General features: G+C 32.7%; 7 protein-coding genes across 11 annotated transcripts; 2 read left to right on the top strand and 5 right to left on the bottom strand.

Annotated features, from left to right (window-relative positions):
* Positions 1-13,892: 13,892 nt before the first annotated feature.
* On the bottom strand, positions 13,893-20,370 carry LOC132757638 (uncharacterized). The gene is made up of 3 exons (XM_060748966.1): positions 19,976-20,370; positions 18,751-18,941; positions 13,893-17,340 (listed from the first exon to the last, which is right to left on the bottom strand). The coding sequence occupies exons 1-3, from the start codon at positions 20,367-20,369 to the stop codon at positions 16,984-16,986; spliced, it is 942 nt and encodes a 313-aa protein (XP_060604949.1). The 5' UTR covers position 20,370; the 3' UTR covers positions 13,893-16,983.
* Positions 20,371-45,371: 25,001 nt separating this feature from the next.
* LOC132757637 (DENN domain-containing protein 1B-like) lies at positions 45,372-100,706 on the bottom strand. 2 transcript variants are annotated; one of them, XM_060748964.1, is made up of 25 exons: positions 100,567-100,706; positions 95,962-96,026; positions 95,209-95,252; positions 94,403-94,458; positions 90,959-91,066; positions 88,975-89,134; positions 88,689-88,742; positions 87,627-87,688; positions 86,866-86,964; positions 86,011-86,061; positions 84,149-84,194; positions 83,275-83,376; positions 80,755-80,863; positions 80,322-80,455; positions 79,579-79,710; positions 75,553-75,612; positions 74,726-74,779; positions 66,153-66,185; positions 60,697-60,759; positions 59,785-59,799; positions 58,050-58,184; positions 56,503-56,591; positions 55,095-55,263; positions 50,342-50,401; positions 45,372-45,507 (listed from the first exon to the last, which is right to left on the bottom strand). In XM_060748964.1, the coding sequence occupies exons 1-24, from the start codon at positions 100,578-100,580 to the stop codon at positions 50,351-50,353; spliced, it is 1,905 nt and encodes a 634-aa protein (XP_060604947.1). In that variant the 5' UTR covers positions 100,581-100,706; the 3' UTR covers positions 45,372-45,507; positions 50,342-50,350. The 2 variants fall into 2 exon arrangements, with proteins under 2 accessions (XP_060604947.1, XP_060604948.1); XM_060748965.1 differs by having other exon boundaries at positions 50,342-50,356.
* A 2,631-nt stretch (positions 100,707-103,337) lies between these two features.
* Positions 103,338-110,049, top strand: LOC132757636 (uncharacterized). 3 transcript variants are annotated; one of them, XM_060748960.1, is made up of 4 exons: positions 103,338-103,370; positions 106,191-106,865; positions 107,351-107,452; positions 109,943-110,049. In XM_060748960.1, the coding sequence occupies exons 2-4, from the start codon at positions 106,278-106,280 to the stop codon at positions 110,012-110,014; spliced, it is 762 nt and encodes a 253-aa protein (XP_060604943.1). In that variant the 5' UTR covers positions 103,338-103,370; positions 106,191-106,277; the 3' UTR covers positions 110,015-110,049. The 3 variants fall into 3 exon arrangements, with proteins under 3 accessions (XP_060604943.1, XP_060604944.1, XP_060604945.1); XM_060748961.1 differs by having other exon boundaries at positions 103,358-103,409; XM_060748962.1 differs by lacking the exons at positions 103,338-103,370; positions 109,943-110,049 and adding an exon at positions 109,655-109,749.
* Positions 110,050-112,293: 2,244 nt separating this feature from the next.
* Positions 112,294-118,078, bottom strand: LOC132757646 (fatty acid synthase-like). Its single transcript, XM_060748974.1, has 10 exons — positions 117,936-118,078; positions 117,348-117,637; positions 116,722-117,079; positions 116,125-116,247; positions 115,653-115,882; positions 115,165-115,389; positions 114,533-114,643; positions 113,875-114,121; positions 113,229-113,471; positions 112,294-112,599 (listed from the first exon to the last, which is right to left on the bottom strand). The coding sequence occupies exons 1-10, from the start codon at positions 117,949-117,951 to the stop codon at positions 112,421-112,423; spliced, it is 2,022 nt and encodes a 673-aa protein (XP_060604957.1). The 5' UTR covers positions 117,952-118,078; the 3' UTR covers positions 112,294-112,420.
* A 415-nt stretch (positions 118,079-118,493) lies between these two features.
* Positions 118,494-127,534, bottom strand: LOC132757623 (fatty acid synthase-like). The gene is made up of 15 exons (XM_060748945.1): positions 127,396-127,534; positions 126,549-126,698; positions 126,108-126,281; positions 125,633-125,833; positions 125,092-125,214; positions 124,621-124,902; positions 123,922-124,343; positions 123,495-123,719; positions 122,509-122,698; positions 122,005-122,234; positions 121,539-121,840; positions 120,977-121,359; positions 120,095-120,361; positions 119,743-119,907; positions 118,494-119,455 (listed from the first exon to the last, which is right to left on the bottom strand). The coding sequence occupies exons 1-15, from the start codon at positions 127,532-127,534 to the stop codon at positions 118,494-118,496; spliced, it is 4,215 nt and encodes a 1,404-aa protein (XP_060604928.1).
* A 3,329-nt stretch (positions 127,535-130,863) lies between these two features.
* Positions 130,864-134,114, bottom strand: LOC132757635 (GTPase IMAP family member 9-like). Its single transcript, XM_060748959.1, has 3 exons — positions 133,997-134,114; positions 133,002-133,132; positions 130,864-132,517 (listed from the first exon to the last, which is right to left on the bottom strand). The coding sequence occupies exons 1-3, from the start codon at positions 134,010-134,012 to the stop codon at positions 131,288-131,290; spliced, it is 1,377 nt and encodes a 458-aa protein (XP_060604942.1). The 5' UTR covers positions 134,013-134,114; the 3' UTR covers positions 130,864-131,287.
* A 1,379-nt stretch (positions 134,115-135,493) lies between these two features.
* On the top strand, positions 135,494-142,161 carry LOC132757645 (dentin sialophosphoprotein-like). 2 transcript variants are annotated; one of them, XR_009629481.1, is made up of 4 exons: positions 135,494-135,599; positions 137,572-137,702; positions 139,224-141,378; positions 141,927-142,161. XR_009629481.1 is itself a non-coding variant. In XM_060748973.1 (3 exons), the coding sequence occupies exons 1-3, from the start codon at positions 135,563-135,565 to the stop codon at positions 140,787-140,789; spliced, it is 1,734 nt and encodes a 577-aa protein (XP_060604956.1). In that variant the 5' UTR covers positions 135,494-135,562; the 3' UTR covers positions 140,790-142,161. The 2 variants fall into 2 exon arrangements, 1 of the variants encoding a protein (XP_060604956.1); XM_060748973.1 differs by having other exon boundaries at positions 139,224-142,161.
* Positions 142,162-144,179: the final 2,018 nt, after the last annotated feature.

Genomic DNA, 144,179 nt, shown 5'->3' with positions numbered 1-144,179 from the left:
ATGGTGCAGTGGTAACACTGTCTACCTATCAAGGGGTCGTGAGTTCGATCCCCCGCTTCTCCACTAAAAGAATGAAATGACAACGAGACTGACAAAACACAGAACTCTAGAGAATAAACGTATAGAACTTACAGAGACTAGGTTAAAAAAACAGATGTAGACTAAACCGACCAGTATTCAATTCAAACGGAAAAGAGACATTAGGGAACAGACCATAAAGACATACAAATAGGTACGTCACTCGGCAGCTAACAACGGAACGACATACAAAAAGGGACGACATCCGGCAGACGGCAGGTAACGACGGAACGACATACAAAAAGGGACGTCATCTGGCAGGAAACGACGGAACAACATACAAAAAGCAACGTCAACCGGCAGATAACAACGGAACGACATACAAAGATGGAAGTCACCCGGCAGACAACAAGACACAAAACGGAACAAACAATAGAGACATAACGGATCATAGTAATAATACAAGACACAAGGACATCAACGGTACAAATAAAACAAGATACAAAACGGAACAGGAAACGAGGTACAATAGCTAATCATAGCGAAATGCGCTACAACAGTATACATTAATAAATAAAGACATCAAAAGACTTAACAATAACATAAAACAACAAAACCAGGGCTACTATACACTGCATACAAAACAGACTACAAAACGTGTAACGAAAACACAGAACATGGCAAGAAACATTACTGTAAACAACATAAAAAAGACAATAAAAACACGACAAGAGACATAATGATATGGGCAAAAAGACACAATCAAATCAATCGGAATTCAATAAAAGAGATATAACAGACCGTCCTTAACAGCGCAAACAAAAAGAAAACTTCAGGCAACAAGACGCAGAACAGAATAGAACAGGAAAAGTAGACCGATAACAGAATAACTAAACGGCAAATGCAACAACAGAACATTTAAGGGCAGACGACAACAACGGAAAATACAACAAGCCTAAGGTCAGTTAACAGAAGACATACAATTGGACAGCAAACCAAAAAAAAAAAAAAAAAAAAAAAAACAGAAAAACTTAAATAAACTTATAGAACGGACTCAACCAAATATAAAATTAAAGAGTAAACATAACATAATTTAAAATTAATTTGAATAGTACTTTTTGCGGATGTGGTTAAATGTATTTTATTTTGGATTTTCCGATTAGTTTGACACGAGAAATTTTACCGATACTCTAAAGATCGTGATCGTATTAACATACAGATTCACCAGGAAGTGTTTTTCTCATTTTTAAATTCATTGATATGATAGATTTAGATGTTATTTTCATTTAAATGACTATGAATCCTAACAGCAATGGTGATGAGGGTAGTTACTTTCGATATTAAATGAAAGAAAACGTACCAGTACGAATTCTATAAAATTCTGCGCTCTGGGTGGACTTGATAAACTGCTGCTCAATCCTAGTGTAGCCTTTTTAGGTCTAATAAAGCTAGAGGTGTTAGGACCGGAGAATTTAATATACTTATTTTATCACAGACATAAAGTCAATTAAACTTTAGTTTCTTTTATCTTAACTTCTCCATATATATTTCCATCGTTCATTTTGTATCCGCTGTTTTCGAAGTATATTCTTTTGCTATTGAGAAAAATTACAATGTACATCTTTCCATATTCATCGTTTTTATCAACTTATGCGTTATTATGACTGATTTAAACCTTCTTCGTTGTAACATGTAAATATGCATGCCAGACTATATTCTCACGTTGATGCCACACAGTCTTATGTTAATATATATGTGAATAAGAAAAAGATCCCTTTTTAAGGTATACAATGTTCTATCTATGCATCATCATTGAGACCATCCATGGTCTGACGTTTAATACCGGTGCACGAATAGGTGCTTCAAACATATCATGCTTGGAAGGTCAGTACTGGAGAGTCATTGAATAAGCATCAAAAGAAGTAAACTGGGTAAAATTCAATGTGTTTCAATTGTTATTATATAAACAAAAATTCACAAACATATGATTTAACATGTCTTGACAATTTTCATTCATGTTCAGTTACAAACTCTAACATGTCGTTCAAGGTTGATAAATTTAACTTAAAATTCAACTTTAAATTCACCATCAGTTCTGGCATTTCAGATTTTCGTTTGTTTTTTTAGAGTTTGTTTGTTTGTTTTGTTTGGTTGCGTTTTACGTCACACCGACAAACTATAGGTCATATGGCGACGTTCCAGCTTTACTAGTGGAGGACCCGGCACGAACGGGCACCTGAGTAGAACCACCGACATTCCGTAAGCTAGCTGGATAGCTTCCCCGCATGTAATAATCCAAAGTCCCTGTCGGATTCGAACCCACAGCGGTGAGGGGCAAGTTATTTGAAGTCAACGACCTTATTCACTCGGCCACGGACGCTTCGGGTTTTATATAGAGCCACTTTATTATGCCGCAAGCAAACTCTTGCTAACTTGTAAAAAAACTTAACAAAGATAAAGTAAATACTGGAAGATCTCATAACATTCCTACCAATCTGTTTTTACCATTTTCGCAAACACAATACTCATCTGTCAATTGTTTATACTCATCTGTCAATTGTTTTTGCCATTTTCATAAGCTTCTTCTATCTCAGAGTTGTTGCCTAGTGCTGTGTTGCATCTGTTCAAAGTTTATCCGTACTTTTCATCTTCTATGTTGTTATATTTTCTGGTCCATTAGGATCATTGTTTCCAATCACTTTTTAGTGTTGAGGATTAAGCACCGCTTACGCCCGTGCTTACCACCAGATACAAATACATACTCAACGTATCTTACAGTGACATCGTGTAATATTGTAAATGACCTGGTACATGTTTGTACTTAGAAGGCTCATTATATGAGGAATCTGAACGGCTGTATTTATAATTCTTGATAATAGTTTATTAAATTTTATACATTAAGGCGCCCGGAAAAGGGGGCGTTGCCTTAACAACCTAAGAAATATCTATACGGAAGGATTCTCAAATTGACGTTTTCTTTCGGAAGGTAGAGTTTGTTCGATTCTAAGCAGTAGTCGTAACACCGCCCTCATGATTTTATTTTGAAACCTGTCACGTTTACATGTAGGTAAGTTTCAAAAGAACTCAGCATTTTAACAAAATACTTTTGATACCGAGTGTCTGCCAATGAATCGGCTGATGATCTAAGACAGCATGTTCTTAGAAGAAATTAATACATGCACTACTATGTTTAAAAGAAGAAAATCATGAGCAAGTAGATATCCATAGAAAGGTGTACTGCGCAACTTTATACTAAGGTATATGTTGCAGTCTTTGTCCCAGCTGTATGATAAAAAGCCTGTTGGCAAGTATGTGATCCACGAAGACTGTAAAAGAGCAGCATGCGCAACTCGAAATATTCATTCTTCAATTGATAAAAACCGTGATTTGCTGGTTGAAAATTATCAACAAGGATATTATATGTAATATACATGTATTATGTATGAGTGGGAGGGGGAGGGCGGATGGTGTAATAGATATAGGCTATGGGGTGAGGTTAAAAAAAGAACAATGAAATAAATAAAAGACATCACTATACTTTAAAGAAATAAAAACATATATATATAATCAAAACATATTTACGTAACGTAAAATGATTATTTGACCCTACTTTGTTGTTTAATTATCCGTTTCACATATCATTATTGTATTCAATAATGTTGTCTATTCTTATTTATTCTGTTTACAAATGCACCTATTGTGCCATACGTTTTTTGCAATCAATCACGGTCGTAGGTTTAAGAAACATATTTTTGCATATTGGTTTTTCAAAATTAGCTTTCAAGAAAATACTATTTACACCAATAAAGGCTGTCCCTACAAAGATATGACGATATAAAATAATATTTACCTAAACACAGCCAATTATGGACAAAGTTCTTGTATTTTTCCGTGCTTAAATAATAATAATAAAAATATATTTTGTCGTACAAAGTTCAGTTCTAAACATCCAATATTTTAAATGTTGCCAATTTATAAGATACTTGTATTAAAGAAAGTACACTGTTTGATCCTTGGATGTAAGACATGGCCTGTTGTTCCTCTACCACATCAAGTTTATCACGCCAAAACCATTTTTTAGAAACAACATGATCCCGGTACTATCTTCTTTTCTTCTTTTTTAGCATAGGCCTCTGCTAGCTTCGCGACTGCTGTCGGAGTTACTATCTTGCCGGCTCGAGCTTTAAACCATTCTGAACCCTCGCATAGTGCCTGGTAGATTTTAGCCGAACAACTTCTCGTCATTAAATCCCATTTTGTTGAGCCTTTTAGCAGCTGCTTAAAGTATGCTTCTATTTTCTCTTCATCTAAACCACTCAAGTAAAACGTTTTACTTGGACTTCCGTATAGTTTAAACTCACTTTGAAAGTCTTCGAACCACTTAGCTTTAGATCCAGCAATAGCTTCCATAACGCCTTCCATTTCTTCTTCTGGCCACCAACTCACATAAGTCCCATCCGATAGTTCCAAAGCAATATGCCCGAAACCTTTTAATCTGGTAGCCTCCCAAAGATAAATTCTCGTCGCCATGTTGTTAAACCATCTACTAAGTACTACAAAATATCTTATTCTGTCATCGGTCGCTGTCGTTAAACTACCTTTGACAATTTTGATAATTCTGATCATGTACATAATTTTACACGGCCATGAGAGTTACGGAAGCATATGGGGAGCATGAGATTTGTTTTTATTTGCTCGTAGTCATCTGAGAAAAAAATTTAAAATCTGTCAACGCGATGTGCAAGTTAGATGATATTCGTGTTTAAATAGTTTCAAATTGGCTACAGTTTAATATTTAAACTACATCTAATAAATGTAATATCATAGTTTTAATTACGTTTTATATGAGTCTTTTTTGTCATGTTACTTTTTGGTACTTTTATAAGTATACTTGATGGAATCCTCTAAACGAGGGTTGTCCAAACAACATATATTATTTTTTGATTATGAATCATTCAACACGTCTTTTTGAACAGGGCTCAATACATATGATGCACATTAAAGAAACTCCACTGAGGTCCAAAAGTAAGAAAAACATTAAGTTCCTCACATAAATCAACTGGGACACTTAAAAAGAAATATGTAAAAAAGTTTAAAAAAAAAATATGATATACTCAGAAATACATTGAAAATCGTATGTTTTTACAATTCTTAGTCCGATTTGAATAAAAACGTTTCAACGCTTTTAATTTTGGGAAATTATTCACAATAAGAATGGCTAATCTGGAAAATTGGGTTCGAGTTTATAATCTGTTGGTAAAGAACTTCATGAAAGTGAGTAATAATCTCGAAAAATAATTTTCAGTCCCTTCATGTCAAAAAACCTGACTGGAGTCCCTTTAAATATTGAGAGACATATTTGGAATGTAACGATTCAGTCACGGTGGGTACGGAGTGCCGTTAGGGCCATCGCCTATGAATGTGTTGATCTGAAACGCGACAGTCGATAATACGGTGGTGATTTCAAACGCGAAATCACGAAAGTACGATGATGAAAACGCGATAGTACGATGATGAAAACGCGATAATACCGTGTTTTCACCATCGTACTGTCGCGTTTTCACCATCGTAGTTTCGTGATTTCGCGTTTTCATCATCGTACTGTCGAGTATCGCGTTTCCGATCAAACCATTCATAGGCGATGGCCCTAACGGCATTCCGGAATGCTGTTAGGGCCATCGCTTATGAATGTGTTAATCTGAAACGCGATAGTCGATAGTACGATGGTGAAAACACGAAATCACGAAACTACGATGGTGAAAACACGATAGTACGATGATGAAAACGCGATAGTACGATGATGAAAACGCGATAGTACGATGATGAAAACACGACAGTACGATGGTGAAAACGCGATAGTACGATGATGAAAACACGACAGTACGATGATGAAAACGCGATAGTACTATGGTGAAAACGCGATAGTGCGATGATGAAAACACGACAGTACGATGATGAAAACGCGAAATCACGAAACTACGATGGTGAAAACGCGACAGTACGATGGTGAAAACACAATTGTTTATCGTGTTTTCATCATCGTAGTATCATACTGTCGCGTTTTCATAATCGTACTTTCGCGTTTTCACCATCGTAGTTTCGTGATTTCGCGTTTTCACCATCGTACTATCGACTATCGCGTTTCAGATCAGCACATTAATAGGCAATGGCCCTAACGGCATTCCGTAGGTGGGAGCACCAGCCATTGGTCAGGAACAAATTAATGATAATTATTATATTATTCATGTCACGTGAGAATTTCATGGAATCTTGTTTTCGTAGAAATGACGTCATGACTTTCACCGCTTCCTCTTTACGGCATAGTTTCGTATGTCTGTTCTTAATAAATCCATACAATAAAATTTATGAAAATTACTTGTAAAATGAAACTATACTGTATGAAAAATATGTATAGCTTTGTATACGTTTGTATGATTTATTTTATTTTGTAGAATATAACTACTCGAAGTGTTGGGCAAACATCGTATACAAATACAGTTGTGTATATTTACTTATAATCTTTTATCGTGTTAAGATGTTGTGTTCTTTTTTAACACACCAACACCCATCCCCACCCCCACACACATATACACCTTATTGATAAAATTTAAGTATGTGCATTTTTCACATAAAAGTTATAATTTGGTCGCCAATGAATAAGCATAATTATGTTATCCGAGTTACGAGATTATCGGCCGTTGTTATTCTTGTCGTTATCGGTGCTTTTTTATCATGACAACTGCTTAAAACACCTCTAAAACTTTTCAGATTTAGATTTTCTATTTCAAACAAAAAAAACCATAGCTTTTTTACTCATTTTTTTTTTTCGTTAAGAAATGACGGTATCTGATTTCTAAAATGTACGAAAGGCCTGCAACAAATAATAGCACTATGACTCTGAACAAGTTGGAGTTATGTCCAATAGTTTGGCAAGTTTAGCGTTCTATATCTGGTATAGTTGGCCTCACTTGATAGATAAACTGAATGAATTTGAATTTAAAAAGTTGATTTAATGAGCATGATATTGTTACAAAGTTTGTGACGAAAACTTAAAATACCACTACGGGACAACTGTACACTTTATATACATGTAGAACATTTAACTGTATGATAACGTGAATAAGAAATTAGATATAATATTGAGTAAGGAATGAGATATATGTGATATATTTCAGATATGTATGGTATCTTTGTAAGCTACATAATTAGCGTTACTAGGGCAACTCTATGTTTAAATCAATTTGAAAATATTTATTCACATCTTAACGCGTGAAATAAATATTTCAAACTACAATAAGAGGAATAAGTTTTTTGAACAGTAACTTTACTGAGGATTGCCCATATGCAAACTAATTATTATAATATATTCGATTGAACCTCTTTATGCACAACAGCTGTAAGTGCACGCTGCCGTCCAAGCCTTAGACTGGCTTAATCAGAATTCATCATTCCAATATGGAAATGTTATGTTATCTTGAAGAAAAATGTGAAGAACTATGTGAAACCAACAGGCATCTTACAAAAACTGTTCATTCGGAACCCTCTAGCTGTAACCAATAATAATGTCGGAAACAATGGATTTGAGATATTTTATTCAACCACGTGACTTTGCTGTAAACAACGAAAAAAGCGTAATCCTTCCCTTATTTAAATACAGGTATTTATTGAACATCATATTAATAAAGCATACAGCCATGAACAAAGTTTAAAAAAAATCAACAGCTTTGCAATTTATAATATAATACTTTTGTTAAAATCTACATTATATAAGTTGACTTGAACGCGATATAAAAACAAAATGAATTGGTCAAACGATCTCAAGCATATTAATTACTTTTTTCAGCCATGGGTTTTAGTTGGTCTGAGTATTCGTACTAGTGTGCCGTCTGCCATTTTCGGAGTCTGACGGAAATGATCGAGTAGTTACTATTGCATTGATGGCGGCCATTTCATTTAACTGTTAACTCTGTTATCACGGAGCTATATTACATGTAACTTATATAACAAGTACGAGTATAACGCACATTTGGTTTTCCATGTGTCATACAAAATTTAAAAAAAACTGATCAAGAGATCCTACAACGATAACAAAACAACAACATTCGTCATTCTTTTATCTTTGTGGTCCAATCAGCCATATAAATTGCGTCATTAGAATATCTTTTGGATCTATCCGTAGATGGAAACGATACGGCGTTTTAAGTAAATGATTTTAATGTTTCATAAAAAATATCCTTACATTCATTCGTTATTCACGGTTTATCTACAACAGAAACTGCCTTTGGGCCAGTTACGAAATGAAAAGACAAACTTATATTAGATCTAATTAAATCTATATTGTTATACAACCGAAGAATAGAAAACGCTCAATACATTTAAAGTAGAATATTCGGTAAATGAAGTTTATGAAGGGCTATAGACCATAACTCAATAACCCATTGGTGTATTGCACTTTTCTGACATTTTGACGGCCTTAACATATACAGTGTATTTAGTTATCGTAAGGAATTGAATATTCAATGAAATTCAGTGCACAAACAGTATATAACAGAAATACATGTTTACAAATAAAGGAAGCGGTTGACTAGCGGTAAGCGTGCCTGCCCCTCAATCCAAATATAGTGAAGATGAGCCAAGATTGGGAACATGACCATGTGTCCTCACTTCATACTACTCAGTTTTCACTTTACACCATATGTCCTCACTTCACACCCTGTGTCCTCACTTTACATCACGTGTCCTCACTTTACACAATGTGTCCTCACTTCACACCTTGTTCCCTGTAATATATTGACTCGCTATTGGTCAGCTAGTATTAGCCACTAGCTGATAAGCCCCGCCTATATTCACCTGGCATCACCTCTATGTAGTATCATTAGTAAATAGATTTAGTAACCAGACAGCTGCGTTGTTGAATCTCTCTACCCATGCTTGTCCAGTAACTATGTTATAGCAGACATTACATTGGCGACGAGGATGATTGGATAATACTTTTCACAAGTTTAATTAATTCTAGAGGACTTGTTAATAATAAGTTCAGTGATAAAGTTATTGTGGCTATTTTCAAGAATCAAGGATTTCTATAAATTATTTCAAGATGGCATCTTTTGAACTGCCAACGCCACAGCCTTTCAAAGTTATTGGACAAACTACCAACTTATCCAGTTCTTGGGACAATTACATCAAACGTTTTGAATATTACATACATGCAGCCGGAATAACAAAAGACGAAAGAAAAAAAGCTCTCCTATTACACCTGGGAGGAGAAGAATTACAAGACATATATGAGACATCAATCCGCCAAGAAAATTCTTATAGCCAAACAGTCAGGGATTTAACTCATTACTTTAATCCAAGGAAAAACATAGCATATGAAAGACATAGATTTAGACAGGAAAAACAACACTCAGATGAAACTGTAGACGATTACATTGTAAGACTAAAAAAACTCTCAGTATCTTTTGATTTTCCAGAAAATACAGCAGACGACATGATTCGCGATCAAATTATAGAACATTGTACCTCAAAAGAATTAAAGATCAGATTTCTACGCGAACAAGACCTAACATTAGAAAAAATTCAACATATTGCCCGCACAACAGAACTTGCAAACTTGCATGCCAATGAAATACAACAGTCTACAAGAAATCAACACAAATTAGATTATACCTATCAAGATGACGTAAATCATGTTAAACACAAACCAACTAGACAGCGGAAGCAGTACCAGCCAAGAGCCAGACCAGCACAAAAACCGACACAATTCAAGAGCTGCTACCGTTGCGGAGGTAAAGGTCATTCTGGTCACGAATGTCTTAAATCTCGTAATATTACGTGTCGTAAATGCAACAAGCTTGGACATTATGCAAACATGTGCAAATCTCAAAAAAAGCCACGTGCATTACGTAAATGATCATCAAGAAAATGTAAATGTACAACAAGACGAATGTGTATTCAACATAAATTCAAGATGTCAGTCACCATATGTGCAAGTTGAAATAGAAGGAATTAAATGTAAATTGCTCATAGATTCTGGAGCTAGTGTTAACTGCCTAGATCGCGCAACCTTTGAAAAAGTGAAAACAAAATCAACATCACTTCACAAATGTCATTCAAAGATCTACCCTTATGCTCAAAAAATACCTTTGAAAGTTCTTGGAATTGCAGAAATGAAAATGAAATTAAATGAAAAGGAAACAAAAATAAAATTTCACATCATTGATAAAGAATGTACACCACTATTAGGACAACAAACTGCAGTTGATCTAGGATTACCTAAATTCTGCATAAACAATGTGAAAACAAATCAAAATAACATGGATAATATTTTATCGGAGTTCAGTGACAGATTTCAAGGATTGGGAAAACTCAAAGATTTCCAGCTACAGCTACATATCAACAAAGATGTTAAGCCCATTGCACAGCCAAATCGCAGAATACCTTTCAAAATGCGACAGTCAGAGAAAAAATTAAACAACTACTAGATTCTGACGTCATAGAAAAAGTTGAAGGTGCTACACCATGGGTGTCACCCCTGGTAATTATTCCGAAAAGTAATGGAGACATAAGAATTTGTGTAGACATGAGACAAGCAAATACAGCAGTTGAACGTGAACGGTTTTCAATGCCGAACATTGACGAAACACTAGAGGAACTAAGTGGAGCCAAATTCTTCACTAAACTAGATCTAAACATGGGGTATCACCAGATAGAGCTCGAACCACAATCAAGAAAAATAACAACATTTGTCACAAACGATGGAATATATCGCTATCGCCGACTTATGTTTGGAATTTCCTGTGCTTCAGAAGTCTACCAACGTATAATACAACATACTCTTCAAGACATACCGAACTGCAAAAATATTTCGGATGATATATTGGTATATGGCACAACAAAAGAACAACATGATGCCACATTGCGTAAAGTTCTAAGACAAAAACCTAACTCTGAACAAAAGTAAATGTGAATTTTGCAAGACAACCATTACATTTATGGGTCACACCCTCACAGCTGATGGAATCATGCCACATGATGACAAAATAAAGGCAGTGCTAAATACAACACCACCAAAAAATGTGAAAGAAGTTAAATCTTTCTTAGGACTGCTTAACTACTGCTCGAAATTTCTTCCCAATTTCGCAACAATTTCGGAACCTATCAGAAAACTAACAAGAAAAAATGTTCCATTCGACTGGGAAAAAGAACAACAATCTGCGTTTGAACAATTAAAATCACTGATAACAAGTGCAAGTGTCATGGCTTTCTACAACCCAGAAGCTGAGACAACTCTAATGGTCGATGGCTCACCATATGGTTTGGGTGCAATTTTGGTTCAAAAACAAAATGATGGACATTTAAGACCTGTAGCATATGCAAGCAGAACACTAAATGATGTTGAAAGGCGTTACAGTCAAATTGAAAGAGAATGCTTAGCAGTAACTTGGGGGATAGAAAAGTTTCACACTTATCTGTATGGATTAATCTTTAAAGTAATTACAGACCATAAACCGCTAGTCAACATTTTCAAGCCAACACACAAACCTCCAGCTAGACTAGAAAGAATGCTTCTTAGACTACAAAGTTACAAATTCAACATCGAATTTCAATCAGGAGCATTAAACCCAGCTGACATCCTCTCAAGGTCAACATATAGTCAAGAAAAATGTGAGATATCAAATATCACAGAAGGTTACATGGATTATGTGTGCGAAAATGCCGTGCCAATGGCTATGACCTTAGATCAAATTGATAAAGAGTCATCTCAGGACAAATTCATTCAAGAACTAATCAAGTGCATTCAGCATGATAAATGGCCGAAAAATCAAGATTTCAAGATTTTCTACAAGTTACGCAATGAACTGTCGGTACATAATAACATTGTGTTACGGGGAAACAGAATTGTAATTCCACAGGGACTAAGGACAAAAGTATTACAAATAGCACATGAAACACATCAAGGCATAGTAAAAACAAAGCAAATGCTAAGAGAAAAAGTTTATTGGCCTGGCAATGACAACGAAATTGAAATGCTGATTAAAACGTGCTTCCAGTGCCAGTTAGTTTCAAACCCGCCACGACAACTTCCTATCACACCAACCGAATTACCAGAAACACCCTGGCAAACCGTTGGAATGGATTTAACAGGACCGTTCCCAGGGGGAGAATATATTCTTGTAGTAATAGATTACTACTCTCGTTATCCAGAAGTTGAAATCATGAAATCATTCACTTCAAGATGTATCATTCAAAGACTTAAGAAAATATTCGCCACACATGGACACCCGTCAGTGATTAAAACGGACAATGCACCAAACATGGTATCTCAAGAAATCACAAACTTCTTCACTGCAAATGGAATAAAACACCAACGTGTTACGCCTTAGTATCCACAAGCAGCAGGATTAGTAGAAAATTTCAACAAAACAATAGCAAAATGCGTTAAGACTGCTAACAATGGAAAGAAAAACTGGCGAACAGAAATCTACAAATTTTTGATGACATATCGAACAACCACTCATGTATCCACAGGATCCGCACCTGCATCCCTATTATTCAACAGAACAATTAGGAATAAACTACCGCACTTTGAAAGAAAGAAAAATGACACAAAAGTAAGAAAAATGGACTCATACAAAAAACAAAACATGAAGAAATACGCAGACAGGCAGGCAAATACTCGGATTATAACATATAAACTTGGACAGAAAGTGCTTATTCTAAACAAACATCAAGGAAAATTAGACTCAAAATGGAATAATGAAATATACACTGTTATTGGACAAACGGGACAATGACATTGTGAGAAGGCATATCACTCAAATCCGTCCATTTTATCAGAGATAAACTGTCAGACACATTCTCAATGAAAACAAACTGACCATACAGACTAACCATTAAACTAAGAAAATTAATGACATGTTTCAGGAAATGATTACTTTAAATTAAATAGCAATAAATGCTATCATTCAAACTGCTAGAGAAAACATTAAGATTAATCAGTGTAACATTATTTTCTGAGACTGTTTACAAAAATGTCTAAACTTTATTGCTCTGAAACTTCATGCGTCTTAGATAAATGACCACTATTATTTTAACAATGACATGCTAGATTATGTTCATGATTATAATGCTTTTTATTTCAGGATTTTGAGTTCATGAACTTTTTTAAACTACTTGCATGTTATTCTTCTGAGAAAAAGGCGGATGTAATATATTGACTCGCTATTGGTCAGCTAGTATTAGCCACTAGCTGATAAGCCCCGCCTAAATTCACCTGGCATCACCTCTATATAGTATCATTAGTAAATAGATTGAGTTACAAGACAGCTGCGTTGTTTAATCTCTCTACCCATGCTTGTCCAGTAACTATGTTATAGCAGACATTACATTCCCTCACTTTACACTAAGTGTCCTCATTTTGCACCATGTGTCCTCACTTTACACCATGTGTCCTCACTTCATACCATGTGTCCTCACTTCATACTACTCAGTTTTCACTTTACACCATATGTCCTCACTTCACACCCTGTGTCCTCACTTTACATCACGTGTCCTCACTTTACACAATGTGTCCTCACTTCACACCTTGTTCCCTCACTTACACCAAGTGTCCTCATTTCACACCAAGTGTCCTCATTTTGCACCATGTGTCCCCACTTCACACAATATGTCCTCACTTTACACCATGTGTCCTCACTTGTCACCAGCACTTGTTAGTATCGAGAGTGGTTCAAATATGCAGCAAGCTTTCTTCACGATCGCGTTAAAATAAATCATGTTAACTAATATTCTTAATAACAAATCCATAAAAAAATCAAATAATAAAAAAGCGAACGCACGATGGTTTTACACAAATGGTTTCTTTTTATTAAAAAAAATGAATAAGCAAAAATGTATTACCTTAAAATTTAGTGAACTGCTTAAACAAATCAAATTTCTTAAATTAAACATAATACTAGAAGCTACATCACATAACGATCGAATGTACATAATGTGAGAAATGTAAGGAATTTCTATGTCAATTGTTTGACATAGATTTCAAAACATTTTGGTCATTTTTCAACGGCCTGTCAATCTAAAAGGCTCACCAGTAATTACTAATACCTCCGCTAACCAAACTGAATTTTACTTAACATTTACACAGCTGTTAAAATTGTATTCGACGCAGCGCTAGCCGAGGCCAATATAGGATTTGCAGCTGTGTACGAGTCCAATAAAATCGGTATGGTACACGACAATGTACTTAAAAAAAGAAATATGTATGTCACACCGCCAATTTTTTTATTAGATAGCACATATTAAGTTAGACAACATTTTAAATCAATTGTTTTCTATTTAAGATACAGTTACTAAGAGTACAAGATGGATCTGATATGGAACTATTGGACTAGGAAAATGAAAACAAGACTAAAATGTGTAAAATATTGATTTTGATACGTATCTTGGACTCGGAAAATGAAAACTAGTCTAGAAAGAGTACAAATGCGGGTTTTACATGGATCTTTAATAGGGTTATGAAAACAAGGCTAAATTTTAAGACCTGATTCAATAATGATTATTATTATATACAAATAAATGAAATATAGTGAAATATTGATGAAATAAAATGCAAATTTCATTTTCCATATTTTCATTGTAAAAATTTATTTTTCACTGCAGTGAAACATATTTTACGTATTTTCACCGGTGTCTTGTCGGACTATTTTCTTCTAAATTCAGCCAATACACAAATTTTAAGGGGAAGCCTTTCAAATTATAATGTCAAAAAAAGAGAGATAAATGTGCATAATAAAAAGAAAATTCACGTTGTTTCTATAAACACAGGATTTATTTTCATTTCGTAGCATGAAAATTATATTTCACTCGTGACTACCGCCACGCATTTTTTCATACCACTTGATGAAAATAAATCCTGTATGTGAAGAAAAAAACTTAAATATCATCTATATACATGTATTGGAACATCGTGAAGTGCAAATGGCAACATGTCAAACTGATTGCAAAAAAAACCCACATTTTATTAAACGATTTCAAGAACTTGCCATAAAGCGTGTTTATAATGCATTGAGCTGTTAAACTGAGGGCATTTTTATTTGACATTTCGTGACCTTTGTTACAAATTCCTGGGCGAGTTTTTTATATGAAAACAATTTCAAAATTATTTTCATCATTCACATCAATGAAATAAAAAGGTTTTTGACTTTTAAGCGGGATTTATTTTCGACAATGTTATAATACAAATGAATTGTAAAGAAATACATGATGGTTATACATAGTGCATGAAGACAAAGCGATGTCCAATCGGAACATCTTCGGCTATTTACTTGTCCGAAGACTGACGGAAAGGGCCGAAAAGTTGCGATTGGCCATGTGATACAAAATAAATAATAGGCAATGAGGTATACATATTACAGGAGTATGAGATACAGTAAATGGTAATAACATGGTGTATATACAAATGATGATCATTAAAATTAAAATATTCCACACGAAAAGGAAATAAATATGTGTAACAATACGTCTAAGCGATATCTTGTATTATTATAGTAAAAGAAGAGAAAAATGTTTATTGATTCCTCAAAACACTTGAGAAGACCTTAAATGAATGTGCCTACCCCCATACCCATCTGTCTATCAGATAACGCCCCTATTCTGATTACGCCCCTTTTACACTGTTCTTATTTATTTACTAATTAATTACCATGATGGGCCTATAAACCGAAGATTCGTGATTCATACTATCTATTATACGTTTTGCTTTATCTAGAATCTTATTTTAGTACATCAGTAAGTATATCAGTCGTTCAATTTTAACAAAATCCGAAAAAACATATTGTGAAGATTTTGCCAGATGGATTTATCTGTATGTATAAACTGCTACAATCGTTAACTTTATTGTATTCTTAGGATACAAATGCGAATGTTCCAATAAAAGTAACACACAGTTTCAATAAAAGTGACACAATTTCAATAACAGTGTCACACTGTTCCAATAACAGTGTCACACAGTTCCAATAACAGTGTCACACAGTTTCAATAACAGTGTCACACAGTTCTAACAACAGTGTCATACATTTTCAATAACGGTGTCACACAGTTCCTATTATAGTGTCACACAGTTCCAATATTAAAAAAAAGTCTCTCAGTACTAACAATATTATAACAGTTTCTAATGGTTCCAATAACAGTGTCTAATGTTTCCATTAATAACAGTGTCAAATATTTCTTACAATAACATTCCGACACAATTCTGACAATAACTGTGCCACACAATTACAACAAAAATGCCAAACAACAGTTTTAGTAACTATGTCACATGGTGTCATACTTCAAAACCAACAGCATTAAGTTTAACCACCCACTAGCTACTGTCGCCAACATTAACAAAAAACCTTGTGGAATGTGTAATAATTCAAAAGTAAACGTTAACTCAAACGCCCCCTACCCCCGAACCCCTACTAAATGAAATAGTGCTTATTACCCATGGATGAATCAACCGGAACTTGTAATTTTGTCAAAATTTATAGCAATAAAGTCCGATGAGAAGACAACCTTTATAAAAAAGGCTTATTATATAGGTTTTGGATTTTTTAATCGTTCTATACTGCTGTTATTGACAGAATTTCAAGTTCCTGTGATGTATCGCTGTGTTAATACTGTAACAAGTTCATAAGCAGATATGTTCTTTGTCTTTAAAAATGTGCTGAGATGATGCAGGTTCGTATCATTTTATGATAAAATTGCACTTATTCAATTGTACGAACATTATTTTTCCGCTGAAATTTTAAGATCCATGATTAACACAGAATTTACACACGCGCAATTATTAATTCTCCCATAACAACAACAACAACAACAACAACAACAACAACAACACACAAACAAACGGTTGTTCTATTAATAGCACTCTTTGGTCATCAGATCCTAGTAATACTGTATTACTTCTATAATTATCCAAATGTTCTATCTATAGAAAATACAGTCATGCGCGGCAATCGAATCCATTTTAACTAAAAATTTAAACCCTTTACTTTCCATTATTTTTCTTAGTCTGTCTGCTCCGCCTTCCACTTTGTCATATTCTATAGAAATAGCTCTTATTTTAACCTTGTCTAAAGGAATATTATTGACTATGCCCTCCTCCGCTCCTTCGACGTCTAAACTAAAATAGTCAACAGTTAATTGGTTCATAGCAAGTAATATTGAATACAAGGGAAAACATTGCACTGTTATTTCTTTAAATCCCTTTTTCTTCCATTCGGCTTCACTCGTTAAATTTTCCACCATTTTTCCATAGAACGACGTCGGTAAAAATTTCACCTGAAATTATAAAAGAAAGAAAAATGCATTCAAAGTTATCTTCATCTGAAGGCATGTGTCCTATAGAGAAGCTGTATTAAGGCAGTTGTCCTATCGAAGTCCAGTATTTCCTATTGAGAAGTTTGACTTTAAAAGTATATGTATTTGTTCTAATTTGGACGCTGTATTTTGGAGGCATTTTTTACATTAAGATTCTACATTTCAAAAGCATTTGTCCTATTTGTGACGCTTAATTTCGAAGTCAAGGGAATTTGTCACAATGATATACTGTATTTTAAAGGCATTTGCCCTTTGGAAAACGGTAATTCAAAGCTTTAATTCATTTGAATGTCTGCAGGAATAAAATATATTGACTTACATTGTATATATAAAATACCTTAGAAATCGGACGGATGCGGGCGGACCCATTGCAATTAATAAGTCATATGAGGTCTTTATTGACTCTCTAGAATACATGTATAGAAGGGAACACGCTAACCTAGAATATAAACCGTAGATGACTTGTGCAGCATCGAACAATGATAATATTGGCAAAAAATAAGAGATGAAAATTAGTATAAATTTGGAAACAGTGATGTAAGTTTTCTTTTAAGTATAATTTGGAAAAGTGATGTACGTCTTTTTTAAGTATTAGTGACTTGTGCAGAAATAATTCAACATGTACATAATACCTATATAATTCGAACTAGGTGTAACGTATTGAAAAAAAGAAGAAACTGCTTTAAAACGGAGTCATTGATATAAATAAATAAATGCATAGCATTATTATACATGGAGGCGCACTAACAAAATCAATAGTCAAGTCTGTTGAAGTGAAACCATGCATGTCTTTACACGTGATATGTATGAATATTTCATGATGTTTATAAAATATTATTACAACCAAAACAATTTGAGATATGGGAATTGAGAGCAAAAAAAAAACAGAATTATTTTGTAAAGACCAGGGGATGCCTCATTATTCTACTGCATTTCTATAAATGACGCTTATAAATGTAGAAATTATTACGACTTTTTTATTCATCCAAGCTATGGACACATTTTCGGCCAATTGAATGTTTATATCATTATATAATGTAATAAATTCTCTTAAAAAATCACTTTAATTTAGGACCCACATGTACATATAACCAAAATGTGCTTTGCACTTATTGCAGACGGCGGCAAAATGTCGCTAAATGAAAGATTAAAATTTTTTAAGTTCGTTTTTTTTTTCTTTATATAATTCTATTTCTATATTTCTTACAAATTATCAAAGGGAATTCGATTATGCATATACATATATGCATTATTGCGGATTTATTTTGTCATAATTTTCTCAAAAAAGCGTCGGAGAGGATTTTAGTCGGTCCTTTTAATAAAGCAGACCACAACGTCAATAGTCTCAGTGGGAAGTGCATTAGACCTTACCGTAGATGGATATGGAACGACGCTAACACAAGCGTTCAATGTAAACGATTTTCTATGCTTGTCTTTTAACTGCTTATATATTTGTGGTTGAGGCTCTATTAATATCCCAGTCCAACCACGGATTCTCTCAAAGAACAGCGTGTTCGACTGTATTTCTCCATCGTGTGCCCCGCTGTCAACAAAGAATCCACCTTCCTGTCAACGAAAGAAAAATGATAATTGATTAAATTATTTAATAGACTGAAGTAATACTCAAGCATGTGTGACAAAATATCGATTGATACTTCAGTTCAATACTGTTAATTGAATGGTGGATTTATAATATTTGCGGTCCGTGACGGTCCACACAATGTATTTTAATTTGGCTAAGATACCGTAAGCAGCAAATGAACGCGCATAGCGCGCGCATAGCGCGATAAATCATCCAGTACACGTGCTATATTGAACTCTAATGACTCATGTCAAGTCGCTTGTAAAACGAAAGCGTTTTATATTACATAATCTCTGAACCATCAACACTAAAGGATAAATGAATAAATTGGTGATTTAATCCGTGAAAGATCATACATGTATAAAACCGATATTGAACGGATTTGTTTACTTGTTATGTAAAACGGACATATTTTATGTGTTTATGCTTTTTCTGGCCACTTCTAGCGGTCGTTCATTATACATGTGATGCTAAAATTGCGACATAAAGTCGTATTATTCGATATTTTTTTTCTGTAACACTTGGTGTGCAGATGCTACAGTAAGGAAAACGAGAAGCTGTATCTTACGGAAGCCTGTAAGGGACATTTAATGTTTATAAATCTTTACATAGGAAAACGAGAAGCTGTATCTTACGGAAGTCTATAAGGGACATTTAATGTTTATAAATCGTTACATACCAACTATTTACATATACGTACATACGGCATAAAACAAAAAAAAACGTTTGCTTAAAAATTTATGAAATTTTGCAATATGATCGTATGTACTTAAAGCAGCAGTACAAACATCCTTAACAACATAATAGTCAATCAGTCAATCAATCAATCAATCAATCAACTAATCAATCAACTAATCAATCAACTAATCAATCAATCAAAATTACAATATGGGTAAGACAAACATTAAATTCCAATTTAATAGGTTTTTTTAGAGTAATCATCGACCCTTCTTCAGCATACTTAAAATGTATTTTTTCCAACTAATAGCTACTGAATAATGTACCCATATTTACTTGCCATATTTCTTAACGTTCCATCCACAAACATTGCCTGGCCATAAGACGCATCCCTTCTTCCCGGCTCTAACAGTTTGTACGGCTTATCGGAGGGCGGTTCAATATAATAATTCCTGATCAAGTTAACTAAACGCGGGTCGTCTGCTTTCACCCGCTCTTTGTTTAATTTCTCCATTTCCTTTCTGAAGTCAAATCGGGAGTCTCTGGTAACATTGTACGGCAGATGTGTATATTTTGTCCCCTTTGATGCGACATTTACTAGCAGATCTTTTTGTTCACAGTCTTTAATTCCATATGCAATGAATAAGAGCGCCAACACTACCACAACTGAAAGTCCAACTAGTAAACGAGCCTGCATTCTGGATCCGTTGAAACAATATTTCTTGTTCATACTGAAAAAGAAGAAATTTACATGTATTTCAAAGATTAAACTTGTGTTGTTTTGTTTTTGTCGGTTTTTTATCATGGACTATTATCGCAGAAGTTTGTTTACCAAAACTTAACACTATGACATGTTAAGATAATAGTTTGTACAGATACGCACGCGGTGACATTTTCATGATAGACAAGACTTGTAAGGATGTTTTATTCACTGCATTATTATGAGACGTCCGTGGTCCCGAAATATGGCCTCGTTCAAATTTATTAATGACACAGATATGGTGTTTTGAAGCTACAGAAAACTTCTTGTATTTCTCTATCATTGAAATTCTTTCTTGTTTGTGTGTAGGAAATGATCAGTATTTTTCTAATATTTACCCGAAACTTAAACCATTTTGGTAACTTTGTATGTATTTTTGGCTCTCGAAATGGAGGTTAGAAAGTTGGAAAATGAAGCATTGACAGTTGGCGCCCCCTTAACGATCGTTAGAATTTCGTAAAAAATGCCGTAAAAATGTTATAGAAAATATATTCCTTTTTAAAGAACAAATAACGTTTCTTTGTTGAAAGAAATGGAAACGGTAACAGTAATTAAAAATGGAGTCCCAAAGGAACAAACACTAAACTGTTGGCTCTCGAACATTAATTTTCATCTCAAGTGATATATCCAAAATAGATAATAAACAGTTTAAACAATGCAAGCTGGACATGTACATTTAAACAAATCAGTTAAGGGTTCAATTAAAACAAACGTACTAGTTTAAAATTTAGTCATTTTTCTATTTTCTTTATTTATACATTTGATTGGGAATAAACGAACATAAAAACAAGTATGTTGTATATAAACAATATATTTCTCTTCGTCCACCATATATATTGGGATTTTTACGCTATGAACTATTTAAAAAGTCTTATGACATCATCAAAACATCCTAAAATTGCACTGGACGAGTCCAAGAAAAGTGTCAGGGAAGACACACTCCGGACGCTCAGCGAGTGAAACAATTGAGAGTTTTAGACCTCTTTAACTTCGCCATCTTGATCGACGACTGCCTGGATCCTACATCTTAAGGATCAGAACCCCTCAGAACAAGTCTTGCAGCCTCTTGTTATGTCTTTACTTTGATAGAAATTGTTCAACATTCATTCTCAATACCGATTTATTTTTAATTGTTCGAAAAAGGTCACGAACTATGTATGACTTTGAAAGCCGCTCTTTGATGGTCAGTAAACCGTTTTTAGGAGTCTTTATCTCTGAAGGAATCTATTTGGAAAACAATTATTTGTAACATAATGTAATATGTACTGTGATCCTCTTTGGAATCGTTTATTGCAATAGAAAATTTTTGCTCATGACTGGTCCACAACCTGAAAAATATGTGTGTAATTATAGTTGCAGGTAAAATATTTAAAATTGTTCAAAAATGTTAAGAAATAGAAATTAGGGAGGGGGAGGTGCTAAATTTTATCATTTAATCATGACATGAATATATTGCATCACTATAAATATGTCAAAAATCAGTAAAAATGTAAAAAGAATAAACAAAAATCTTATTAAAATTGTAAGTGCTTAACGGGGGAGATATTTGTTTAAATATGGCTACTAGAGCTATAAGACTCTCCATAAATAATGTCGGTGATGATAAGCAAAATTTTTTTAAAGGTTTGAAATAAATCTCTAAATAAATAGTGAAGTAATAGTAAAAACAGGAAAATATAACATTTTTTTTTTTTTTTCAGAAAAAAATCCTAGTTCAATTTTGGCATTAAGTTATAAACCATGGCTGGTGACAATAAACAAGTATTTAAGTTATAAACCATGGCTGGTGACAATAAACAAGTATTTAAGTTATAAACCATGGCTGGTGACAATAAACACAAGCTTAGAGAATCCCTCAAAGTTGTAATGAAATTTACTGCACAAAAACTAAAAACGGACGCCAGTGTAAGACAGCTCTCCATATACATGTATAATTCGTATAGTCGAGCTAGAAACCTTAGATAAGTATCGTTTTCCTGTTTTTAGTTAAAGCATTTAAAACCAGATATGATTAAGTCACCAATTTGTTAATGAAGTGTACCGTCTGATTATAGGGATATGCTGTTAGAAATAGGAACAATTTAAATATTTCAAAATTTTAAAGTAACTCCACTGAGGTCCAAAGCCTACACAACATAAAAATTGAATCTCTTACATAAATCACACGGGACAATTAAAACTGAAAAATCTGCAAATGATTTTTTAAGAGATGCGCGCAGAAATTAATTGACAATTGTATTTTTGTGCTATTTTTAACCCGATTTGAGTGAAAAGCGTTGAAAAGCTTTTCAATTTTGCGTCATGTGTCACAATTAGAATAATTGGGGAGCGGTGGCCTAATGGTTAAGGTGTCTGCCTCTCAACCCAGAGATCATGGGTTCGAGCCCTACTCGGGTCACGACCATGTTTCTTCATATGACACCAGTACTGGTTGGTTCCAGGAAGCAGAATGGAAAGTGATTAATATAAGTTGCAAGAACTTGTTTCGCAATCGAGCTTAAATAAATATGTTTAAACCAATTAGAATAATTATTCTGGAGAAAAAACAAAACGGAATGAGTGAATGATCTGACATTTTGCACAAAAGCTTTTGGTGTAGACCTACATCAGGTGGAACGTTATTCTCGAAAAAAATTATGTTATGCCCTGTCATGTCAAAAACCTCAGTGGAGTCCCTTTAACCTGCTGAAACCGGACGTGATTTGTCTTAGCCATCAGCATAGAGCCAGCAAGGGCCTGCACATACCGTGCAGTCTGACCAGGCTCTAAACTGTTGTAAGCACTACTCTTTTTCTATTGAAATGAATTCCCTTCAACTGTGAATGGACCATTCTTGCGTTTCCATAAGTTTTACACATGCCGGAAATTTCATCTGGCACGAGGTGCCACATAAATCGCTTGATATATTTTTACCGTTATGAATGAAGTTGCAATTTCATACGCTGCTGCAAGCTAATAATTTAGAGTGCAGTGACCTAAATTTCCATGGAGAATTGCTTTATCAAGGTAAAGAATTTAAAATATAATGGAATGTGGTAGACGCTTCGAAATTTGTGAAGTTAGCAGACTAGCAGGATAGTACAAACATGAAACCGTCGGAAATAAATCGGTAGCACATACTTAAAACCATTCTACGTCTTATTTCATAATCGCGATCTTTATTTTTCTAAATATTGAACTTTTTTTTGAAACTTAGACATTTGTTAAGTTAGCAGCCTAGCAGCCTGAAGAAAGCAAAGGATAATATAAACATGAAAACCGTCGGAAATAAATCGGTAGCACATACTTAGACCATTCCACGTCTTATTTTAGTATCGCGATCTTTATTTTTTTAAATATTGAACATTGTTTTTTTTTTGTTTTGTTTTTTGACATTTCGAAATTTGTTGAATTAGCAGCCTAGCAGCCTGGCAGCAGCAGCCTGACAGCCTAAAGAAAACTAAGTAAAATACAAACATGATAACAAAAAATAAAAGACAATAAAGTTCAATATTTAAAAAAAAATTGTCATGTTTGTACAGGATGCCAGGCTGTTAGGCTACAAGGCTGTTAGGCTACAAGGCTGTTAGGCTGCCAACTTCAGGCTGCTAATCTGTTATGCTGCCAACTTCAGACTGCTAGACTGCCAACTTCACGAACATGACTCTTTTATATATAAATGTAAATTAGTCTATACTTGCATAACATTATTTGTAAAAGTTCCTTTAACACACTTTGTATAGATCTTACATGTATTAGGCTATGTTTCTATTTGTAGTTGATGTAAGTGTATATGTTTCATTTTTCGAGAACACTAGGATATCTGGTCAATCCTTGTGTAGATATAGATTGATACATGAATCTATTTTCAAAAGTTAGCCAGTTTAATTTAAGGGAAAGCTGTAAAGATGGCGTTTTAACTTGTTTACACAATATTATCTTCGCTGAAAGTCACTTTTTCAAATTCAGTTCTATTACAAGTACTCAATATAATACAACAATGATCAAGACAATGTAAAATATGAGCATTGTAAAACATTTCTTTCATTTCAGCGGATAAAAAGTACGATATACGCTTTAAGGGAGCAACTTGTTCTTTGTAATTTATTACAGACGTGCTTTATTTGAATATTCCGTTTTAAAATTTCATCTACAAGTTTCAAGAGTTTATTCAGCATAAACATACAATCATCGTGGGTATCCAACGATGACATACAATATTTTCATTGCTACACATATGATATAATACCTGATAAATTCTGTGATTTCGTTTGACTTAGACATGACGTACCTTCTTTATTCTATATCTAAAGAAAGTTTTGATTTTAATTTATTTTCTGATCCGACCCGAACCTCAACACATGACAGATATTATTAATCCAAATTCAAACCTGGGAAAATACATAACATGAATTCAGCAAGTTAAGATTAAATTATGGCTAAACATAATAACAAAAATGTTCAACAAATAATGACAGAAAATAAATACATACCGATGGTTTCTGGCAACGAAAATGACGTATAAATAGAACGCATCAAGTAAAAAATATATGCTGTATAAATGACCCTAGCGTTGTTATAAATTTCCGTTTTATATTTCAATTTGCATACAATTAATTATATATTCAAATTTTGACATATTACAAATACACAAGATAAAAATAACAGAAGTACTTGTTATTGTTTTGTATCAATTGAACTTAATATTCTCAACGTAAAACTAATACAGATCTATATAATTGCATTTTCTGCAGCTAATGGAAATAACATGCAAAAACATTCGAACAGAACAAAATTATATGCTAAATAAAGTGCGTTACCATACTTCTTAATATCCTTTTTGTGACGAATATTTTATGCGTTATCCGGTTACTCCTTAGAAAACAATTATGGTTTTATTCAATGGATTGAAATGAGTTTTTTTTTCCATTTAGACGCTTGACTTAACAAGCGTCTTTCACACACGACAAAAAATGTCTGATTATCGGAAATCAATCCTGTGACACAGTTCAGTTTTTTTTATTTTTAAAAACATCTTTTTCTTAAAACAATAAAAAAGGTGTTTTTGTTTTTTCCCGTTGTGATTTTTTTGTTTTTTGAATATCATGGCTTTTATTTTGTATTGGTGTATTGCAATATGTTTCAGTGCGGGGGTTTGAATAATCTTTTTGTTTGTTTTACAATACTATTTCAGGAGGATTTCTAACGTAAAATGATGGTTGACAATGGACATTAAAGAAACATTTCTGATAAATTTATGAAATAATAGAAATGGATACTGAAAAACAATTTATCTAGATTCGGTACGAAACATTCTAACATTATTAAGCTTTTTTATTCGTAGATTTCCATGATACATATCTAGTTTTACTACACAAGTGTGACGAATAAGCACGTGGAGCATTTTCAATTTACATAACGATAGATATATCCGATTTTTTGGCCAAAAGGTAAACAAACAAAAAAATACAGTCCTGCACAAGTCCGAGCATGAACATGTTTGGGCTACGAATTTAGATTTTTTTCTATCCCATATCGCCAAAAGATTTAATATTTACCGATCCTTAAAGATTTTTGAACTACTCGTATGAGGCCCTTTTGCCCCAAAAAAAGCTTTAAAACCCCACATTTTTTTTTGTCCGTTTTAATTTTCCACATTTTTTTATTGAGTCATTTTTTTTTTTGTTCTTTATGACAATTAGTAAACTTAAAGCTGCATGCCTCCAAATATGCCAAAAATAATTCAAGAAAATCAATATTGAGAAATATTTACTAACATTTCAAGAAAAATAAAATGATTCAAGATCCAAGTTGAATTTAACATGTTATGTGCAGTTTAAGGGCTGATTTTGCAGCATTTTATTACCACATTTCTACTGCATTACCAACACAGTAAGGGCTGTTTATGCATATGTTGATCACATTTTGGTAATTTTGTTGGATTGTACCGATTGCAATATGTAAATTACTTTATTTGTTCACCTCACAATATTTTACTTTTAAATACAGTTCAAATTTTCATTAAGATTAATATGAATCTGGAGGCGTGCTGCTTTATAGCGATAAAATATTTGTATGGAAGACAAAAACTATTTCTTTTACATTTCTCTTTTTTTAATGGGGGATTTTCACTCTGCACTATTTTTCAGGTGAAAAGTTTACTTTTCCCAAAACCATTACTTTAAAGTTATAAACTTTTTTTCCCCTTTTAAAGAATGAAACAATTTTCTTCTGGGGAGTTTTGAAAGGTTGGGGATGCACGTGAAATTAATTTTTTGCAAAATGCAAGTGCATGAATTTATCCTTACATTTCAAGTGTTTTTCAGCATGATTTATATTGTTTTTAAAACGTACCTAAATTTGTAAAATGGGTTGGTGGCTTGCTTTCAAATTTTTATTCGAGAAATGCGATTAAAAAACTATTTTGCCATCAAGTGTCTATGGTCATGTACGGAAAAATACTATTCTGTGAGTGAAATGGTTTCATCGGCATAAAAGATGGCGCTGGGGTGTGTAATGCTTTTGGCAAACGCCTTAATTTTTTATTTGGAATTAACTTTAAAAAAATAAAACAAAGACAAAAGATTTCAATGGAAAAAGTCAAAATAGATTTAATTTTCCTTTATCTATGCCTTTCACCCGGTTAAAAATTTTTATTATTTAAAACATACACTCATAAAAAAACTAAAAATTGCAAGGTTTGAAATTATATATAATTTACAGTATGTAGACTCCGAGTCTGAATTAATTTATTTTTAAAACTAATAAATCCTGTTTAAAAATGACAAATTTATGATGACACTAATGCATTTTTTTATTCTCATAGATGCAGACGAAATACCAAAAAAAATTAAATAAATAAAATACATCTAAATTTAAACAAAACAAATATCATCCTTTATTCGCACGCGGTATGTTTTTTTACAGGGCACCCTTCTTTTCAAGAAAAACAAATATGTCTTGCTGTAGAATGACCCCAGGGGGGAAAACTTTTAATTATAAAAAATATTTTGTTTTCCACATTCACGGGAAATTAATCGAAAAACAATGATCATCTCTTAAAAAAATTTTTCTATCTTTGAGGAGAAATAAATGTTTTTTTTTTTTGAAATACAATTATTGTACATGTATGAAAATCTATTTTACGTTATAACAGTAGATCTATATACTGTGGCCTGTGTTTTAATTGTTTTTTTTTTCGTTGTTTTTGTTTTTGACAGGAGTTTATTTTTTTGTGGGAAATTTTAAGAAAAAAAAACTTAAAAATATTCACACCAAAACCAACCGATGGGCAAGCTTTTCCCCCTAGTTATCTAGCTGTGTTCGACCAGTTCCGTCCGTTCATTGACAGTAGCCAGAAATCCTTTAAATGAAATGGCACGTTCCAAATTTAAAACTTTTGGGAAATTTTCTTTTTATATCTTTTTCCCTTTTTTCCAGTATAAAATGTTTGGGTTTAAAAAATATTTATTTAAACTCGTTGCAAAATAAGTTTTGCAACTTAATATAATTTCTTTTTGGTCCGTTTTGAAACCACAGTACTGATGTCTTGAAGAAATAATCGGACCGGATAGGGGTCGAACCATGTCCGTGTATGAAGGAAAACCATTAGCCCCGCTCTTCTTTAAAAATAAACAGTCTTTAATTCTGTTGCCAGCTGGGGGCAACATATTTACTCAAAGAATGAACCAGTACAGAAAATTTTTTTCATAAAAAATTTTAAATCCCCCCCCTGAAGGTCTCTCCATTTATCATTCTTTTTCAAAAATTTGTATTTTTGCAAAACCCTATTTCATTTTATTTTATTTATTCATTTATTATTTATTATTTATTTATATATCATATTTATCTATTTATTTATCTTATTTGTTTTTATTTCATTTATTTATCTATGTATTTAATTATCAATGTATTAAATTCATTGATTTATCTATTTAATTAATTAAAAAGTTAATTAATAAATTACTTAATTATCAATTTATTTAATTAATTGATTTACCTAATTTAATTTAATTAATTAATTGTAAATGAAGTGTTTCTATCAGAGTTCTGCACATTCTAAATTTATAGTAAGCTGCAATCAACACGTCTTAAAAATTATTGTATATTTGCAAACTATAACTTGATATATAAAATATTGAACATTTCATGGTCACCGTGTATTAGTTTTGTTTTTGTTTGTTTTATTTTCTATTTTCTTATTTCGCACACGTATATAACGTCGTAAAGGCATATTAATATAGTATTGTCCCAGAAACGTGACACTGGCGTGGAATATAGATGTAGGCAGGGAACCAGACTAATGCAGTGTACGCTCGTATGGCATTACTAATAACTTCAACATCATGTTGCACGTTAATTATACATGTTTAGTTCTATGTATGACAACAGATGTACACAGCATTAATATTTAAAGGGACGTGACTCTTAAATTCAGCCAATCTTATAAAGAGATGTATATAGTCTTGTTATAATAATAGATACCCCTGTTCGTATGGAAGTAGGGTTACTATTGTCAGGTAATAAGTTTCTATATGAAAATGAAATCCCAAGAATTGTCATTTTTGACAGTACGCTCATTTTTTCATTGTCAAATAGAGCTGAAGTGACTATATATGAGCCGTGTCACGACAAAACCAATGTAGTGCGTTTGCGACCAGCATGGATCCAGACCAGCCTGCGCATCCGCGCAGTCTGATCAGGATCCATGCCGTTCGCTATCAGTTCATCTACTTGTAATAGAGTAAGTCAGCGAACAGCATGGATCCTGATCAGACTGCGCGGATGCGCAGGCTGGTCTTATTTCATGCTGGTCGCAAACCCACTATGTTGGTTTTGTCGTGACACGGCTCATATATATTAAATTTGATGACCAACAGCAGGAGATACTGAAAAACGTTAAGGATAAAGTATAAAATCTGCCTCAAATATATAAGACTGTCCCACCCTTTTTAGAAATTGAACGTTCCCGGTAAATTTCGACAGATTTGTACAGCAATTTTCTTGGGTCACGTGAATTATTTAACTACCGGTCATTGGAAGAAAATCATAAAACTGATCGAAATTAGACGCAAGTAAATTATTTTTATTTTTGGCTGTTCAAAAAAAGGAACGAGACAAAATTAAAAAAAAATTTAAATGAAAAAAACAAAAAGATTTGATTAATTTTAAAAAATTTACATTTCCAATGCACAAACGGGGATTTCATTTCGTTTTCCCTTTAAAATTTTCAAACACTGCCTCTTCTACGCCCCGTGCAAATAAATAGAGAAAAAAATCCCCCAAGTAAAATCCCCAGTTTTTGATTTAACAATTAAAAACCTGAACATTACGAAAATTAACACAAAAACTTAATAATTATAATTTTAAAAAATGTAATGTATAAAAAGGGAAAATTTACTTTTAAAAGTATTACCCTTTTTTTTTAAAGAAAACGGTATTTTAAAAATGGTTCCTTTTGTTTTAAGTAAATTTTTTGCATATTTTCCCTATAAATTTATAAGATAATTTGTCAGAGTGACAACTTACTTTAAACCAGTTAACAGTAATTAATGTAAAGGGCAGAAATGGGAATTGCTAAAGAATTTCTGACTTTTGATTTTTATTTTTCAAAAAGTAGTTTGTGAACAATAAAAAAGCCCGTACCCCCGTGGGTGTTTCTCCATTTTAAAACGGTTATATTTTTTTCGTTTAAAAAAAAATGGTAGCCCATTTTTTTTTTTCTTTAAAAAAAAAATCCCCAAATGGGACCCCTTTTTGGGGGGGGAAAAGGGGGGGGGGTTGAAAAGGATGCCGGGTTACTTGTGATTTAAAAACGTTGCAGCAAAAGTTCAAAATGGGAAAATTTAAATTTTTTGAAAAAGATAATTTTAATTATTCATGTACTACATTTAAAATGATATTTTTTTATCGCAACAGATGCAGCAAACATTGTTCTAAAAACGTGGCTTGAATATATTTATTATACTTAATTGTGATAAGATTGTAGCAAATAACCACCAACTTCAATTTTAATTAAATAAGGAGAGTAGGCGTGCATGTGAATGTGGTGATTCACTAAAATACTCTGAAGTACATGTTTATAAATTTCTACAGATTTAACATCGTCCGGTTTGTTAATACCAACTTAAAATTACTTTGTGAAAGTTTGCAAAGCATTCTCAAGTTTTATATAAAGATAATATGTTGTAAAGTGCATTTATTAACGCCGGTGTCAACGTTCGGCACATCTTTCTAGTTTGACCGAAGGACGAATAGAAATTAATGAACATTAACATCAACAAAATACAGTTATGATACCAGCGAATATGACAGTTCTGATTATGAAAATCAACGAAAATCCACCATTTGCTTCGGTGGCTTAGCCCACAAACCGCAGACCAGGGGCAACCGCCCCTTGAAACCCCTTCTCTTGCATTGGCTCACGAAGCCCTGTATGTCAACTATACATGTTAAGGTACATTTTCCTTATACACGCGACATAGAGTGAAACAACACCGAGGTTATATTACATCTAAATTACATTTCAAAAACCGCCTTTAACGTGAATAATGAATTAATTTAAGATATACTTACGAAGCACAAATTATCCTTTAGAAGTTAGTTAACTTGGTAAAACTCTTTACACAAATATACTCTTAATTGTATCTAATTACAAAATGAGGAAATTAACATTGTGTTGTCAGTACATGTGTTTACAACCGTAGTGGCGCTATTTTTGGCGCAGCAGTTCATACAATAAGAAAAATTGTATTGTTCGGTCGCTAAATAATGCACATTACATTCTAATCTCCCTTTGCGAAAAAAAAAGTTTCACTTAAATATCGCATTATTTTCCAGATTAAACAAGCTCTATACCATGTATTATTGTATGTACGCTATATGGGGCGTCATTACGGATGTGATTTAATTAAATGGAAATGAAATTCCATTTCATTAAACTTGTTGAATATGTATCTGAAAACGAGAGAGTTAAACCGACATTAAACCCAGTGAGAGTATTGCCTCCAGATTCATGGTAATTTTCACGAAAGAAAATCATAATAAAGTAAAAAAAAGTCAAGTGAACAAAGATATTTATTTTCAAATTGCAAACGGTGCTTGCCTTAGTGATATAGCTGTACATTTGACTCATTTGAAATACAGAAAGCTATTAAAAATGGTCAAATGTCACTGTGTCCGATTTTTAGTGATGCATTACACACGGCAAACACCGGGAAAATGATAACAAATGAAATAGCCCAATCCGACATATATCGAAGTCGAAATTTCGATTTGAAGATTGAGTACATTCATTTAAAAAGTGGGGAATAATTAAACCGACAAGTTTGCCTCTAAAAAACAGTTTTACTGTAACTGCTACATGTATATAAATACGGTCGCTGAAGGATATATATAACCCTTTCATTATAAGATCATACTGGCAGTAATAATAGGGTTTAATGTTTCAGGACATCAAGTAAAGTTACTCGTTATAGCCAGTTTAATTCTAAAAGATAATTACCTACCCCTTCTCTCCGGTGCCCAAAATATATATATAAATAAATAATAATAAATAAATAAATAAATAAATAAAGAAGAGGAAAAAGAAGACATCCTATGCACACACACAAAAATAAATAATAAAATAACAATATGTAGGTTGAATAATAAATCATTGTTTTGCTTGGTTTTACGGCGAACCAACACAATTTAGGTTATATGACGCCGGAACAGGGTACAGGGTGCAGGTAATATATCATATACCTCGGTCACATATTCACGGAATACGCCCACGGAAGAGCCACGGATTAATTCCGGCATCGTCCGTATCTACCCGTACTGGTCGGTAGCTCTCCGTATTGTAACCGTAATAAATCGTAGTAGTCCTTGTATATCCGTAGCGATCCTTGACAATTTTTGAACATGCACAAAAATTTGCTGCGGAAAAATCAACCGTAGCGTATCTCTACTAGTCCGTATTAATCCGTACTGATACGTACTGGTCCGTACGCAAAACCGTAATAGTCCGTACTGATTCGTAGTCCACCAACTTGTCAAGGATTTCCACGGTTAGGTACGGAGAAATACGTATTTGTACGGTTACCCTACGTATAAGCTACTGTTTTAATACGGCATTGCCACGGAAAGCCACGATCGTAATACGTTGTACTACGGAGAGGCAAGGATTAGCACGGTCTTATACGGTTTATTGCGTTACAACACGAAACGGTACTGAATGGTACGGCCCACCACTGTTAAGTACGGATGAATTAAGTATCATGTACTTTTTCAAGAGTATAAATACTACCTTCTTGTTAAAAACAGACATATATATTTGCAGGAACATTTAATAAATATTAATTGCCATTTACTGGCTGCAACTTTATATTGAAATGGCTCAGAATGCGGAGGCAGTGGTCGAGCTGCTTGATGACATGCATAGAAGTAAATTTATATTAATATTGACTACAATTCATAAGAAATAGAATAACATTTAATGTTACATATTTTACAAATATTGGATCGTGAAAATGGAGTAAATATTTACATAAAACAAACTGTCTAATAAGCCTCGGACACTGGCCCTTGAGTGATAATAAGATTAATTAAGCTTTTCACATACATTTTAAAAACATAAACATCACGATCATTAATGTAATTGTAAGATGAACAGCAAATCTTAAAATTAAAAGAGGAGCAGTATTGATCAACATTTTTCATTAATGATCACTAGTCCATATCTAATCAGGTAAGAGAAGACAGACGAGATGGTGGACTAGAGATTGGCTTTTACGAAGACCGCTTCATGTTTAGTATGAGGCTCTCATGGCCGAACTTGTTGAGGATCCAGCGTCCTTCAAGAAATTCACTTTAATTGGACCTGATGTGTCTCGGGGTTCGGACGCGATTAGGCTGAATCCTCTCCGCCAAAACCATTGAACGATGCAATTCGTTTTCTATGTGTTCTTTTCTTTTGAGGCAATTTGAAAATGAGCAAACAAGAGGTTGTGGACGGATGTATTAGGTCCGTATAGATCCGTGGCAATTCGTTCTTCTCCGTATCAATACGTTCTTCTCCGTATCAGACCGTACTTATTCGTACCAACCCGTGCTTATACCGAAGCAGACCGAAGTGTATCAGTAGTGCGTCCGTCCTGATTCGTGTCGCTCCGTATCAAACCGTGTCGGTCCGTAACAATCCGTGTCTCTCCGGGGGCTTTTGGTGGTAAATCCGTCGGACTCCGTACTCATACCGTTGTGTGTCCGTACTGGAACCGTAGCGGACTACGGAACTTCACATTTCCGTAGTAATCCGTAAACGATTAGACCGTAGTTATGTGACCGGGGCAATGGGATGTTTGTCCGGAAAGGGCGTCAACGAACGGACGGACGGATTTAAGGAAGGAAAAGTTAGAAACGTTACACACAAAATTATTCAATGAAATAGAAACGAATACGAAAAGTGACTTTTTTTTAAAGAGATACACATGTACTATGCTTTTCTGTGAGTAAAATATTTTTCTTGCAGAAATTTATTGAAATCTGTAAAATTCGTATTGAATATGTTTAACTTCAGTAAAAGAATAAATGAACTATGTATGTCAATCTACTTTCCTTATTACGGGTTGAGTAAAGATGGTTCTTTCTTAAAAAAAAAGTGCCAGTTTTTATTTGTTTGGGTCATCAAACTCACGTTTTTTCTGTTTTGTTGTTGTTGTTGTAATTGTAATTAAAAGTTCAAAATGTAAGTTCCAAATAAACATTGAATTGAATATCAGTGTTGCAATAAGCTTTATAGCCAATTTAGTTCAGTTTTAACACTGGAAACAGCATTGGTGGCATTATACAATTTATAATCTCACAACAAACAAATTCAGCGCATTCTGTGCTCACCATATATTCATAGTATGTCCATTTACAGTGTGTAGGATTTAAAACATAACAAATTTACTTTGTGTGGAGTCACAACATGCTTATTTTATTTTAACAAAGAACTTGTGTAGCAATCATCAATATTTTTAAATAGTATATCTTTAAGCGTTCTATTTTTCCATACAAGTGATGACGTGCGATTATAAAATGGGAATTTCTTACATAGATCAACAGAGCAGAGAAAACGGGAAGATATACAAAAGATAATCAAGAAATAGTGTCATATATTTATGTTTAAAAACGTATTTTTGTGCTTTTGAGCAAAAAGTGTTTGAACAATTTTCATGTTTCAAAATTTAAATAAATATCTGGGAAAAAAACGGACTGAGCGAATGATCTGAAAATTTTAAACACATGCTACTTGTCCAGACCAACATCACACTGTATCAAACAGATCTCGAAAAAATATCTCCAGACCCGTCATAAAAAAAAAACGAAATGTATCCCCCTTTAAACTTCCCTGTATTTTCAATTTCGTAAGCAATTTTGCTACAGTCAGCGCCTTTCAGTACGGTGTGTTTAATGTTAGTATTATCTTTTTCATCTTCGTTTAAAATTGCGTACAGGTTTTATACCAGCATAGCTATTATCGACCTGTTTAAAGATACTATGCACCGATAAAGCTGACTGAAGTTTTGCATTTTAATACGGTCTGTCGGAGTATCATGTACTGAGCACAGTTTTATTTGCAACAACAATAAAAGGGACAGGCTATTGTCACAAAGCCTTCAACATCGTGCTGAGAAACGATCGGTTATGGATGGTCGCCAGAGAAATTTTTAGACTATTTTGCTATTTTTGTAGTTGATTTTTTTAATGTCACATGTTGATGTTACAACGCAGTCACTGTTTTAATGTGTTGAAATCAAATCACATTTAAACGTAATATAAAATTGTATATTATGTCCGATGGGAATAAAAAAGATGTCATTGAATAGATGCATAGATGAAGTACTCATCATAACGTAATATTTTCTAACACTAATCAAAGTTCTTATACACTGTACATTTTACAGAGGGACAGGGTAGGGGCATTGACTTCAAATCACATGCCCTCCGCGGCTGTGGTTTGGAATCCCGCCAGGATTCATTCGTATGAGGAAGCTATCCAGCCAGCTTACGTACATGTAACGTCGGTGACCGCTCGTGCTTGAAATAATGCACGGTGGGGCACAGAATGTTTTCCTCCACCAGTAAAGCTGGAAAGTACGACGAAAAATCCAACAAAAAGACAATGCTTGTTATGCATCATATCTATAATAGATGGACAATTAGATAATTAGATGCCCGTAATCCCCAAATTCCTCTGGGTTTTTTTCGAGTATACGGACGGAACCCACCCCAAACCCCTTTCGATACCATACAACAGCAAAAAAAAGAGAGTATTTTAAATGCACCTTAAAATCAGACCTGGAAGTATGTAAATCATAAAAGAAAACACACAAAGTTGGGTTATGTCTTTCATTAAAATTTAATTATGCATTAGGCCTAGCAGAACAAAATATTCATAAAATCAATAATGATATCATTATTAAATAAGCAAATAACAATATGAAATCTCCTATTCTAATAACATTCGTTTCCAAATGTAAAAAGTGATTTTTTCATTTAACCCTTGTGTACCACCGTTATTATCTTAAATGAACTTGGCCATCCTTTCATCTGGACAAATCTAATCATCAATTTTAGTGAAAAGTTCGAAGATTTTTACTGACTGAATCAAGGGCAAATGGTTTCGGGATAAAAAAAACCCTTTTGAGAGGTTTGTAGAACTCAAATTTGATTGAATGTAACATTTTTTACGTAGATGTCTCTTTTGTAAAGCCGTCATTTTTTCAGATGTTACTAGTTACTAGTGTGAACAGTGCAAACCATGATCAGACTGCAACTTATGGTCGATAATGGTCACATGGGTAGATTCAATTAACCCAAAAAAGTCCGTGATTATACCAAGGGTCTTTCAAAATAGATTTGAAAGACCCTGTTTACCCATGTGACCAATGCAGACCAAGGTCAGCCGGCATATCCAATCTGTCTGATCATGGCCTGCTCTTGTTGTTAACCAGTCCATTCTTATTTTAAAATTTTAATTAAAAATGATGAATGGTTTTCTTCAGATTGAATGATGGACATGTCCATTTAAGATATTTAGGGTGGTAATGCTTAAAACACTTATACTGTTTTAAGATCAAACTAAATGTATAACTGGTAAGAAAAATAATCAGTCAGTGATAATAAATAATCACTGGTCAGTGATAACAAATAATAACTGACCAGTGATAAAAAAAATTATCACTGGTAAGTGATAACAAATTATCACTGGTAAGTGATAACAAATTATCACAGGTCAGTGATAACAAATTATCACTTGTCAGTGAAAACAAATAATCACTGGTAAGTGATAACAAATTTTCACTGGTAAGTGATAACAATTATCACTGGTCAGTGATATCAAGTGATAACACATTAACACTAACAAGTGATAACAAATTATCACTGGTTAGTAATAATAAAATTATCAGTGATAATAAATTACTGTGATAATTTATTATCACTAATCAGTGATAATTTGTTCATGATAATAAATTATCATTGTGCTAATGAATTATCACTGTTAACTAAGAAATTCTACAACAGATTGAATAAGAAATGACAAAAATAGCACTATATATCGATGGATAATTTTAAAATCTAATATTTTTTTATTCTTGGGACATGTTCACCCTTGTAGACAAAAAAAATCCATCTTCTCTCAGGAAAACTGACGATAAAGATAAAAGCAATTAAAGTCATTAAAGGAAAATGTTCATACATAGAGGTCAAATTTCATTATTGATTTTTTACAAAAAAAAAAAAAAGAAAAGAAAAAGGACAAGAGCAATCAGTAATCACATGTGTCGCCTCATGATGGCCAATTTCATGTTGGGACAAATTTTGTGACAGACGGACAGACAGACGGACAGTGCACAACTAGACTAATCACTTTGTACTGATCATTCCTGTAAAGTTTGGATAAAATTGCACCAGTAGTTTATGAGGAGTAGTCCGGACAAGCTTTTGCGTATCTGGCAACACACAGAAAAAAAACACCTTTTTATCAAAGGGCCATAACTCGGCCAAAAATCATTCAACCGGAAAACCCGTGCAATATGTGCAAGGACTTGAGCTACAGATCAATCCTGTAAAGTTTCATTGAAATTGCATAAGTGGTATAAGAGAAGTAGTCTGGACAAACTTTAAAAATAAAAATTATTAAAGGGCCATAACTCAAACAAAAATCATTGAACCGGAAAATGCTGACAATATGCACAACTACACTTGGTACTGATCATTCCTGTAAAGTTTGGATGAAATTGCACCAGTAGTTTATGAGGAGTAGTCCGGACAAGCTTTTGTGTATCTGGCAACACACAGAAAAAGAAACCTTTTTATCAAAGGGCCATAACTCGGCCAAAAATCATTCAACCGGAAAACCCGTGCAATATGCGCAAGGACTTGAGCTACAGATCAATCCTGTAAAGTTTCATTGAAATTGCATTAGTGGTATAAGAGAAGTAGTCCGGACAAACTTTAAAATTAAAAATTATTAAAGGGCCATAACTCTGACAAAAGTCATTGAACCGGAAAATCCTGACAATATGCACAACTAGACTTGGTACTGATCATTCCTGTAAAGTTTGGATGAAATTGCACCAGTAGTTTATGAGGAGTAGTCCGGACAAGTTTTGTGACGGACGGACGGACAGACGGACAGACAGACAGACAGACAGACGGACAGACGGACAGACAGACGACGGAGAAGTGATCCCTATATGTCGCCACTACTCCGTAGAGGCGACACAAAAATCTGAAAAAAAAATCATACTAACACGTCTACATTTCATTTTACAACCAGCTTCAGCTGCTTCAGTCTGTTATGTAAAACCAAAACCATTCAAATAGTGTTCACAACAGAATCTTATCACTTAATTAAGACAACATGTAAAGTATGAGGATCTAAATGAGATTGAAAAGTCTTATTTAAATTCATTTAAGTGCATGTTCACAATATATTTAAATAGGTAATTGAGCTCATAGAGTGTCTATACAAACAGTAGACTTTTTACACATTTAAAGGCCTATTTCATTCCAAAATGAGAGAAAACCTGTGAATATTATCTTTATTTTCTCAAAACCTTTTGTTTTCCTTAACAACTACATGAACGGTAATCATTTGCTATATAGATAAACCATTCTCCTGTCTTTTGGCCATGAGTATAGTTAAAGTGACTTCGCATTGTATACGGAAGACAAATTACCAGTTTCGCTACTTTAATGGCAAATTGTTTCACATTCAATGCTGCTTTTTCCACCTACATGCATTAAATCCAATATGTAAACATCACAAGAAACATCATAAGAGATTGCCTTTTCGTTAAGAGAAAAAAAAAATCATTTTCTAAGGCTTACTGTGCTTTTAAAGATCAACTATGATAAACTGTGTAAACAATAAATAAGACTGTAAAGGTAATTTTGGAATGTTAAATATAACAACATGATCAAATATAGTGTATCTTATCTACATATAAAAAGCAAATTTCATTTATCGTCACCTCAGTGCAACAAGGGGTTAACTCCTTTTTAATTATATAAGAAGTTAACCTATTACTGTACTGAAGTTTCAGTATGTCTAAAGGGACATGCCTCCTGAAAATATAAAATTTTAAACCCTTAACTTGCTGCATTTTTGCTATGGATTTTGTTATGGATGCGCCTAGTTTTGAATTTGAAACACGCCATTCAAAGTTTTAAATGGAATTTGTTTTCAATATCAAAATACAAAAAGTATAGAGCCTGGTCAAACTGCTGGCACGGCTCTATACTGGTGGTTAAGGGCCTTATCACTGCAGGCTCCGGCACGTTAAGTGTTGGATATTTAAACATATAGTGATTCTATAATTATATTTATGAACAATTCGTCATAATGTTGTCATCATGTACCTTTAAATACTTTTTATAAGAGTCAGAAAAGCAAAATACATGTACTGCTTATTCTTAACAAAAAACTGTTACCCCAACCTTTATATTCAGCGAATACATAATTTAATTATTATTATTTAACAAGAGCGTTGAAACAGTATATATCATGTATATTGTAGCAGCAATTATTTTACTTACTGTGAAATTTCTCTAAATTAAAATGGAAAAAAAAAAGAGCTAAAAAAGTAACCCCCCCCCCCCCAAAAAAAAAAAATCATTCCATGCTATTCATTACTTGAGCTTTTGCTTCTTTTTTCTCCCAAGACATACAATCATGTATATTCATAATACATCATAATAGGTTTCCATGGCACAAACATTACACATGTACTTCAAAAACATACACAGTAACATATCTGTTTTACAACACACAAAAAAAATGTTTTCCAAAGTACCCCTTACTTAAGTAAAATTGTATGATTTTTTTGTCCTGCTCTTTTAATTGGGAGGGTATAAATAATTAAATATGCTCAAATTTTACAGTTATTGGTCTACTACAGGGACAGGACAGACTGCATGGAGGGCAGGCAAGATGATCTAGCTGTATACTGGTAACATTAGACCAGTTAATATTGCAGACTATGCTGTCCTGAACATCTATGGTCAGAAAGTGGTTCTTAAACCATAATTTCTTATCAATGTCATGTTAACTTTACCCTAAAATATCTGCACAAAAAATAATGGAGTGAAGTCACAGCTTTTGACATGAAATTGTAATGAATAAACAAGATTGCATTTGAGAAAAATGCTATGCCACCGCATTAATACAACACTAAATAGTAGTGTCGGAACAGATTTTCTTTGTTTCTATACAATTTTGAAGATTGTCATAATGCATAGATCCCTGACCTATCTAATTCTTATTATCAGATTAGTGGTTAAATCTGTTGTTAACTCAATAAAAGATCAGAGTAGGAATATATCAATGCACTTGAGTCTAGTGAATTTGGTGGTGAAGGTCATATTTCACACAGCCTAAATTTCATGACTACATCAAAGGACAACATAGTAAGACACTTTGTCAAAATCTAGGTCAGCTGAAATCAAAGTTCACTTAACATCTTAATCTGTACACATGGTTCAAATTTCATAGCTGTACATCAAAGGACAAGAAAGTAGGTCACATCATCAAAATCTAGTTCACCTGATATCAAAGTTCAATTTTACAACTAAAACTGTGCACATGGTCAAAATTTCATTGCTGTACATCAAAGGACAAGAAAGTAGGTCACTGTCCCCTTGGGCAAGGCAAAATTTTTCATAGAACATATTATAGAGCAAACATCAAAGCTCTATGCCTTGTACCTTCAGACAAAAATATTTCTTTTTTTTTTTTACTATATGTACATAGTGAAAATCAATGACTCCTGGGGGTGGGGCCAATTTTGACCCCAGGGCTATAATGTGTACAATCTTGCTAGAGGTTCACTACATAATGTTTCATGCAAAATATCTTAACTCTAGCCTTTGTAAATTTAGAGAAGATGATTTTTTAAGTTTTTACTATATATATATCATACATGTGACAAATGAAATGGGCCAAATCTGGATTTTCAGCTGGATTTTGAGGCTCAAAACTGGATTTTTTTATCGACTCGAATTTCAATGTGTGTTTGGCACATTTGGTTCAAAGAATCTATATTACCCTCAAAATCATTAAATGATTATACTTTTTTTAATTTTTTTGTTGATCAATATTAGTTTATTTCACCAAAAAAAAAAAAATAAATAGATAAATAAATAAGTGTAGTCATACAGGCTATTTCTAAAACAGTCACACTTTCACATTTCATTATTTTCAGTTTGAAGAATTATATGTCTTTTCAGTCATTCAATAATTAAACACAAGCTATTTGAAAACGTGCAACAACTATTCATGAACATAAGACTAACGTAACATAAGTAGAAGACTCAAAATAAATGCAAGAATCGTTCCGTTAATTAAATCCACATTTTTGCCTCGATGATAGTGTAATTCCTAAACAAAACAAAAAAATTACCCACTCACTAAAAATAGGTTAATTAGACATCTCAAACAGGTTTTGAATGATCCACTTTAAATGATTCTGCTCACCTTTTATCTTTATCAGTGCGGCACTAATCAAAGAAAATCAAAGGTTGAGCCGAATTCATACATGTAAATTTACAGGGTAGTTTTGATGACGTAGCGTGTAATACCTACTGCCAATTTACAAGAGGTCAATTGACTGACACACGACACGTGATAAGTTAAACATGAGAGAATAACTGGGTATTGGAACTGTTTATTACGTCACCTTGCTGTCAATTAGCGACTCAACATTTAATCCGCTATAATTTAGGATATGGACAGATAACAATCAATGCCCGGAGGCACGGTTTACATTTTAGATACAGGTGCTGTGTTTGATTTTTTTTATGTTGATTTTTTTTTAAATATCGGGAATTCAAGCTGTAATATCGGGAATCGGGATCAGTGTTGAAATATCGGGATTTTTTAAAATCCCGCCGGGATGTCACATGTATGATATATAAGGAAAACCTATGGCCCATGGGGCGGGGCTAATTTTGACACAAGAGGCAAAATTTGAACAACTTTGGTAGAGTACCTATAGATGATATCATTTAACAAATATTCAAGCTCTAAGCCTTGTACCTTAAGACAATAAGATTTTTTTACTTTTTACTATAGTATATATTGAAAATCAATGACCCCGGGGCAGGGGCAATTTTGACCCCAGGGCTATAATTGAAACAATCTTGCTAGAAGTTCACTTCACAATGTTTCATGCAAAAATATCTAACCTCTAGCATTTGCTAGAAGAAATAATTGTTTCTATAAATAATTACTATAAAGTTTTACTAATATACATATAAGGAAAACCAATGACCCCCGGGGCAGGGACGATTTTGACCCCAGGGCTATAATTTGAACAATCTGAGTAGGGGTCTATCAGACAATGCCTAATGCAAAATATCTAAGCTCTAGGCCTTTTGGGTCTTTACAAGAAGTTATTTTAAGTTTTTACTATATGTACATATAGTGAAAATCAATGACCCCCGGGGCGGGGCCGATTTTGACCCCAGGGTTATAATTTGAATAATCTTGGTAGAGGTCTACCAGACAATGCCTTATGCAAAATATCTAAGCTCTAGGCCTTTTGGGTCTTTACAAGAAGTTATTTTAAGTTTTTACTATATATGTACATATAGTGAAAATCAATGACCCCCGGGGCGGGGCCGATTTTGACCCCAGGGCTATAATTTGAACAATCTTGGTAGAGGTCTACCAGACAATGCCTTATGCAAAATATCTAAGCTCTAGGCCTTTTGGGTCTTTACAAGAAGATTTTTTAAATTTATTCTTATAATTCTTATTGGTTGCCATGGCAACCAGATTTCTGCATGGAATGAAATTCTTTGAACAACTTTGGAAGCCCTTCACCCAAGGATCAATCCTGCCAAGTTTGGTTGAAATTGGACAAGTGGTTTTTCACAAGAAGATTTTTTAAGTTCACTATATAATCTATATAACACACACACACACACACAAACAAACACACACACAGGTGAATCACTATATGCCACCGCATCGCAGATGCTGCGGTGGCAAAAAACAAATTTTACACGAAAGAACCTTTTTCACCACAAAATTCTTAAATAACAAAAATGTGTATACATCAAATTACCAGATGAAAATAAATTTTAAGTGACACAATGATTAAAAATATACAATTTACATGAAACAAAGCAAATGTTCAAGAACTCAGATGTGAAACATTTGTAAAAACAAAAGGGAAAATAGAAATCACATCAAAAACTTTTCTTCAAAGTAGTAATAAAAGAATATTGCACCCTTCCAGTATATCACAAATGCATTGTTCTAGAAATGTACACTAACAGCACCTATTTACATACCTAGCAATGGAAAGAAATGTTGTTTTTTGTCAGATTGTTAACCAGTCCAAAAATCAAAGCATTTGATTGCTTTACAATAACCACATTTTTGAAATTAACCAATCGTAAAGCTCAATTCCCAGACTGGTATTCAATCTGAATTTTTATTTACTTGGACCCATATTCAGCATACAGAAAGCACTCTGCTAAATTACCTTAATCTCCAATAAATGACACAAGACCAGTTACTAACCTATATTTTTGTATATATCAATTATTATATAATGTAACAAAGTGTATGAAACAAATGCATACTGGCACTGTAAAACCTCTGATAAAGAATACCTCTATATAAAGACCATAAACAGAACTTCTGCGTCAAAAGACAATTCAAATTTTCATCATTTTCCTTAAGTTCTTAACATTTATATAAAGACATCAACTGAAAAAAAAAACCAGCAAAATTTTCACTCCTCTCAAACAGGTAGTCTATAGGTTCTGTTTTTATCAACATATGGCTGTAAGAAACAAAACTTTGTGACTGGTCACACTAATAAAATATTTCTAAATTCAAAATATTAAAAAACAAACAAAAAATATCTATAACATTAAACAAAAGTTTAACACAATGCTTGCCTTATCATTTTTATTGTTTTAATAAAAATAATCATAGAAAAAAATTGTATTGAAAGTTTCTGAATTTGTTATTACTGAAATGAAAAAAAAAAAAATTTCTCTTAAATTCATCAAAAGATAGAAAAAAGAATCTTTTTTATTTCCCCAAAAATTTCAAAAACCATTCAAAGGGAAAAAAGGGCCTTTTTTTTAAAAAATGTGCCTTTTTTAAAGGGTATTTAAAATTTTGATTTACAAATCTGTTTTAAAAATTTTAATACATTTTGATTTAAAAAAAATATCAGAAATTATTTTGATAATAAAACTTACAATTTGAAAAAAGGGAAAAAAAAATTAGGAAAATATTTAGATTAAATTTAAAGTAGTAAAATTTGATGTTTCCCGCTTTGAAAACCCCTGGATGAGGGGAGTGTTTTTTTGGGAAAAAAGACTGGTCTAAACAATTAAATCTGCAAATGGATTCAGATTTGGTTTTTTTGTTTTGAAGTAAAACGGGTTCCCTTTGTTTTTAATTTCCCTTTAAAAACCCCTGCCTCCGACTGTATTGCTTGTTTTTTGGGTTTTGGGGGTACCCCTTGGGGGGTTTTTTAGTATTAGATGGGAGTACTAACCCCTTAAGTAGTTTTGGGGATTTGAAAATGTACGGCTGGGGGTGTAGAAACTTTGGGTTTTTGGGGGTTAAATTTTGGCTGTCTTGGGGGGGGTTTTGGGCCCTGACTGAAACCCTTAAAAAACCTAAACTGGTTTAAAGTTTTTTTTTGGGAAAAATTGGTTTTCCCCCCCTTTAAAAACCCCCGCCCCCAAACCCCCCCTATTTTAAAGTCTTTTAATAAAAAATTTCCTTTCATCGTCAGTTTGTTAAAACTTTTACACTACTGTGACACATTTTTTGCTTAAAGGGGGTTTCTACAAATCAATAAAGGATAAAAAATCTAACACAAAAACCGGTCTGCGGTGATTTTTCTGGTGTAATGGGTGACGGTTCTCGTCGCACACTGGGCCGCTTCGGAGTTTCGTTCTGTCCCAGTTTAATCGCTGGTGTTCTTGTTACACTACTTCTTCTATTAAAAGAACTATCGTCCATCTTTGAAGCCAATGGTTCCCTTAATAAAACATAATCACCAGCTGGGCCCATATTTAAACTATCAAAATCACCAGATAAATTCAAACCATCCTGTCCAGCCGTTTTATTCCCAAAGTCAATTAATGTGTCCCCACAAGGTTTTGGCAAGTTACGATCAAACGACTGCTTCCGAGGTGCCGGTTTAGGCCGTTCACGACTTAAACCAGATGACCTGATCACATGATCTTCAACTGATGCTATATTTGGACTTACACTTTTTCTAGGAGCAGGTCTCGGAGGAGGTAAACCAGTTTCGGAATTTAAGGGAGCGGGTCTTGGTGGGGGTTTAGAATCTAACGAAACATTAATACTATGGGTCAGAGTTGTTTTTTCATTCTTTGCAACCGACTCGAACCGAGTCCGGTCTAGCGAAGATTGTGAATCGGTCCTCATTACAATCCCACTATCATCATCGTTCATCAAATTAGTGTAGGAAATGGCTGAGTTGTCCCCCTTGTGCCTTGATCCATCCCCGCCATCGTCCATATATGAAAAACTTCCACGATCAGGTTCATTCTCAAACGATGATGTTGACGTAATAGTTCCACTGCTGTCACTGGACTGAAATAAAAGATATGAAAGTTTTTGACTATTAACTTACAACGTTCATGTGAGAAAAAAAACTTAGTTATACAAATACAGTAGAACTTCGGTAAGTCGAAGTTGAAGGGACTTGCGTAAAAACTTCGACACATCGGGACTTCGACTCATGAATTGCTCTCAATTCCATAACAAAATTTCGACCCGTGACTATTCCTAATTATAAGATCTATAACAAAACCCATTTTATATTTTCCATCATTATTCTGACTAATTATACGTATACAATATAGTTACAAAAGGCGTAACAATACGAAAGAGCGATAACTAAACCAGCTTATAGTAAATATTACGCGTGTTATTCTCACGCGACACCGGGTCACGGATGCTTACAAATGAAAGTAGTTCTTACCGTTTACTTTCAAATACCACTATGGCAATTAAAATAGTAACGATTAAAGCATTTTATCACACATTTTATCGCAAACAAAGGCTGTTTGAACACACGGCTGTGTAATTAACACCTGTCACACAAGTTGATTGGAAATCGTCTTCGCAGCGCGCAGCCAGGTAAGGTGTGAAAAATGTCTCGAGATCGAAGGTGTCAAAATAATTGAACAACTTCGACTTATTTGTGGTAAATTACACTAGATTTACTTTATATGGACCACGAAAAAACTTCGACACATCGAAAAATTCGACACATAAAATCTCGACTCATGCAAAGGTTTTTATAAGGAATATATAGGGGCAAGAATCGGGACTTTCATTTTTCGACACATCGAGAAAATCGACTAATCGAAGTTCGACTCATAGAAGTTCTACTGTAGTTATAAAGACACATTGTATGAACCAGGGTCTTTTAAATTTCTATTTGAAAGACCAAGTATGAACTAAGGAATAGTTAAAGTTGCAGGCCTCAAGTTGTGTTCTAACATGATTTATGAGACTTTATTTGACTTTTTTCAATAGTAAAAATATTATCTCATAAAATACCACAAGTAAATGAAACTGCCATAAGGCACTTACAATCCACATAATTTCCCTACACATGTATATATGGCCCTAACTCCTTAACATGGAGGAAAAAATATAAATTTCAGCAATACATGCCACTAACCCATAACCTGGTGATGCCTAAAATTATCAGCTCTTGCCTTCCAGTATAGAGAAAGGCCAGCTTTCACATCTGTACAGCCATATCAGACCAGACTTGATACTGTGAACAACCACGGTATATTTGTATTTTGATACTGAAATCCCTAAAACATTAAATGGTCTGTTCCAAAGTCAAAGTAGGGCAAATCCATTACAAATTCAGCAGGGTAACTTAAAGGTTTAACCTTTAACCTTCAAAATCAGCTGTGAGGGAAAAATGACCATTAAATTCAATGACAGAGATCATTTGTCACAGAGAAATTTCCCCTTGCTCGAGCATTGAACCAGGCACTCTCAATATAGTTATAAATTACCAGAAATATGTAGATCTATAATACCAAAGTACATGTATAACAATAAGCATAACAAAGCATTCAAATATATCAATTCACCTATTGTTTCCATTCTCTTAAAGATTTATTTATAATTTCAATAAATAACTTCATTAAATAACTGATTATTTTTTTTACAAAACTTAACATATGTACTTAAACAACTTTTTAAACTGTTTTAATGATACGAAATTAAATACATCTATTGTACATGTTTGATAAAAAAAACCCACAAAGAAAGATTACATTGTGTATTTAAATATGGTAGCAGTTAAAAACGAGAACTGTCAGTAGGACAGCATGCTCGGCTATTCTCAGTGATTGATAAAACAAGAGGGCCATGATGGCCCTGAGGTCGCTCACCTGTATATAGGCCCACGGAGCGGGGCCAGTTTAAACCCCAGGGCTTTTATTTGAACAAACTTGGAAGACACCAATTAGAAGATGTTTCATGATGTTTAGTTTTTCACTTAACGAACATATAATTGAATGAAAACCACATGACCCTTTGTCCCTGGCCCTCCCCTCCCCCCACCCCCAGGCAGGGCCAAATTTTAACTTAAGGGCCTTTTATTTGAACAAACTTGGTAGACACCCACAAGAAGATGTTTCATGCTAAACATCTAACCTCTAACTCATTGGGTTTCTTAAAAGAAGATTTTTTAAGTTTTTACTATACACTTATAGTTAAAATCAATGACCCCCGGGGCGGGGCCAATTTTGACCCCAGGGCTTTTATTTGAACAAACTTTGTAGTCACCCATTAGAACATGTTTCATGCTAAATATCTTAGCTCTAGCTCTTTGGGTTCTTTAAAAGAAGATTTTTTAAGTTTTTACTATATGCATATAGGGAAAATCAATGACCCCCTAAGGCGGGGCCAATTTTGACCCCAGGGCTTTTATTTGAACAAACTTGATAGACACTCATTAGAAGATGTTTCATGCTAAATATCTAAGCTCTAGCTCTTTGGGTTCTTTAAAAGAAGATTTTTTAAGTTTTTACTATATGCATATAGGGAAAATCAATGACCCCCTAAGGCGGGGCCAATTTTGACCCCAGGGCTTTTATTTGAACAAACTTGATAGACACTCATTAGAAGATGTTTCATGCTAAATATCAAAGCTCTAGCTCTTTGGGTTCTTTAAAAGAAGATTTTTTAAGTTTTTACTATATGCATAGGGAAAATCAATGACCCCCTTGGGCAGGACCAATTTTGACCCCAGGGCTTTTAAAAGTTTTATTTGAACAAACTTTGTAGACACTCACTACGAGGGTTTAGAGTGAAACTAGTCTATCTGCTTCTATTTCTATATAAAGATAGGCTAGTTTCGCTCTAAGCCCTCGAAGTCTGTCTAGAAGATGTTTCATGCCAAATATCTAAGCTCTAGCTCTTTGGGTTTTTTAAAAGAAGATATTTAAAGTTTTTTCTTTCGGTTGCCATGGCAACCAGAGTTCTGCATGGAATTAAATTCTTTGAACAGTATTTAAAGGTGACCACCAAAGGAACATACCTTTGAAGTTTGGATGAAATTGGCTTAGTGGTTTATGAGGAGATGTCATTTAAAGTAAAAGTTTACGGACGGACGGACGCCGGCCAGACGCCGGACGTAAAGCGATCACAAAAGCTCACCCTGTCACTTTGTGACAGGTGAGCTAAAAAGCAAGAGCCTGGATATAATGTTGAATTTTAAAGTTGAAAAAAAAGGGCCACAATTCTGGCAGAATCCACATTAATTATAGCAGGGACCTCCTATTTATGCTCTCTGAAGTGTGTGAAGTTTAAATCTATTCCTATCAGTAGTTTTGGAAATACCAACTTGCACGCAAACACTTAACCAAAGTGTGACGCTGACACCTGGTTGAGTATAATAGCTCTCCCTATTCTTCGAATAGTTGAGCTAAAAACAACAATCATTTGTACATTAGAGGAAAAAACAAACATTTAAAATATATGCCTACAAATAGAAAAGAAAAGGCATTGGGGGTAAAACATAAATATAATTATATAATGTAATTCGTTAACAAGACCAAAAGACAGAATATTTTTATGTGGGAAGCAGTTTCTTGTATGTTAAAAGCATAATATTTGAAGCCCAGCAGTGTTACACCTTTATTTAGGTCACCAGTTCAAACCTATTCATCTATTAACCCTTACCCTGCCAACAGCTACAAAATCTACCCACGCCAGCAGTGCAGAACAAGATTAACTGGCACAATTATGATCTGTGTTCTTTGTCTGATCATGGTCTGCAACTGTTTGCTATTCAGTCAGTTCATATTTTGAAAAACTTTCCCTATAAATGATGAATGGTATTGTCCAGATTGAATAATGGACAAGTCCATTTCAGTAATTTAGCAGAGTAAATGTTAATCAATTATTTATCATCTGAACAACTTTTTACATAGCTAGTACATTAGTTATCAATATTTAAAGCTGCATGCCTCAAGATGTATTTCAAAAAAATCAAACGTAAGAAAAAAGTACTGAGATTTTAAGAAAGGATTCAAGGTAAATGTAATAATTTCCATATCATGTTCGATTTATGACCAATTTTGCAGTCATTTTCACCATATTTCTACGCGTGTTACTAATGCAGTAAGGGCTATTTTTGCATATTTTGACCTTTTTTTTTTTGGCAATTTACATGGGTTGTAAGTGCTTTTTGAAAATAATTTTAATTGTTCACTTCACAATATTTTACTTCTTAATATATTTTCAAAATTTTCAAGAAACTTAGCATGAATTTAAAGCAGCACGCCTCCAGATTCATGTTAATATTCATGAAAATTTTGAATGTTTTTAAGATTAAAATATTGTGAGGTGAACAAATAAAATAAGTTACATATTGTAATCAACACTTACAATCCACGAAAATTAACCAAAAGTGGTCAAGATATGCAAAAAACAGTCCTTACTGTCCGCAGTACAAATAATAAATTAATATGGTGATAAAATACAGCAAAAACAGTCTTAAACTGCACATAACATGTAAAATATAACTTGGATCTTAAATGTTTTTATCTTTCTTAAAAGTTTAGTGCATTTTTCTCAATACTGATTTTCTTGAAAAATTTTGACTTATCTATATGCCAAGAACTGCCTATTTCTATATAGCCTTTTAAAATAAAGATGAACAGTTCAAAAATGACAAGTCTTTTTCAAAACTTTTATCCCATCTTTACCCACCAAAAAATATTCCTTAACCACTTTATCTTCAAAACTGGTGACCATTAAAGGAAAGCTGCATAGTAAAGTTCCTCTTTCTTGCACCCATGATTATATGAAATCAGATTTTTCAAAAGAAAACAAAAAGATTTCACTTCTCAGCCAAAGAAAGGACAGTAAACAAGTTATATTATACCTTAATTATTTAAAACTGTAAAATATAAAATAGAACTTGATAGAAAATACAAACCATATCCTGAAATTGGTAAAAAGGAAAAATGAATCATATTTATGGAAAAATAATAACGGAGATGCTTTCACTTATATTTAATACATAACAGTGAAAAAGCACCTTTATTCTTACGTTGTCATGAAAAAAGGCAGAAATTTTATAAACTTCTGTTTCATCAATTACTACAAGTTTTGCTTACAATGATTCAGGTAAATAACATGTGTGATGAGGTCATTATCGTTTAATGCTTGAAAGAAATTTCCTCACCTCCCACCACCCCATCATTGTTTCCCTCGTTATTTTTCTTATACCTCTCAGCTGCTGAAAGGTCAACACATTCTTCACTTATGGCTAACAACAGAATGATCTTGGAAAGAGAGTTTTTAATAAAACTCATGAAACCCAGGTATATCATTGTTAACTAGAAATGTGTCCATAGGCCATGGATGCCTCAACATCCCACTGTATTGTCAGTCTATAGATGGACAGGGTGAACAAAGGACAAACAAGAGCAAATCTATATGTAGTAGTGGGGGCCATAATGAAAATGAAACAATACTTTTTCATTCATCCTTAGGGCAAAAATCCATTTGTTTTTTTTAATTTGATTTGGTTTTTTGATGCACCAACACAAAATTTAGATCATATGGCACTGAATCAGGAATGATGATTTTGGCTAACCTCAGGTGTTACAAACATAAAGTGACACTAGGGGTCAAAACCATCACACCTGCTGGAGATAAGAGATTCATAGACTCCAGTAATTCGAGCCATATAGTCCCCTCTTACAATCGCACAGGGATAAACATAAAGCTGCAATTGTGATGATTCAACATAAAGGCCACACATCAGCCACATGGACACAAAATTCCATAGTAAGTTGGTGACCAAGCCTATGCTACCAGTATAGATGAGGATCAGCCTGAATATCTGTATGGCCTGACCTAACATTTTGTAGGTTGTTCAGTTTTGAAATCACTTAACATTCCAGTCCCAAATTCAAAGCTGGGCATGTCCTTTACATAAATTAAGCAGGGTATGGGTTGATTAGCATGAAATAAGCATGTAAATATTATAATTGAGACTCGTCACGACAAAGCAAACATAATGCGTTTGCGACCAGCATGGATCCAGACCAGCCTGCGGAGTCTGATCAGGATCCATGCCGTTCGCTATCAGTTTCTCTATTTGTAATAGAGTTGGTAAGCAAACAGCATGGATCCTGATCAGACTGTGCGGATGCGCAGGCTGGTCTGGATCCATGCTGGTTGCAAACGCACTATGTTGATTTTGTCGTGACGCGGCTCATATATGTGCCCAATTACGACAAGAATGAAATCACCCCCAAGTTAATTAATCAGCTTATACAACTGAATGTGTGCCTCAGTTACAAGGAGACATATCTTTAGTATTGACTTTATCATGTTATATAGGATAACTAATTAAATTAACAAGTACTTTATTCATCCCACAAGGTATATGCATATTCATTGAACAGACTTAATTAATGAAATTGAAAGTCTAAATAATGAACAAGTTAAAGGTAAGTAACTCCCATTGAACATTCTGAACACTTCAACCTTAATAGTCTCCCTTTGTTCTTATTTATTTTTAATCAATTCTATGAATTAATTATCCAATTTTCAATACAGATTCAAAAAAGTAATGAATTAAATGAACCTTTTCAATTTGCAAAATACAAAACTTCAATAAATGAAGTCTGTAAGTCTGCTTGCAAATTTACAAGAAACCTAAATTTGATAATGAACTAAACTTACAGAAAGCATTTAATACAAGATATTATGTACGCACAAGAGCTGTTTGAGGAGCAGGTCGCTCTACTTTTCTCAGTGCTGGATAGTTAAACCAGTAATAATATTGTTCGTATTTAATGTTATAAACCATCAATGAAATCTTAACCAAAATGCTTAACAGAAAACCAAAAAGTTTACACTGATGTTAAATCTGCCAAAAAGTGACATCTGAATAGCTCTGCCTTTCTTTGAATAGAGGACGTAGAGAACTTAGTAAATAACAATGTATTGTGCATTTCCAGTACAAAAAAATAACAAGAGGGCCATGATGGCCCTAAGGTCGCTCACCTGTATGTAGGCCCCGGAGCGGGGCCAGTTTAAACCCCAGTGCTTTTATTTGAACAAACTTGGAAGACACCTATAAGAAGACGTTTCATGATGTACACACTTATAATGAAAAACAATGATCTGCCCTCCCCTACCCCTGGCAGGGCCAATTTAAACCAAGGGCTTTTATTTGAACAAACTTGGTAGACACCCATAAGAAGATGTTTCATGCTAAACATCTAAGCTGTAGCTCATTGTGTTTTTTTAAAGAAGATTTTTTAAGGTTTTACTATACACATATAGTTAAAAACAATGACATCCCTGGGGCGGGGCCAGTTTTGACCCCAGGGCTTTTATTTGAACAAACTTTGTAGACACTTACTAGAACATATTTCATGCTTAATATCTAAACTCTAGCTATTTGGGTTTTTTCAAAGATGTTTTTTAAGTTTTTCCTATACACATATAAGGAAAATCAATGACCCCCCGGGGCAGGGCCAATTTTGACCCAAGGGCTTTTATTTGAACAAACTTTGTAGACACTCACTAGAAGATGTTTCATGCTTAATATCTTAACTCTAGCTATTTAGATTTTTTCAAAGAATACTTTTTAAGTTTTTGCTATATACATATATAAGGGAAATCAATGACCCCCGGGGCGGGGCCAATTTTGACCCCAGGACTATTATTTGAACAAACTTGGTAGACACCCATTAGAACATGTTTCATGCTAAATATCTTAGCTCTAGCTCTTTGAGTTCTTTAAAGAAGATTTTTTAAGTTTTTACTATATACATATAGGGAAAATCAATGACCCCCTGGGGCGGGGCCAATTTTGACCCCAGGGCTTTTATTTGAACAAACTTGGTAGACACCCATTAGAACATGTTTCATGCTAAATATCTTAGCTCTAGCTCTTTGAGTTCTTAAAAAGAAGATTTTTTAAGTTTTTACCATATACATATAGGGAAAATCAATGACCCCCTGGGGCGGGGCCAATTTTGACCCCAGGGCTTTTATTTGAACAAACTTGGTAGACACCCATTAGAACATGTTTCATGCTAAATATCTTAGCTCTAGCTCTTTTGGTTCTTTAAAAGAAGATTTTTTAAGTTTTTACTATATACATATAGGGAAAATCATTGACCCCCTGGGGTGATGCAATTTTGACCCCAGTGCTTTTATTTGAACAAAATTGGTAGACTACCATTAGAACATGTTTCATGCTAAATATCTTAGCTCTAGCTCCATGAGTTCTTTAAAAGAAGATTTTTAAATTTTTACTATATGCATAAAGGGAAAATCAATGACCCCCTGGGGCGGGGCCAATTTTGACCCCAGGGCTTTTATTTGAACAAACTTGGTAGACACCCATTAGAACATGTTTCATGCTAAATATCTTAGCTCTAGCTCTTTGGGTTCTTTAAAAAAAAAGATTTTTAAAGTTTTTACTATATGCATATAGAGAAAATCAATGACCCCCTGGGGCGGGGCCAATTTTGACCCCAGGGTTTTTATTTGAACAATCTTGGTAGACACTCACTAGAAGATGTTTCATGTCAAATATCTAAGCTCTAGCTCTTTGGGTTCTTTAAAAGGAGATTTTTTAAGTTTTTACTATATGCATATAGGGAAAATCAATGACCCCCTGGGGCGGGGCCAATTTTGACCCCAGGGCTTTAATTTGAACAAACTTGGTAGACACTCATTAGAAGATGTTTCATGTTAAATATCTTAGCTCTAGCTCTTTGGGTTCTTTAAAAGAAGATTTTTTAAGTTTTTACTATATGCATATAGGGAAAATCAATGACCCCCTGGGGCGGGGCCAATTTTGACCCCAGGGCTTTTATTTGAACAAACTTGGTAGACACTCATTAGAAGATGTTTCATGCTAAATATCTTAGCTCTAGCTCTTTGGGTTCTTTAAAAGAAGATTTTTTAAGTTTTTACTATATACATAAAGGGAAAATCAATGACCCCCTGGGGCGGGGCCAATTTTGACCCCAGGGCTTTTTTTTGAACAAACTTGGTAGACACCCATTAGAACATGTTTCATGCCAAATATCTTAGCTCTAGCTCTTTGAGTTCTTAAAAAGAAGATTTTTTAAGTTTTTACCATATACATATAGGGAAAATCAATGACCCCCTGGGGCGGGGCCAATTTTGACCCCAGGGCTTTTATTTGAACAATCTTGGTAGACACTCACTAGAAGATGTTTCATGTAAAATATCTAAGCTCTAGCTCTTAGGGTTTTTCAAAAGAAGATATTTAAAGTTTTTTCTTTTGGTTGCCATGGCAACCAGAGTTCTGCATGGAATTAAATTCTTTGAACAATTTTTAAAGGTGACCACCAAAGGAACATTCCTGTGAAGTTTGGATGAAATTGGCTTAGTGGTTTATGAGAAGATGTCATTTATAGTAAAAGTTTACAGACAGACGGACGGACGACGGACGGACGGACGCCGGACGAAAAGCGATCACAAAAGCTCACCCTGTCACTTTGTGACAGGTGAGCTAAAAATGAAATGATAACACAGCAAATTCACGGAAATCAGACACACTTCTGTATTCTTAGTCGGAGAATAAATTGAACAATTTCTATTTTTAGTCAACATTTATCGCAAAAACACTCTACCTGTAATTTTGGGTTCGTTTTTGGCAGATTTTCTGCACTGGCCGATTTAAACATTGCATTTTGAATATCTGGGTCGCCCATCAGGTTCATACTCATGCGCGTGTAAATTAGGTCACTATCGTCGGAACTTACACGCTTGTCGTCAATATGTGTCATATGCCGATGTGCCCTGAAAAAAAAAAAAATTTGCAAGGTGTAGTCTTTTATTCTTCTACATTATTTCAATCATTTGGAGTTTTTTTCAAATAATTTTATTTGTGATCACAATAACCCGTAGATATGTTACTGTAGAAACAGTGAAGTCTGACTGAGGGCAAACAACTTATTCTGACATATATTCTGACAAATGGCATATTAAAAAACAATTGAGTCGTGCCATGACAAAACCAACATAGTTGGGTTTGCGACCAGCATAAATCCAGACCAGCCTGCGCATCCGCGCAGTCTGATCAGGATCCATGCTGTTCGCTATCAGTTTCTCTACTTGTTATAGGGTTTGTAAGCGAACAGCATGGATCCTGATCAGACTGCGCGGATGCGCAGGCTGGTCTTGATTCATGCTGGTCGCAAACCCAACTATGTTGGTTATGTCATGGCGTGGCTCAATTCAATTCTAAAATACATTCAATACTAGTAACTACAGTGATTGCTTAATCATGAAATAAACGGCTAGGTATTTAAAAGTTAATCAGTTTCGATTGTTATCTGTTGGAAACCTGTTGCATGCATAATTTTGCCATTTCAAGATATTACCCTAGTACAAAAAATGACTGCCCTAAAATTTTTCAAGTAAACAACCTTAAAACAATGTTTGTATATATCAAAATTGACAAAATCTGAAGTTCCCTCGAAATATTGTTTTTGTTAAGTGATGTTTTTGTACAAAAAATTTACATCATGCCTTTCTATAATACTAATAGATAAAATGATTGGTTGGCTAAAAATATTCTTATAAGATGTATATGGGAGGTAATTCAGTACGGGTGAAACTCAGATTTACAATGTAAATGCCACCAGATTCATGCTTACTGCTAATTTTAATGCAAATTTTGAAAATGCCTTTTAAAGTAAAATATTATAAAGTAAACAAAGAAGGTAATTCACATATTGCAAATGCCACTTTCAATCAATGTAAAAATATGCAAAAATAGCCCTTACTGCATTAGTCACGCAGTAGAAATATGATGATAAATACTGCAAAATCAGTCATTAATCGCACATAACATGTAAATTATTACTCAAATCATGAGTTTTTCTACATTTCTAAAAATCTTAGTACAGTTTTCACATGTTTGATTTTATTGAAATATTATGACTCATCTGGAAACATGCAGCTTATTTAGTAAGACTTGAACTTCTGTCAGACTGACTAATAAAGACGATGGAAAAATTTAAATTAACAAGTTACCTATCTGTTGACGGTTGTCGGATAACAAACTGAGGTTTCACTCTGCTGTCTGGTGTGTCAGTGATGGGACTCATACCTGGTCGAGGGGGCTACAGATGAAACAAACAAAATTTTCCATCAGCAATATAGTCCTATTGCATAGTATAAAAGTTTTCTTGTTCATTCTTTCAACTTACATGATGTATAAAATAAATTACAAAATTATCATTATATAAATAATATTTAAATGGAAATTTGAGAATGACTTGACTTGAAAAAAGAGCAAAAGCCACTGTAATAATTTTCTGAAACCTTAAATGGCTAGGACTGAAAGTGATAAGCCTTTGCCACCAGTATAGATCTGGCTAGCTTGCACATCCATGCAGTCTGACCTGGCTCTATAACTGTTGGCAGGAACTCAATTTTTGTATTCCCATAACTGAGGGAGTTATAATCCTGATAGTGTAAAATTTATGAAATAAGTCTAATTCTTAATAAATGCAAATATCCATAAAAGCTTAATGCAAATATTTGCAAGAAAAGAAAATTATAGTATTAATGAAAATTTGACTCGGTAATTTGATCAGTTTTGGTCAGATACTTTTTGTTAAAGAGGCTGTCTGTTAGCAAAACAATTAATTTTGACGCAAATATTATAATTATATATGCACAGCATTTATAATCTAAAGATTCTGTTAATATTAGTACAGCAATGCTTTAATTATAAAAAAACAAAAACATCAACCAAGTAAACCTTTATTGAAAGCAAAAATTATCATATCCATAATAAGAAAAGAAAATTTGAACTTTGATGTGGGTCAATTTAGCAGTATAGAATAATGAGTGGTTAACCTTTCCAGCATTTGCTGTGGTAAATGGTGTGATAATTTCAGACCTATGGGCCATCAGCTGAAAACTCCTTGTACATGTATTATAACCAAATGGAACCAAAACTGATAAGCCCCCTTTGCCACAAGTATAAAGCCACCACAGCCCGCATATCTGTGCAGTCTGACCAGGCTATATACACTGGTTGACTGGCTTTCAGTTTTCAGCCTGATGTACCCAAAAACATATTGGACAGTTCCAAATTTGGAAGTAAGAAATTCAGCAGTTAATCAGTCATATCTTTTAGAGTGGTTACAGAGAAAGTCTTATATTTACTGCTGTCATTTCTATACTGAAATATATCAAATTTTCAAATGACATAGTTTAGAATTCAATTCAGTACAAGTCGACTGTTAAACAAAATCAACTTAGAAATGAATACCTATTTTTCACTGTGCATTCAACAACAATACAACATTAAAGTACAAAACTAAGGACACATTGATTAGTATATGTTTAAAATCAAATTTCACATGCCCATTATATAACACAATCACATAAACATTTATTATTGTCAAAAATGCTTGTTACACTTATATACACTCATGCCATTCAAAACAACTCAGTTATTTGTAATCCACAAAATTATTATCTTATCGACTCTTACTTAGAAAACGAACACTCCCCAACTTTTAATGTGAAGCGTAAGAATAAAATTATTGTGAGAATTGCTTACTTACTCTCAGTGCCTTTAATGGGGTGCCCACAATAGTAGATGGGCGATCCCTTAAAATGATGGCCGGTTTTTCTTTAGAAAAAGATTTTGTTTTAACTCCTGCACGAACCGACTTTGGTGGTTTCGGTGAAGCGTCGTCCTGTAAAGAGGGTATTGTGGGTAAAATAAGGAGAAAAGGGTTCGGTGCAAAAAAAGAAAATAAACCGAAAGCAAAATCTGATTTCAAAACAACTGCAAATAAAAAGACAGGGGTATAATGATAAGAGTAAAAATTCAGGAGGAAAATTTAACTTTGCAAATTAAGGTAAGCAAAATATACTATGGTTTCACTGATAATTAAAAAAGCATTAAAAGCTCTATATTCACACCCCGGTAGGTCGGTTTGTTGCAAAAACTCTGAATAATGGCTGGAAAAGAGATTTTTTTTTTGGTTGGACTTAAAGTTGCACTGACACTTTTAACTTCTTATATGGCAACGTTCCTGCTTCACTGGTGGATTTGAGGAGGATCTTCGGTACCCCTTCGAGCATTATTTCAGGCAAAATCGGGTACCTGAGTAGAACAACCGACATTTCAGTAGTATATAATTACTGAACAATGTTAATACAGAATATACTTGCAAAATGCATACATGCATACCATGATATGTGAAATCACTTGTCCTGTTTTTACCAGTTATTAACCTAATTTTACCAGTTTACCAATTTTTACCAGTAATTAACTTATTTTTACCAGTTAACCAGTTTTTACCAGTTAACCAGTTTTTATTAGGTTAATTAACCTGTTTTTGACTGTGTATTAAACTTTTTTTACCAGTTATTAACTTTTCATACAGTTATTTTTTTATCTAAAAATACAGCAAAACAATTTCATCTTTCCTAGCACTCAGACTCTTTTGACACCTTACATTTTCTTTTTATACATTCCATAATAGTTTCACACCAAACCAGGAATAGGCTGATAAAATAGCCCATATGTTGTTCTGAGTTAATCCGAGCTAAAACAGGACTGCATGATTTCACATTAATTATCATGAAAATTCAACAAAATATAATTTTATATAAAAAGACTTCCACAAAACAACATCAATATATTCAATATTAATAAAGAAAATGCAAACATAAATATAATTTAAATACAAAACAAAAACATTCAGAATTTCTGTAAGCATTCTATTTTTAGTAACATTATTATTATATTAATATTTTGCTTGAATAGTATGTTTTAATGTTCAGCCAAGCTACATTTTCTGCAGAAATCACCAAGATTCTAACACATTTTTTTTACTGTTCAATTTTACATATACACATGGCTTAAGTGCTATAAATTGAAAATATCACTAACTAACCTTGAATTTCAAACTTATTTCAAGCAAGTGCTCTAGTCTAATTGATATTAAAGTTCTATCTCACTTTAGTTACTCCATTCTATGTCAATGCTAAATTCTTATTTCATTACATGTATTCAATACGAAAGTAAATTCTTATTTTACTGCAGTATCTATGTCGAAACTTAATTACGTAAATCTTACATCAAACCTAAAATCTAAATTTATAATCTTAACCAAATTAATCTACTGGATATTTTTAAGTAAAGGTGCAGATTTTTTTCCTTATTTTTTTTGTGACAGAAAGCTGATATATGGGTAAAGTATATACCATCATATAATAATGAATGGTGGGCTAAATATATGATGACAGTGCAAAAGGTATAATATTTCTTGATAAACATAAACTTACGGTTTTTTCTTGATCCTAAAATTTTCATTTTTTTTTTATATCAAATACATTGATTGTAATAGATATTGACCAGATAGCATTTCATATTTGCTTATAAATATTCCTGTATTATCTCCCTTACAAGTAGATTCACCTCTGTGTCCTCATGATGTATATATTAGAAAACATAATTATTATCTCTTCACCTAAATTTATGACAATTCATTTGATTGATAACTTTGAATGTTTATAAATTCTTTTGTCTCTTTTGCTTAAAAAAAAATTCTTCTTAATCTATGTAAGGAAATGACAATTTTCCACAAAAGACCACCAAATCTATGATATGGAGCCAAAACCTTACGAAATTCTACTAAAATTGAAATAGTCATCCTTTAAAAATATTTCTAAAGACTTAGTAATGAAACTGTGATTAATTGCAAAACTTGACTAAAATTCATGAATTGCCTAAAATTCATTTAAAATTTGTTGATGACATTTTGTTTTGCGCTTTTGGTAATTGAAAAACTAAAGTCACTTGCAATGCTACCCTAGACATGACAATTATCAGATATTTATTAAATAAAACAGGCCATTTACTATTTGGGAATTTGTTTCTACAAATGAAAATTTCTTTTATCAGTTAACAAAAAGGTAAATCTATTCTCATAATATCTATTAACTGAATGGCAACCCTGAATAAATCATAAAACAATAAACTCATTACTTATAAATCATATTACAGAAAACTGAAACAAACTTATCTATTTGGCTTAAGCTCCTACAAACGCTAAATATAATGTTGTACCATCAAATAAAGCGAAAATTAAATCATAATATGTGTTAGAATGATGCAAGAAACACAATATTAAAGCCAAACACTCCATATATGATGCAATAAGAGAAAAACAAGAAGACCCTTGAGCTGTAACAAACCTTTTTCAAGTCATTGATCTTGGTTCGTGCCTTGGAATAAGCTTTTTTTCCTTGAGTCTTCATCTGAAAGAACAAAGGAAGGTAAATTTTTTTTAAAAGATGTATGAAATATTCTATCTATAGGTTTCAAAATCTATACAATATCATATTTTCATTTTCCTATGATTATACATGCACATTATATCTGTAGAGTTGGAAGAACGTGTGTCTGTTATTTAACATTTTCCCTGCCTAAAACTGATAAGCCATTGCCTCCAGTATAGAGCAAGGCTGAAATCATAAAGCCTTTGCAACCATAGATATATATCCAGGCCAGTCTGCATATCTGAGCAGTCTGACCTGGCCATTTACTGATGGCTGACTTAAATTTTTTATCTTGACATCCCCAAAATTTATAATGGACTGTTCTAGAAACTAAAACTGGACAAAACCATTTAAGAAATGCTGCAGGTTAACGGTTTATGTATATAAAATTCATAATAAATACTTATTGAATAATATCAAACAGTTCAGACCATCATTTTGATATGCACTGTTGGAAGGGGTAGATTCTGTCCCCACCAGCAGGCTTAGATGGGTAATTATGATAACAGAAAGATTCTTTAGTTCAAACTAGAACTATCACTAAATGTGATTAATACCCCCACAAGTCTGCTTCGGAAATGAGGATGTTACTAGTAAGAGAATACCTTGTAAAAGAATTGAAACATAGAGTTATGGTTGTGGGCAATTAAAGATAATTGTGGTTCATGTATGTTGCATTTCCTTTCAATGTGGTTGGCCATTGATGAAGCTTAATTGAATTACTCTGTAATAAGTCCAGAAAGACAAAGAAAAAGAACAAAGGGCAATAACTCTATAAATACTGAAGATAGAGTTATAGTTCTTATGCACTGCACTTCCTCTTATTGTACTTGACCATTGTATGAAGTTGTTTTGAATTCCAACCAGTATGTTTTAAGTTATGCTCCGGACAAGGAAAAGTATCAAAGGGCAGTAACTCTGTATTTTGTCAAAATGGAGTTATGGATCTTGTGCACTGCACTTCCTTTGAATGTCCTTGACAACTGTATGAAGTTGTACTGAATTCCAAACAGTAGTTTTCAAGTTATGCTCTGGACAAGAAAAAGTAACAAAGGGTAATAACTCTGTAATTAGTCAAGATGGAGTTATGGTTCTTGTGCACTGCACTTCCCCTTATTGTGCTTGACCATTGTACGAAGTTGTTTTGAATTCCAACCAGTAGTTTTCAAGTCATGCTCTGGACAAGGAAAAGTAACAAAGGGCAGTAACTCTGTAATTAGTCAAGATGGAGTTATGGTTCTTATGCACTGCACTTCCTCTCAATGTGCTTGACCATTGTATGAAGTTATAATGAATTCCAACAATAAGTCTTCAAGTTATGGTCCGGACAAAAGAAAGCAATGGAAAAGTAACAAAGGGCAATAACTCTGTAATTAGTCAAGATGGAGTTATGGTTCTTGTGCACTGCACTTCCCCTTATTGTGCTTGATCATTGTATGAAGTTGTTTTGAATTCCAACCAGTAGTTTTAAAGTCATGCTCTGGATAAGGAAAAGAAACAAAGGGCAGTAACTCTGTAATAAGTCAAAATGGAGTTATGCTTCTTGTGCACTGCACTTCCTCTCAATGTGCTGGACCATTGTATGAAGTTATAATGAATTCCAACAATTAGTCTTCAAGTTATGGTCCGGACAAAAGAAAGCAATGGAAAAGTAATAAAGGGCAATAACTCTGTAATTACTTTAGATAGAGTTATGATTCTTATGCACTGCACTTCCTCTCAATGTGCTTGACCATTGAATGTAGTTATATTGAATTCCAACCATTAGTCTTCAAGTTATGCTCCGGACAAAAAAAGAAGGCAATTGAAAAGCAACAAAGGGCAATAACTCTGTAATTACTTTAGATAGAGTTATGGTTCTTGTGCACTGCACTTCCCCTTATTGTGTTTGACAATTGTATGAAGTTGTTTTGAATTCCAACCAGTAGTTTTCAAGTTATGCCACGGACAAGGAAAAGTAACAAAGGGCAATTACACTGTAATTAGTCAAGATAGAGTTATGTTTCTTACGCACTGCACTTCCTCTCAATGTGCTTGACCATTGTATGTAGTTATATTGAATTCCAACCATTAGTCTTCAAGTTATGCTCCGGACAAGGAAAATGCAACGGACAAAAAAAAAGCAATGGAAAAGCAACAAAGGGCAATAACTCTGTAATTACTTTAGATAGAGTTATGGTTCTTGTGCACTGCACTTCCCCTTATTGTGTTTGACAATTGTATGAAGTTGTTTTGAATTCCAACCAGTAGTTTTCAAGTTATGCCCCGGACAAGGAAAAGTAACAAAGGGCAATAACTCTGTAATTAGTCAAGATAGAGTTATGGTTCTTGTGCACTGCACTTCCTCTCAATGTGCTTGACCATTGTATGTAGTTATATTGAATTCCAACCATTAGTTTTCAAGTTATGCTCCGGACAAGGAAAATGCAACGGACGTCTGGACCGACCGACCGACCGACCGACCGACCAACCGACCGACCACCGGGTGACTCCTATATACCCCCCCAAACTTCGTTTTTGGGGGTATAATAAGTTGTAGCTAAAACCAGTTGATAAAATAAAGAAACACAAAATACTACATTTTTAACAATGTAGAAAAAAAATTCTCATTTCATTTTTACAATTTCTAGCTTAACTAATCTAAATCAAATGCTCATAAAAAAGACATAATGAATATACAATACTTCATAATTACAATACTTAAACTTTACTATTTTCTCTATAAAACCCAACCTCGGACTTAACCATAATTTAGTACTTCATGCAGTGTTAATTCTTAATGCACCAATCAATTCTAAACAATCATAGTCATAATAAATGCCAGAATTACAAAACCTGGCAGTGCCCTGGACAACTTTATTGCTTACTGCTTTATTCCCACAAAACAACCACAGGCAATTTAAAATTCTAAGGTGGGCATGTAAACTACTGCCTTTATCGGTAAATATTTTTACAGAGCAAGCTGTATAAAAAGGGTTCAAAGTCACAAACAATTTTTGTATTTGTAACAGATTTACCATAAATTCATCTTTTTTTTTTCTATAATAATTTTTAACATAAATTTCAGTGAAACATAATGATAAGTCATGTATAGAGTATAATAATCATTGATATTTAAGAAATATGGTGGATTTTCCAGACTAAATGTACATGTTTTTGTAGGATATATATTTTATTTCCAAATAAATAATCTGTGATATATTTCACAATATACAGGACCATATCTCTAAAGGAACATGTCATTGTATATCATATATCAAAGATCGTTTTTTTTTAGCATTTAATTTGATGCATGTATATTTTTTTCTTTCTATTAAAATTCATTCTATACAGATTTACTTTGATTTTCAGTTTATTAAATGAAGAAATTAATAAATGCCCCTTTAAACATGATCAGTCTTTGCCATCAGTATAGAGCCAGGCCCGGAGGCTGCAGTCTGACTCTGCTCTATTATAACTGTTAGTATCTACTGGTATTTTGTTTTGTATTTCGATATTGACATCCCTTAAACTTTGAATATATACTGTTTCAAACTCAAAGCAGGGCAAATCCAATGCACAAATTTCAGCAGTTAAAAGCTTATATTTCTTTTTATCTAGTTAGGTATTTGAGTCGCACTGACCCTTTTTATGTCTTATGGCAACTTTCAAGCTTTTTTTGAAACACCTCGGGCATTATAAGGGCACCTTTATGTGCATTGCATTTTGTTGTGTTATTTTTTCATGCACATTTAGCAGGCATCCAAGATGAACCACAAGCACATTTGTTTAACCATCTTAAAAATAATTTTAGCTTCAAAAACATGATCAAGTAATATTTCCTGGTGACATTTAAACACCCAGATTATTGTTAGAGATGCTCATATTCTATAATACTTGTATCTTCTGGATTAAATCTTTGTACATACTTATGAAACATGACTAATCAGACAATAAAACAATGTTTTAGTCTATATAATAGGCATAAACAACAGATAAACTCCATTACCTCACCACTACATCATATACAACAACAAACAACACCCTTAAAATAACAAATGCCCCAATATTTACCCATTCTTTACCTTTCTCAATTAACATTCCCAGTAAGTTTGTCATTCATTTATTTTAGAATACAGATTCAATATTGCCAAACCCATCTGTTATAGCATTACATTCTATCATAATATATTAATTTAGCATTTCATATTACATGTAATTGAATAAACAGCTGGTTAGTCCATTAAAATTCTTGATTGATGAAATATAAAATTATGCCTTCTAATCATGTATATTATGGTAACATTAAAATTTACCATAATATCCATAATAACTGGACATGTAAAAAATGACAGGAATTATGTTTAGTGCCATGGGAAAAAGGGATTATTCCTTAAGGACATAATTTGTTACAGATACATCTGATGAGATTTCTCAGATTTTTATAACTCAACTTACTGTCTTCAGTGATATTTATTTCCAAATTTGTTTAACTTAATGACCATAATTTGTTTTAATATCAACTAACATTAATTTGATGCTTTTTATTTGTGGTAGGTAATATAGTCTTTTGATTGCAAAGGGAGATAACTGTGAAGGAAATTGAGTAATAGCAGAATAACAGTACGGTTACAAAATACACTTAGAATATCATTAATATTTCTATTTCCCTTTAGTATAACTAAGGTATAAAATGAGATGTGTCCTGTGCATGTGCCAATCAGTGTCCTTACGTTTCTGCAAAAAGATTTTTTCCCCCTCCCTAATAACAAATTTTTTTAATATTCTAGAATATGTTGCACTTGCAATAGTACCTGAAACATTCTTTGTGTACGACATTAAAATATTCATGCGCAAAAACTATGACCACTAGTTAACTGAATTATAAAATATCAATCTTTATTTCTACAAATAAAAAAAAAGCACGAGACCAGCTCAACTTAAAAAGTTTTCATCTGAGCACTCTGGAAATTCATAAACAGTACAACAAAATAAAGTTCATTTTTAACAAATGCATTGAAAGTTTATTTTTAATTTATAAACATAAGACTGGTACACCAATGAGCAAACTGTGTCCTTACCAATCACTTGCATGCCAATATGAAAAATGATAACCAGTCTTGAAATGAGACCCTGCCATTGGTCAGCATTAAATCTGCATTCAAAACGAACCAATCAGATGCTATGGTTTGTGACTGGTTATATGTTTTTTTTCAATTTTTGTAATGTTCTTCAATTTTTGTAAAATTGTGCCATGGATAAAGACATTACAATTTGCACTGGGTACCAGTCTTCCTGAAATCAATGGTCAAGGGAAATGCTTTTACAAGGGACAAAAATTGTCATGACAGGTCATTAAGTGCATGCTGGACAATACATGACATGTGACTTACTGACTCCACGGCATTCGTCACAGCTGGGCCCGCCTAGTGAGTGAGTAATATAAGACATTTGTTACTATAAACTTTATAATATAATTTACAGAAACAACTTTGAAAATGCGCCTGTTCAGTTTTCTTACATCTTATATTTTGGGAAAAACACTTATATTGTTTATTACAGAATATTTATTTAATGAAGAACCTTACATCATACTATTGTAAAATACTGTTGCTAACTCCTGTGGAGGACTTAATATAGCTATAGTTTGCCATGTAAAATATTGTCACCAACACTAGTTGAAGACTTAATGGCTATATTATGCCATCTTAGCAAATCCCAGAAAGTGCATTTTCAAAGCAATTCAGTGCATTTTACATATAAAGTTAACTAAGAATTAGATATACATGAACATATTGATCACAATTACAACATAAATATGACACAGTCAACACCAAGCCATTGCTGAACAACAGCTGTAAAGTAAACCTTGCAGTTATGTCAGTTTTCAGAGCATTAAAAGTATATAATTATGGGCAGTTTTCTAATTAATTCCTGTTCCTGGTAAAGAGACACTGACAATTTAAAGGTCATTTTTTGATGATTACCTCCTTTTAAATTCTTTAAGGCAGGAGAGACACACACACCTGAGTAAAACCACCAAACTTCTGTATTCTAGGTGGATAACTTGGTAACAGTAGCGTTGATGAAGTTAACAATGAACAAACAGCATTGAGGGACAAGTGGTAAGAATACATCCACCTTAACAACTTAAGCCACAGAGGCCTACTAAAGCAATATCAAGTAAAACTATGCTCACTATAACATGTATAACTATGTAAAAAAATATATCAAAAAATTATTCCATTAAATTTGTAGAACTGCTGAAATTTTAAGACACTATTATTATCAACATCAATGCTTAGCAATTCTTTTTGTTGATTTCTATAACATATTTCTATTGGGTCATCATGCAATGGTAAAAAAGGCTGAAAACTCATTCATATTTGCAAAGTAATGTTAAAGTTAAAATCATTCAATATTCATGCTAAAGTATATATCATAACGTCTATGCTATCATATACAATTTTCTTCTCTACATTGAATATCTATAATCAATAGGTACTCAACATTGTAACTTGAACACAATAACCCTAAGTTACTATATTACAAAACATTTAAGGAATTTTTATTTCATTTCTTCAGTATATATATATATTTTGTTTTTGATATGTTATTTCCCTTACCAAAATGACTTTAAGTGACTTATATGTTTCTTATATGCAACTTATACTTGACCTATAAGAGAACTATAAGTTACATATAAGTCACTTATAAATCACCGAAAAACCTGTCTAAGTCAGTTATGGTATATGCTACATATAAGTCACTTTTGGCCATTTTTTCCCCAACATATAAGTCACATACAAGTCACCTATAAGTGCCTTATACTGGTGAAGTTTGAAGTAACCAGTTTCTATGTTAGATATAAGTGAAAACTTAGAACTTTTGCGAGACTTTTTATTACTGTGCAAAGCTGAAAAAATTACTAAGTACAAAAACATGAGAAAATTGGTAAAATTTATTGAAGTTGATTTGTAATTCTTTGCTTTAACACAATGGGTATCAAAAATACTCAGAATTTAAAATACTATAATCTTAGACCTTTAATCACAAACAATTAAGTTTTTTTTTTTAAATGTTGCTTATTAATTTTTAAACACAGCTGGGGGGTTTTTAAATAAGATAATAGAAAAAAATGATTATCAATTAAGTATATTACCTGTAAAAAAATTTTGGCACAGATTCTGTGCGGAATTTGGACAGAAATGGCATTCAATCAGTGATTTCTAGGCTACCATGGACAGAAATGAAATTCCCCATGTCATTTCTTTTCACAAGGAAAAATATTTCACATAAAAGTCACCCAAGCATAATTCTACTCTTGTTTTTTTTCTAACTTGAAACAGACATTGAAATCTATATGTTTTTACCTACTGTACTTCTTACAGACCTAATTTCGCTGAAGTAAGATATTCTAACAAGAAAAAAGAGGTGTATTTTTTTTTTTTAATACACAAGTGTTATTTTTAAGACATTTAGGCCTAGTGTATTTTAGATATTTAAACATTAAAAAAAAGTGCTTGAAATAAACAGTTTATATTGCCCTTTTAATCTATATAAAATCAAGGAACCAATATGCCTGAAGATTGCTTATATTTTCTACATCCACTGATACACCACATAGATCAGAGGTCTGATAAAACTGGCCACCTGCCTTTTGCCACCATATGTGCATGACTAATTTTTTGACTGGTCATTCCTACAAATCAGACTGTTCCATGTGATTATTTTGGGGAAAGATAACAGTTCCTATCCTGAATTTGTAAAAAATGACATTGCATTTTCTTTTTCAAAAATGTATAATGATTTTTAAACTTTACAATCATATCTATTAGTTATTTGATTTTTTTTCACATTCAATGATTGTAAGATAGAACTGATGAGTGCTTTGATTTTTTTGGATTTACCCTGTTGCACATAACATTGGACCTGCCCAGGTACACAGTTGTAAGTCTGAAACATTTAGGTTAGCAAGCTGGTGGAAATCACAGAGAATCTACTTGATGTTTTAGGAAATTTAGAGATATTGTTTTGTTTAAGATGTTTAAGTATAGTTATGGTAAAATAAGAATGACAAGAAGAATCACCTTGGACAAGAAGATATACAACAAAAATCAGGTAAATACCTTTGAGTTACATTTATGCAGAATTGATACAGGTTTATATATTAAACAATCAAAGTAAGATGGCAGCAAACTAAAATTTGTAACTTGAGAAGATCAAGGCCTGTTTTTTATTTTAGATTTACTAATACTTGTAATTGATTTAAATTAGATTTTTAATAGTCAAATTAATTGAATTATTAGAACTAATAGTACAATCAGTAGTTTTATGCAGCTGAATAAGACAAGGTCATCATAATCATTTAACATTTTATTGTTGTTTTCAATGGAGATTTCTGATATTACATTTTACATACATTGCAGGCTATGTGGGGACCAGTTCTTTACTTTGAGATGCCAGGTGAATAATGATATGCAGTATTTGAGCCTGAAAAAGGTATGTTTTTTTTTATCTCTATACTTACTGCTCTAAATCTTTTACAGAAAAGAGCATAATAAATGTTGTTGCAAATAGTGCTGTTAATCAATTCTTATAGAGACTTTTAGCAATTCTTAAACAACACTGTTGACTTCTGCACAAAAATGAGATACTGTGTAACTTAGTATTTTGTATATGCATAAGCATAAATAGCTTTAATATAGTTTGATGATATACAAATATGAAATAATAACTGCATTTACAATGGTCGGAATTTTTTTCCACATCTTTTTTAATTAATTATGAATTTTATCTTTAAAGGTGAACACAGCCACATGAAGTTCTCCGAGGAAAAAACAGAATCAAGAGCACTGAAACAGACATCAATAAAAGAAATAGTAGTTTGAATAATCAGAAAACATTTGATCAAATTTATGATTTGAAAACAGTTCCTCACCGACAGACTTCCAGCAAAAATAATTGTATAAATAAAGTGTTTGATTCCAAGAAAACCAGTAAAAAACAAAAAACTTGCTGTTACAAATGAATATTGTTTTTGTTAAAGTGAATGTAAGATGATTGAACTGAAGGATATGTATGTTGAATTTTGTATTTTGCTCATTTATATGACTATGAATATAAATTAATAAACATTTTGAAATTAAATTACTAAACTTTTTATTTTTATTTCAAGCTTTTTTGACATCAAGCAACATATATGCGACTTACATGTGACTTATATGTTACTTATTAAGTGACTTATATTAAGTCACTAATATGTAACATATAAGTCACTTATATGTAACATATAAGTCACTTATATGTTACTTATAAGTTGAGCATATCTTTGACTTACATGTCACATATATGTGACTTATATATAACTTATACTTCACTTATATGTCAAAATGCCAGACATATACTGCACTTACATCTAATTTGCATTTAAAATACATATACTTGACTTATAGGTGAATTGACTAAGTGAAGTATAATCTACATATAAAATAGCCTATAAGTGACTTATAAGTGCATTCCGTAAGGGTTTGCTGTTTTAAAGTCACAGTACAAGCATCTAATCAATGATTGGCAACCTTACGCATCTGTGTTGATGAAGAAAACACCTCATCATACTTCAATATATATACTTTTATTGACTATTTGCTAAAAAAAGCTGAAGCAAGCTGTACTCCATAGCTGCTACCACAACGGGACCTATTGTACAAATGTCAAAAAAAGTAGAGCAGCCGACACACCTTATCAATATCACCAGATAAAAAAAATTTCTACCATAAGCATTTATTAAATGAGCCGCGTCACGACAAAACCAACATAATGGGTTTGCGGTCAGCATGGATCCAGACCATTCTGCGCATCCGCGCAGTCTGATCAGGATCCATGCTGTTCGCTATCAGTTTCTCTACTTGTTATAGGGTGTGTAAGCGAACAGCATGGATCCTGACCAGACTGCGCGGATGTGCAGGCTGGTCTGGATCTATGCTGGTCGCAAACCCATTATGTTGGTTTTGTCATGATGTGGCTCAAATATCATAATACCTAACACAAAGATTAAAATACAAAGAAAGATAAGCCAGTTCTATAAATTGAGCAGTGTTAGGATTTAACCCTTATCCTGCTTCAACCAAAATTGATCAGCCTTTGCCACCAGTATAGAACCAGTCCAGCCTGCACTACCATGAAGTCCGACCACTGGCTCTATACTAATGATTGAACAAACTTCAAATTTCTATTCTGAATTACATATACAATGTATTCAAAATTGATAAGACCAAAAAACTAACATGCAACTTTCTTTGGCAAACTTTCTCATATGTTATTGAACTGTTACTAATACTGGGAAAACTGGAGAAACACAAATATCATATACCCTACTGAAAAGTTAGAAGTTAGAACATAACAAGATTAAGTTTTATGAATGGAGACTGGAGTAAATTATAATCATAGAGTTAAGTAGACAGTAATTAAATATATGTAAACATGTTAAAGATGAAACTAAAAGGTCCCTCAACATGACAAACTTAAAAAATACTGCAGTCTCAGTTTTGGGTTTGAGCCTCTTCATGGACAGCAGAGGTAAATGCAAACTACCATAGTATTGCAAGCCCCTAATTACAGTTTAAAGGGACTCCACTGAAGTTTTTTTTTTTTTAACAAAAAGGGACATCTGTACTATTCAATGTAAGTCTGGAGAAATATCTTGTGTGCAAAATTTCAGACCATTATCTCATCCCGTATTTCCAATAAAAGTATGTTAATTGAGCAAAAGGACACAAAAATAAGAAGCATTAAAATAGTCTCCACTCAAACCAAGCTAAGAATTGTACACACAAAATTAAACTTTCCATTAAATTCCGAAAAATTGTATAAAAATTTAAATTTTCCATTTCATACCAATGATATTTCTTTATTACATTTTGAAGATATTTCCAATTTAAGTCCTTTACTATTTCAAATTGTATGTTTTATGGCTTTTTGACCTCAGTGGAGCTCCTTTATCATTTTAATATGTAAATAATGAAAGTTTAGAATTTGTTCATAATACAATCATGTTTTATGATCATGAATACCTCAATGTGACACCTGCATCATTCCTTTATAACAAATGTTCAATCCATAAAATAGTTTCACAAAAACAAGCACATATAGAACACTGAGGAGTACAGAATTTGCCATACAATAATTACAATGTATATTTATATAAAATCTTTCATAATGTTTACAAAACAATATTATTCCATTAAGTTACAACACTGAAAAGTTTGAAAAGTTTCAGAATTTTTAAAGAACATGCATCATTCAATTTAGCCTAGATGAAAACCAATACAGAGTATTGTCATATGCACCAGTTTCATAAGCAAGTCTTAAAGCAAACAGTTCCCTTCTTCATTTTTTTCAAAATGTACAACTCTTGCTTCATTTCATTTCACGGGAATCCATTGATATTAAATACTTATCAAATTAAAAAAAAATGTTTTTCAAAACAATAAAAAACAAGAGGGCCATGATGGCCCTGAGGTCGCTCACCTGTATATAGCCCCCCCCCCTCGGCCCAATTTTTACCCAAGGGCTTTTATTTGAACAGACTTGGTAGATACCCATAAGAAGATGTTTCATGCAAAACATCTAAGTTCTAGCTCATTGGGTTTTTTAAAAGAAGATTTTTAAGTTTTTACTATACACATATAGTTAAAAACAATGACACCCCTCGGGCAGGGCCAGTTTTGACCCCTGGGCTTTTATTTGAACAAACTTTGTAGATATTTACTTAAAGATGTTTCATGCTTAATATCTAAACTCTAGTTATTTGGGTTTTTTCAAAGAAGATTTTCAAGTTTTTGCTAATAAGCCAAATATCTTAGCTCTAGCTCTTACAGTTCTTTAAAAGAAGATTTTTTAAGTTTTTACTATATGTATATAGGGAAAATCAATGACCCCCCGGGGCGGGGCAATTTTGACCCCAGGGCTTTTATTTGAACATACTTGGTAGACACCCATTAGAACATGTCTCATGCTAAATATCTTAGCTCTAGCTCTTTGGGTTCTTTAAAAGAAGATTTTTTAAGTTTTTACTATATGCATATAAGGAAAATCAATGACCCCCTGGGGCGGGGCCAATTTTGACCCCAGGGCTTTTATTTGAACAAACTTGGTAGACATTCACTAGAAGATGTTTCATGCCAAATATCTAAGCTCTAGCTCTTACGGTTCTTTAAAAGAAGATTTTTTAAGTTTTTACTATATGCATATAGGGAAAATCAATGACCCCCCCCCTGGGGCCGGGCCAATTTTCACCCCAGGGCTTTTATTTGAACTACCTTGGTAGACATTCACTAGAAGATGTTTCATGCCAAATATCTTAGCTCTAGCTCTTTGGGTTCTTTAAAAGAAGATTTTTTAAGTTTTTACTATATGCATATAGGGAAAATCAATGACCCCCTGGGGCGGGGCCAATTTGGACCCCAGGGCTTTTATTTGAACAAACTTGGTAGACATTCACTAGAAGATGTTTTATGCCAAATATCTAAGCTCTAGCTCTTACGGTTCTTTAAAAGAAGATTTTTTAAGTTTTTACTATATGCATATAGGGAAAATCAATGACCCCCCAGGGCGGGGCCAATTTTGACCCCAGGGCTTTGATTTGAACAAACTTGGTAGACATTCACTAGAAGATGTTTCATGCCAAATATCTTAGCTCTAGCTCTTTGGGTTCTTTAACAGAAGATTTTTTAAGTTTTTACTATATGCATATAGGGAAAATCAATGACCCCCTGGGGGCGGGGCCAATTTTGACCCCAGGGCTTTTATTTGAACAAACTTGGTAGACATTCACTAGAAGATGTTTCATGCCAAATATCTAAGCTCTAGCTCTTACAGTTCTTTAAAAGAAGATTTTTTAAGTTTTTACTATATGCATATAGGGAAAATCAATGACCCCCCGGGGCGGGGCCAATTTTGACCCCAGGGCTTTTATTTGAACAAACTTGGTAGACACTCACTAGAAGATGTTCCATGCCAAATATCTTAGCTCTAGCTCTTACAGTTCTTTAAAAGAAGATTTTTTAAGTTTTTACTATATGTATATAGGGAAAATCAATGACCCCCCGGGGCGGGGCCAATTTTGACCCCAGGGCTTTTATTTGAACAAACTTGGTAGACACTCATTAGAAGATGTTTCATGCCAAATATCTAAGCTCTAGCTCTTAGGGTTGTTTAAAAGAAGATATTTAAAGATTTTTCTTTCGGTTGCCATGGCAACCAGAGTTCTGCATGGAATTAAATTCTTTGAACAATTTTTAAAGGTGACCACCAAAGGAACATTCCTGTGAAGTTTGGATGAAATTGGCTCAGTGGTTTATGAGGAGATGTCATTTAAAGCAAAAGTTTACGGACGGACGACGGACGGACGACGGACGGACGGACGGACGCCGGACGAAAAGCGATCACAAAAGCTCACCCTGTCACTTTGTGACAGGTGAGCTAAAAATGAAAACATTTTTTTTACAATTTTCATCAAGTAAGTTTTCAGCATTTCTGATTGGTTGACAAAAATTCAAATTACAGCCAATCAGAAATTTCTAACATAAAAACAGAAAAGAACTGTTCTGATTGGCTGTTACAAATGTCACCAATATTTTAACTAGCCAATCAAATAACTCCTTAGATACCTCAATAAGAACAGCCAACCATTTTGAAACAGATGAACATAAAATTGTTTCTGATTGGCTATCATTATTTTTTGTAACAGACCAATCAAAATCTGCCAAACAAGTATCTTTTTTTAGATAATTTTGATTACCAGCAGACTAAATATGATACAAACTTGATGATTGTAATACTTTAGAAGTTTGCATAATTTTTCAAAGACAATTTCTGTCTTTGGGCATTGCAATTTTTTTTTAAAAAAACATGTCCAAAACTAAAGTTGTACTGAAAATAAGTGAAGAAGGATAATTAAATATACCCTATGAGTCATGATATCCATCATGCCTTTGGCTTCCTTCATAACTGGCCCCGCCTACCATACAAACAATATTTACCATAAAAGCTATATATGTGTTGTATATACATTTTATATATATATAAATATATATCATATCATATTTAAGACAACATTCTATTCCTTTACTTTCTTGTACAGAATGTAAGACATATTTTAATATATATAATTAAAATAAATAAACAATATATAAGAGGTATCCTGGTACCTTTCCACTTGCTTCTTTATACAAAATCTAACATAGTTACTACATATATGTATGCATATATTATCATTAATACACCACTCCCTGACTTTAATGTACAAAATGTACATATTATCATGAAATGGCATTATTTTACAGCATAGTTAGTACAGTATTGCAAATATAAGCTGGTCACTAATAAACAATATCAGTTATATTGTACTGTGTAAAAACAGAATAAGTGATACACATATTTAACAGGATTAAAAATATATCAATATATCAACAAGTGGATGCAAATGTGAATATTACAAAAATAGAAGAATCTATTTATACACTCAGTGATCTTGATCCCTTCTAAGGGTTCACAAGTTATAGGTCTATAAAAATGCCAATCAAATATCGAACATAAATATTATACACATCGCAATGTCTAATGAAAACCCACATGGCAAACGTGGAATGGAATCCTTTCCTGGTGTGAATTACAACTATTCAGCAGTAAAACCTCTTAAACGATATTTTACAATAAAATATACTAATATTAAACATAAGGTTACATCTTTCTTTCTTAGACACTAGCAAATAATTATCATAATTTTCTTACCTTAACTTTAAAGTCTGACCAGACATCTTTACCACCTCTTTGTAATTTTTTACCTTGTTTCTGAAAATAATTATTCACTTTATTTCTCATAAATTTTGACTAACATTTATCACAAATCAAGCAAATAAAAGTCATTTATTATTTACATTGAAATAGTCTGACTTGATGCCATTTTGAAATGAATGCCAAACATTAGATTGGCCTTCTTTTCAGAGGTTATCTGACTTGCCAATTCCAGTGTGGCAATACCACGTGACAATGACGTCATTTTCGGCATCATTTCCAAGACAAATGTTGCTCGATTCAGAAAAGAAAATAGCCGTAAATATTTTATTTATGTACCAACTTCTTTGGGATATACACCAGTCTACGGGGAAAAATATAAGCTTTCCACAGAATATTGGATCTTCGTCAGTTTATAAGCCGTTTTATCAAACACTTTGCATAACTTTGGAAGTTGCTTGTATTATAGCGGGCTTCAGTTGCAAGCTATTTCGTTTTCTGGCGTTATTTGGTCTACGCCATGATTAATAGGTCAGGTTTACATCAACCGGGGGTACAGACAGCAAAATCCTACCATATTATGTTCATATGTTTATTATTTATGGCGTAAATCTTGCCTTTCTCTTCAAGTGTCAATTCTGGCACCAGTTCCAAGTCGAAAAAAAGGACTACAGTTTAAAGCAGATTTTAGAATCCGTTGCAAATGCAAAGCAACATGCCTACCATTCTCTTTCTATAATTATGTTAACCATGAAAACATTTTATTTACTATGCGATTTACATAAACACAAATGAATATTTAAATGATTTTTACTTGCTGCGCTATAAGTGATTATAAAAGTCGTAATATTGTTGTCTGTATTTGTAAAGAAATTGATTTGCTCTTTAATCGTTGTTCTGTCACGGTAATGATTATGAAAAATCTATTAGTGTCATGTAGCAAAACTAAATGTGGAATATTCAAAATAGAGAGAAAACAAACCCTAAATATAGCCCAAAACGGCAAAATTGAAAATGTTGCAGGCTCGGTTTGACTTAGCTAGCCTGTCCAATGAACGTGCATTTCCAGGATCACTTCCATTTGTATGCTGTGAAAAGGGTCACGCCTCAACGCGGCAATTTTAAAGTCAAAGGTTATTCTTTTGTAAAGAGTTATTTATACGTATAACCATATAACCTGTAGTAATGTTTTACCATGATAAATTCAGCTTTTTAACACAGTGGAAATCGTTGATAAAAAATATTTTTTACATCCTGTTTTCATACCTACGGTAACCGTTTTTCGTGAACTGGATATAACTTCGTTCACTTAAGAACACTAAACACTATTTATTTTATTATTGCATTTATTTCTGTTGATAAACTGCATATCTGACAAATTGAGTTAATTATATCAGTCAACCCAGCATTATCAGAGAACTCACCAATACACAGTGTAAAGAGAGGAAGGGAACGGAATACTTATGGTTTGAAAACATTTAAATCGAGTAGAATTTTTAAACAATAATGTCTCTTTCAACTGAATAAAAACGATAGGGCTATTTGGGACTATTTCTTATCGATGTGGTCATTAGCTGTAAATGCATGGATTATTGCACGTGGCATGACCTGCAGATGTCCTCAACAGGACTTTTGTAGCATTTTAAGATTTAAAAAGGACTACATATTAAAATCTATAAAACATGATAAACATAATGCATATGCCAAATAAGTGAATTATCTGATATGTAAATAAAGAAGTAAGTCTTTTGACAGTTGAAGGATAAAAATTGAATATACTCTTCAAATATAATCGTAATTTTACTTAGCTTCTGTTAGCTATCAATTATTCAATGGACGCATCAGTGTCATGATTATGGACCCCAGTCATAGATCTTGCCGGTGTTGCTATTACAGATGTTAATGTAAATATTTATATAATTATTAATAATCATTGTTATTTCCGTCTTTTTCAATGTTTTGTTTCAAGAAATTTGACTGTAATCGATGGCTGTTGGTTTGTAAAATCAATTATCTGTTTACTATTTTCTACTTTGTTTACTCCACGTGGCGTCCATTCTCGTTCTTTATTGGCGACTCATGGCTATTTTGGGCCTTTTTGATAAATAGAGAATCATAAGTAATGCAACTAAGTAACAATACTATCAGGTTTACACAGCAAAGTTCCAAGTTACATGAAATGCTATTTAAAATTGTTCTACACAAAGAACAAAATCTGACTGATGATGAAAGTTCTATAGTTTAATAAGCATAAAATGTTTAACGTCATGTTAATGCGCGTGACAATTAGATTCATGATTTTAATACCGATGCATGTGAATAGTAATTCAAATTGTGATTTCGTTTATCAAACTTTATAGAAATTTATAATACGGCAATTCCAGAAAATATATATACCTTTTAAAAGTATCTCTTTTGAGTACAGAAAAACCTATTCATCACGTTTACGAGTGTCAGTGTTTGTCAGTCACACTGACAAATTGCCTTAAGTGTTACAACACTCGCGTTAAAGTGAAACCCTTTCCGTAGCAAACAAAAGTTGTTTTTTTTAATTTTAACTCTTTCTTTCACTGAGAGCACATATATTTCTTATCAATTTCGCCAGTGTGAAATTGAATGAAACACATTTTACTACATAGGATAAGATGAGCAATACTTTAAACATCTTCAAAACGAAACCAAAATATTATTTTTCGACAGGACTAAATCTACGTGATTTCACGTGCACTATTGTGATAGAAATAAGTGTTATTGCTTTAAGGAACAATCAGTTTTTCCACAATTTCTCTGTGAAAGATCAACAATGAAAAACTAAATTGCAGAAAGAGAACGGTAGGCATGTTGTTTCTCATTTTTTGCAACGGATTCTAAAATCTGCTTTAAACTGTAGTCCTTTTTTTCGACTTGGAACTGGTGCCAGAATTGACAATTGAAGAAAAATGTAAGATTTATGTCATTCATAATAAAAAAATGAACATATTTAGGTAAAGTTTTGCCTTCCGTACTCCCGGTTGATGTAAACCTGACTTTTTAATCATGTCATAGACCAAATAATGCCAGAAAACGAAATAGCTTGCAACTGAAGCCCGCTCAAATACAAGCAACTTCCAAGGTTATGCAAAGTGTTTGATAAAACGGCTTATAAACTGACAAAGATCCAATATTCTGTGGAAAGCTTATATTTTTCCCCGTAGACTGGTGCATATCCCTTAGAAATTTGTACAGAAATAAAGTATTTACGGCTATTTTCTTTTCCGAATCGAGCAATATTTGTCTTGGAAATGATGCCGAAAATGACGTCATAGTCACGTGGTATTGCTACACTGAATTCTCTTCCCAGAACAGCCCAATCAAACCAGCAAAGTGTTTAACCACATTTGACTAATCATGGAGTCACTGAACTGAACCAGGTTAGTAGACTGTTTTGTCACATCAAATATACAGAATATTATGTTGTAGTAGCTTTCTGAGGCTTTGAATTTTGCTACGAGCAGCGGTGGAAAATCGATATCTCGCGAGACCGAAGGTCGAGCGAGATATCAATTTTCCAATGTTGCGAGTAGAAAAATACATAGCCTCAGTAAATTACTACAACATAATTTTCCTTTTATTATATACCTTTTTGTTTTATTCAGAAAAAGAAATGTAATTGTCAAGAAATAAATTCATGACTGACGGATGAATACGTAATTCTTGGAAAACCGGCCACGCCTTTTATAATTTTGGTTCCCATTTTTCCAAATGCAATGTCATACAAAGCTAAGATCGAAACCAATGTCAAAAATAGTCTGACACTTCCATATACGGTACCATATTTGTCACTTACATAATATGAAAATTTCTATCTGCGCTACAAGATTTGCGTGTATTCTAGGGAGAAAATTTATAGGTATATAATAAAATGCAATATACTGGAGTGGGATTTGAGCCTACAGCAAAGAGATGTGACTAGTGATTCAAACATAATTCCATCAACATATTCCTAACCTTTTAAATGTTAAGTAGAAATAAAAATAGCCTCACCTTCATTTTACCGAGCCATTCATTATATCTAGTCTGAGCGTTTAACTTGTCAGCATGTATCAAGCACTCTTGTTCAAATATATCTGCAAAACCACGCCCACAATTCAACATCTCCAGTCTATCATTTATAAACTGAAAAATGATGATAAAAAAAAATCGTATGGAGAGTCACCAACGAAATATTTCAATAGCTTAATGTTAAAAAAAAAAGCCGCTAACCCTTCCAATTCTGACTTAAAAGACATAGGATGATTGTATAATAATATATCAAAGCCCTTAGCCCTAAATTTTCACTTTCTGGCCAGCTTAACCTAATTAAGTGAAACTATTCCATGATTTGCAATGTGAAGATAATTAACGAAAGCCCCTAAAACACTGTTCATTGAGTACATACTACGGAGTATCTGGGATCCACCAGACGCATAATCCTGCATCAAAATACCCACAAAAAGTCTATTTTGATGCACTATTCTTTACCCTATACAATGCATAAAAATAAAGTACTGGTTTATAAGATTATGCTTAAAATCATAATAAAACCTTGCAGTACAAATGTTTGCTACATTTAAGATATGATCAGTAAATATTTCAGTATAGTAAGGAAATACACTGCTTAAATTAGTGTTTGAAAAACTTGAATAAGAGGTTGGACCCCTTAACATCAGTCGTTGGACCCCTTTTATTACAGAGCCTGCATCCATTGGACCCATGAAATTCAAAAATCTCTGGAGTATGTAACAAACCTGTTGGAAGATTTGCAGGTGAAGCATGTTCTCCAGGAATGGCTGCATAGAGACTGGCCGAGACTGCACAAATGCTTGCGGATTGAATGTGATTTCCTCCCCTTCATGAAACATAAGGGCATCTCTGTAACCACCTGGTACGGAAAAAAGGAGCCATTATTAATTATGCTTGTAATATTGTAAATCATTAACATAAGATAATAAAGTCATAAAACAAGTCAAACATAATTTTAGAAGTATAAAAGCTAAACAAGTTCACAAGAATATAATTGATAACAAAACGGTTGATTTAATAAAACAAATCTTTCCAGAAACAACCATTATGTTATGAAAACAACATATTTTTAATGTTTTTTTTTTTTTTTTTAAATTTTGATAAAATATTTCATCAGATATATCTATATACATTTTAAGATACTATAAGATTACTTACCTATAAGTTTGACTAGAGACATCATGAAAGTTTTAGAGATGATATCACCTGACCCTTGCATGGAATTTTTCACTTTATCACCCTTCAAATGACGTTTGAGGTAGGATTTCTAGAATTCAAAATTATAACTTAAGTAATTATACCTATCTAACTATGCATAATAGAAACAAGAGCTGTCGGTAGGACAGCAACGCTCGACTATTCTTAGTGCTTGATAGTAAAAAAAATGCTTGATACAGTTACCTCCTCCTGTTTACAGGTTGGGGTAATGATGGTGAACAAGTGTGCAAAGTTTAAAAGCCATAGGTCAATGGAGTTTGAAAATATTTGAACTATTACAAAAACTTTAACGTAAATTCTAAGTCAAAAAAGGGGCATAATTCTGTCAAAATGCTTGATACAGTTACCTCCTCCTGTTTACAGGTTGGGGTAATGATGGTGAACAAGTGTGCAAAGTTTTAAAGACATATGTCAATGGACTTTGAAAATATTTGAACTATTACAAAAACTTTAACGTAAATTCTAAGTCAAAAAAGGGGCATAATTCTGTCAAAATGCTTGATAGAGTTACCTCCTCCTGTCTACAGGTTGGGGTAATGATGGTGAACAAGTGTGCAAAGTTTCAAAGACATATGTCAATTACTTTGAAAATATTTGAACTATTACAAAAACTTTAACGTAAATTTTAAGTCGAAAAAGGGGCATAATTCTGTCAAAATGCTTGATAGAGTTACCTCCTCCTGTCTACAGGTTGGGGTAATGATGGTGAACAAGTGTGCAAAGTTTCAAAGACATATGTCAATGGACTTTGAAAATATTTGAACTATTACAAAAACTTTAACGTAAATTTTAAGTCCAAAAAGGGGCATAATTCTGTCAAAATGCTTGATAGAGTTACCTCCTCCTGTCTACAGGTTGGGGTAATGATGGTGAACAAGTGTGCAAAGTTTCAAAGCCATATGTCAATGGACTTTGAAAATATTTAAACTATTACAAAAACTTTAACATAAGTGGTTACGCCGACGCTCGGGTGACTACAATAGCTCTACTTATTCTTATCGAATAGTCGAGCTAAAAAACTACAGATGTGTAAATAAAACAGGAATGCTCCCTCATTCCCCTGCTTAATATCATAACACCTTACTACATTTATTTAAAAAATCAAAACCTCAACTATATCATTACAAAAAACCTTTACCATACTGATATACTTTTTCAAAACCTCAACCATCCTATTTTTAAGCCTTGAGAATTATCACAAATGCAAGATCTACTATATTCTTTAGTATACATTTATCTTGAACTTTATGGGTACTCTATAATAGATGCTGACCCTGTCTCTCCCGAGATGATATCAATTAATAATACAGTAAAATGCCACCTAGCCACCACGCCACAAATAGGACCACGCCGCTATTACGGGCACTTTTTAAAAGTACAAAATATTTGCCTTCTTTATTCATTGAGAAAAATGACCAGTATACCGACCACGTCTCTAATCCGGCATAACGACCACTTCTGTCAGACATTTGTGTGTATTTCTTATCAAAACATTAACCTGTATTACGACCATGCAACATAATGGCCAGACATCACTTTGTGTTTATTGCCCCCAATTAATTGTCGTAATCTTCCCTCTGGCGTAAACAAATACACCGGGTCAAATGAGGTCATTGATATATATCGATTGATTAGACGCTTGCTTTACGATGTATCTTTAGCATTCAAGTGTCAACATGATCAGTTTAAACCACTTCTGGCTAATTAATCTGATCAGCTATGGTGTGAGAAACGATTAATTTGTCAGCGTAATTAGGATGTGATCAACAGGTAAATAGCATTTAAAATTGTTTGTTGTGCATCACAATTTATAGCAAGTATGGTAAAAATTGCTAATTACACCAAATTATCAGTTCATGTGTGCTTTATTTCGATATGTAATTAATGTATAAATCATAATGAGAGTCATAACTATATCAATACCTCATATTTTTCTTCTAAAGGGGAAGCCGTAAATTAATATTTTCATCATATTAATATTGTATCATAATTATTATCATGCATTAAAAATGTCTTTTGTTTAAAAAAAATGTGTTTCTTTTAACTCATTTAATTAAGTACATTTACCATGTGCATAAAACTATACAAGGTATACATTAAGTTAAGTTGGACTTCGTCAGCTGTTAAAGTGACTTATTCACTATTAAGACCAGTTCACTATTAAGACCACTTTGAGTCAGTCCCGTTAGTGGTCTTAATAGAGAGAATTTACTGTACATTAGTAATTGTTACTATTATATATTTGAATATAAAATCTCTAAAATAACTTATAAATGAATACTAACCATTAATCATTAAAGAAAATCAAAACTTGAAAGTCACGTCATCTTGCTATGTAATTAGTAGTTTACTTATGATATATGTAATTGTATACATCATGAAAGCTTATACATGTACTAGTATATGACTCTTTTAAGGAGTTAGTTTGTAAATAAAAGATTTCTCTCTATGTATATTTACCATTTCATCGGGCAGATTATGTACATCATCATACTCTGTACTGACAGTGTTTTTATCTGCATCAATTATCACAGCATCTCCTAGTTCTGCAGTTTGAACTTTCTGTAACAAAGTATATATACACCTCAATTATTTCATACCACATACACTAACAAAATTAATCATAGAAAGAATATGTATGATAAGATGTTATCATAATATGATAATGTTAAGCCAAACATATCTTTTAGTTATCCTGTAATTGATCCTGCTTTAACCCTTAGCCTGCTGGCGGCAGTTGATTCTAGCATTGCGACATATACAGACCATGAACAGCCAGCATATCAGTACCCTCTGATCATAGTCTGCACAGTATGGTTTTCAGATCATCAGATCCTTAAGCGTAGCGTTATTTAGAAGCTAATTTTGATAATAGATAAATTATTCAGAGTTGTAAGTGTAAGATCAGTCCATTTCAATATCAAATGCACAAAAAATTGAGCTACAAACAAGATAAAGCCCCATCAAACTGCATGTAAGTGCAGACTGGCCTCGCTTTATACTAGAGGCAAAGGCTAATCTAACTTTTGAGTTCCTGCAGCTTTAGTGTGAACAGTCGGACCACACAGATGTACAGGTTTCAAACTAGTGGTACAAGTCATTATTGTAGCTAGAATGGAAAGGGTTCAGTACCGAAAAAAACTTCTATATAAACCGTAATTCATGGGTGAAAGTTGGAAATTTTAAAAATCCTGAATTTAGCAGATTTTCTATAGTTTTACATAAGAAATAGAAGGCTTTCGGCACACTGAAAATCCTGAACTTCAGAAATAGTCCTGAAAACCTTCACCCGTGGTATTAAGTTATTAATAACTATAAAATATATTTTTTATACCTCCATTAAGGTTGTATGGACACCAATCACAAATGGCATAGGGGCACTGGAAAAAAGAAACACACCATTTAATACAAATGCTTGTGCTGAATTGAGAAAAAAAGGTTACCTCAGGACTCCAGTCTTTTAAACAATAAAAAGTTTTACCTACTGAATATCAGATTTCTTTACAGAGAAGACAGACTTTGCTATGCATTTGTTTAAGTGACACTGATAATTATATTAAACATAAGTTGTGTGATGTTCATCAGAAGAAATGATCAAAGATGAAATTCTCTCAAAGGCATTTTTATTGACCAACTCTTTACAGTGCACTATTTGTAATATACGAGGGTAATACGGTGCATTACTTATCCCAAATTTTATAGCCGGTTCATTTTTAACGCCAATAGAAAATAATTCACACATATAACCGTTAAGTCTATTATTCAACATTACAAAAAAACATTTACAAAAAATTTACTCTAGTTACTTAGAAATTTTCAGTATTATCGACATGGGTTTGAGTTGCCGGCGCAAGTCAAATAATTTACAATTTGTTATGAATAGGCTGAAATTAATTACGTATATTTCAAATATCTGATAATGTGTCTGCACAATGTCACATTGACATCCTCTGCTGCTATGTTTAAATTATCTCTGACAATTTAAGTTAAATAACTTAAGAAACAAAAAAGATACGAAAAAATGAAAATATCTCATACAAAATAGGAAAGTTGGTGACGTTCAAAGAATATGCGGCACAGTGAACAGGTCACTCAGGTTTCATGACTATTTCGAGATGACACATGTTACGATTTTCAACAAATATACCAAATAGAACAGTTTAGCAACATATCCCGAGCCCTTGTGTACAAAAGGCATGAACGGAACCAGAGTGTTGCGCTACAAAAAGCGAAAATAAGGAAAACACGGATAGGAAGACCGATCTTCGTCGCCTATTTCCTACGGCTAAAAATAGGTGTAACGAGACCGGAAGTTCGCGTATAGCAAAAATTAATGTATGCCATCCATGGATTCAACAGACATTATTAACCACATGATTTAAGTCAGAAATTGACGATTTATGGGTACCATTACTGCATTGAAAGCCATTGAGAGTATTTGAGAAAGGCGCCTTATATAGATTTAACACCGTCTTCGACGTTGAACGTGCGCCGCGATTCAGTTAGTTGCCATGGTGTTTATGGCATATTTTTGTTGTTTGTTGATATTTTTCTATGAAAATTTGTGAAAATGTTTAAATTATATGGGTTTATAATATCTTAAAATATCAAATTCGTACCTGTTTTATTTAGCTTTTTAACAATCTTGTCACAGAATATTGGCACAACCCACGTACTTGTAATTTCATCAAATCAGGCATGCCGCCTACCATATCTTATCTAATCTATTTTAAAATTTCAAGACAGAAATCTTTTCTTAGAAAATTTTAGTACACTACAGCCTCTGTAGAACAATACTGTTTGGCAAACAAAATATCTGATGCTGAAAGTTGCTCCAAAGATTATAATTCATTTAAAAGTCTTTGGGATTAACTTTGTTGATTGATTGGGTTTTACATCACACCAACAGAGTATATGCCATATGGTTCCTGCTTTTCTGGTAGAGGAAGACCTCAGGTGCCCTTCCATGCATTATTTTAGACACAAATGGGCAACTGAGTAGAACCACCGACGTTCAATAAGCTAGCTGGATAGCTTCATCACCATAAAAGCATTCAAAGTCCCTGGTTAGATTCGAACCCACAGTGGTGAGTGGTTCGAAGTCAATGACCTAAACTAATAAGCCACGGACGCCCCTTTGCTACTCTAAATTTTATCATTATCTAGTGGCAATAAATGTGTTATTACACTACTTACGTGAGATAGTCTATGAGGAATGAGGGCAAAACTGGAATGAATAAATGTTGCCTGAAATAAAATACAACACAATGACATAAAATCCTTTACTTCACATCAGTCATACATGCATAAAGATCAAAGGCAACTTCTAAATAATAATCTAAAAATGCACTGAAAAATATAAAGCAGTAAAATCACTAGCAAATATTCTAAGATGCTTTGTACAATACTGTTTAACTTTGTTGTCAAATATATTTTTCAGCTCCCTCACAATTACTTATAACAATATAATTTGAGCTGTGTCATGACAAAACCAACATAGTGGGTTTGCGATCAGCATGGATCCAGAGCAGCCTGCGCATCTGCGCAGTCTGATCAGGATCCATGCTGGCCGCTATCAGTTTCTCTACTTGCAATAGGGTTTGTAAGCGAACAGCATGGATCCTGATCAGACTGTGCAAATGCGCAGGCTAGTCTGGATCCATGCTGGTCGCAAACCCATTATGTTGGTTTTGTCATGACACGGCTCATTATATAGTATTGTAGATAAATTGCTTAAGCTGTTTCTTCTCATTAATAGACTCAAACCAAGTCTGCAATTTTGAATCTACTTGCTATTGTTTTCCTTTTCTAACAGGCTTTCCTGGATAACCAACAAACACAATTTCTGAAGTGACAGACTACTAATCCCACATTATATTTTCAAATCAGCAGTGAGAGACATATGACCATTTGTCTCAATGTCCGAGATAAAGATTCACTGAGAAATTACACCTGGCTAGAAGATTGATCAAGTGACCCCTCTGTTACTATTACAATACCCTCCCTTATGGGCTAAGCAGGCAGACGGAAATGATTTTTTTATATACATACCAGTACATAGGATATAGTAGGCTAGCAGCTGCATGGACGACGGCAGTTAGTCGACTCAACTTCTTCGATGTGACTACTATACGTCTTTCATGTAACATGCTGAAACAATATTGTTACTATGGTAACGTAAAATAAACTTTTTTCCTGCAATTATCATGTTATCATATTTATGAATTAAGCTGGCTTCCCTTTTACTTCTTTACAGTCTAAAGTTTAATTCAATTTGTCCACACGCCAACTATATGCATCTGTTTCCTGAATTGTACACTGTGCGTAAATATATCAATAAAATAAACACAACAAATTGGAACATGATAATTCATTTTCTTCCTCAAAATTGGTATTATATCATTGCAGGAAAACTCCAGCAATATTTTTTATCTTGTAAAATAAAACTGATGACCTCTCTCTATCTTTGATTTTCTTCAATTCAATAATTGTTATGCTGCATTCAAATCATTTACTGTCAAGTATTTTACAGTGTCTTTAGATTCAATAAAAGTACAAATACTGTGTGTATACAACAAGTACATGTATATACTTTTCTACAATCAGCCTTGAAGAATAATTCTTCATGCCTTCAATGAAGAAACCATGGAAAGGAAAATGTATGTGCAGTGTCCACAACACAGACTGTCAAACATCAGGAAAGCAATACTAAATCTTGCTTGGCTGGGGTTATGCAGCATAATTGATTTCATATAACACATTATTATGTAAATCGTAATCTTATGTTTATTAGATTAAGAATGAGTCTTTACCTTGCAAAAACTATCATCATATTTTCTATGTCTACGGCATTATAATACTCTGTTAAATTTCTCTGAAATATAGAAAAAGAGAGTAAAAATCATATAAATATACAATAACCTTTTAATATTAATTCATCTTGAACTTTCAATTATGATTTACATGGAGAAAAAATCATTTGTTATATCTTGTTTTCATTTTTAACCTGTAACCTGCTAATATTGTGTAATGGCTTTGCCTTGTTTTATATTTGGAACAGTCCATTCAAAGTTTAAGGGATTTCAAAATACAAAATTTGCCTCTTCAGACTACAGGGATTAACCAGCTTGTCCAGGTCTATATTTTTTGGCAATGGCATTATTTTCGGTTCCAGCAGGTTAAATGTAGCGATAAATAAATAACACGCTTACATAGAGGAATATATCCTCTTTTGTATATAGATCTGTCTGTTAGATATAAAAGGGTTTTCAATGACAATAAAGAAATGAGCCGCCAAAAACTTAAAAGTGTGGTCAAACCAAATGACCAGTGCAGGCTACCCTGGTGCTGTAATGCATTAGTTTGCATCCAATGCCCAGTACCACTCTATGGGTTAAGATTATGTGACATAAATCAGACTATTATAATGATAAACAAATTACAGATGTACAATTTCATATCATAAAGATAACAATATATGTTATCCGGAACTGGGCAAATGTGGGGTTTCCCAGCTAATCTATAACATACTTTTACAGTTAAAGCTTCACAACAGATTAGTTAGCCTGTTGCCATTATTTTCGAAGTTGTTACTGTAACAGTGTTTGTACCTATGTGTATTAGTTGGTAAAAACCCAAATATTCTTAATGCTGGCTGGAGTTTATCTATTTAGAAACCACTGACTTCTTTAACTCTCTGAATAAGTTTTAAATGGCATCACTACAAGACTCGCACTTAACAAAATGGCACAGAGACCCAAGACTTAGAATTTAGCAAAGAGTATTAAAAACGTACTAAGAATTTTGATAAATTAAGAAAATTCACATATATTTCAAGGAAAATGTATTGTTAACTAAAAAGCAATGCATCTTACACTAAGTGGAATGGATGGCAACTTGTTGGCTTCTGGAGCTTTGAAACTGAACATCTGAAAAATAAAATAACAACTGGTATAAAATTGTGTGCAATACACAAGCAAGTTTCTGTCACATAGTTTTAAGTTAGGTCCATTTTTAAATTTGAGGTAATCTTTATTTGAAAAAGAAAAAAAACAAAGAATCCAATTTACAGACTTTGATCAGACTGCATGGATTTATAAAGATACAAATGGCCGCATTGATATAAGTATCTAAAGTGAAAGACAGACATGCAGAATTTACCTCTTGGCCAGCAACGACAGTGACTGGTACACCAGGACTCGGGACTTCATGAGAATATGCTGCCCGCAGCATATTTGTGACATCGTTGTCCTCCGTTCTGTTGGTTATCTCGGCAAGAATGTTTAAGAAATTATAGAATACTTCAAACCATGGCAGGAAACTGTAAAACAGAACATGATGTTTGTGTTGCATTACAATACTTTGATGACTTTCAGGGAAACTATTTTAGGTCAAACTGTAACATAAAGTATGCTTCCATTATTTGAAGAAGAAAAAAGTAAGGTATACTTAAATTACTCATTTATTCTTTTTATAAGATAAAAATACTACATGTATAAATAGGCTTTTAAGACAAAAATAAGGTAAATTTCATATTTTTTGTAAGACAAAAGAATATAAACTTTAAATATTATTAGACAAAAAAACAACAAGACATACTTTCATTTGTTTTGAATAAGTTATTCATTCCTCTTTATAAAAATAAGACATACTTTCATTTATTTTGTAACACAAAAACAAAGCATTAACATTTTTCTTTTGTAAGACAAAAATAAAATATACTTTCTGTTTCTGTAACACTTAAATAAGGTTTATTTTTAATTTTTCATAATGTTTTTTTTTCTTCTATTCTGAAGGTCAAAATAATGTATTATGTAGGTCAAAATAAAAGATATACTTTTTTTTATGAAAGACAAAAATAGGATATATTCCCACTAGTGAAATCTGTGAACTCAATACAAACAGTATATTAATAATATCACCTGATTCTAATAATATCACCTATTCTATAATTTCTGAGAGAAAAAAAAATGGATAAAACTGTGTCATGCTATGTAAAATATCTTTTAACAACAGTATATGTAACCTCTTTTCTTTTTTTCACGTATCAAAACAAATTCTTATAAAATTTAGTCAACTCTTGATATGAGAATGTATTTAATAATAAACTGATTTTTAACCCGAGGAAGATATTTCACTTCCTATTTCCTCAAAGTTATCATAAATAAACATTTAAATAAAATTAAATAAACTTGAACCTTGAGATTTGTTCAAAATGCCAAAGTTTATACTGTAAAATCATTACTATTTGTGGGGCATTAATTTTCGTGGGTAGGTCAATACACAAATTTAATATCCAACAAAATGTTATTTTTTCTACAGTAAAAATATTTTGTATAACATAATTTGGGTTTAATATTTTTGCAAAAGCAAATGACTACCACACATTTAGGAACACATGAAATTTTGTCCGCTTCAACAAAACCACAAAAATTTCATGCCCTCAAAAAGAAGTGAATTCCTAGTATTATGAAGTGAATTCACAGTATTTTACATGTATATATAAAAGACAAAAGAATATTGTATAAACTACAATGTACATACATGTACATGTATGGGGTCAATAACTATGTTGTAATATACATGTAAAGAAACTACAGAAGGTTAGTTAACAAAAAATAACATTAAAGGCTACTCTTATTTAAATATTGAGCAACTAAAAATATAGTCCAAGTACAGATTTGATCGTAGTATTGGGAAAGTGTAAAATGTAATTCTAGAAAAATTATAAACTGTATATATATATAATACATACAGTATATAATTATACGGTATATAATTTTTCTAGAATTACTTTTAACACTATCCAAACACTGTGCCGAGTCCCTGTGGATTTGACACTTAACCTGCTTAGGGACCGTAAGTGGTTAGCTTTTGTCACCAGTATAGAGCCAGGTCAGCCTGCCATCCATGGAGTCTAACTAGGGTCTGTACTTTTTATGTTTTTATACTGAATTCCCTAAAACTTTATATGGACTGTTCCAAATTAAAAGCATGGCAAATCCACTAAACAAATTCAGCAGTTTAAAGGTTAAATGCTGGCTTTGCTTTAAACATATTTTGTTAAGTTTCACCATAATGGATGCCAGTGAGGCAACAGTTTATTGAAAAGTACGCACTTCTGTCACTTTGCTCTACATCTTACCTTACAATACAGAAGCAGGTTTGAGCTCCGGTGGCGTGGCGGCAGAAGCCAAACTTGAATTTACCTTCCAGATCTGTCAGGGTGAATGTAAAATGGTCCACCGTCGTCCTAAATATAGTTATATCCACATTTAGTAAAACATTTGTAAAAGAAATACATTGCAACTGAATATAGAAGGATTGAAAATATGTTCTTGAGTTCTTTTTTCAAAAGGACTAAAACTGCATTGTAACTGAATCTTCATGTCTACTAGTAGTATCCATGACAACAAACATTACAGAAAAATTTGTTTTAAAACAATTATATCATATTGAATCCTTGCCAATAACTATAATAGGAACGAGTTTTTTCAGCACTTGACCATTTAAGTTCTTATTACAAAACATGTATTTGTGCGAAACAATGCATTCTCTAGCACCACTTCAACTAACCATAATACAAACTGTGCTCATCTTATAACCCTTGTTACCTCTACCATTACACTTTCCATCTCAGACATTCACTTAAATCTACTTACAAACCTATCAAACCTTGAACAATCTTGCTATGTGCTTAGTTTTGCCAGATCTTAGAAATACTAGATTTTTTCTTAAATTCTAAATCCATTTTAAAATAGGCAAAAATTTAATTCATTCACAAGAAATCATATCTAAATCTAATTCAGATCTGTCTCTAATGCACTAGACGTTCAAATGACTAGAATGAATCTTGACCTTTCAATCACCTTGACCTATATAAATGACCTTGACATTTACCTACATGATTGTAAGATCTAGCAAAATCTTTGAGCATTAAGCATATTCTATGTAATTTCTTGCTTATATTATTATATAGTACTATAGTTAGTTTCAACACTCTGATTATATAATGTATTAGTAAAAACTACACTAAAACTAGCTTCCTGATATAGTATCATAAAGAACATTTTGGAGAGAAAGAGAGATAAAAATTGTTAATTTTCTTTCCTATAAAGTCCAGTCTTACAATGAACTTGTGTGCTGGTTCCTTTGATTTGGACATAAACTTAAGGGTCTGTAGAGGCAAAGACTATTGTGATTGTATGTTTTGTTTAAATGCAAATTTTTACACACAATTCTTATCATATCTCTGGGTCGGTCCAACTAACAGACCAGTAAACACCATTTTTTTTGGCAAGTGGTCGACTTCTATGTGCACAAGATTTCTGAATCTTCTGTGAGTGACAAATTTTATGTCCTTTAGACTTAATGTCAGAGATCAATTGTCACAGAGAAATTTTGCTTTGCCCTAGAATCAAACCAGAGACTACAGGGATTACAAATATGATGCTGTCCCTATTAAGCTTAGCCAATATAACATTATGGCATAGACAAATTATCATATTGAGCATTTATTATTTTAATAAATACGCATTATATCATGCACAAAGGAGCATCATTCAATATATGTTTTGGAGATGAATATTTTGTATATACAGAAGTATGTGTATATATTTATTTTAAAGAGAAATTAGTTTATATATAAGACAACAGTATTATGTAATATGCATGAAAAATGTTTCATCTTTTATTTCAAAAAGTTTCATTTATATATTTTTATATAAAATAAAGCAAACTATTGCAAAGTGTTTGTTTTTTATAATCAATGTTTTATATATATATTTTTGTTGTTGACCTTTTTAGGGTCATGAAAATGTTTGGTGATATTCAGTGTCTTAATTCCTTTATTACTCCACTAACAGAATAAATCCCCCTTGATTGTTTTAGCAATTTTGCAAAGCTATTGTGAGAACGGTCTTCTTTATTATCATATAGACATTAAGCTAATGTGTTTATTCTTAAAGGAACAACACTCAGGTCCAAAATCTTAAGAAGAAAACACATAAAAATTGAATTTCCTACATACAATGTATACAAATCAGGCAATCTGACTAAAGTTCAGATAGATCTACCTTATTTCTTTTATGTAGATTCGATGACGACCGTAAATGTAGCACCTTCTTTATAATTCGGATTTCCCAGAGAAAGCTATCTTTTGCCATGCAATCAAACCAGTTTTTACATAGGCTTTACAAAAAGTATCAAAATACAGTTATCCATATGGAAGTTAAACATATTGGTGATTTTTGTTAGAAAAAAAAATGAAGAAGTAAATCAAGAGCAGGAGAGAATACACATCAACATCAGGATTGTTTGTAACTGGTTTATTCAAGGATCTACCGGTTTCATCAGAAAAAAAAGATTAAAGTAATTTTTGACGAATTAACTTGAAATAATAGAGCAAATTTTTTATGGACAAGATTGTTTTGCCAGTTTACCTGTGGGCTATATGGACAATGCCATGTTTGTTCTAGAAATCATGAACATTACCTTCTCAGTATTGGTTTTCCCAGGTTTAAATTAGAAACCACATCGCTTTCAAAATTATGAAAGCTTGCCAATGATTGGCTGTGTGACCAGAAATGATTTTGTATTTGGTCACGGTCAGATCTAAAAGCGTAGCGTTATTTGGTATTGTATCAAGGGATATTTGTTTGTCCACTGGTAGTTTATTTTATTCAATGCTAAACGGTCTTTGCTCAAGCTTTTATGTAAGTCCATATTTTAGCACCTGTAGTACACCAACTGCAATGCTATCAACTTATTTATGTTCAGTGACCAGCAACTCTAATATGTATTATTTATATAACCACAGTAGCTTCAAATGCATAGAGAGTCATTCTATATATAATATATATCATAGCTCATTGAACAGCAAATATTATATAACATCACACAATTTAATAATGTTAATAAACATCTATAAGTGAAGCTTTTCCCAGATCCAAGTTCTAAATATTACTGTTTAGCAACTATAAACCTATATCACAATTATATATGTAAATGTGTACTTGTTTTCATATAAATTTGTCAAACACCTATGATATAAACAAACTTATAATATAAGTTTAAGTACATTCCTGCTAAAGAATAGTGAACAGTGCAGACCATGATCTGACAGCATGTTAGTGCCAGCTGATCTTGGTCTGCACCGGTCGCCTAGGTATATCCGGCTAAATGAATTCATATCCTTTATTGTCTTTTAATCAAATCTTGTGATAAAAAAATTAAACCAAAATGAAGTGCTGACTTATCTTGCTTTGCACTGGTGTGGTGGGTATATTCAATTGATCCCAGCAGGCAAGTGGTAAACGAATATATCGTCACCATAGTGCAATAACTGGTTAACTCCTATGAAATTTAGAAGGACTTAATCTGTTACTGCACTATGGAGACAACCCGTTACTGAACTAAGGTGATGATATCCTCTTTTAACTTTTAGCCCAATCTTTTCAATGTAAAACTAAATTAGAATGCTCTTTAACAAACTGCGATTCGGAAAATACTTGGATCTGAGGAAAGCATTGCATGACTAATACAGAAGATAGATAAAAGCCAAACCCACAGCTAAGGGGAGATAACTTACGTATACCTTTCTGTGTCGCAAGGAAATGCAAACTTAGGAACTGACTTAAGAACAGCCTGTAATAGTAAACTATGGTTAGACATAACATAAAACTTTCATTTTAAAGTAAAAAAAAACCTTGTGTGATTTAAAACTTTCAAAATGGCGAGGCACTGGCTCCCTACAATATTCATGTTTATGCTGTAATATTAAACTCTATGTACATGTATATGTTAGTTCATCCATGCTGTTCTACAGAAATTAGAAACTTGAAAAGTGGCAAAAGTGACCGAAAAATACTTCTAAATTCTGTAGAACAGCTACGGATGAAGACTTAAATACTTAGTGTCAAGCTTTATTTGGCTTCACTAACAAAAAATTACTAATTATAGTTATTATACGGTTCTATGTCAGAAGCACTATGAAAGAAAGATGGCCAGTATGAATGGAATTTGAAATAGTATCGACTTTTGTTCTGTTATGAAAAATATTGAAAATTAACACACACATTTTTTTAAGAAATACAGTGTTTTCATTGAATGACAAATAAAGCTGGACACTTAAGATATTTATACTTACCTAACTAACATGTGCTCTTTGTCCATTACCAACATTCATACTTTTTTAAAAAGTGTAACAAAATTGTACTGAATAAAAAAAATCCACTTAAACAGTGGTTAAATTGATGTGAGACAGGCATTGGAATTGATATTTCAACTAATGAGGTTCTGAAGAGAATCAAAACCCACACAAGTGAGGGGCCAGGGGCAAATGGTTCAAGTTATGAGAAAGTAACCCGGCAGTAAAAGTTAAAACAAAAATCTTACCTCTTCATCATAGTAATCCGGATATTTTTGTAAAATGAATGGTTCTGAAATTGAAAGCAAAAACAAGCTAACAAAGATGTAATAAAAGAAGGTTCAAATGTCCAAAAATAATATTTATGAGTTTGGTAGTATAACACGGTAGTCAATATATCCATTTTCAACTACTGATTATTAGATAATCACACGCCCTAGCCACTAGCAAAAAGAAAGGATCTGTTCAGCCTGCACGTCAGTGCTTATATACAAAGTACTGTATAAGATAATAAGTGGATATTTCCACATGTCGGAAAGTTAGCAAATTTAAAATTCCAGACATTTTCACATGAGGAAATATTAGCGAATCATGCAAGGGTAGAATTTCATGACAAGTTGGTGGTCATTTAACCCTACAACAATTTCCAGGGACTTTCATCAATTCGCTAAATTTGCCAATTTTTCTGCGTGGTTAACATAACCACTTATTTACAGTAAGCCAAATTGTAGGCTGCTCAATTATTTTAGTATTTTGATATTTAGCTTCCTAGTACCAGATGAATGTTCCTAATTTGAACCAGGGCAAGTCTATTTCATAGATTCAGCAGGGATAGGGTAAAAAAAAAAATCATTAGAATAACACTTGAATTTTCAGATATGTTATAAACTGACATTTTGATAAAAAAGTTAAACTAAAGTCAATGAAATGCATTTTCAATAAAAAAATTATAACTAAACAAAAATCTAAATTCAATGATATAAAACCAGTAATTATTTTACCATCATTTTCTTCAGTTGGCTTGCCCACCTCAAGAAATACTTCAAAAAGTTTCTCTGGATTTTCTCTGTAAAAATAACCGCACAACATAAGAACATTTTATAAGTAAATTTAGCTTAATGTTTATTTTCTACTGCCTCAATGAATTAACAAAAATTTCAAGTTCATTTTCCAGTTGGATCTTTCAGGATGTGATAATTACTAAACAATTTTATGATTATAAAGATTGCAACATTAAAACTTGAATAAAGCTTGAAAGGCATGACAGTATTTATACATTTAAATTTTTTTTTAGATGCTACGCTTTTATGAGACATAACTATTACACGTCTGACTTGACCAATGTCAAGGGTCGTTTTATTTGTTATGTTAATTGTTCATTTTGCCGTGCACTGTTTGTCATTAAGACGCATGAAAAGTATACTTAATGTCTGCGCATGCATTGACTCTTGTTTGTCTCTGTGGCATCTGTTATTGTCGGCTATTGTAATTTGTATTGTATCGGATGGTTCTGTAATGTACGCTTAATAAGCGGAAATTCACAGGAAAGGTCGAGACAATTCAACTATGTCCATATCTCAAGCAATTTTGTGAACTGTTTTTGTATGTCCAACATTGTATGAAAGAGATTTGAGAGAAAGTTTTACATTGGTTTTTAACATTTCCTTTCTCCCTAATTCCCACAAACTTTCCTTCTCCAGTTCACTTTATCTTTATTCTCTTACAATAGTAGATATACTGAGTGTCATTAAAATATAAATTTTATTTGTTTATGTAATAAAATTTTTGGAAATATCTTATTATTAAGATATTTTCTTTCTTTATTGAGACGCTGACATGTTGGTTAGATTATTTTCATTTTATTCATTCACTTGAAATAATTCTTATTAAGCTTGCTCAATTGTTGTATTGTTGTAGTTTCTGTATGTTTTAATTAACTTGTATTATAATCAGGGTTGTCATTAACATTTTATGCAGAAGGTTTGTTTTGAACTTGAGGCAGTCATTTCTGTCTTTATCATGCATAACAAAGAGTGTTTTCTTAATTTTGAGGCGGCCCATAATGCATTTGAGACAGGCATTTTGGCCTCCTGCCGCCTCTTAATGACAACCCTGTATAATCATGTATAAATTTATGTGTTTACACACGGATTTATATTACAAGGATCGGACACTCCCAGTTAACACTATATAAATGCTTAAATATCTTGTTGTGCACCCGATAAAGGTACATCGATTGATAATTTACCGGCGCTAAGCGTAAATGCCCGTTCGCAACGGATACCTACTTTACAAAATACCATACAGCTTTTACATTTATTATCCCATTTTAGAAATTTAAAGTTTATTTTGAAGAAAAATACTTTTTTAATTCAAATATCTAATTTATTTTTTAAAGGTACAGTTTATCTGTCCGCAATGACGATTAAAAATTAACTTGAAGAAATCCGCGGTAAATTTACATTTTTTATATAACAAGCAGCTATTTGAAATTTATTATTACGGTACCATAATAATTTCAATTTCAAAATAAAAAAGAAGCCGATGTTAGTTATTCATAGATGATCAAAGATGCAATATTTAAGATTTATTAGGTTATGTAGTCAAATTTATTAACGCATAATTGTTTTACGGGTAATGTACTGCGGCCTTTACAATTCGCTCAACACGTGAAGAAAATTTATTCATTTTTTTAGTACAAAATATTGCCGAGATTTTCAATATTGCCATATTCATAGAATATTTAAATTTCATTTATATCATTATTTAAAACTTTTGTAAATCTGTTTTCAAATGTCAATGCAGTGAAGTAGACAATTATCGTAACAGTAAAGTACTCTCGTGTGTCTGTTTCGATTCCGGCCTTTTTAATGTCACTCGTATATTTTAATCCGTATATTTTAATTATTTTTTTTTATTTGAATGCCTGTAGAAAGATATATCTGAAACTTTTTAATGTAATGCTAGAAAAACAATAAAAATCTTTACAGTTTGAGTCAGTATTTTGCGAAATAAAAGTAACTTTTGATTATTTTTTACACATGGCTTAAATTTCTTTCAAGTTTAATTACTTTTGAAGGGGGGTAATTACCAGGTAACAAGCGATAATTGAAAAAGTTTATTTTCAAATTTTCATAACCAGGTTACATGTGATAATTGCAACACTCAATCTTCAAAAACAAATAGAATTTGAATGTATATTTTGTATGTGCTCGGTCTTTACTACAGTCCATGGTATGTGTGATAAGAAAATGATTCTGAAGATGATATATATAATTTATAAATACAATGTAAATCTATTTTCTTTATTAACATTTATAAATGAAATTGAAAATAGACAACTTAATTTGTATAGTCCTTTCTTTGAAAAAAAATGAAAATAAACATATGACAAATAAATCATTTGATGTCAATTGTGAAGGATAGCTATGAAAAAATTCTGTTTCAAAATAAAAAATAATATTATAAAACAGCTGTTCTGTGTGCCAATAAAAATTTCTTCCTTGCCTATCTAATGAATTCATCTATATATGAACGCTTGTCTAGAAATTCAATGATCTGAAAATATATTTAAAACACTAATTAGTAGAATATTTACTATATTTATACTAATATACAGGTAATCAAATAAAAAATGTACCAATCAGACCTGGGGATGATTACATTGATCAGTAATTGATTAAATTACAATTACTTTCAGATTTTATAGTAATTGATTAAGATTGATTACTCACATTTGCCTCTGTAATCAATTGAATTACAATTACTTTAAGAGAGTAATTGATTGATAATTGATTACATTGAATGTACATTAGACCACCCAGAATTAAAACCACCCCGCTATTAAGTCCATTTTTAACGAGATTCTTTAAGTCAATGGTTTCATGATCCAGATTTAACCACCTGCTTATTCACTTTTCAGACCACCATAATTATTCAGTCCAAATTTTTGTTTTAATTTTAATGTGACTATTGAGACCACTGATATTAAAGTCAACACCTATCTAGATCTTAAATTTGTTACTATGATCTGCTTGAATGCTCTTTAGCATGACACTTGATTTCACAAGGTGTGAAAAACTGTTATTATTGGGTTATTATGTGAAATAAGGTGAGAAGATCAATTTTAGAGTGGTACATTGTTGCTTTCAGCACATTTATTTTTTGAAAAATTAAATTTTCAATTGATTTATGTACATCATATAATAAGTGATACTGTAAAATGAACGTTAAATTTCTCCAGAAATGTGTTTTCCTTTTATCAGATTAAATATCAAAGCATTCTTTGATAGTTTCTTTTATAATGTATTTGTAGGTACATGTAAATATACATATTGTTTATTCATACAAAATGACTAAAGTAGACCATGGTCTTAAAGTATGTAAGCAATGATAAGAATATTCACTTTGTTTCAGTCTAAATGAAAAAAAAGTTAAACTGTGTAATGTAAAATAAAGGCATAGACCTTTGAATTTGTTAAATCTGAAAGTAATCAATGTCAATCAAAATGTAATCATAATTACTGACTGAATTTAAGCTGTAATTGATTAATTACAATTAAATTAATCAATTTTGGGCAAGGTAATCAATTACATGATGATTACAGTGTAATCATGTAATCAATTAAAAAATCAATGATTACAGTTACTGATTACCCCAGGTCTGGTACCAATCATTTGGAAATAATTCACAGAAATAAAGACACATTTCAAACATGAATTTCTTTAAAAGTATTTAAGCAATCAAGAATCATTTTTTTGCAATGCCACCATTAAACCATATAAAAAATAATTATTTTAATCTGAATCGCGGTAATTATTTATGCTTGAAGTAAAAGGGCGTCAAAATGTAGAGAGTATGCCTAAATAATCGACAAATATTTTTTAAATAAGGTACTTTTTAACTAAGCGTTGCAGCGTTCTATCGGCATATTTTCATATATTAATACTTTAACAACACAAAATAATACTGTAGCAATACATTCATATGTGCATAATTTTCACAAAGCTGCAATAACACCACATACTCTTGTGAAAATCTGTCATATTTCGCACTCCACGCGTTCCGCCATCTCATTCTGTCCACCTTTATCCGATTCCGCGCATGCGCGCCACGGGACTTTAAGCTAAACGAAAAAGTCCGATCCTTGTAATTTAAATCCGTGGTTTACTGTAGGCTTTTTCTTCGTATTATTTTCATTAAATTGCCGAAACTACGCCATGAGTTTTAGTATTTATTTTACCCTGTGACAAACTATAAGAAGCCCGTAACGTCCGATATATTGGACTAACATAGGGCGTGTGTAAAGCAACACAATATTTTTTTTTATCAAATTATTTATCAAACTTAAACTTCCTTAGTCTGTTAGTATAGTAAGAAATGAATCATTAGTAATTTACCATTCACAAAAAGACAACAACAAACTATATATTAGTGAAATTTTAATTATTGAACCTATTAATATACTGTGATGAAAGAAAGGGAAAGAAATAAGTAAAACATAGAAGGGCAGTTCTAAGAAAACCAATTGATGCGAAATTCCTGTCACCAACAGCTGGTTACTGCTTCTTATTTGACAACATTCAGAAAATTTATATTTTCAAACCTTGTTCTAGACATAATTCGAGTTTTATTCCACTAGAACATATTTTGAGATGATGAATATCACAGGAACAAGCCAAGAAAACCCGATAATTTAGTTTATTTTCATAAGTGGGAAGTGTCAGTCATCCATTTTGGACTGGATTGCTAAAAAAAATGGTGAAACTAATAACCGAAAAGATAATATTAAACCCGAAAAGTGGTATGACTAAAATATGCAACGGAGACTTTTTGGCGCTAATTAGGGGGGGGGGGGGGGCGGTGCGCCGCGAAGTTTTATTTATTCGCCTCGCGCCCGCGCTAATTAACGTGTTTTCGTCCCGCGACCCCGCCGTTTTATTTCTTATATCTCGCTCCGCGCCCCCGCGGGATGAAGTTTTAATTATAAAACTTCCCCCCGCGCCCTCGCTAATTAGCGTTTCGCTCCGCACCCCCGCCATTAATTGTTAATTTTCGACTTTTCGCTTGGCGGGGTCGCAGGGCGAAAACACAAATGGAACAAATCAGCCACCATAGAATGTTCACATAGTTTGTAAGTATTATATAAAAGAGAAAGCAATATTATTTGTAATAATAAACCATGTATTGGTTGTAATGATGTATGTTGTACGCAACGGGTACAATATGAATTTTTTTTAAAAAAAGAAAGAAAACAAAAGAAGAAACAATAATACATATATAGTCATTGACTTCAAATCGTAAACAAAATATGTTTTATATATTTGGATAAAATATTGAAAGAATATTTGCCCAATGTGAAGGTAAATTACTAACAAAATACACTATATAAACAAAGATTTTGTAGAGAGTCTTATTTTATCATATTAAGAGCTGGACAGAGATATCAGAACCTTTTACACAATGTTGTGGATTTGTGCTTATAATTTGAACATTTCAAAACAGAAAGATATATGTGAAAATTCAAAGACATTATCAATATTGCAATTTGTGTTTTCAAATTCATTTGAAGATGAAATTCAGTTTTCAATGTCTTGCCATATTTTGATATCAGCATAAAACTTTTCTTTGATAGAAATATGTACTTCATATTTATAAGAATTTTGAGTCATTTTTAATCCACAGTTTGTATGTCTTATGTTTTTAGAATATCATGATGCTGTAACAATAACAGTTTGCCACATTTATGTTGAATATACAGTTGACTTCACAATAAAAGTAACACGTACAAAGTGCACTTGCAATGGTGTGCAGCACTACATGTGCACTTCGAGTGCATTTCAATGTGCACCACAAGTGCACTTAAAAGTTTAATGGACAGGACAGTACCTATACATATACATATATTACATATAGAAAATTAGTTAATGTACTCTTTTTATGAATAAAGTATGAATAGTTTTAAATAATTTGAGAAGCAAATAAAATGATAATTCTATTTAATCTTAAATTAGATTTAGTTTGGATATTGTATGGAATGTGCATGATGTACTATCTACAAATTACAAATTCTGTTCTAATAATTAATAGTTAGTCCTTTAATTTTTAAATTATATTGTTAACAATTGTTTAGGTCTTTTAGGATCAAAATTAATGCGTTTGTTTCCTTCTTGAAAACATTAAATATTTTTGATGAGCATTTTTACCATTCTGTTTTGTGATTTATGACTTTTAAAAAAATCCAAGGTGTAGGTTGAAATACTTTTGATTATTAAAATGATACTTATCAAAATAAAATCCTGTAGATATTGATTATATATTATTGATTATATATTATAATTCATTTCACAAAATTGAGAATTGACTGAATTTTCCGTCATATTTCATAAAAGGTGGTTGACAGGATTTTTCTATATAATTTAAAGAAAATCGCCTGCTTTTATAACAAAATAAAATACACTTTATTCAGTGTTGATCTTTCAAACTTAAAAGCAATAATAATAAACAAATTATACATGAGAAAAATACATGTAATTGCAAACTTTAAAGCAATAATAATAAACAAATTATACATGAGAAAAATACATGTAATTACATGTATATAAAACATAAAGTACAAAATAAAACTACAATAATATTACGAATGAAAATACCCCCAAAGTTAAAAAAAATCTTCTTACAAAATTCAATCAATGTATGACTTTACTCTGGTCATTTGCTATGCAATTATCCATTAAACGAATAAAGTGTCGACTTGTCCAGTCATTTTGCCTAGTGCACTAGAAGTGAACATAGTGTGCACTTCTAATTCATGCCTAGTTCACACCATCTGCACGAAGGCAGGGACATTAATTAGAGGTTAACTGTATATAATGAAAGAGTTTTTCTTCAAACAAAGTATTGTCAAACATCCTTATTAGGTATTTGTAATTATAGACCCTTTCATTAATTAAGATTTCAGAATATGCTGTTATTGTTTATATTGTGTTTTCTTTAGTTTCATTTATAACCAAAATGTTATAAATTTGAGTTTTGACCAATACTTAATACCAGTTAAGCTTTATTAACATGAACACCATGATATGATGTGTGAATTTTATTGAAACTTGCCATTATATATTTTATTATAGAATGATTCATCCTGCAATTGTATACATATGCCACTTGATTGGTTCAATAAACTATTCCACCGATATACTATCCCATCTCCCCCCCCCCCCCCCGATGAATATTTGTATCTTTTGACACCAATATTTCTAGTGCCCTTAACAGAAATATAGAAACATTAGTACACCTTTGTCTAAACAATTGTGGACATGTTTCGTTTTTTACTATTTTTCGCAAAAAGAAGTCATTTTTCATTTCATTTAGTGGATAAACCAGTCAAAAAATGAAAGCAGTAAACTTCCGGTAAAAGTGGAAATGAAACTTTTTTCACAATTATCGCGCGTAAGAAGGAAATTACAACTGCTGATCAGCTTTATTATTTTTATAAATTTGAAAGCATGATCTTGCATATATAAATTTGTCATGTCAAGTTTTATTTCTCTCTACATACTTATTGTCATTAGATTTCGCGATATCACAATAATCAGTCATGACTCAAATAAAAAGTCTTGAATCAATCCGACCCCAAATTTGATAGGTCTATATGTATTTTATTATTTGTATTTTGTTCCTTTGGAATAAACAGTACACATGACATGTATGATGTAGCCTATATCCAGACAAGCCAAAGACAAGGTCTGTAATGGTGTTCTATTTTCCCATATCATAGTCGGGGGAACTTTCAAATATATTGTTAATAATATGTAAAGGGGAAAGCCTCAAAGCGAGGGTGATTTCCTTTTACCATTAAATAGTATTAAATAATCGTTCAGTAATCATTTTACATTTTCCGTTTTCGGTATTTTATACACTACTTAGTTTATTCTGGTCACGGATTTACATTACAGGGATCAGACACTCCCTGTTAACCCTATATAAATGCTTAAATATCTTGTTGCGCACTCGATAAAGGTACATCGATTGATAATTTTGTGGCGCTAAGCGTAAATGCCCATTCGCAACGGATATCTACTTTACAAAATACCATATAATGATATAGCTTTTCCATTTATTATCCGATTTTGGAAATTTAAAGTTTATTTTGAAGAAAAATACTTGTTTAATTCAAATATCTAATTTATTTTTCAAAGGTACAGTTTATCTGTCCGCAACAACTATTAAAAATTTAAGTTGACGAAATCTGCGGTAAATTTACATTTTTTACAAAAGCAGGTATTTGAAATTTATTATTATGGTAACATAATAAATTCAATTTCAAAATAAAAAAGAAGCCGATGTAAGTTATTCACAGATGATCAAAAATGCAATATTTTGGATTTATTGGGTTATTTAGTCTAATATATTAACTAATTATTTTACGGGTAATGTATTGCAGGCTTTACAATCCCTCAACACGTGAAGAAAATTTATTCATTTTTTTAGTACAAAATATTGCCGAGATTGTCAATATTGCCATATTCATAGAATATTTAAATTTCATTCATTATTTATATCATTATTTTTTGTAAATCTGTTTGCAAATGTCGGTGCAGTGAAGTAGGCAATCATCGTTACAGTAAATTACTCTCGTGTGGCTGTCTCGATTCCGACCTTTTAAATGTCACTCATATATTTTAATTATTCTTTTTATTTGAATGCCTGTAGAAAGATATTTCTGATATTTTTTAATGTAACGCTAGAAAAGCAATAAAATTCTTTACAGTTTGAGTCAGTATTTTGCGAAATAAAAGTAACTTGATTATTTTAAACACATCACTTAAATTTCTTTGAAGTTTAATTACTATTGAAGGGGGTCAATTACCAGGTAACAAGTGATAATTGAAAAACTTTATTTTCAAACTTTCATTACCAGGTTACATGTGATAATTGCAACACTCAATCTTCAAAAACAAATAGAATTTGAATGTATATATTGTATGTGCGGGGTCTTTAACTACAGTCCATGGTATGTGTGTTAAGAAAATGATTCTGAAGAGGATATATATAAATACAATGTAAATCTATTTTCTTTATTAACATTTATAAATGAAATTGAAAATATACAACTAAATTTGTATAGTCCTTTCTTTGAAAAAAAATGAAAATAAACATATGACAAATAAATCATTTGACGTGAATGATAACTATGAAAAAAATCTGTTTCAAAATAAAAAATAATATTGTAAAACAGCTGTTCTGTATGCCAATAAAAGTTTCTTCCTTGCCAATCTAATGAATTCATCTATATATGAACGCTTGTCTAGAATGATCTGAAAATATATTTAATACACTAATTAGTAGAATATTTACTATATTTATACTAATATTCAGGTAATCAAATAAAAAATGTACAAATCAATTTGAAATAATTCACAGAAATAAAGACAAATTTCAAACATGAATTTCTTTAAAAGTTTTTAAGCAATCAAGAAACATTTTTTTGCAATGGAACCATTAAACCATGTAAAAAATAGTTATCTTAATCTGAATCGTGGTAATAATTTGTGCTTGAAGTAAAAGGGCGTCAAAGTGTAGAGAGTAAGCCTAAACAATAGGCAAATCTTTTTTAAATTAGGTACTTTTTTATCTAAGCGTTGCAGCGTTCTATCAGCATATTTTCATATATAAATAATAAATACTTTAGTGGCACAAAATAATACTGTATTAGTACATTCATATCTGTATAATTTTTCACAAAGCTGCAATAAGACCACATACTCTTGGGAAAATCTGTCACATTTCGCACTCTGCTCGGAACGCCATCTCTCGTTTTGTCCACCTTTATCCGATGTGCAATTTCGCGCGCGACGGGATTTTAAGCTAAACGAAAGTGTCCGATCCTTGTAATGTAAATCCGTGTTCTGGTTCCCTATCCCATTATGGTTCCCAAAGAAGTGCGGGGATTACCAGTCTATGCATCAGTTTTCAGTCAGAATTACTCAGTTATTATTGTTATCTTGTAATTCTAAAAGTTGCATAGTGTTAATTCAGTACTTCGGACAAAAGTTTTTAAAACCATCACTTTTAGTAGGTACTTGCGTTATAGTAAAGCTCGCTATGCGAGCTTGCTAATATAAACCAATTATGCACTGTGGTTGTATGTATTCCTATGTCTCGCATTTTTATCTAGGGCTGTCATTGAATATCACATAAATACATTTTACATATTATTTCTTGTTTCAGAGGAACTGCACCCCCAAGGTAGCTTTGAGACAGCTATGATATATGTAGCTCAGAGTATACTTCTACTACAAACTTAACTTGGCAGAGATGGTTGTTATGAATACAAAACTATTTCACCGTTGGAGGGTCTTCAAGTTTTACACACAGAGAAAATTGTTGCATAAATTTTCAAAGGCTGTGCCAAAAGAATGTGTATCAAACAGCTGTTTTTATCAAAATTCCATAATTAAAGGGGATGAACAATGTATACCAGGCCAAAAAAATATCTGTATACCATTGACAAAATTGCATTGGACAGAGGGAGAGAAGTGTATCAAATTATTAAACCCTCTGAAAATTTCAACAGTTGTGATTCAATCAGTATTAAAAGCAAACTTTTCCAAGGATGTTAAACATACCTCTAATTTAATCAAATGTAAATGTGTTTGTCTCCCAAGAAACTTTTTGACACGTTTTCGGCAATCTGTGATATTAGGGGAACTTTCTAGTCGAGTTTATTTTGTTTCGGCTTGCCATTACTCCACACAGACTGGTTCTGGTGATGGTGAGCCAAATCAAGAAGGAACTAATTCTCAGGAACACAGTGATGTTGAGGCATGGGAGATGTTGGTGGATTACAATAAATTATCTCCAACGGAGAAAAAAATCCACGAACGTCATCGAACTGCAGTCAAGGTATAAGATGTATTCAGTTACAATTTCTTTCTATTTTGATGATAGCCTAGGTGGTTAAAGTTACTTACTTCAAATCAGTTACCCCTTCCCTTACTGCTGTGGGTTTGAACCTGGTCCATTTGATATTTTTTCCAGCCAGCTTATAAACGGTTATGGGCAGTTCTACATGAGTGCCAGTTTATGTCTGAAGTATTGCACACAGGGACACCTGAGGTCTTGCTTCTAGAGTAAAGCTGGAATGTACCCGTACGGCCATTTATATAGTTTTGGTGTGACTTTAATAAAACCCAAAAAATTAGTTCTTTTCCAATACACTGTGTTGTAAAAGTAAGTACATTTGGGTTTCAGATCAGTTTGATTATATATAGCCAAGTCTGAATATTTTTGCTCCACTTTTTGACACTGACATTTGTTAAGACACAATTCTCTTTCCATTTTGTGAAGATTACTTAGTGTGCAGCTTAGATGGTTTTATAATTTTTCAGAAGAAACAGTTGATGTATGTTGACCCTTTAACCGGGTATCACGTTATGACACGGACAGCCCATTTGGAACGTGGGGAATGCTGTGGTAATGCTTGTAGACATGTAAGTTTAAGCCTGTCCACCCTCAATATCTTAAATGGACTTGTCCATCTCTAAATCTGGACAAAACCATTCATTACTAAAACAGGGTAAACCATGATCACATGCGGAGATGTCTTCTGTGAATTACTAACATATTCCATTTACACCTTTTGTTGCCAAATTGAAATCGTATATAATACTCCTGGATTTTCCATGTACATAATTGCTAAGAATGTTTGGAAAGGTTTAAAAAAGTAGAAGATCAAATTCTAAATTCAAAAGTGCAGCAAAATATCAAAGTCTTCACTCCTAAAGTGGCCTTCAGCTTTACTTAAGGTTAAATATGTTATTTTTATGCCCCCGGGCATATAGTAATTGAACCGTCCGTGTGTCCGCACTCACAGGACAGTCATTATGTGGCTAGAGGGACAATAGGTTACTGTTATTTCTCTTTGATGTCATTCATTCCGTAATGCTTTTATGTGGCTATTTTCTTTTGTGTGGCTAAAAAGAACAATAGATGGAACAATAGAGTAGCCACATTATTACTCTCCTGTTAGAACTTCCGTCTGTCTGTCCGTACAAACCCATAGGTACTTGTGTGACTTGGAGAACAATGGGTAACAGTAAATACTCTTTGATCCTATTCATTCCGTTTTTACTTGTGTGTCTTTTTTTAAGCCTTGTGTGACTAAAAATGGCCAAAAAGATCAAAGGAAAAGTCACAGAAGTACCATTTTGTGAGTATGTCCATCCGTCTGTCCGTACGAGGTTAACCTAGAACGGCAAGTTGGATTTTTCTTAAGTTCTACCTGTACCAATGGCTTCATGATTTACACACTTACTAATCCATACAAAGTATATGATCTGGGCAAGTTACATAACTATGGCTTCCATTTGCACCAAGTTATTTCCCTTTTCAGCACTTAGAAAATGAATAATGGTTAACCTGAACCGGCAAGTTGGAAATATCTTATGTTCTATCTGAACTAATGGCTTAATAATTTTCACACTTACTTATCAATACAATGTACATGATATTGCCAAGTTATAAATGTGCCATCCATTTTCCCAGTAATTTCCCTTTTTATCACTTTGAAAATAGGGCCTTGTGTGGTTAACATATTCCGCCAAGTTGGATTTATCAAAAAATTTCACCTAATTACTTAATTTATTTAATATCTTTCATATTTGGTAGGTGGATACCTTTAACGGTCCTCTAATTTTTTGTGGCGGTAGGCGTCTCTAGGTCAAGGTCAAGGTCACTTGTGACACTTGTAAACATTTCTGCTCATACAGCCTTTATTTTTAAGTTAATATCTTTCATGTTTATAATAGTCATACGAAGGGAGGTCCTCTTCCATTTCCTTTAGTAAGGGGTCATTTGGGTCAAGGTCACCAATGTCAAAAATAGATTTTTTACACTTTACAGGTGTATTTTTCATGTGAGGAAGCTATCCAGCTAGCTTACGGAACACCGGTGGTTCTACTCGGGTGCCCGTTCGTGCCTGAAATAATGCACGGAAGGGCACCTGAGGTCTTCCTCCACCAGTAAAGCTGGAACATCGCGATATGACCTATACTGTGTCGATAGGATGTAAAACCCAAAAACAAACAAACAAACAGGTGTATTAACCTTATTCTATCGACAGATGTCTTGTATATTTTGTAGGAACATAAAATTGAGGTATTCTCATTTCGGTTGAGGTAGGGGTCAGTTGGGTCAAGGTCACCAGTGCTAAAAATAGATTTTTACACTTTTGTTCATACAGCCTTTATTTATTGACAGATTTGTATTATAATTGGTAGGAAGATAAATTACATGGTATTCTTCCTTTGGATGGAGTTAGGGGTCAGTTGGGTCAAGGTCAACAGTGCTAAAAATAGTAGCGCCTAATATGAAATAATTGTCATAAAAGTGGCAAAATGTAAACAAAGTAGAATTTTGTCTTCCATACAAATTATCTACTTCACTCTCTAAAGTTAAATTATTGACAACAGTGAGCACGGGGGCATTTGTGTTTATCAAACACAGATTCTTGTTTAGATATATCATGTCATATAATTGTCAAATCAAAAAAATTAAAAGTGGAAAATGAAAATATTGCCGTCGATAAATAAATAAACAATAAGGAAACCCCTCGAAACCTCATACCTACCTGTCCGCACTCTATATGTAAATAAGTAAAGCAGACGATTTGTTTCCCAATCTTCTATCTTTAGAAATGAACGTCACTGGTGTGCTATAAATAGCTCTCAGAACGCTGTTTTGAAGAAGTCTTAACAGTGATATGATGTATTTTTCCAAGATAAAATTACTGAAATACTTAGTTTAAACAACACAGAATTGTTTTCTCCGACATAAAATAAAAGCTGAAGGCCGCTTTATAGGACTTGCTAAAGAAGTTATGCTGACTGTATGGTTTATGCTTTTCTTCTATTGTTTAGAAATATATCATTGTGCTGAATAATAACTGTTATATAATGATATTATACTTCTTGTATTTTCAGTGTCCTTATGGGCAGGTGAATGTCAAGGATGAGACAAAAAAGAAGAAATTCAACTCCGCATTTTATGTCTAAAGTTTATGAATGAATAAAATATATATTGAATTTTATTATATGACTTGCATGTGATTGTCTCCCATGACATCTAATGTACATTTGTATTTTGAATTGAAATGTGAAATTTCAAGTCTTGGTTACTAAAAATCTTTTAGTCATCAGATCAGTTAATATATCTGCTATATTGTAGTAACAAAGTCGATCCATTCAAACCTTAGCTAATTACTCATTACTAGATAAATGTATGCCCCTACGTAAAAGTAGGAAGAATACTGTGAATTAAAATTTTGACAGATTCAATATTTGAATCAACAGGTGAAATTTCAAGTCTTGGTTACTAAAAATCCTTTAGGTCAGTTAATATTTTTGCTATACATGTATTGTACTTTTGTAGTAACTATGTCAATCCAATTCAGACCTTAGCCAAATACTCAGTTATTTAAGCTCTGGATGAATTTATGGCCCTGTTTAAAAAGTATTGAGAAAACTGTGATTGGGCAGTCTTTCATTCAATATGTTACCCTTGTGCGATCTATTTCCTGATAAAGCATCAGTCGTTGTTTGTGTGACTTTGTAGGGCCATGGCTTGAATATGACCCCAATTGATTTTGAGGTCATTTTGACAAAGGTCAAGGTCACAGTGACACTGTTTTTTAAAACCTAGCTCCAAAAATAACTTGAAAAAAAATAAGCCTAGGTTAACTTATTTCTAGTGACATTGCCCATCATGGCTAGTAGGTGACCTTTATTAATTTTGAGATCACTAGGTCAAGGTCACAGTGATACTTGATACAAATTTCATTAGTCAATGTTTTGTGAAATTATTTAGTAATAACACTTCTATTACATTTATTACTATACAATAATTGATAAGTGAGCCTTAGAACAATTGATGCAATACTCACTGGCAGAATTTCCCTTTCACCTCAATTAATGACAATGAAGTGGGGGTATATTGCTTTGCATTTGTAATTTGTATGTTGGTTCGTTGGTCTGTAGACCAAATGATTTCCAATCGATAACTAAAGTACACATGGGCATAGGAACTTCAAACTTGCTATTGGGATTGTTCATGACCAGAAGATGATCCTGATTGTTTTTGGGGTCTTTAGGTAAAAGGTCAAGGTCAAATTGACTTTAAATGTTGAAATTTTTTCCAAATAATAATTCAAATACTCATGGGACTTTGACCTTCAAACTTCACAGGTGCATTGATCGTGGCCTATAGATGATGACTTCAATAGATTTTGGGGTCAAGGTCTTATTGACCTTGTAGGTAAAAACCATTTCCGATCAATAACTTGACAACCCATGGGTCCTTGGCCTTCAAACTGCATAGGTGCATTGGTATTAGCTAGTAGATGACCCATATTGATTTTTTAGGGATATGGGGTCAACGGTCAATGTCACATTGATCTTATTGGTTAAAGCGTTTTCCAAACAATAACTTGACAACCAATGGGCCGTTGTCCCTTAAACTTCGTAGGTGCATTGGCCTTGGCAAGTTGATGACCCCTATTGATTTTGGGATCAGTGGGTCAAAGATCAAGGTCATATTGACCTTGTAGGTAAAAGGTAAATTCAATAACTCAACAACTCAAGTTTTCTTGGTTGATATTTTTTAATAAACTTAAATGCTTTTGGTATACAAATTTCAAGGTCTAATGTAATATAACAAATTTGTTGTCATTAAGGAGGCCTACATGATTCATAAAATTTATGCATATATTATTTTGTAATATTTGTTATAACTTTGTCATAAAATTCCTGCACACAACCTTTACCATCGCAATGACCTAGTGACTAGTCATGACCAGTAGATTACCCCTATTGATCATTTTGTTACTAGGTCAAAAGTCAGTTACAATTACCTTGCCTAATTGGCCGCCGATAGGGGGCATGCATGTTTTACAAACACACCAGGCCTTCTTATACTGTAAGCTTTATAAAATGCAATCTGTAAATTGTGATTTTATTATTTTATGCTTTTTAAGTAAAAACAGGAACTGTCGATATTTGATACAAGAAACATGTTATAAAGAACACAACACAACAAACTTTATGTACAGGCATAGTTTACAGTCTACTATGCAGAACAACCATTGTTACGGTCATTGAATATCGGCATGATTATATTTTTAGATCAAGGAAATCCAAAGCAAAATATATAAAATGGTTAAAACCAGAAAAAAATCTGGATTACGATCCCTTTAACCATTTTCAAAACTGTTCAAGTATCAATTAAGTTATACATCAATTACAAATTAGTGATCTGTCTTTTTTCTTTAAAGTACTGGCATGACACAGTCTTAAATTTGAAAAGTGTCCGGCTAATTACATGATACCAGTATAATTTTCAAATGCTTTGCGATACCACATGAGATAAATCGCAATTATAATCAATCATTCACCAGTCACAATGGACTAACTGTGATTTGCGAGTTGTTTTAACTCTTTTATGGTGATATTTTGCACCTGTTGTAGTGACATGGATTTGCGTGTATGCCTTTCTAGAAGCTGCCTTACTTCAATACCATTTAGCGAATCCAGACCTAGCTCATTCAGCTTGCTATCTACATTAATCTGCCTTTGTTCGTCAATACCTGCAGGATTAAGATGGAAATGCAATTTGCAGACGATAAGATAATAAACAATAAGCCTTAAGGAAACCCCATCGTACGGTCCGCTCTCTATAATTAAGTTAGTAAAGCGGACATTTCGATTCCTAATATTCCAAGATACCTAGTTTAAAACAACACAGACTTGTTTTACCAACAGAAAATAAAAGTTGAAGGCCGCTTTTAATACATCCTTTGTTTTTACATCAGTACGTGCGGGTTTAATGTGTCCGTCTATCCGTGTTCTATTGTGAAATTCTTCCTAACATGTTTTACTTGTTTAATACAATATTTTGTGAAAAGTGATTTTTTCCCGATATAATTTTGTTGCAATTCAATTCAAACTTATAGTATTCTTAAAACGTATTCTCGGGGCATTTTTTGTTGTTGCTATTTTTGTTTTTAATTCAAAGAAGAAAAAGTGGACTAGGATCTTAGTTGATGTAAATGAGCATATTTATTTGAAACATAGCAAATTGGAAAAATGTGTTTAACTGTTTATACATGCCAGTCATTTATTAATCAAACAAAGAAAGCAAATTAAATTATTTGATTTTTATATAAAAACGAATGACGTTTACATGAAAATCAATAAAAAAGAACCCATCAAGTACCTATTATTCTAAATATTGATAAAACCAATCTACTTTCTGAGTTTATTTCACTTTTCTCTTTTGTGTCCTCCTCTTGTAGAAAGCAAGAGACAACCGGTTCTGACTGGTTCATAAGTTTTTCTAGTGTCGCTAAGCATGACGTTATACTTTGTGGGACTGCACCAGCTAGGGTTGATGTAGTATTTCTCATTGTCTCATGGAATACACCAACATGAGAGATCGGTCCAAACTGTATGGCTAAACCTTAAATGGAAAAAAAGATGGAAAAAGATGGTCAAATCTTAATGGAAAACTGATATAATTAATGTTATGGTCAAACTTTATTGTAAAACGATACCGGTAGAATATGAATGGCCAACCCTAAATGTCAAAATGATTGATTATCAAACCTTACAATTTACACAAATAATCACTCTAGGGAAGATTATGGATACAAATCAAATGTTACACTTTCTGAAATAGATTTTTAGTTTAGTATTTGCTTTAATGTCCATTTACAATATTTTTGAAGTTTACCTTTTTTTTATATATACATTTCGAAACATATTTCAAGAAAAGGATAATCGATTTCCCTTCCAATTAAAACATTTGTTAATTTGTTTATTTTTTTATACTAAATCTTATACATAGTTCTATAATATACTACCGTGAAGCCCATCCCTCTTTCTGTTCTCACACACACTTTCAGTAACAGAATTAGCATATCCGTAATTTGTCTGTCCAGCGTTTCCCCTACCACAGGCAATGGAAGAGAAGCATACAAACCAGTCGCAACTGTATTCAGATGGATGTCTTGTGAGCTTATCAAGGTTAATAGCTGCTTGTGCCTTTGATTCGAATACATATTTGAACGTAGTCTCATCTTGGTTTTCAAGTACTCCATCTTTTAAGACCTTCGGGGTTAAAATATCATAAATGTTAAAACTATCTTTAACTGAATTGAAATTCTGATTTGTTTTAACGCTTTAAACTTCTATTCTAATCACTGTAAATGTTAAAACACAAACAAAAAACCACGGACAGTGTATAAGGATTTCATTGAGAATTCAAACTTTTCATTTTCCCTATTATTTTGATAGCATTTGATTAACATTGATATGTCTAGTTATGTAGCTATGGAAGCCGATGTTACAATGCTAGTTATCACACCTCACTCAAAACAATTGAATTTTAGAGACCCAAGAAGCAATCCTTGATAGGTATATTGTAATTGTGTTTCATTATTTGTTGACACTTTATCTTTTTCAAATTCATGGTTTCTGGTGAAAGCCTGTACGATTGAAAATACAGTAAAGTGTTAATACCATTGCTAGATGGAATATTCCGCCTAAAGGTCTAAACTCATGTAAAAGACACGCGGCTTCCGTCATCTTTGAAACATTTCTGGTGGACACCTGGACATCCATACCCTTATCCTGTAACCATAACCAAGTATTGTCGTCTTCAAACAATATATTTAATTTCTAAATGCAGCAAGGCCAAATTTTATAGAAATATAATATTATGATACTTTTTGATGAATTTAAGCAAATAGTCGTTATAGAAAAACCAATCAAATATATGTTTTTACTTTTAACAATATGACGCATATACAAAAAGTTACCAAAGAGTGGAATGAAAACCAATTGCGTTAAAGGTATACGTACGCTCAATTATCAGCTAAGCGAATACATTTCGGTTACTTTACAGATAAGAAAGAAGAAAATGAAAGGTAGTGAAGCATTCGACCGATGCGTAACAGAGTAAAAAGATGACAAGACAGAGTATTGTTTAAATCATCAATTTAAAATATGCACGTATATGTCTTAGGGCATATATATACACATTTAATTACAAAGAACTTGGTCCACTTCAAAGATGTTTACAAGGACTTCTAATTTATAATCTTTTTAATTCTGATAACCAGTTGACGAATATATGTAAATGTGCTACTAACACGTAAGAATGACAATTTGCGTTTCTGATAAGCCGTCTTGACACCTGTCCTTGAGGTCAAGACCAGTAATTTAGCGCCTCTATCGGATAGCCATTCCGCCAGTTCTAAACCAACTCCACCAAGTCCGCCGGTAATGACATACCATTTTGAGGTAGAGAAATAGACCCTAGGTTCAGCAGATATCATGGGAAGTGTTGTCAATGAGTACTCTTTTTCATCTATTAACTAAAGAAAAAAATGCAAGATGGTAACGTATAAAAGTCTTATTAAATTTAATACATGTTATATCGAATTTTGAATATGAAACTAGTTTTTGTACCATTTGTTTTTCAAAATACACATATGCACGAATGTATTCAAGGTTTTATTAATATACAATGCATGGTCTAAGTCCACATTCTAAGCCTTATTTTAAACATATATAGAATGTTTGCTTATCTTATAATAAACAAAATTTGAATACGAATATTTCTGATCGTATAAAGTACCTTTATCAACACTTTACCAATGTGTTTTCTTTTTGTCATGAAACGAAATGCATCCTCGACATTATGTTTATCAAATACAGTAGTATTTAATGGCTTTACTACTCCATCAGAGATTCCTTTGGTGAAACATTCACTGAGACGTTTCATGTGCTGACCAGTGGTATCCTCAGAAATAAGAAAATCTAGGTGAACCCCATGGAAACTTGCATTCTTCAAGAACATTTGCATGCCTGGATGGATACAGAAATATCATATTTTAGCAGTAGATGTACATTATCATAGTAACATTTTGGCAAGCCAAACAATTTGGGATTGCTTCATTGTATTATTGTAAAAGTAAATAAAATAAAGATAAAACCTGTAAAACAGTGCGTTAGAAAAGAGAAGAATCAATAAGCTATAAGAAATTGTCCGAAATTTCAATATCAAATATGCAAAGAATTCGTTTGACTGTAACAATAAATATTATTACCTAAAGATGAATTTTGAAATAAATCAAATTTGCCCATTTCTAAGAATCTCCCGCAGCTATTTAGCACACGAACGCTTGCATGAAGTACGTCTCCTGCTAAGGAGTTCAACACTATATCTACACCTGAAAGAAAAAGGGGGACAGAATGATCAGTATGCAAGGTAATCTTTAAGGAATGAATACAGCATGGATTCATATGTATTTTAATAAAATTACTGCTTATACAAAAAATAGCTTCGAGAATTGTACAAATGTATATTATGACGAGAGATCAAGTGGTGTCACTGGTTGTACCATGAAATTAAACAGCAATAATAGGATTGATTATTCAAAATAACGCCCATACCACAATCAAAGCAGTTCTTTGAAAAAGAAAAAAGTAAGCCTCTAGGTATAACATTTGTACGAATATATAAAAACTAAAGTGCATATCAAAGTATGATATGTGTATCTATAAATATGATGCTTCTTTCATGTACCCATGTTCGTTAATATTAGTAAGTAAAGAAACAGTGCAGAAGAAATCTTCAGCACAATGTTGACAAAAAGTGAAGATAATTATGATTTCCGAATTAGATTGAATAGTCTTAGAAAAACCTGCTCCCTTTGTCTTGTACATAATTTTCTGTTCAAATGCTGTATCTCTTGAACTGAAGATGTTGAGTTTGTCTAAATTTGGGTATCTAGCCAATAAAAATTCCATCTTCTCTTCAGTGCTAACAGTCGTAAAAACCGTGCATTCATAACTCAGTGCAATAGCTATAGCTGCTTGACCTAATCCGCCACTACCCGATTGGATGAGAATGCTTTCTCGTTGGGCAATGTTACCCTTGATTACCAAAGCCAAGTATGCGGAGAGATATGCCATTGGAACTGAAGCTGCTTGTTCAAGTGTCCATTCATCCGGTACCGGCCATACACAGTCATTCCTTGTTGAAACCGATGTAGATATACCCTTCAAAATATCAGGTAAGTGAAAATATTTCCTATTTTAAAATATAATACATTGTACACTGTTGTATTATAACATTGTCATATCTGAAACAACAGACATTACTTACCAAAGCTCAAAGATAGAACTCAGAATTTAATGATTTTTCAACATGTAGTTTTGTAATGTTAACGTGATTAGGTAATTATCCATGAAGTAAAGTAAGTAGCGTGTTTTCAATCGATTGCTTAATTAGAGCATGTATGGACTAAAATCACAATACTGATTTTACCATTAAATCTGGAGCAAGACCCATTACACGTTTCCCGAGCGTATTAAAACCAGAGAACTCCATTCCTAGCATTTGTTCTGGATTTGTGTTCTTGCCTGGATTCGCAGCTGGAGACAGTTTTCCAGTAGCCAACATCACATCTCGAAAATTCAAAGCCGAATAACAAACGGTATACATTTCATTCTTTTCAACACCTTCAGCTGCCTCTGGTAAATGTGTCCATTGCAAACTAGACAAGTTACCGGACTGCTGTATCCGCACATATGCATGTGTTGTTTGTACTTTTGATTCTTAAATGAAATAATTGTAAAAAGACTGTATCGTATACAGTTCACATTTATCCATAAATAAGTATTTCAATAATATACAAAACTGAACGTACGTATCAATGACTTATATATCAAAGTCTTATTCATTCATGGTGGTTATCGTATACGGACTGCAAGATTGTTACGGTAAAATAAACTAAAACTTGACTTCTCACCAATATTGCTAAAAAGAAACATCATACCACATTTATGTGTATGAAGATATGTTTAATGACACTAAAGTAAAAAAAATATATTTGGAAACAACATTATGACATACGAGTCTTTATCGGCATGTGTCTGTAAGATCCTATGTTTCTGTCCTGATTAATGACATTGAATACCAAATCAGCGGCGACAATTTCGTCCGTTATCAATCTGTTTCCTAATGGAGAATCTGATTGATTGATGATGCACCTTGAACAAATTGATATAGCATACCACATTGAATCTAATTGATAGATATTTTGCAATGAAAAGGCAAACATAACAAATTATTGAAATATAACATAGCATGGGTATGTTTGGGAAATAATACAATTCAATTTGCAATGAAAAGGCAAACATAACAAATTATTGAAATATAACATAGCATGGGTATGTTTGGGAAATAATACAATTCAATATGCATATGCATGTCGTAGCATATGCTAAAAACAAATGGGGTTTTCGTGCATGTCATGCAAATACAAGCAAGAAGATAAATAATTAGGTACCAAATTAATAAGTTACATTGCATGTTTCTGTTACTGCTCCATGATTTTTTCTGTATGTTTCCTTTAATAATAATTAATAGCATTATATACATTATACATATTGAGCCTTATTTAGTTCTGATTTACCTGATTTTGTGTTGGCCATTTTCACTTTTCAGACACTTAACAAATCCTACCAATCCACTGTTCTTCTCATCAGAAACCAACCATAACGTTTGATCAGACGCGTTTTGTTGTGAGCCTACGATCGACTTCTTGACCTCACTGACCCAATTAAAATTGCAAAGAGATGTTTGAATTATTTTGTCCTCCGAACCGTCATATAAATGCGTCTTTCTACATAAAACAGTTGTTTTACTTGCAGTTTTGAAATCGTATATGATAATAAAACTATCACCAACTTTGAAAACTTTTTCAAACTTCCGTAAAGCTTCTTTTACATCGGGCTCAACAGATTCGAATAAAACAAATCCACCTTCAGAAAGATGTTTGTGAATGTATGTTCTAGTTTGTTCTGAATAACCCACGTCTTGACACAAAACAAATTGAAAAGAGTTGTTCGATTCATTGAAAATTTCCGAATATGTAAATGAATCTTCGAATGTGAGACTATATTTATTGTTTTCGTCGTGTACTATGTTATATTTCTGTAATAAGTTGTCCTTTAAATTGTAATATTTAACCATGTAATCTGGATATCGTGAAAGGCATGTGTGGACACTCGGAATCTTGTCTTTGTTGTCAATAGCTAAGATATTCAAGGCCTTTGGACTATTTTCTAGGACAATTTCTGAACAAAATTTCAGGTCATCCTCCTTCATATCTGTCATGCCGCCTCGCATCTCTATACCTTCATTTTCAACTGCTCTATTCATACTGGGTTCAAACATTTTTCTTTGATTTCCTTGAATACTCTCTTCTTCATTAAAATAACTGTTAAAAGTGTACCTTATGAATTTGTATGACTCAAGTAATGGAGGAAGAACTTCGTTTTGATAAGTAACTGGCAAGTAATTCAGGCCTCGCATGGCAGCCCATTGACATTCGCAGGTGTCTGTAGATGGTATGAACTGTACTGGTATATCTGTAAAATGATGCTGGCAGGTTTAAGTACACATCTTGTTAAAAAATGAAGCAAACCATGTGATGTCTTGATCAATTCTTTGTGTCATATTAAAGTTATAATAAGGGTACCTTCATTTCGTCAGATTTTTTACCGTACACGTGGAATTTCAAATACGGATTACGAATATAATATACGCTATAAGTATATAATTTTAATTTGGTAACATTTTCATCATTAACTTGGTTTCAATTATCATAATTTGTACAGAAAACTGTAATATTGTAACATGTTACAGATATTCTCACCAGTGCAGTTTGCTTTCACATTCGTCATATTCGGTAGTATCAAGCATTCCCCTAGTTTCCATGGAAGGTATAAGCCTCTTTTCAGTTTGCTAAGTATTGGGTATTGTAGCATAGCGTCTAAGAATATTTCCCAACGATCAGACCATCGCAGCGTTCCATTATGTCCTATATGTAAAGTTAAGACTTCTTATATAAAGGTAAATACCAATCTTTTGACTAGATTATTTTGGTTTTCACACGCATTGTAAGAATAATAAACATATAGACAAATATCTGCATAGCAGTGTTTCAATGTGGTATAATGTACTTTGTTCATTATAATAAAACATTAGTTTGTATTTTTGCTACCCACCGTTTAAATCTGATGATTCTATGCACTGAAAACTCTTCCCATATTCATAACCTCGGACACACAATTCCTTATACACATCTTCCTTTTCTAGCTCCAAATTTATACACTCTTTTTCGGAGTCAAGATCTTTTGTTGATCCAAAGAGACTAGATTCATGCGTTTCAGGCTGACTCACGTATCCACTAGCAACCAATGAACCACCTTCAGAAACTTCAAAACGCCCACTACTTTTTAATATATCTATTTCCAATGAAGTATCCCGTATATCTGCAATTTGATAAAAAAAAGTATGTTTCCTGGTTGTACAGGTTGAATAACAAGGTAATACGATACAGTTTATCGATATCAATATTTCACCATCTGTTTTGTCATGTTTGGAAATGTTTTAAGATACTATGTCAAATTCATTAAAGACATTAAGCCCATCAAAATGTAAATGTTGAGAGTACTGATAAAAGTCAAATTAAGTTAACATTTAGCCATTTTTCCAATTTAATATCGGTTCAGCTCAGTTGAAAAAAAGTTGGACGGTCGTTTTATTTTTAGGCAGTTTTTATAAATTATCCTAGCCATTTCTTATTAACAATTGTTTGGTCAGTCGTCATTAATGCAGTTAATATTTTGAAGTATGTATAATTAAACCCAACTTGACAAAACTGAGTATTATGTCACTTTAACAAGACCTTGCGTCTTTTATTATTATCATTCTCTTTTAAATTATTAAACACGAACGCAAGCTATGATCTTAACATGTCATTAAGTTCTTTTGTTGCTTATTGATATAAAAATATAAGACTATCAAGAAAACTATTTAGAAATATCAAGAACAATAGCAACAAAAAAAAATAGCCAATTCATTTGCATTATACATTTCTTATTTACCGTTGTCGCCTTCTCTTAATATGATTGCTTGATGAAATTCGACGTCCATAAATTTTATGGCCTGAGATTCATAACTTTTCCCTAACAATGTGGCAAATGTCTTCCAAGTGAGATAAATGTACCCAGAGGCAGGAAAGAGAACTCGTCCGTTAATTGTGTGATCTCGAAGATGTGAGTATTCACCTCCCTCAGATATATCTATAGTATATGTAAAACATCGCTTTGACTTAATACCAATGCATACATCCGATGACGGAATATCCCATGTTTGAGTGTGATCCCATTTCACCACAGGCGATAACATCGGCGTGCCAGTTGGGACTGGAAATGATATTTGGTCTTCTATACGGCTTGAATCAAAACAAAGTCCTCTTTCAAATAATCTGAAAGTAGTGAAATACAGACATATCATATTTTGATATTCATGTTGAGAGTTAAATTATTTTTCAAACTATTTGTCTTTTTTTTTCCAAAATATAAAAAAACGCTTTTTTAAATTCAGAAGGCCGTTTTTGGATGAAAGACGCTTAGGAACAAGACATATCGAATTTATAATACTCACTTTCCAAGACTTGACATGAAGTATGACATGTTTTCATGATCGCGTTTCATGAGACCTGAAATATAGCAATCCGTTGGCAGAGATCGTCTTAACAGTGGTTGTAGTAAACAATGTGGTGCAATTTCTATTACGATTGCCCCATTTGGAATTTGCCGTGTTGCCTCATAAAACAGGACTGGACTTGTCAGAGTCTTCGTAAGATAGTCAGCCGTAAGATATCTGGATACCTCACACTCCGTCATGCAGTTTGGTATAACTGTGCTTATCCATTTTTTGCTTCTAATTCTCGGAGACTTTAGAACCTGTAACAAAAATCATCCAATTGTTATGCAACATTTTAGCCATACCAAAAGTTAAAATATCTCAAAGGTAAAATATTCGATAGTATCGACTGTAACACAGAAATGCATTTTATTCTATATGACATTATGTGCAACTAGACGATTGCTTTGTGACATGTACTTACTTGTTTAATCGCCACTCTAAATGGCTCTTCAACCACATGTAGATCATTTGAATGAAAAGCTATGCCGTTAGTATTTACATGTTTTGCAAATACACCTTTTGCATTAAGATCCTTTATGATTTGGTCTATAGCACATGTCCTACCGGATATTGTTACAGAATCCTGTGCATTGTGACATGCAACCGTCACTTCCTTTGGCATCACTGACTCTGCTTGCTCTAATGACAAACCTGTGGTGCAATACATGAATTACGAAAAAGAAAATAAACGTGATAAAAGCAGCTTCATAATTATCATGTTCAGGTAACAGTTATTTCTATATGACTTGCATTGAATCTAGTCAATGAATGTAGTCAATATATTTTCTTTGTTTAAATCTTTACATGTTGACATTAATTAAAGCATACAACACAAAAATACACGAAAGAAGGGACTCAAAACTAAAAAGGACTATGCTTTTTGATGTAAATATAATTTATAGCTAATGGATGAGTTAGGACGTACCTATAGCAGCCATAGCCCCATGTGGCAAATCAGCGTTCTGAATGCAAAAAGCCCGTTTATACGCAATATAAAGTGTTTCCTCACGAGTTAAACAGCCATCTGCATAGGCACAGGCCAGTTCTCCCACTGAATGTCCAATTATACCATCCGGTTTTATCCCAATATCCCACAAAATATCATACAAAGCAATCTTAAAAAGGAACACAAGAACATATTTTCCCATGTAAACATCATACTCAAGTGTAGAAATAACCAGTAATTATACACAAATATAAATAGTGTATGCAGTAATACTTAAATATAAAGAATATAAACATCAATGGACTAATGAATATTTTCAATCCACCTGAACTGTTTACTTTTTATGGCCTTACTTATCCACCTTTCGTTTTGGACTTGACTGGTGCCAGTTTTGGGGGTATTAAGATGAAAATTTGAAAAAGAGTCAGGCAAAAGTATAGAGTGTGGACATACTGCAAAGCTGTACAGGCTGGTCTGACTCTTTACTGGTGGCAAAAAGTAGTGTTAATTTTGCTAAATTTTATATGAAAATGTAAATAGAGCACGTCAATGATTTTTAATACAATGTTTACTAAATTGTTTCAGCACGAAACCAAAGCACCCATGTAAGTTAAATAGTAAAACCCCGATTCCCACGTGTAAGTTGTCTATAATTTTCATTTATTTACAAAATGTTGTCAATTAACCTTTTTCCGAATGAATCGGATGTTTTCAATGTTTCTTGTTACTCGTATGTTTGTTTGAGTTTTACGTCGCCTCAGCACATTAAATAGTGGGCGATTGTCCTGCTTTACTGGTGAATATGTCCCTCCGTGCACTATTTCAGGTATTAACTGACACCTAAGTAGAAACCCCGATTGTCCGCACGTAAGGTAGCTGGATTGCTTCTAGATATGGCGGGATTCGGACTCACAGTGGTGAGGGGCAAGCGTTTGAAGTCAACTACCTTAATCACTCATATTTACCTGTATAGCTGTAATCATAACAGGAATGTCCACTATGTAATCAGTACATGTGCCCATCTCTATGATTTCCTCAAGGTCAATATCAAATTCTTGAAGGGCCATGTTTGACTTCAGAATTGATTTGCGGAAAGCAACGACTTCCATCATTGTTTTACCCATACCATGCCATTGAGCTCCCATTCCAGAAAACACGTACCACACTTGCTGCTCCGAGTTATGGTTGTCCTTGACAAATTTAATTGAATACATTTAAATTAGGACATTTACGATTATTTAAAAAGAAAAGAAAAGTTAGCAATAAAAGTATCAATAATCAATCAAATTTCAACATTAAAAAGGTTTGTGCTGGATTGCGTTTTACAACATATAGGTTAAACTACTTGTTTAATTTAAGGTATACACTTAATTATTGAAATGGTTAGCCCACCATTGTTTTCCATGATGTCTCATCCGCTGTTGAATATGCTTTAACTTTTGCCATCCCTGTCATAAGATTTGCATTCCTCAACAGTAAGTGAAAATATTGGTCATATTTTGCTATTTTTTCTATTGTTTCTTCCACTGAACTTGGTTCTCTTGAGGAATATAATACAAGTTTAGCCCTCGAGATTTCTAACGTACATGGTGTAGCGATACAGTGAGTTTTGAGAAGTACATGTGCGTTTGTTCCTCCGAACCCGAAGTTGTTAATGCCAATGTAATCTCCTTTAAAGTGTAGATTTTCCTGAACGGCTTCCAGCTGCCCATTACAGAGTTCGGATAAGCTGCTGTTTGGCACAGAGAAGTGTAAGATTTTCGGTATGATTTTTGTCTCCATTGCTACAATCACTTTTGCTAATGACACCAAGCCTAGGAAATGCAAAATAAAAGTTTGAAGATTATACCGACGAAAATATATCCCGCGTCTTGAGTCGTACGCAGATAAGATTACCGTTCAGTAATTTTTTATTGAATCGTCATAATTTTCAATACATATATTTTTACTGGATTACATTAAAGCGTTTGAGTGGTTTTCCATACTTGCATATCGTTCGAGTGTCAATACATAACAATGTATGTATATTTCATAATTCATTAATTTGATAAGGAAAAGCCGGAAAGATAAAAGTAAGAAACCCGAATATACCTGATGCATTTTCAGTATGTCCGAGATTCGATTTTACCGATCCAATTTTAAGGGGACCACTTTTTTGTGTACAAAATATTTCAGCAATCGATTCCGCCTCAAACTTTTCACCAGATTGGGTACCAGTGGCATGTGCCTCGATATAGTACATATCGTTTGGGTTCACCCGGCTTCTTAATAAAGCTCTTGAAGAAGTTTGCACTGTGCTTCTTTCGATGTTGATATTATGCCTGTAACAATTTTTATAATATTCACCTTGGTTACAATTACTAGTATGTCTTTCTAAATGGACACGGTTCTCATAATTAGACAACGAATTTATCAGGAATAAGTCACACATGTTTGGTGTCAAAAAGGGCATCAAAGCTGCATGCTTCAGTTATAGGTAGAGCATGTCTGCTTCACAATATATTACTCATGGCAATTGTTATATGAAACAAAAATCACTGAACGCAACAATATTAAAATTACCATTGGAAGAAGATCCATTGTTGTTGACCTTTGAGTGAACGATTTCACAATAAATCCTTCTTGTCATCTCTTTTCTTTGTATAATTATTGCAACAATTCCTTCACTTCTACAATAGCCGTCGGCTAAATAAATTGAACAATATAGCATACAAGTATAGTTTTCATTTTGTGCAAACAAAATGTACTAGTAAGTGTTTAAACGTTTTGCGGTCTTACTGAGACACGGACATCAATTGTTGTTTTAATATTCTTGTTAAATTAATAATGATAATTTTTTCATGTACGCAAGATACATTTTTAAGGAAATGAGTTTGCAGAGACAATTCATTCTTGTTTCCTATTACTTACTTATTCTAGTTTTTGCATTTAACTGAAGCAATCGGCGTAAGTTAGGCATATGATAGGATACCGATTTTTTGCGTCTTGACAAAATCTTCTAAATTTTAGAAACTTGTTTGTAAAACTTATTAAAAAAAAGCAATGAACATGATTCATAGAATAATGTACTTTATAGCGTCAAAAAAGCTGAGAAAATGTTTACCTTCTTCATCAAAAGACGCGCATCGGCCATTTGGAGACAGCATACCGAGTTTCTGAAGCTGTTTACTAATTCCAGGATGGCATAAAATATTTACACCTGCTACAATGGCAGAACTGCATACTCCCTGTCTCACATCCTTTACTGCTTTATCAAGTGCAACGAGGCTGGATGAGCATGCTGTGTTCATAACAAGACTTGGACCTTTGAAATGAAATTTAAATAAGGCTCATCTCTTAGGATGGGTTTACAGCCTGGCCTGGCTACGTACTCCTTGCAAAAGTTAAACACTTCCAGCAGATTTTGGGTTAATGTTATAGATAAATAATTATCTTGATATTTATTTATTTTTTATAAAAGACCAGTTCTGCACAGTGATTACGGATTACAAAATTCAATTATAAAGTATAACATTATTTTTGTTGTCATCTGACCTTTTTACACACAGCGACTACAAGAGAAACTAAGAAATGATTACCTCGAAAATCAAACCAGTTGGAAAGACGATTTGCCAACATGCATTGTTCTGAACCTGTCATCTCATAACCAGATATTTTGTCTATGTCATCCGACATTGCAAAATGAAACTGCGAAGGACCAGTACCAACATAAACACCTGTGTCGGATTTCCGTAGTGCAAGTGGATCAATACCTTGGAACAATCATGATAGTAAAATTTGATTACAAAACGCTTGATTAACTTGAAAGTTTGATTTTAGAAGTGACGCTTTCTCATCTTCTTATCATTTTAACATTTTCCTTATCGAAATATGCTAGTGTCATCATTTTGTCTGTAAAAATTTGTGAGTAATACTATAAACTTTTCAGTACGGCAAATAAAAACTAAGAATATAACAAGCTTTTTTAATTGGCATATCGTTTGTGAATAATATCTCCTCTGTTCATATAACGTTAGTACCTGCGTCTGCAATCGCTTCATAAGTAACTTCCATAAGTATCCGCAATGAAGGATCCATTTTATTTGCTTGCGCAGCGGATATGCCAAAGAAACTTGCATCGAACCTCGACAGATCTTTTATTTGTCCATAGGGTGGCAAAGCAAACATATCTGCAACAGTATACCAATAACAATATCAATAATATGGATAAACTACATTTATGCCATGACATGAACTTTCTGTTTACTTGTTACCGCAGTTACATTTGTGTTAAAGTATTAGAGAAAATATCAAAAGTAAAAGCAATTTAAGGGTTTGGAGACTATAATTCATATTTGAGTCTATTGTATATGAAAGCATAATTATATCCCACGATGAATAGGTCCACTCTAGTACGCTGAGTAACATTGACACATTTATTTTGTAACCTTGTATACGTAAGTTCTCGTTACTATAATTTTAAGGTAAGATATTTTAAACATAATACACTGCAGAACCTTTCTCATTAATAAAGTTTGAACGACACATACTTCAAATTAATACTTTATACATGTTATAAGTAAATGGGGCAACGCCACCAGTTTATTTTGATATAATTATATTTTTAAATTACACGCTACGCTGAAAGAAACTCTATATCATATAAACGTATTTTACATTTAAGCGACTTTGCTTCATTTCATCCGTGTTTCTCGTTTTTAAGAAGAGATACCAAGTTTCAAGTTCCAAATTTATTCAAAGTAAAAAGAAATACGCCATCCTTTTAAGTACCTGATACCTGTATTTTATGATGATAATAAAAAGGTCGGTAACTTCTTGTTATTAAACTATATATTAAGCTGAAGTCTGTAAAGCTGATATACTCACCAGTATTTATCCTTTGTTTCCCATGATTTATCATATCGACACCATTTAGCAAATTTTCCTTCAGTTCATCCATGTTATCACACATCGGCAGACGACAGGAAATCCCGCTTATCACAACTTCTCTTCCCGGTGACGTCATGATTAGACTAACAGAATGTGTATTAAAACGGTATACTCTTTTATTCTAAAATTGCATCGTCACGGCAATTAAGAGATACTTACGTTGTAAATATTATTGAAGAATATAAAACAACTTAAAAAACACATAGTTTCAATCATAGTGTTATTTTTTGCCCTCGAATGAACGCTACACTTACTTTGCAAACGTGTCTGAATACATACACAGTGAAGCATTAAATAGGAAAAGGGTAATTTAATCTATCATTTGCTATTGTAACATTTAAAGAGGTAAAAGTTAATGGAGCATGCACTATATTCATTTCGAACCGGTATAAACTTCATATCCCCTTTTTCAGTTTAAAATACAAGTAGTTATTCTGCGTTTATTCTAGGGTCTCTCGTACCCGATGTCTGTCTTGAATCTGTGTCACACGATATTTGTATTTTGAATATTGAATGCTGTGACATCTTTATACAGTTATATTACGAGGTAAAGGCACAAAAAAAACCTGGACTGAGTCGATGATTTAAAATGTTCTTTATACTATACTTTAATGGTGTCAATTTGAATAAGTCTTCATTTGTTATATATGTATGTTCACTCGAGCGTTACCTTTTCGTCATATGTTAACCGTAAAACATCGGCAGGACATTTTTTTTTCAGTCACATTTTTCTACATCAAACTTTAAATATATCAAAGTTTGTAAACTTCAAATTTCTCTCTATCTGCTGAAGTTGATGAAAACCCTTTACCCTAAGCTTACTTGAACCGGAAGTGATTAGCCTCTTCCGCTGGTATATAAAGTAGAGTCAGGTCAACCTGTACTCTCCAGGATTTAAACTCTTGGCAGCTCAGTCTTTTTTTATTATTGATACTAAATCTCTTAAAGTGCCATTTTAAAATATAATGTATGAAAATAAACAAAAACATTATTTTCATCCAAGGCATTTAGAAATCATTCATTTAATTGGGATCATATTTGAAATTACTAAAAACACAATTTGTGTATTTCTTTTCACTTTGATTTTTATAAGGAGTAACTTCCAAATTGGTATAAAACCAAAGTCTATTAATAGTTCTATCAGGTGCTCATACAAATGTTTACTTGTGACCTTTCTGTTGAAGATGTGTCAGAGTTAAAGCATGCACAGTGCGTTAACAGGAGTGCATGTATTAGTTACCCTCACTCCAACGCATGTTCATTGATTGGCTAATTTTGTCTAGAGGCTTACTTATTGTGGCGACAGAGAAAGGGATAGCGACAGAAATATCATATTTAGATGCTCGTTCATTGGTTACATTTTTTGGGGGTTTCATATTGTGACAACAAGGAACGTGTTTTTTTACTATGATACAAAAGAGAAAGAACATCAAAACACTCGGCAATCTGATTTGTACTCAGACGCCCCCTCGTACAAATCAGATAGCCTCTTGTTTCTATTACTTATTTTTGCACTTTCCTTATGATTAACTGTTAGAAAAAACAAAATATTCCGGCAAAACAAACGAAAACAATAACCACAAATCACAATTTTCATGCATTTTTGCGAAATGTCAAAAGAGTAAATTCATAACACTACTTGGACAGTTGGCATACGCTATGTTTAGCTTTTTACTGAAAACCGTTTCCTCTTATTTATAAACTGACGTCACTCTGTCATTTGTAGGTCAATGTTCAGTTGCAAATATCTTAGTCACTAAATCGAATGTATGGAAACAAACTTTATTTCACTCCTAATGAAACTAACCTATATGGAACATATATCAAGTAGATTTTTAGAAAATGAGGCTCCAAACCTTGATCAAACTATAACAAATTTAAAATTGAACAAACACAATACACAAAGTCAGCTTAAAAACAAATTTATTCTTTTAAGTTTGGTTTGATATGCAGGTAATAATAAAATAGCATTTTCTTTGTAGCAAAATAACGATATGCAAATTTAAATCAAAACAGTTTTCACAAATCGTAATCGTAAATTATATAAATGGCGCGAAATTATAATTGTCAAGAACAGTATGGAAAAATGAAATTGGAACCGTGTAATGATAGTACTACTTGCATATTTCGTCTTCTGTGTACTGATTGCTTTATCTGTTCTTTTTTGTTTGTTTGTTTAGGAATACCTGTATAACAATTTCAAGTCTAAATCATTTGATCTTAATAACATACATGAATGGATCCGTATCCAGCTTTTGGACGCCATTTTGGTCTCTTTTATGCCTTTTTTTTCTCGTTAAAATAGACTAACGAATGATTTTTCGGTGTGTGATTTAAACTGTTCTGATTTTAATATATAGAAACGACTGGAGTTCTATCGATAAGATGATAAGAAGTTAACTTTTTCATATTGTATCGTAGGATTTTAACTCGTTTGTTACGTAGACTTTAGCAAAGGACCCAAAAATTGTGTTTATTTGTTACTATTCTGCATCAATGAAATTCATGCCAATTCTTTTTTGGATAAAGTAAACTATATTTAATAGTTCTTTTTATGGTCATATCAGCATTAATACTGAATCGCGATTATTTGAAAAAAAATTCTATAATTTTTGTAGTATGCATACGTTATTTTTTTTCCTACAAAAGTTAATTATTACCAATCGTTATTTATATTTGGAAATATCTTTTAAATGCCCATCAAAATATGTGACATTAAAAAATGATAACAGATAATCTCCTAGAGTATACCTTTTCACATGTTCTTTCATCTTATATTTACTTCTCGAAAAATAAACAGTACAGCTTTTGTTATGACCAGTCGTCGGCGTTGGTCAACATTTTGCTTTAAGTCTATAACACTTTTTTATCGTTTGAATAAAAATAATAGTTTGAGCTGTCTGTTTGTAAGAAAGTTGTTTGTAAATTGCCTTACATGCACACACTCATTTCTAATTGGTTAAAAGCCTACTTGAAATAGCTTTAAATAATCGAGGAGACAATGAATGTTACAGCTCATTCGCAACTCGATCACAAGAATATGGAAACAACACAGTTTTACAGTTCATACATTTTATAACAATGTTTGATTACATATTAGATATAGCTTTATTCTATCTTGTTTAAGATCATTTACTTCATAACTAACAACTCAATTAAATTGAAACTAAATATGTAATGTATTCATGAAGATTTTACGCTGAAAAAGTTAAATATAAGAATCAAATGATATAATTGGTACACATTTTAAGTTAATTTTGAATTTAAACTTTGATTTGTGCATGAAACGGATAATGGACCCTTAACAAATTTGACCATGAAAATTGTATAATATATATCATATAATTTTCTAATCAATGAATTATTAATTACAGATACAAACACACAAAAACAACAACAAAAGACAACACATGCATAGTTTTTGTCAGTATTTACAAAGCAAATCTCATGTTATTAAATTGCATTAATAATTGCTTGTATATAAAGCTAAAATGTCATGTTAAAAATAAGATATCTACTTGGCAGAATTTCAAGAATATGAATTTAGGTGATTAGAAGCAACTACTGCATGCAAATAAATCAGTAAAATAAATACTAGGTTTATACCAAATAATAGTGATTTAGAATTATATCTAATTGTTCACAGTATGTCTTATACATTTGCTAAGCTGCTTATTTTCCCTATTTACTTGATAAGCTGTCTTCAACATTTGTTACAACTATATGTTCATGTACAATTTCAGTTTCAAAATCGAGCAGGCTACATTCCCCCGATAATAACCATTTGGAGTTTAGGTAAGTAAACAGTTAATTTGTCCGTACAATATCATCATAAAATAATGCATCTTTTTCGTTTACAGTATCTCCAAACTTTCTTAAAATATCCCAACAATCCTTTCAATTCTTCTTCTACATGCTCTCCATTGTTGACTCTATCTTTATAGTCATCTAAAGGTGAACACGGTGGAACATCGTAGCTGACACTTTCGATATCAATTACTCGGTCTCCTCTGGACCTGCCCTTTTTCTCACGATATTTATTGTTGTCCGTTTTGGATTGTGAAGATCCTTGCATTAAGGCAGAATGTTCATCACTTTCAATTTGGTATGTTGAATGTTGTTTCGCATCTATTTGATCACGCACGACATTGCTTGCAACATATTCAGAACTTTTTCCGGGAACCTCGTCTGTATTTGCTGTGTTAAAACTATATCCAAATTCATTCGATGAGGCAACTTCATCTGAACCTGTTACCATCTTTTTATGTCTTAAAACTTGATCGGGGTCCTGTATGTTTAATATCCTTTCATTTGACTTACTATCAAATATTTGGAGATTTCCCTTGCTTCCGCTGCTGACAAAGTCAGTCTCTTCATCAGCTTTTCTTAAAAATAATTGGTCATTATCAGTTGAGTCTACGTCCGTTTCCACAACCAAATCCTCGCTATCGTCATATTCAGTGAGCATATCCATCAATTGCTGAAGCCGATGTCTCTGACATTGGGATAATTGCTCCAAATCAAAGCGTTCAATTATTCGTATTGAATCTTTTGTGAGCTTGTTTGGATATTTGCTCTTCATATATGACTCAGCAAATTGAAAAATGACATTAGAAAAATGCGTATCAGAATTATCACGTTTGATCTTTTCAACTACTTCAAAAAGTTTGTTTATCTGATCTTGTTTTTTCGTTTCACTGTTTTTGTTATTCAATGCTACAACATTGTCATTACATGTTTGCACCAATTCTGCTAATTTCGGATGCGGGTCATCTTTGATATAACTTTCTTTATCTTCGTCACTGTCCGTGTCGGTGAGAATAATGCATGCAAATTTTTCTACATCTTTGCCAAACCACTGGAAGAACAGATCTTGTGTCTTTTGTATTTCCTCTGTAAATTTTCCTTTCATCAAAACAAAAGCAATTACATGGAAACCTGGGGTTGTCAATACTAAAGCCTTTAGCAGTTCCTTGTGCACTGCTAACTGGTCAAGATCTGTATCGAACAACCCGGGTGTATCAACAACCTCAACAACTTTTCCAAACCTTTGAAATTTCTGCAAAACAAAACATGAACAACATATTTTGGTTATTCACTTACCCTTAATTTAAATATGTTTAAGTATTTTGCATGTCCGAACATACCAAATTTAACGATGATTAATTGCACATTTATTACCTTAGAAGTAAATTTGTTGCAATTCATAATAGAACTAATATCGTATATACTTTCTGTAAAACCTTCACTCACACTGCATCTAAGTAAAGTAAAGATACTACATGCATGTGGTTTTGAAATAAACGTGCCTAAAGTCTTTGAGGAACAAACATTGATTAAACATTTTCACAAAGTTGACAACTAAAATCTGTCGTTTAAATATTTATAAAAGAAAAAATAAACTATTTCGTTGGAAAAGAAAAAAAAAGTTCTTTTTTGTTTAAGCGAATTCATTTTAGTTCTATAAGGTTCGAAGCTATAAGCTAATTGAAACACATTCGGATTCTTTCTGGAACTAAGCAGTACAAACAATAAGTGCTTACATTTGACCACTGACAAGTCTTTGTCTTTGATCTCGAAGATGCAGATACTTCAAATACATCTTTCCCAACTATCGAATTACCAGTTGAACTTTTACCATGCCCCGTACGTCCAACAAGCAAAATTCTGAAATCTATAATTAAGAGTATAATAGGGTACTGTTTAAATAGCGTCTTGTAAACAAGCTGAAATGAACTGTCTTTTGAATTTATGCATCTGTGATCTGCTAAATTCGTTTCTTACCTGATTTATTTTTTGAGACTATTGTATATGGAGACTTTAATCAAAATGAACGAAAACTTTTAGATATTTACATTATGGCATATTTCGAGAAGGTCAACCGTTAGAATGTAAACCTGCTATTCAGCATACATATCGAAGATTCTCAGTTTAATGTAACAATCAATTATTTTCTTAAAAGTATACTTGATGATCTTTATACATTTACAGCGTATTTGGTAATCCTATACACACAGTGTATTCGATAATCTAAAAGCATTCATTATATTTGTTAATTGATAAACGTACAAAATATTTCGATAATCTTTCCACGTACATTATATCTAAAAATCTTAACATAATCCTACTTTAATATAAAATTGTGATAGATAAAACATGGTTTCATGTTTTATTGTAATGATCTATTGAATACACGTTATCGTGTTACTATATTTTAACCTCATTTATATGACCTTTTGAAAAAATCTGATAAATAAATATCTACAGTTGAAATAAATTTTGTATTTTTTATTTCGTTTTATAGAACATTTTTGTTAAAAGTAAAACGTATATTTTTTTTTTTGTTTAATAACATTAAGTTTAATTAGTTCAAGGTTATTTCAATATAAAATTTCTTTGTTTACTTACACGTTTAACTTATGATTTAGTTCAGTTAATTGAAATATACAGATATAAACTGGTGTACACATTACATAAAGTAACATTATAGAAATCACATGAATTAAACTTAAAATTGTTTTCAAAACTTTAATCTAACCTGAATCTTTTTCCATTTTCTAACATTTCCTCTTTCTGTTTGACGATATTTTTTTTTCAAATATTTTACACTTCCTTTTTCGCTATGGTGTGTAATATCAGTTTCTATTTATAGTAATGTCAGCTTGTTATATATATAGGTAAAAACATACTTGTTATATACCATGGCGTTTTTGCGGTATTATATGGTTACCTTCTTAGATATTTAAAGCTCTATTGATAACTTATTTTTAAGAATAAATTGTAACAAACTTTTGCTATATTGATTTTGTGATAAAATACTTATTCTCTTAATCAGAAGAAAGTAAAAATGTAACAACCGCAGTATTAAAAATTGTTTTATTTTACTCCTAATCCTTGTCAGTCATGCTGTTTGATCACGTGTTTTTTTTCTCTTCCAAATATTTTGTCCATCGGGTGGAATAGATAGAACAGCTTCTGAAAATAGAAGGCGACCAATCGAACAGTCCGAAAGAGCTGGTAGCTCTTCCATTTTCCCAATCGAACCGGTCATGAGTTACATATACATTGTAATATTGTTATCAGTATGAAATAAAAATACAGAAGAATGATTGCAATTAGATATTATTTCTTACCCTGATGATATCAACTGATTGCATCCAGGAAGCAACCAATATACTTTCTTTTTCAACACGTAGGATGAAAGTTGAAATGTTTAACACAGTCAGTTTTAGACTTTGATTTATAAAGATTTGAATAGTAGCTTTCATTAAATGATAAACATGTTGATGCTGATATAATATTTGTTTTCCGTTTTAGATCACTATACAATTGCCAGTCTGATGTGTTCGGTTGGGTGTTTAGTCGCACCAACACAGTATAGATGATATGGCGACTTTCCAGCTTTAATTCACCTAATTAGAACAACCGACGTTCCGTAAGCTTACTGGATAGCTTCAGAAATCCCTGTCTTGATTGAAACCCGCAGCGGTGAGGGTCAAGTGGTTTGAAGTAGACAACCTTAATTACTAGGCCACGGTATCGCTCTTATGAATTTAAACAATACTATTTCCGTAATTTCATTCCTCCTCTGTTGTGTGTGACAGGTCTATATTCTTCGGATAGACTCGTTTAAACAAAAAGATATCCGTTATGAGGTCTATCATTAGCACGTGCACAGGTCTGCTACGCGCTCTCGGTTTCACATGAAATTCGTGACCAGGCGTTTCCTTAACAGAAAGCCTATACATGGCATTACGGTATCAAATCGATTCTGCTAGACCAGGTCTTTCCTAAACAAAAAGACCTCGTACTCAGCCGATATTCTTATCATGGCATCACGGTGTCAAATCGTTTCTGCCGGGCCTATCCAACATAAAAGAAAGACAAAAGAAAACACAAGTTGAAGATGTTACGCACCATGTACACCCTAATTCAAACTAATCTTCGAGATAATGAAACTGGTGCGCAAAGATGGATACAAGATAATGTTATCGCTATCAATTATCATAGCACATATATGGTATTTAAGCCCAAATTTTTAAGACCATTAAACACATCTGAATGTCAATTTCCCTAAGTGTTTTGTGTGGACATACAAATTCGAATGGCGTCAAAATTAGCAGAAGAGTGGAACCATTCAGGTATTTAAGATTTTTACAGATATAGAAAAAACTTTCAAATTCAACTAAAACAAATTTTAAATAATTGTCATAACCGAAGTTTTATAAAATATGTACATTGCTCTTGTGTCGGTAGAAATAAATATTAGCTTAAATTAAAGTGACATTATGCTTATATTTTCATGGCCAGGTTAAGGTAAATTGACTATGTACTTCAGAATTTGACTGTTAAAATTGTGATTGATCAACAGCTGATAATGGAAAATGTTTATGATAAAATATAAATCTGTCTAAAATATAAAAAAGACTGCCCAACTCTTTGTATAAACTGAACGTTACGGGGAAATTCTGATGGACATTTATAGAAATGTTCGTGGGCCATTTAAGTTATCAATTGTTTATGCGAAGTAAATTACTAAATTGAAAAGAATAATGAAAGCTTATTTTGACTTTCACATATTCTCTTACTACATTTGGTATTATATACCTTTGAATGAAAATAATGTCACAAATTAATGAGAGTGTCATTAGATAAAGTATATGGTTCTTTTTGTTTATTAAACAATTTCATCAATTAACATCATTCCTTAATATCTTGGATATTGAAGGCTATTTGATACAAATTGTCATTGTTCATTTACTGCTCGCACTATAAGTTCAATAAAGACACTGTTATGTATTCACCCATTTAAGTCATAGACTTGAGTTAGGGCAGTTCTATTAATCAGCTTAACATATTGTCCATAATTTTAGAGCATCACCCCTCCCTTTATTTTTGTCCCGATTTAAGTCACCATGGCATATTTAGAAGAACTTGCATATCCAAGCTATTTAGATGCCTGTTTTAATTTTGGATATACTAACATTTTTCATCTAAATAAATTCATCACCTTTTCAAAGAGTCAATAATGATGCACCTGTCCAAAAACAACTAAAACCGTCAGCCATATGAAAAGTATCTAATAAGAAATCTAAAACATATTCAAAGATATAACCAAGTTATAAAAAAGTATATAACACTTTTACCTTGCAGATATTTGAAATTAATACATGTGTAAGTTTGCATTTATGTACATTTTGTTGATACCACATTTCTTTGTTGGCATATCTTTGTGTTTTTTAATTTATTGAACAATATGTTCACATCACTAAAAATACACTCATTTTCCCCCAATTGCTTGGACCGGAACACGAATTACAGATCTCTTACAGCTTAGGTGAACGACCAAAGGCTTCATTAGAAAAAAGACGTTAACCAAATGATTTTAAATTTAGACTTTTCTTAAGGATTTGAAATCATTGATATGTACACAATACATGAAGACACGGTAAAGTTTATTGTGTAACTAATATTTTGTCAAATGGTCAGTAAACCAAATATAGCAAATTTAACAAACAACAACAAATGTTCATTAGTACTTTTATATCTTACAATACAATATATGGCCTGCAAAAACGTACATCTTTTGAAATTTAGTAGATTTTTATCTGATTTCACAGATTGGTCAGTCAATTCAGATGAGGAAATGTTTGGTTGAATAACGGTGTTGTTAAAGTTCGAATGACATCTTTAAATGCATATGTTGTTTGACCTGCGTGGTGCATTTCAATATGTATGCTTTTTATTATAGGTATGTTTGTAAACACTTTATCTGATTGTATCATAGTTTGGGGACATTTCTGTTGAAAATATTATCGTATACATACACATGCACAGGGCGTTACCTGGAGTGCAGGTATTAGTTACACGCACTCCAGGGCATACCCACTGATTGACGCATGGTCCCCCCATTACAAATCAGATAGCCTCGTGTTTCGATGGCCTTTCTATTACTTAACTACTAGGTTATATGATTTCAGATCATCCATTATTAACATCTGCATTAACGAGCACCTATATATAGCTTGTCGTAAAGCAGATTGTTATGTGAAATAGATAATATATATAGCTAGTACAAGTACTTCTATTTTTACATTATATGAATTACAACAGTTTTGAGAATAATGCTGGTTGGACGGACTGGTCATGGGATAAGTTCTACATGTAACACATTGACTGGTGAAGACCTTTCAGAAGTATCTTCTGCTTCTACATCTACGACGACGACAAGTCAGCTGTACAAAGTAATGCAAGAACTTTAACTTATCTTATGCTAATAAAGTAATAAAAGAACTTAAACTTACCTTATGCTGTTAAAGTAATGCAAGAACATTAACGTATCTTATGCTAATAAAGTAATGCAAGAACTTTAACGTATCTTATTCTAATAAAGTAATGCAAGAACTTTAACTGATCTTATGCTAATAAAGTAATGCAGAACATTAACGTATCTTATGCTAATAAAGTAATGCAAGAACTTTAATGTATCTTATGCTAATAAAGTAATGCAAGAACTTTAACGTATCTTATGCAAATTAAGAAACGCAGGAACTTATCATTCTTTACATTATACATAATAATTATATAAAAATAGTACGCCGAAACGTTTATTATATTTGTGGTTCTAAAAAATGGGGAAAGTGTGTGTGTGTGGGGGGGGGGGGGGTTAAGGTAAATACTAGTATCTATTTTCCTCAAACCATTTACCATTTATATTATATCAGCATATCTTTTTTATTTGCAGAGACACATACTTTTTATCGTATGACCTATGTAAAAATATTTCATATTTTATATACACGCTTTTAAGAGATTGAATACTTTCTTATTTTCACAAATAAGATATGGTCATAACACTATCTTTTTTACTTGGTTTAACGTTGCACTAACACAGTGTAAGACATATGGCGACTTTCCAGCTTTACTGGTGGGATAAGTCATCAGGTGACTTTTGTAAATTATTTCGGGCACCAACGAACACCTGATTAGAACCACCGACAGTCCGTAAGCTAGCTGTATACCTGATCTCATGTAGAATCTGACGACGCTCGTGCGACTCGAACCTACAGCGGTGTTAGGCAAAGATAATAAACTATTATCTAAAATCTGAATCTTGTCAGAGGTCTATTCAAAATATACATCTTCTAAATTTTAAACAGCTGATCTTTCATGAAATTAAGTGTTTTATAGACCTATTAGAGGCTTATAGCAGATTCAAAATCACATAATAGAATAAATTTAAACTGCATGTATTATTTGATATAACAGTAATTCTTTAAGAAAAAAAGATTATCCATAAATCAATGGTGTTCCTTGCGTTGTTTAGGGACATAGGGTTAATATTGAATATTGTTTTGAGAAATAAATAAGCTATATCATCCCAGAAAATTGTCAAATCTGAATGTAAAGAGAGAAAAAATCTCATAACATAGTCTTGAAATTTTTCACAACTACTCGAATTAAAGTCAGCTACACGAAAGGCAGATAAAAATCGTTGCTAGCCTTGTTGGTAAATTATCTGCCCTTGAAATTTGTAATATTTTAAAATTCAGTGGCGATACCTTTAAAACGAGGTCGGAGACCCTCATTAAAATGTTAAATTTAACTGTTTCTGTTATCATATCCGAATATCATTTACAGTTTATATAAATTATATTTTTGCAGTTTACCTTCTGGGTTTTGGATTATGTCAATATATTTTACTCTAATGAAATATATCAAATTTTATAATAACATTTTTATGAAATTTTTCATAATTATTGTAGGTAACCAATCGCTTCAAAAGAAATTATGAAGTGGTAGATACGCCTGGTATTTGTTACACAGCGCATGACAATGAAACAATTCACAAAGAACTGACTAAATCTCTCCATCTAGCCACACCTGGATTCCATGCCATTGCGTTTGTTTTAAAAAGAGATAAATTCACTGCAGAGGTTCAAGAGACAAAAGACATTATCTTGAGATGTTTTGGTGAAGATGTTAAAAAATATATGTTTATAATTCTCACAGATAGTAACACAGATGAAGAAATAGAAGCATTTATACGAGAAAGACCACACCAAAAATTAACAGAATTATTTTATGATTGCTGTGGAAGAGTTGTTCCACTTCAGAACAAATGGAAAAATTATTGTCTGATGCGTGAACAAGTTATTTGTATACTTGAAATGGTGGAAGACATAGTTGCCGAAAATAACGGCACAATCTTTTCAAGTAATACCTCCATACTTGATGAATCATATGCAGAAAGTGACGAAGAATCACCAAGGTCTCTTGTTTTAGAGAAAGAGAATGTTTGCGAATTGGATGGAACAGAAATTAAACATGGAAGACTCAAATATATTATTGAAATGTATCCTGAAACTAGCTCTGGATCTGACTTCATTGAAGAGTCTGAAAATTACATGGCTAAATCGTATGCAGGTAGTAAAGGAGGAAAATTAAAAATCATTGATGTGCACACAAATAAACCTTACGAATATACTACAGACACGTCACAAAATGTAGACTCCGGTGGAACTTCTGAAAATCAGTCGCCTGTCAATGATATCAGTTCTACGGATTGTTCCGACCCTGAAGATGATATTAATGACTTTGGAACCAAAGAAAGCATGGATAATTCCGAATATGAAATTACTACAACCTATTCTGAAACATCTGTAATTACGGATTGTTCCGACACCGAAAATGATTTTAATGCTTTTGGAACGAACGAAAGTATGTATAATTTCGATTCAGAATATACAAACCGTTCTGAAACCAGAGGAATTATGTATTGTTCAGACTCTGAAGATAATATGTATGCTTTTGAAATAGATGCAAAAACGTATAATTCGGAATCTGGAGTTAACACAAAACATCTTGAAACAACAAAAACAACGGATTTTCCCGACTCTATAGATGATAATGGTTTTGAAACAGAAGAAAGCACGGATAATTCCGAATATGAAATTTATACAAACTATTTTGAAACATCTGTTGATACGGATAATTCCGACACCGAAGATGATTTTAATGCTTTTGAAACTAAAAAAATAATGAATAATTACGATTCAGAATATACAAACTGTTTTGGAGCAAGACAAAATAGGCATTGTTCAGACTCTAAAGACTATATGAATGATTTTGGAATAAATGCAAAAACGGATTACTTTGGATATGAAGATAACAAAAACCATTTTGAAACAAAAGAAAAAACGGATTGTCTCGACTCTACAGATGATATTAATGATTCTGAAACAAAAGGCCAATCTGCTGTAGAAATGAAGAGATTAATTGCCTTAACCAGGGAAACAGTGTTTGACTTCTCATATTGCGCTATCATTTGAATATTCTTGTTTTCAGTTTTTATATGATAATATGGTTTCTCAAAAATGTCGACTATGTTTTGAACTACCATTTCTTACGCTATACCCTGCTCTGTCGATCTTCATATCACTGTCGAGCTCAAATAGACATGTTTAAAATGCAATTGATTGTCGTGATTTAAACAAACATTTAGCTGAGCTTGAATAAATAAGTTTATTGTAGAAAACCTATCTGGTCATTGGTATTAGTCAAAAGATAGCTAGTATATAAAGTGAACGTGATCAACTTCTAAAATTTTATCAATGTACATACGTGTCTCAATAAGATGTATGATGTATAATTTAACATATAGTTAGAGTGCATGGTATCTTCAAGATAAAGGAGATTATTATAAAGATTTTTATAAAGATATACATGCTAATTATACATATATACGATTATCTTATAATCATCGTCGTTTCGTCGTAATCAAATTTGTAATCAAGATATAGCTTGTTAACCTTATTTTGAAGGCTGTTTACTGTTCTGATTTGCTGACATTTTTATTGTTTAATGGGGATATTTCTATTTCGATGGCATCAAAATTAGCACAAGAATGAAAACGGAGAGGTATGCATTCTAAAAACGTGTTTTTATGTGTTATTATACAAAACGTCATTAGTTTCATTTTAAATAATAAAACCTTACTTAAGTACAGTTTTACTATAATGAATTTTGCAATTGAATCTGAACAAATAAATAGTCGCTCAGAATTTGTTAGGGTGCATAACCATGTAAATTTGACGTTGTTCTTCTTTATTAATCACTTTCATTTAATTATCACAATCTCTCATTTTCAGCAATATAAATGCTTCTTAAATATTATTTGTCGTTATTCATTTAAAGGTCACATAATCAGTCCAGCCGAGATATACATAAAAGTTTCCCGGTGCCTGTCTGATTATTCCATACATCTACAATGGAACTGTGACGCCTTCATTTACAATATGTATGCTTTAGTTTAGAGCCAAGTTTGTAGGTACTGTAAGATTACTTCACGTGATTGTGGACAAAGCGTTATTTACATGAAAGTGTACTTACATAGCTTAACATAAACTTTAATATCACAGTGAAGTACATATGATGAAATATGATAAAATCTTTATTAATTACCACAGTCTTGAGAATATTACTTGTTGGAGGAAGTGGTCATGGGAAGAGTTCTACGTGCAATGCTTTGATTGGAGAAGACGTCGCAGAAGTGTATACTGCTTCGAGACGTACGACCTTAATCGGTCAGCTGTACAAAGTAATTTTACACTATGCATTTCTGTAGAAGATCTGTGGGAGTGGTTGCTTACTTTTGATTACCTTCGGTTGATTTGGACCATGAACTTTTTCACTTTTGACATTTTGGACTTTTTAGTGGAGGGGGGGGGGGGGGATTCTTTATTTTTATTTCTATTTTCTTATCATTCTTTGTTGTAATAAATTTTGCATCTATTGTATGTGTAATTTATTAAAGTCTAAAATAATATTTTATCTCTTATTTCTTAAAACATTTATTCATATCATTTTATTTAATGTCTTGTAGTAAAGCAATTTGATTGACATACATATAGCATGAGTACACCTATTTAAATAAACAAACATAGCTTTTATTTAACAGTTAAAACAAATACATCGAAAATCACTCGAATTCAATATTGCATTTTTTTCACTCATAGGTAATTGGCCGCTTCGACAGAAATTTTGAAATAGTAGATACACCAGGTATTTTTGATACAAAAAATGATGTACAGAAAATTTACATGAAACTGATCAGATCTATAGTTTTTACTACACCTGGGTTTCATGTACTTGCGTTTGTATTAAGGAGAGATAAGGTCACTGAAGAGATTCAGGGGATGAAAGGTATTATCTTTCATTGGTTTGGTGAAGATGTTAAGAAACATTCGTTTGTTATTCTGACGGATACTAGCACTGGAGAAGAAAAACTAGCATTTTTTCGAGATAAATCACGACAAAGCGTAACAGAACTAGTTCGAGATTGTGGAGGAAGAGTTGTCCCTCTTCAGAACAGATGGAAAAGCTGGAAATAGTTTAGGACGAGTTAAGGACATAATTACAATGATGGAATACATAGTAACTAAAAATGGAAATTCAAGCTATTCAAATGTTACATATAAACTGTCCAAATCGCTTGCAGAGGACAAGGAATTACTTTCCAATAGTATTCGCCTTCTTATTATAGAAGAAATATCGAGAAAGAGTCTTACGAGAATTCAACAAGAAACACTCAAACGTATCAGTGAATATGAACTTGAAAATTACCAAAGTTTTAATGATAATGGCGATATTGAATGCGAAATGGTTAACCAGCTCGAATGCAGTAAGGGTAATTTATTAATCATTGACGGTCATACAAACGAAGCATATGAAGTTTCAATAAATGACAAACTTTTAACAAGTAAAGAGTTTGCTGATACTTCTGACGAAAGTGAGACTATTTATGTGTCTTGTTCTGAAGATGCAATCAATCTGAAATCAATAGATACTTGGTCACTGGACCTTTACAGGTTTGAAAAAGATGCTGTTTCCGATGGAGGTGTAGAGAATACAACAAGACGAAGATTCAACAATGGTACCTCTAACAAAACACATCTCAGTGCTGAGGATTGCAAAGTTTCAGATGGTTTTAAGTCGCACGATGTTTTGGTAACAAAAGTAAATACTGAAAAAAACTGATGTAGAAATAAAGGCTTTAACGTCAAGGGTGTCTTCTTGCACTATTATTTAAAAGTGCTTGAATGCTTGTTTGCTTTTACTTTTATACTCATTTGTAAGTAAATTGTGCGGAAAATGAAAGGTGGAAAACAATCCACTTACATTACTATTGAATTGTTTATTTGTTTATAAAGACTTTTGAACCATTTACCATCCATTGATTTCCTTTATAATGGAATGAACTAGTAACCTACAAAACAGTACATGTAAGTGTTCAAAATGTTGTTTAGTCTGCACTTATACTTAGTTTGTATATGTATCGTATAATTTAGAATTTATCGACAATAAATTATTTATGCTGCAGTTTATGTGTACAATGTAGTTAAATAAAAATCTCAACTGAAGTTACTATTTATAAAATGTTGAATACTGCTTATGCCGGTGCAAGGGGGTGTGTACGGTATCTTACATTTACCACAACCGTCCGTAGACTTCATTAAATCGAGCATGCAACATTTTCAATTTTACTCTTTTTGGCGTTCTTTAGCGACTCTTTTTCCTGTTTTCTTGATATCTTTTTTAATCGGTGATAACAAGGTTAATGCTTGTTAGGTAGGCCTATCAAAGAAATGAGAATTAACACTCTTATAGGTTCTTCAGTAATACAATAAGTTAGGAAAGTACCCAAAAATATTAAGAACATA

This window comes from Ruditapes philippinarum, unplaced genomic scaffold (genome assembly GCF_026571515.1).
Source record: "Ruditapes philippinarum isolate M1 unplaced genomic scaffold, ASM2657151v2 ctg591_1_1_1_1, whole genome shotgun sequence".
In the NCBI taxonomy this organism is placed as follows: Eukaryota; Metazoa; Mollusca; class Bivalvia; order Venerida; family Veneridae; genus Ruditapes; species Ruditapes philippinarum.
The sequence above is the reverse complement of the archived record's forward strand: the minus strand, read 5'-3'. Positions and strand labels throughout refer to the sequence as shown.

Excerpts from the sequence above, each read along its gene's own strand:
- LOC132757638 (XM_060748966.1), bottom strand. The coding sequence starts at position 20,369 with ATGAACAAGAAATATTGTTTCAACGGATCCAGAATGCAGGCTCGTTTA. Across the intron at positions 18,942-19,975 it reads AACGTTAAGAAATATGGCAA|GTGGATTCTTTGTTGACAGC; the intron begins GTAAATATGGGT and ends GTTGACAGGAAG. Across the intron at positions 17,341-18,750 it reads TCGTTCCATATCCATCTACG|GTGAAATTTTTACCGACGTC; the intron begins GTAAGGTCTAAT and ends TTATAATTTCAG.
- LOC132757637 (XM_060748964.1), bottom strand. Across the intron at positions 86,965-87,626 it reads ATGATGATAGTTTTTGCAAG|CATGTTACATGAAAGACGTA; the intron begins GTAAAGACTCAT and ends ATATTGTTTCAG. Across the intron at positions 74,780-75,552 it reads GGTCAGACTTTAAAGTTAAG|GCGGGGCCAGTTATGAAGGA; the intron begins GTAAGAAAATTA and ends TTTGTATGGTAG.
- LOC132757636 (XM_060748960.1), top strand. The coding sequence starts at position 106,278 with ATGGTTGTTATGAATACAAAACTATTTCACCGTTGGAGGGTCTTCAAG. Across the intron at positions 106,866-107,350 it reads GTCATCGAACTGCAGTCAAG|AAGAAACAGTTGATGTATGT; the intron begins GTATAAGATGTA and ends ATAATTTTTCAG. Across the intron at positions 107,453-109,942 it reads GTGGTAATGCTTGTAGACAT|TGTCCTTATGGGCAGGTGAA; the intron begins GTAAGTTTAAGC and ends TTGTATTTTCAG.
- LOC132757646 (XM_060748974.1), bottom strand. Across the intron at positions 117,080-117,347 it reads GTCTTGCTCCAGATTTAATG|GGTATATCTACATCGGTTTC; the intron begins GTAAAATCAGTA and ends GATATTTTGAAG. Across the intron at positions 112,600-113,228 it reads ATCAATATTTAGAATAATAG|GTATTGACGAACAAAGGCAG; the intron begins GTACTTGATGGG and ends TTAATCCTGCAG.
- LOC132757623 (XM_060748945.1), bottom strand. The coding sequence starts at position 127,534 with ATGACGTCACCGGGAAGAGAAGTTGTGATAAGCGGGATTTCCTGTCGT. Across the intron at positions 125,834-126,107 it reads CAACTGGTTTGATTTTCGAG|GTCCAAGTCTTGTTATGAAC; the intron begins GTAATCATTTCT and ends TTCATTTCAAAG. Across the intron at positions 122,699-123,494 it reads TTATGATTACAGCTATACAG|ATTGCTTTGTATGATATTTT; the intron begins GTAAATATGAGT and ends TTCCTTTTTAAG.
- LOC132757635 (XM_060748959.1), bottom strand. Across the intron at positions 132,518-133,001 it reads AGACTTGTCAGTGGTCAAAT|AAATTTCAAAGGTTTGGAAA; the intron begins GTAAGCACTTAT and ends TTTGTTTTGCAG.
- LOC132757645 (XM_060748973.1), top strand. The coding sequence starts at position 135,563 with ATGGCGTCAAAATTAGCAGAAGAGTGGAACCATTCAG. Across the intron at positions 135,600-137,571 it reads AGAAGAGTGGAACCATTCAG|TTTTGAGAATAATGCTGGTT; the intron begins GTATTTAAGATT and ends GAATTACAACAG. Across the intron at positions 137,703-139,223 it reads CGACAAGTCAGCTGTACAAA|GTAACCAATCGCTTCAAAAG; the intron begins GTAATGCAAGAA and ends TAATTATTGTAG.